Source organism: Sander vitreus, chromosome 16 (assembly GCF_031162955.1).
Source record: "Sander vitreus isolate 19-12246 chromosome 16, sanVit1, whole genome shotgun sequence".
Classification (NCBI taxonomy): Eukaryota; Metazoa; Chordata; class Actinopteri; order Perciformes; family Percidae; genus Sander; species Sander vitreus.
Window position 1 is genome coordinate 20,953,964 of NC_135870.1, and position 144,179 is coordinate 21,098,142.

At 40.4% G+C, this 144,179-nt stretch overlaps 5 protein-coding genes across 10 annotated transcripts; 4 read left to right on the forward strand and 1 right to left on the reverse strand.

The window, feature by feature from the left end:
* Positions 1 to 368: 368 nt before the first annotated feature.
* Positions 369 to 20,961, forward strand: phf24 (PHD finger protein 24). 3 transcript variants are annotated; one of them, XM_078271975.1, is made up of 9 exons: positions 369 to 791; positions 3,348 to 3,533; positions 10,501 to 10,579; positions 11,088 to 11,290; positions 13,039 to 13,205; positions 16,725 to 16,753; positions 17,117 to 17,123; positions 18,358 to 18,435; positions 20,858 to 20,961. In XM_078271975.1, the coding sequence occupies exons 1-9, from the start codon at positions 369 to 371 to the stop codon at positions 20,952 to 20,954; spliced, it is 1,269 nt and encodes a 422-aa protein (XP_078128101.1). In that variant the 3' UTR covers positions 20,955 to 20,961. The 3 variants fall into 3 exon arrangements, with proteins under 3 accessions (XP_078128101.1, XP_078128099.1, XP_078128100.1); XM_078271973.1 differs by lacking the exon at positions 17,117 to 17,123 and having other exon boundaries at positions 16,725 to 16,757; XM_078271974.1 differs by lacking the exons at positions 16,725 to 16,753; positions 17,117 to 17,123.
* A 13,761-nt stretch (positions 20,962 to 34,722) lies between these two features.
* On the forward strand, positions 34,723 to 45,924 carry prkab1a (protein kinase, AMP-activated, beta 1 non-catalytic subunit, a). Of its 4 annotated transcripts, none has more exons than XM_078271511.1 (8): positions 34,723 to 34,821; positions 36,656 to 36,867; positions 36,972 to 37,141; positions 37,947 to 38,040; positions 38,453 to 38,567; positions 39,436 to 39,569; positions 41,597 to 41,665; positions 43,836 to 45,924. In XM_078271511.1, exons 2-8 carry the CDS (start codon positions 36,718 to 36,720, stop codon positions 43,911 to 43,913), a joined length of 810 nt encoding a protein of 269 aa, XP_078127637.1. In that variant the 5' UTR covers positions 34,723 to 34,821; positions 36,656 to 36,717; the 3' UTR covers positions 43,914 to 45,924. The 4 variants fall into 4 exon arrangements, with proteins under 4 accessions (XP_078127637.1, XP_078127636.1, XP_078127640.1 ...); XM_078271510.1 differs by having other exon boundaries at positions 36,685 to 36,867; XM_078271514.1 differs by having other exon boundaries at positions 36,699 to 36,867.
* Positions 45,925 to 46,014: 90 nt separating this feature from the next.
* Positions 46,015 to 49,318, forward strand: LOC144531408 (phospholipase A2-like). The gene is made up of 4 exons (XM_078271515.1): positions 46,015 to 46,387; positions 46,507 to 46,654; positions 46,753 to 46,886; positions 48,971 to 49,318. The coding sequence occupies exons 1-4, from the start codon at positions 46,339 to 46,341 to the stop codon at positions 49,087 to 49,089; spliced, it is 450 nt and encodes a 149-aa protein (XP_078127641.1). The 5' UTR covers positions 46,015 to 46,338; the 3' UTR covers positions 49,090 to 49,318.
* A 982-nt stretch (positions 49,319 to 50,300) lies between these two features.
* On the forward strand, positions 50,301 to 51,721 carry LOC144531385 (phospholipase A2-like). The gene is made up of 3 exons (XM_078271483.1): positions 50,301 to 50,758; positions 50,861 to 50,994; positions 51,131 to 51,721. Exons 1-3 carry the CDS (start codon positions 50,652 to 50,654, stop codon positions 51,247 to 51,249), a joined length of 360 nt encoding a protein of 119 aa, XP_078127609.1. The 5' UTR covers positions 50,301 to 50,651; the 3' UTR covers positions 51,250 to 51,721.
* Positions 51,722 to 58,105: 6,384 nt separating this feature from the next.
* On the reverse strand, positions 58,106 to 60,032 carry ppp1r3c2a (protein phosphatase 1 regulatory subunit 3C2, duplicate a). The gene is made up of 3 exons (XM_078271271.1): positions 59,938 to 60,032; positions 59,741 to 59,816; positions 58,106 to 59,558 (listed from the first exon to the last, which is right to left on the reverse strand). The coding sequence occupies exons 2-3, from the start codon at positions 59,752 to 59,754 to the stop codon at positions 58,490 to 58,492; spliced, it is 1,083 nt and encodes a 360-aa protein (XP_078127397.1). The 5' UTR covers positions 59,755 to 59,816; positions 59,938 to 60,032; the 3' UTR covers positions 58,106 to 58,489.
* Between the last annotated feature and the right edge of the window lie 84,147 nt (positions 60,033 to 144,179).

Genomic DNA, 144,179 nt, shown 5'->3' on the forward strand with positions numbered 1-144,179 from the left:
TCACAATTCAACAATATCTGAATCACAATCTGATGACAGCTGTGGGTTTTTTGTCTGCTTATGCTTCTGATTAAACCACACCCGCACAGTCCTGATGATGCAGACTGGCGGACATTGCGAGATTTGATCATATAATGAATGATATTGAGGGAGATTTTATTTACTGTAACCTGTATTGTTCCTTATTTAGTCTTGAATAGTTAACGATTTATATTGTTGAAAATAATGAAAATAAAACAATTTGAAACCAAGTTTTAAGAGGCCTTTAATCCTGCATAAGAACTGTTAACAAATTACATAATAAATTGTCAATGCAGCGCACTGGTGTAATGTTCTCTGTCTCTTTCTCTCTCCATCTGTCTGCAGCCATGGGAGTGCTGATGTCAAAGAAGCAGCAGGTGGAGAAGGTGCAGAAATGCACCGCTGTTGTCTCTGCCTTCCAGGCGGGCATTAAGGACCGCCCTGCCCCAGCAAAACAGGCAGACGGAGAAGTGGAGGACGGCGAGGGGCCTGCCAAACCTTCAGCCACTCCTGACAAGAACACCCAAGAGGCGGAGCGAGAGGAAACGGACAATAGCGCAGGTCCGTCGACCTCCCACCAGGCCTCGGGGTCGGCGAAGGACGAGTGTAAGGCCAACCAGGAGTCTTGGTCGAGGCTACGGGACGGGAAAGGAGTAGAGCCTGAAGATCTTGACAAGAGCCATCAGCTCACGCCGCCTGCTTTCGTGCGGCCCAAAAGGGAAGCCGATGATGACCAGCCTGTAGAGGTGGAACTGGAAAAGAGAGAGCAGGTATTAAATATGGCCTAGAGCGGTGGCTAGTGATCTTAATTCATTTTTAAATCAGGAATATATATAAAAAACAAAAAAAAACAAAAAAACTTTTATGTTGACAAAACACGCACTGCAAATCCCCAAATCCCGGGATTAAAGAGATGTATGCAAAATGTCAAAGAATCACCATGGCAACAGCAGCGCATTATCTCTTTTCCTCCCCTAAGTCAGGAACTATGATAAGGCAGATAATGCAGTAAATGGACTCTTAACTTTATCTCAACACCCTTGTTGAAGGTGAGAAAGTATTAGTACAAAGTTTTTTTTCCCCTTTTATTTCCACACTAGCTGTGAGAGATGTTGTGTGCGGTTTTGCGTGAGGGCTCTTCACAGCGAAAACATCTTGTGGGCGGGCTGCTTTGGATGTGGCCCAGAGAGGTGACCATATCCAGGGCGACGCTGACTAACAGGGGATGGAGTTCACAGGAGCACTGACACCATCAGGTTTTCTATTTTGCAAAGAGTAAACATTGCCTGACAACTTGCTGTACAGCCAATGCTGCACTTCAACAAGAGGCACAGAAATAAAAGCATCTCCCTAGCAATAATAATAGATATGTACTTGGTAATTTCGAAAGGTTGTAATTGAACTCAAATGGTATCTAGACCACAATGGGTAAAGCAACATAGGATGGTTTTGCCAGGCTAATACTCCTGATGGGTGGGTTTATTTGGTTCATTGAAAGTTCTGCATCTTCATTAGCAGCTGTCTCTTTATTTTCTTATGTAAAGTATGGTGTACCTCAGGGGTCAATTTTGGGACTGCGCCTCATTCCCCACTGCGTAAATAGACATGGTGTCACTTTTCAGTGTTATGCTGGCGACACTCAGTTGTACGTCAGTGTGTTGATGTTAAAAATGTCAAAAAGGAAATGAAATCCTTACATTATCCTATGTTGAGTTGTCTAATAATTTTGGAATTGATTTGACTTATTCTTATTTTTCTGCAGCCCGTATTAATATCGTCCTTTTTACCAGTGGATCCAGTGTTTTTTATTTTGTTGTTTGCTTTCACTTACGGTAATGCACTTTTCCTATTGTATGCAAGAAATATCAAAATCTAAGATAGCTATACAATTTCTAAACGCAGTTATACTTCCAAGAGGTGGAATTTCTTTCTCCACTTTTGACGCTCAGTGAGCTAAACTTTAGCTCTATAAAATCAAATCTAAACTTTAGCTCCATTCTTCAGTTGCCGAAATGTCAAGTGTGCACACACCATTCTTCATACTTCAACAGACTACAAGGGAAGTTGCTGAGCACAATCATCCACCCAATGGGGGCATCCCTCTGGATTTTATTGACCCCATTACCTTTTCTTTAGTTCAATCTTTAGGACAATAATTCATTCTCTCTCTTACAACAAAACACATGTACGACTGTGTGGCATAATGAAAAACTAATTGTTAATCTTGTTTTTTTTTAAAGGTTTGCACGATTCAGAAAATGTCATGATTCAATATCGATTTTCAGGCTCAAGATTCGATTCAGAAACGATTCTCGATTAAAAAAAACAGGATGTAAATGTAGTTACTTTTCCCCATGTGATTGCAGTAGACATACAATAATTAAAAATATGAATCGATTTTTGGAATTCTGTGAATCGATTTTGAATCGGTAAAGCTTGAATCGCCATTCGAATGTGAATCGATTTTTTTGCACACCCCTAGTTTTTTTTATATAAAGTATGTCATAGAAGTAATTACATATAGAGGAATTACCTACTTTACCACTTATAGTCCCTGTTGGAAGTCTAGATCTCATTTTGACTGGGACTATCTATGATGCAGGAAGCTTGTTGATGTAAATGGAGTCATCAGATCACACTAGTGTGCCATTATTATAAGATAAGCTGTGACTTGTGAACTTTGACAAGGTCTCATCTGTGATGTGTCTACCGCCCTGAACCTGGGAGCCGTTACCACTGCAAAGAGATAAAAAGGAAGCATGGAAATTGATAATGTTTCTTGGATTGTTCAAATGTAAACACTCTATCCACGTTTATAGAAAATGTTCAAACAATGGTTACAAAAAGGCCAGTGGGGTTTGACAAAATCTAACTTAAATCTGTTTTGAAAGGCATGACTGAGGTTTCCTGCATAGTTAACCGATCAAGCATTTTCCCTGGCTAGACAGCTGAGTGTATCCTGGGTATTAAGATTCTACTGAGAATTTGGAGAAAAACTGACAATGAACCAGATTAGACACGTCAGACGAGGACACGGATATCATTTTTCATTCACGTAGACCCTGAGCAAAAAGAACACAACAAAAACCACTAATACATTATACAATACCCATCCCCCCCCCATCAAACCACACTCCTACCACTGATGGACTGATTCCTAATCTTTCCACCTGACCTGTTATTCAGAGCGTTCATGCACAGCAGAAGAAGCAAGCTTGTTTTTGTGAGTTTGCAATCGCCATGTCTGCCTAATGAAGGCGAATGATCGAAGTTTGCAACAACAATCTTAATGTGCATGACACAATCTGACTCTGTTTTTACCTCAGCCATCGAGCGATGAGATGTGTGAAGTGTGTGAGGTGTGGACGGCCGACGACCTGTACCCATGCAGGATCTGCACTCGGATGTTCCATGACGGCTGCCTGAGGGAGCTGGGCTACCTGCGTGCCGAGGCCCTGCAGGAGATGAGAGACACGGCCCACACTGTTACCGGCTGGAGCTGCTACTATTGTGTAAGTCTGCACAGCTCACTGCCACTGTCACTTGCTGGACAACTAACACATGGTTTTCATAAATGCAAGTGGTGCATATACTCACCAGCTTATCTTAGGTTTCTACAGGCATAAAATCAGATTAGATAAAATGCAACTTTGCATGTTCTTGAAATCCTCCCAGGGTTCGTATCTAAAACCACTGTGTCTTTTAGAGGAAAGTTAAAGGTGCTGTAGGTAGGATTGTGAAGATCTAGGACTTAGCCAAGCTTACCTACTGCACCTTTAACTTCTATGTAAATTAACTGAGATTGATCATGACATTGTAAAGTGGCAATTATATTTGTTGATGAATGCTTGTTGGCCAGTTATGGTGATACGGACAAACTGCTGTTAAATCACGTCTGACAAGGTCTTGACATCTGATTGGCGACGCCTAATGTTGCTCCATAGTGTAGCTGCTAGAGGTAACGTTATTTTCATAGAGTGACTGTGCTGCGCCAGTGCCGATTCAGAGCTTTTAAGGGGTTGTTCAAACTATGATGCAAGTGTAAATGTACAGACACCGACATACAGAGAGCATATTAACAACACAACAGACTTTTTTTTTTTTTTCCACATCAGACATGTTGACGTGTCATAGCAGGAAAAGCACAGGTGGAACTGATATCATTAACGGTGACTCTAAATCCTTTAAGCATCAGTGAGTTGGCAACATTAATTAGCCACAGCTGAGTACATTTACCGGTTGTCATAGCAGCAGGTGAAATCAACTGCTGCCTTAAACATTCACTTGTTACAGCTTGTCAAGACAATTAAAACTGCGGCTGTCGCAATGTTAACATAACAGGGTATTTCATACCCTCTCCCATAAAGAAATCTCCAATGTATTAGAATGTTGGAATATGGATGTTGTGACAGGCAACTGGCTGGCGTACATTACGCACATGTTCCAAAGATTGTGGAAAGTCATGTATCAAGCTAGAAGCATCAACATCATATAGCCTAACTATGTTTTTCAGCCCTGGTGAGATAAAGACAGGCTTTCAAGAAGGCAGGCTATTGTTCCATGTGGGGCAGCAGCTGTTTTTACTGCGAAACTAATTCAACTAGGTCAAAATAAAGTGATGCAACGTTCTGGGAGAGTTTTTTTTTTAAAACACTAAATCAAATGCCCAGCTTCTCATCAGGAATTCAAGGCCAGTGCTAAAGCTGATGATGCTCTGGTGATCACCGAGAGCCATAATGCAATCTGTTTTAATTCAAGCATAAACAGCTGGAGAGTGCTTTTGCTGGAGGACCTTTCAGAGTGGAGAGGGGGCTTCGCTGTCTTTCGGCAGCCCTGAGAAGCGAAATGACTTGCCAAATTTTGCACATAGAGGGGGATGTTTTCACACAATCAGAGAGAGGACACTGAAAAGGTTCTCTTTCTTTGGCTGGATCCTTCAGTGTGTGAGGAATGGGGGCGGAAGAAGACAATTAAGCGAGAGAGAGAGAGAGTTTTATTCAAATTTTGAATGGACTAGTCCTCATAGCTAAAGAAAGCAGCTTTTTGGTTAGCCAGTCAGCTGTTATACATTCCCTTCTTCCGTCATTGCATCTGACATTTAATTTCACACAGGAACTGGAGACTGCTCCTGGCAGATGGACTGACTTTCCTTGAAAGTGGATTTACAGCCAGCCTTTAAAGCAGACTGGTGCATGTATCGCTCAATGGCAGCCTATCAGACGATGAAAGGGTTCATGAACACTAGTGACCCTTCTTTATAGCTTCTTTTTACTGCTTTCTGGTTAATGGTCAAAATCCAGGGCTTCATGCTTCAGTCAAAGTAAAGAGTGCATTTATACAGCAGACATGGAGCAAGATAAGAATTCATTTTGAGTCCTGTTCGTGTCCACCATGATGAATTAGCTGCAAGATGTTTCTGGGAAGCTAGTATGCAGCTTTATCAATATTTTTCATTTACAATGTGCGGCTGGAAATGAGGGTTATGTGATAATTCACTTATGTCATGACCTGGTGGTAATGTCACAACCAATGACATCTTTCACATCACACAGACATCTGATTCATTGTTCACATAAATACTGTTTCTTGCAGCTTTGAATTCAATAAGATTTTTTTTGTACAATGTAAATGAGAGTTATTTAAATCATTTTGAACACACAATCAATGCGGTCATTTGCTTTTGAACAGGACAGTCTCAAAGAGCTATTTATGCAAGCTGCCAGAATAAGATTAGAATGTGGCGTTATTATTATTATATCCCCCCAGGGGCCTTTTGTGTCTATTTTCCAGATGTTGTTAGTGTCAGTGCTGCATTAAAACCCTTAAATCACTTTTAAGGTTTAAAATTTTTGAATCTGACATTCATATAGACCTACGTTTAGATGAAAACGTTATCAGACAGACAACAATTTAATTATAGCACCCATAGCAGATGGCCGGTTTTATTGTTTTTCAGACAGTTGATTTAGTAGAGTTAAGTAGAGATGAACATTAGAGGTGCACAGAACAAACAAAGGAAGCAGTTTGCTAATGAAGGCATGGCCAATTAGTTTGGTTCTTTATTGATTCTCATCTCACTTTTATAATGACAGATACAGATAAATGGATATGTTATTCATTCCTGTGGGAATTTCAGTTCAATCACGAGATCAAGAGGATAATGCACGCAGAGCCCTAAACGTTTTAATAATGACAATGACACAAAACAAAAACAGGGTAGGCTACATAAGAGAGGCCATGCAGAGAGATATGAAACATTATTTTAAATTTTGTTGCACTTTTGAACCCCTCCCACATGGCTAAAGAACATTTTAAATCATTAGTCAGAAGACAAACATGACTTTCAATTTCATGCGGCCACTGGAGGCTGAACTGGAACTGAAGGCACTAGAATCAACAAGTGGCTGAAAGTGATCTCCAGCAGCTTGATATCTAATGTAACATACTGTGCTTGAGAGATGGAAAACACATAGGGCCCTATTGTAACGATCTAAGCGCACGGTGTGAAGTGCATGGCGCAGGTGCGTTTAGGGCGTGTCCAAATCCACTTTTGCTAGTTTGACGGCTGAAAAAAAGGGTCCGTGCGCCGGGCGCATGGTTCAAAAAGGTTGTACTTAGTGTCTTTATTAATTCATGTTCATGTTTTGGGCGTAACATGCAATAAACCAATTAGTATGTCGTCTCCCTTTCCCTTTAAAAGCCAGGCGCGTTCGTACCTTGGCACATTGCTATTATGATGGTGGATTTGCACCGTAATATTTTTATTTGTAATCTTTTGCATGTTTGTGTGCTGCTGCACGTCCCTGTGTGTGTGTGTGTAACAAGCACAGTGTGTGCGCGCTGTGCACGAGCCTAGGCACATTTTACCAATTTGCTGTTAAAATAACAATGAAATGCTGCGCTATTGACTTTAGACCAGGTTTTTGTTGGTCAATGGCGTGATCACTTCCCGCTGCCTCAGGATAGCAAAACGCCCAGAATGCACCTGAACACACCTCCCTGTAAGACCGGCACGCCCATGGGCTCACAGATGGGCGCCCGTGCATTTGCTATTTAAACGACGTGGGCGCTGGATGGGAAATTGACAACTGCGTCGGTCCTAAACTAGCAAAGACACTTGTGTCGGGCTTTGCGCTGCGCCGGATGCAAGATAGGGCCTAGAATGTTTCAATACTATTACTATTAAGATACATTGCCCACAATAATGACAGCGAGATACCTTTAATACTGCGATACACAATAGATTTGAGGACATCATCATATATGGTGCTACAGCTCTGTTTGACATGCTGTCCTCTTCTTAAACTATATCCATGTTGGGCTTTTGAATGGCTTTGGTGATTGTACAAAAAACTGCAAAGCTGGAGAGAGCAGCCACTAAAGAATGAGTGCAAAGCAATGTGAGAGAAAGCATGGAGGGGTTTTCAATTTGAAGATGAAAATTACTTTAAAGTTTTTTAGCTGTCCAGCCAAATGAATAATAGGTAGTACACTGGAAATCTAGATTAGATGTTTTAGTAAGGACATTTATTGACATTAAATTGTTTTGCTCAAACTTGAGTTTTGACCTTTATTTTGAAGTTACTGTACTGCCTTTGCATTGTCTGCAAAAAGTGAGAAGTCACGCCAAGGCAAAAGGCAGTAACTTCCACATTATCAATATTTGGTTGCTGATCCCCATTTACAAAATCATTATAGTAACACCTGTATAAAATCTAGTGTAAAACAGTTAACTGGCTGCTCCGTAATAAGGCAAACTTTAATGGACAGTACAACAAAGGCAGAGTACCATAACAACAGGCTGACACACAGTAATACATATTGACGCACGGCTAAACAAAGGCAGAGTACCTTAACTCAATTAGAGCGTTCCAAAACAAAGCAGTAACTGGTGTTACGGTGTTCGGCCTTGGTTTCTCCTGGGCTTTTGGAAGTTACTGTTAAGACAACCCATTATTTTCTCGAAAAAACAACAGAATTGACTCAAGATACTTATCCATATGATAAAGGATGTCTTGAATGTCGCAAACATATCATCAACTCATTTTCGACCAAAAATAAAGAAGTTCAGGCCTTTTGCCTTTGTAGGGCAGCATAGCTCTCAGTCAGCTTAGGCACTTTATACTAATAGTTCCACTCTGTTGACATTTGAGCAAGGACGCTGCGTCCCAGACTGCATCCCCACACTCTTCCGGATTGTTGCAGACAGTACGTGAATCTATTATTCTGGTTTAAGGTTTCCTTTTTTTAGATTTCCTTGACTTTGACATAGCCATTAGAGGTGGGTATGTGTAGGTTAATGGTGCAGAATAGAGTGAGTTTCTTCATATGAGCGAGATTCCCGTATCCATTAAAATATTAAGTTAAGCAGCACCACCCACTCGCAGCACCCAGATATTAGGAGGGACTGGGTAGTATTCAAGGCAGTGCATATTAATAAATGAATATCTCGCTACACATGTAGTACACGCTTTTGATCTGTAAACACTGCAGACAGTGGGGTAAGGAAGGTGGTGGCACTGCAGGGGCGCAACTACCCAGTGTCAGAGGGGTATGCAGCAACAATTTTGGCGCCCCAAAACAAACAACAAACAAAACAACAACAACAAGAAGTAAATAAATAAGTGTGCCGGACATCATCATGTATGGGGTTTAAATAATAAAGGTTTATTAAAGTATATAAGCCACTGTAGGCCTAGCATAATTATATATATACACACACATATATTTGTATTCATGTATTTCTCCGAATGATTTGTATATGCGACAGGAAGATGTTTGTTAAATAAGTAAATTTGTGGTGTCTTGTAATCCCATGTGGGATGGGCCAAAATGTTTGGCATGCCAAAATGAAGGCCGACGGCTCCTCGGACAGACGACGGCACGGAACACACCGAACAGACTCGAGTCACCGACCTCGCCAGACGGTCCGACGGCCGATAATCAGCTCTATGTGTCAGCGCCCTTAGTCCTCTAAAATGTTATATAACATTAAGGAAATGCAGAAATGATTTAGAAACACACAACAGCAGCTACATATAGAAAATACCCACACAAAAAAAAAAAAGATTATATATATTTATATTTTATCGCTTTGGCGCCCCCATGGTGCTGCGCCCCTATGCGCCGCATATAGCGCATACCCACTTTTTGCGCCACTGAGTTACTGTGATCTTGATGAGGCAGTGTGTGAGGTGAAGGCAAGTTATGTCTGAGTAGTGTTTTAACCAGCTCCTTGAACTCATCTTATTTATTTCAGGGGTATTTCAGTGTTACTTTATTTTTAAAGGTCCCATGGCATGAAAATTTCACTTTATTAGGTTTTTTTTAACATCAATATGAGTTCCCCTAGCCTGCCTATGGTCCCCCAGTGGCTAGAAATGGCGATAGGTGTAAACCGAGCCCTGGCTATCCTGATCCAGAAAATGAAAGCTCAGATGGGCCGATCTGGAATCTTGCTCCTTATGACGTCATAAGGAGGAAGGTTACCTCCCCTTTCTCTGCTTTGCCCCCCCAGAGAATTTGGCCCGCCCATGAGAAAGAGAGAGACATCATGGCTTGAAAACAAGCGAAGCATGGCAGTTGGTCAAAGCCACATTGGCTCTAGTGGCTGTAATTCTGCACCAAGGCTGAATTTCGGGAAAGAGACTTCAGATACAGTATTAGGGGACCACTAAGGCCTATATAAAAGCATCCAAAAAGCAACATGTCATAGGAATATCATGTTATGTCATGTCATTTAAATACTTGTTGGTTGACCTTTTTTGATTTTGATGTTATTTTCTGAGCTTGAGGGTGTTATTTCATTAGTTGTTTAAGGGTGGGCGGTTGCACATTTTTTATTTAGATGTTTTATGAAGCCCTGACAGAACAATGCCTATAAACTAACTGTAATTGACGAACCTCAGCAATCCAAAAGGGATCATTAAAGTTTTATCATGCCACTTATCTAATAATGTACAAATTTATATATATATATATATATATATTATCCACATACATTTTTCTTCCTTTGCCATTAAAGTAGGATGAGTTTACACTACTTCTGGATTGAATTGTAAGAGGGAAAACATACTATATACTAGCATGACATGGCATATTTCTTGTAACCAAACATTTTTTTTTCCATTGTATGAAAGTTTGTGAAATATCTAGCCTCATGCTACATTGCACTTACTGTAACTGTTTTAATCAAAATCAACTGGAAAGCTCTCTTTTCTTTCACACTCTTCATTATTGTATCATTAGTAAGAGATAGATGTGACTCACCTGGGAAACACTAGTAGCTTGAATAGATTCACAATCCAACACTTTGTATGCTTGTGCGACTAATTGCAGGGTGGCCCATCTGGGACTAAGTCCATGTAATTAGAGCACACTCAATTATTAAACATCAAGCAATGTACCACTCGACTATAAAAGAAACTTCACTTTTTTATCAAGTGTAACTCTCTGCCCTCATCTCACCATTCTCTGCAGGATAATCTGAATCTACTCCTAACAGAGGAAGAGATGTACAGCCTTCTGGAGACCTTTAAGCAGTGCAAGATCATCCCAGGTGAGTCACCAGTTCAAGGTTAGAAAATAGGTTTAGGGGTGGCAATGTTTTCCGTAGACTCTCTAGAGTCTTGATTTTATATTTCCAACGGCCTTTTTAGCTTCATTTTCCACATTTGGTTTTTCTTCACAAAAGATTCCAAACTTCTGAAAGGAAATTATAATAAGAAGAAAAGTAGTAGTACTTTGTAAGTTTTGTTTGTTTTTAATCTAGACCATACTGTATGCATTTTGAAAAAGGTTTTGTGAAAAAAAACAGTGTTCTGAATACAAGGTTTTCTTCCTTATATTTTTTTTATGGTATTGATCATTTTCAGAGGTATTACATTATTTTCCCTCACCACTGTCTACTTCCAGATGTGTGGTATTATTCTGCAGCTTGAATGTAGGGCAAACAGTAGGAGGTGGTCCTGCCTTTTGTAGAGACTGAGTCACAATAAGTTAATTACATAGGGAAGCCTGCTCGGTCACTAATTAGGTCTGATGTTATGAATTGTATCTTGCTGCAGAGTCATGCCTGGTTTCAGATGAGCTGCTGCAGTACCGCCACTTTGCATCCAAGCAGCAGTTTGATAAGGACCTGACCGATGAGCAAGAGGAGGAAGTCCTCGCCCAGTTTGCAGCGCTGGATCCTGAGAAGAAGGGTCACATTGAATGGTCGGACTTCCTTTACTTTGAGTCTATGGCAGTCTTGAGGAAGTTTCGCACTGAGGTAAAGTATTAGAATGAAGAAACAAGTTGAATATATTCAAAACATAATTATAAAACAGCTTGTAAACTCCCAGAATTTGCTAGGGTATCCAATGGCGCCCTAACAAATATCCTTAAATATCCTCCTCACTGGTTTGTACAGCAAGAGTAAAGCATCACACATCAAAAACATGGAACAGACTTGGAGAGCATTATCCTGCTTACACCCTTTGCTAACAAAATACCATGTGTAATCAAATTGAAAATCTCGTTTTTTTAAACAACTAATTTTAAATCACTTTTTCGTTTTAAACACCACAAAATACAGTTCTTGAATCGTTAATATCTTGCATTCTGTGTTGCTAGGCAACATCAAGATAAACAGGAAGAAGTTCACAAGACTGAGCCAGGGCTGCGTCCGATCCTATACTATGCACTACATACTCATACGTGTGTACTATCGTTCAACATACTTTGGTGTGAATAAACAGTAGTATGTATATTTTCGGACGCACTGAGCTGTAATTACCAAGTCACTTCCTGAGAGCATCTTTGCTGGTTGGAGATGCTTTACCATGGTAGCCAGTGCCAACCTCAGCTCTCACTGGATAATGTTCAAATTACTGGAAAGGGTAAGCAACTAGTCAGGTGACAAAATCTAAAATGTATTAAAGCATTGTTTATGCTACAGAGCTACCTTGGTCACTGTGCATTTTTCTGTTATGAATGTTGTTGCTACAACATTGCATTATGGGAAATTTATGCCGGTGTAGTGTAGGGTTTGCGTACTGTAATATTTCCCCAGACGTGCTTTGCAATTCTCGTACTAATGATTTCATACTAAGGTTTTGGACCTACTAAGTAATCACATACTACTGTATTTTAACCTATTAAATAGCATGTTAGTATGGAATTTCGGACGCAACCCAGGAGTTCTAGGAGAAAAAGACGCTCCCAAATCGTGACCACGCTCAACTTACAAAAAAAAAAGAGAACGGCGCTGCATCCCGCTACATAATTTTATTAAAATCGTCTGGCAGAGATGACGTTGCGTTTTCACTCTGGTCCTCTCCCCTTCACCCTATTAATCCACACCTTCCAACCAAATCCAGTCCAGAATTTTCCATGGCCATGGTATAACTCAAGCAAACTGTGTTTATATTCTTTAATTCACTTTGTGATATAGAGCAACTAGAGTGATGAGAAAGGTATCCTTGTCTCACTCTCAGTCATAGCCAAAGTAATGGTGTTTACAATCTTTCATTTACTGGGGCAGAGATCAGCAATCGTAATCTTCAAGCATAGTTGGTGTGCGAGCATCTGACAAAGGCATACTATCATCCGGTCAGTCTAAATACTTATCAGCCTTGTAGAGAATGCAGGAACACAGGTCAGAGACTGCTTTACGTTGAAGTTAGTTTTGATAGTAAGGATCGGAGGGAAATACTACAAAAATCTTGGCTTGCATCCACCTGCCTGAATGACTCATTTTTATTGTCACAGCAGTTTAAATATTGTGTTTAGTTTTTTTAGATTGTGAGATTAAATTTGCAATTTGTGGACTCTGTGACTGTGGGGTAACACGTGGTAAAGCAGTGCTAACAGATTATGACAGATAATGCTAATGTGATTGAGAATGCTTAAGGCCAAAGAAATCAGCCCTAAAATACCTTTTCCAGGCCCCTAAATTACAACAATCACAGGCATAAAAGAGGAAGGGAATTAATAGATCCAGGCCAACTAATCTCTTTGGTTTTGAATTTGTTTTAGAACTCAATGGTGCGTCTGCTGACTGCCAAGGAGAGAAACAATGCAAGGTCAGTGTTCCTGGGTCTGGACCTGGATAAAGACGGCGTGATTACAAAAGCAGAATGCCGCCAGGCCCAGCAGTCTTGGTTCCACAAGCTCAGCAAAGACTCGCAGTCTTGCAATGTGAGGTGAGCGCACCAGTAGAGGGTCAGTAAAGCATACTACATACAGTACATAGTAACATTTAAACCTAGAACATTATTTTGAATACTTTTAGAACACAAAAGTATTTCAAGTCTAGACTTTCCTCATTACATATTCTTCCACTGGTGGACATAGTCGGTGTCCATTTTAAATGCTTTGCAGATGACACGCATCTTTACTTGCCCAAAATATCAAACGATAAATCAGTTGAGACAATCTTCTGTTTTCAGCATCAATGATGGACAACGGAAAACTTTAGTGTCAGTTCCACCCAAAACATGGGCTGCAAACCTAATTGAACATAGAACTTATAATTAAATACTAAAAATATTTTTTTTTTTTAACCTCATAACTTGGAATCAAACTAACCAAGATTGCGCCAAAACAAACCAGTCAGTGGTGAAGTGCGGCCTGTGGCGAGCTGTCATGAATTGAATATGGAAAGCTGCGGCAGCTGCTCCGTGCTGTGGCCGTTTGATTCTGCGGCCAAAGTGCGGCCAAACTAAAAGTTGGGGATAGTTTAACTTTTAGTGGTGAGTGCGGCCAGAAAATACCCACAGCCAATCGATAAGAATCCTGTGACTCCTGCGACATGTTGACTTATGTTGACAGAATAGCTTTTCGCTTGAAACACATTAACACCCCTTCTGGTCGCAGAAGAAATGTACGTAACTTGGTGTGTTTTCGGTGTTAGGCTTACATAATAACACCAAATCAAAACATCTTATAATAGAGCTACATTTGCATCACATTTTTGCATGCGTCTGTATCATTTACATTCATTTCTGTGTTTTAAAAACAATACTATTACTACTTCCAAGAAACTAATAGCAATTAAACAAATGAATGTAGTTATTTTATATTTGTTGCCGTTTTGTTTATTTATGTATCTCCCTTCTATATTTTTAGATCGTAAAGCAGCTATAAACAATATTTTATAAGAACACTATATCAAATGACTGTAAAAACAATGTGAAAATGTGAAAGGGGTCACTCGTAGTGATGAAGAGAATTATTACTGCAGCTCCCCTCTGCTTTATAGAGCTTTGTAGTGAGTTTGAGCTCTTTGTGTAGCTGTCTGGCTGCAACTTTACCGTTTTGTTTCAGTCTCACCGCTCTTATAGCATCGTTTTCGGCCACACTGCAAACTGTTAGTTACTAGCTAGTGAACGTAGTGAACTTAGCAGCATAAGAGCCACATATTTTCTTCAAGAGTTAGTACAGACCAAAAAGAACTAAAAGAGTGCATATTAGACTTACATTCATCAGGTGAACAAAACCACAACTCCAATACTACTGTTGCTGTAACTGCTGAAGGTGTAATCAAGCATCTGTTCACCATATCAACCTAAAAGGTGATGATATGTCAATGTTATGTTCACTATTTAGTTACTGCAGTTAGTGTTTCATTAACGTATTGCTAAGGTGGAATGTTAATGCATCAGAATGCACTGCCGCTCTTCACTGACAAATTATCTTTAAGGAGAAAGGCCTTAAATCACAACCTGAATCTAATCAACTAAGTGTTTTTCGTCTCTGATGAAGAGGGTGATGTGCACTGTCTGTCAATAAGGCTCCAGGCATACAGTAGCTTTTGAAATGTCATCACAATCAAGAAAATCTGCGAGGTTGCAGGGCTCATTTGCTCCAGCCGTTGGAGATGCTGTAAGCTTTAAAATAGTTATTACAGGTATTCTTGTACCACGGTGCCATAAGTTGATTACATTATTTCCATATCATCACACTTTTCTTTTGAGATGTTGAAAGAAATTCATGAAACATAAACAAAAAATAAATATTCAAAAAGTGTCCCACATTATACTTTCAGTATAGAATATACATGACATGAACTTAAAGTTCAACAACCCTTTCCTCCTTCAGCTTTCACAGTGGTGGCATTTATTCTAACACGTCCTCTGGTTAATGTGCCAAAGCAAAACCCACAGCTATGAACCGTCAGGTATCTGCTTTGACTACAAATTCCCCCAAGGTAATGCAGCACAAACTGGACTCATTGTGTACCTCTCTCGCTCTGCGCTGTAACAACACATGGGGCGTAACAATATTGTTTCTTTGTCCCTCTGCAGAGGAGCTCTCTGCTGAGACAGATCACTGAAGAATTGAAGGCATTGCTTTTCCATTGGCACAGTTGCAGAATGCAATGAATGCTCACACAAGTGCAACACTGATAGAGAAATTGCAAAGGGATTTGCAATGAGCAAAATCAAATCAAATGTCTATTTGAAAAGTAAAAAATGGAAAAGTCAATGCAGCCAGTTCCTCCTCTCATAATAAAGGCACTAAACTAATGTGTTTCACTTAATGTATTCTGTGCTGCCACTCACGTCTTTAGCAGGCACTTAGTTACCTGCTGCTTTGATGCCGAGTATCCTGCTATTATTAAATTGTCATATATTAGAATTATGAAGCTGGTTGCTTTTGCTTGAAACTTACTTGAACTGTGTTTTTTTTGAAGACTTTTGAAGGAGACTCAATGCATAGCTGTTTGCGCTTTGTTTGGCTCGGATCTGAAATGTCTATAGGGTCTGGACACAATAACTGAAACCTATGTACATTATAGGGCAAATCCAATACAACAACCCTGCAAATACAACCTTTGCAAAGCTTTTTGTTCCTACTAGATCAAAGGAGAGACACAATGTTAGATACTTTTCACAATATAACGCAATCCGGTGCAACTCCATCACAAAGCACAGCCAGGAAAATGACCAGAGTTGAATCTTGTCAAAAATTGAAGATCATTACCTTCAGAAAAGCTGTCTTTACTGGATGATTATTGTACTGGATTGCATTGTACAGCTGCTGTTTGTATGGTGTCCATGCCTTGTAGTCTCTACTTGATGGTTATGATGATGATTGATTAAAAACAATTGATTATTTATGGCAGAAAATGCAATTAAAAAAACAAATCCCACTCAATATTGCACAATACATGGGAAATTAAGACACATATACACACACACAAAATATTATATATATATATATATATATATATATATATATATATATATATATATATATATTATATATATATGCACCTTTAACAGTTTAGTTCTGATTGGCTCTGATGAGGTTTTTATTTGTTTGTACTCTGTGTGTGTGTGTGTGTGTGTGTGTCAGTGGTTTAAAAAGTATTCAGATCATTCACTTGTGTAAAAAGTAGCACTACCACAATGTGGAAGTACTCCATTACAAATCCTGCATTAAGTAATAGTGCATAAGTAGTATCCTAAAAATGTACTCAAACATCACAATTAAAAAGTACTGATTATGCAGAATGACTCCTTTGAGAGGGTTATGTTACTACTAAAGCATTTGTACTGATGCATTTGTAAATTAGATTTGTACTGGAATAAATGTACTTTTCACTGTATGTGTATGTGTGCATGTGCTTGTTACTGCTTATAACCTTGTGCTGTCAAATCTCCTATGCTGTACCATTTCATCCCTCTCACCTATTCAACATGCGCCATTCCCCACAGACTCATGGGACTCTGCTCTCCTTTGTATTGTGGGTGAGTGTGACTCAGCACTGCATGGCTTGCCTCCTTTTCCTCACTTCAAAACCCTTGAGCACTCTGCAAGTATTCTCAGACAACCCCTTGATTTAGATTTAATTCGTCAATTTACCCTCACTCTTAAAAAAGAGGAGAGAGAAGCCTCTTAACTGCAACCTGGAACTCTTTTCAAACATACAGCAATCAAAGACACATGAATCCTTGAATGTGAGCCCTTCATATGATTATTTAGGTCTTGCATGGAGAAGGTTCAGGCTGGCCTCTAATTATAGGGATCAAATAAAAAGCCTTTAGTTATCTTTAGCGGAGCTTCACTTTATAAGCCTCACTCATCAATGTAAGAGGACACTGTGGAGCAAAGGGGTGTGAGTGTGCATTGTGCACATCAGGTCCACACATTACACCAAAATGCAACCTCATTCGCATGCTCAATGAAAAGCAAATAAAACAAAAATGAGTTAGAAAACTTTTCGTCCTTTGATCGCTGGATTATAGACCTTCACAAGCTACAGTGTGAGAGTGAAAACAAGTTTTTCAGTGAGCCATCAGTCAGAAGGTTCATCAAAAGAGATTCTGTCTGACTCTGAAAGATCAAAAACTCATGACTCATCTATCCCGTTCTCACTCTCAACTTGTCAAATAAGGCAGCATGCACAGTGGCCCTCAGCGTCTGATACCGATGCACAAGGCACCCTACAGGTCTCCAAGGTGAACAGTCTCTGGCATGTTAGATCAAGGTAGTTAAAGCGTAACTCTCGCCAAAATGCAACCTAGGGTCTTTTTGTGAATGGACCCGAGTCAAACTTTCGTTTAAAAAGCATATTTAGGACGGAAGCGTCACTTTTAAGATTTACAGTATTCTCGTTTTTCGGTCAAATGGCCTTTTGAATGGGAGTATAATGGCTGGAGTAGCTAATTGCATTTAACCTTACCAGGAATTACTGGGATTCCTTGCATTGTATCCTAAAGAAATGCACCATGTAATAAAAATCAAACACTTACTGTATCAGATCAGCAGGGTGGTGGCTCACGTGTTACGTGTCCCTTTCTACACTGTGTGGTTCCTGGTCCATCCCTTATCGGCATGGCACTCACAATGCGATCAAAACATGAGGATTTGATGGATATTTATGGGAGGTAAATTAATTTTATGGAGCAGAGACTGGCACTTTCCAAATTTTACCAAGTTGAAGTTTACTGTTGGATCCCTTGGACATACACATTTCTTAGCAAAAGCACTTAGAAAGTACAATCCTTGAGACTTGAGACAATGCTAGACACAGGTTCACAAGTGGCAGCTTCTGCCTCTTCCTCTTCCTTCTCTTATGACCTCAGATTTGTCTAAATACAATGACATAGGCCTACTGTACTGACTAACTGTGGGCTAACCAATATTCCAACCAAATGAGTTTTATTTACATGCAGAAAATGTCCTTGTATCCCAGTGATATCGTCATGGGTTCTCAAAAAGTTGAACAATTTAGGGTGCATTTTTCTTGTTCCTCTCTTTTTACAGCACAAGGAAATGTCTTATCCTTTCATTGACCATTGATGTATTTCTACTATCTAACTCATACTTTTCTGTCCTTTGGTACAGTATAAGTCATGTTGGCCCCATATGCGAGAGCAGCCCAGCCAGCTCTGACAGTGAAAGGAGCAAGACTGAAGACAGCAGGTTTGTCCTCTCATATTCTTTGTGAGTGTGTGTGAGGCGGGGGACAAAATTATTAGAAACTCCTTACAATATTACAGCCTTGCATTAAAAACATCAATTTGTTGAAGCTCTCCTCTCACAGGCTCTTGCTTCTAAAAGGCTTTAAAGGCCTGCAAGCTTGAGCAGTGAAATTAACAAACTTGTTAACCCTATTAGAATAAGCCTTTTCCCACTAGACAGTGGTCCCCGCTGTGCAAAGACAGGAATCATTTTGTGGGCAGCAAAAGTAGGATTCATTTTTAGCGGAACAACCGAGAAGACTGCAGCGTGGACGGAAACGGATTTCCTGGTTCAGGCTTCGCTGCCCCTTCAAAATGACCTGAAACTCACTTTCTAACTGTCACCAGATAATGAAGACAAATCCTATTTGGCATAACATGACTTCTGAGACTTTTCTTCATGCCACATTAGAACATTTTGCAATAATTGCAGCTGATGCACCAGCACTGAGACAGCGACTACAGGGAGCCACAATTAAAAAGAGCTACACAAGAGAGTCATATTAAAGTTGAATAATAATTAGCAGAACATGCAGACAAAATGTTTGACAAAATTATTTTTGTTTTATAAATGAATTTCCAAAGCAGCATGAGGCAAATTACAGCAGAGCAGAGGCCACATACATATTCAAATGATATTACCAAATAATTTTTTACTGCATGGTTACTGAATTTTATTACACAGCTTGGTTGAATACTCTATTGTAATTGGTCTATCACGGCATTCCACGGTCTGTTATTTCTGTATAACAGGCCATTGCCATGGACGGAATTCGGATCACGGACTCTGGAGGGCCGTTTTTGAAATCAAATTGTTTTTGAATCAATATTTGTGATCATACGGAGCTCATATTGCTGATCAGAGGATCACAAAGGGAGAGAGAGAGAGAGGAGGAAACGGGGATCGCTAACAGCGCTAATGGCAACAGTGTAAGCAGAGCATTAGTTAGCTCCATTTTTAGCTCACTCACCAGGGCGACCTGGCTTCCGTGGATCATCACTGGTAAAGTTAACCGTCCTGACCGGGATGGGTGACCTCTGTATGAGTAGCCGTGTAATAAGCAGTGTCAAAGCGGGATAATGTAGAGCAAGCCGGTAAGTTTTGTGAATTGAGCCCCTTCAGGCTGATTCAAGACACGTTTGTTGGGGTTTTAATTCGCAATAATGAGCGGCTCGCTCTACATTATTCCCTACGTATTGTACAGTGGTGTATGCTGTGTGGGCTAACACCTTCACATGCTCATATTTAGTGTGGTTATCACGAACGAGACCAAAAATAAAGAGCAGAATTAAAAAAATGTATGGCGGTCAAGAAAAAGCTGGTGTAATTGTATATTTTTCTGATTGTCAAACAAATCCATGAAAAGATCAAAACCAACAATCTGTTGGTCCATCTCTCAGTATTTTCCAACTTTCATACCGTGTCGAATGGACCATTTGTTCCTATGAAGACAGAAATAATAAATGTTTAGAAATGGATCACATTTATTTACTTTCAAAATTCATTTCTCAAGTCAAACAGTGTGGGCGTGGTGGCCATTTAGAGAGTTTAGCGATGAACAAGGAAGTTGTTGTAACTCAAGTGTACATTGTGAAAACATCTGGGCACTATGGGTTTCAGCAAATACTCTAACATGAGTGTGAACAATGCCTTTGTCAGTTACTATTTCTACCTGTGGATAAATACACATTTTACACACTATAGTGAGTATCTTTGGCACCAGATGTATTGTATTGTACAGCACCACTGTTTGTAGGGTTGACTCAAAATAAACTACAGTGTTCATTGTAATGAAGGGACAGGTCACAGAGTGCAGGCAGTGTAGCTCATTGATGTGTCTTTAATAGTTTTTTGGGCAAAAATGGAGCTTTATGACACATAAATAAGATACATCAGGATTTGGCTACAGAGGCGTACTTGTTAGTAGATTCAATTCATTGGTGGTTTTGGTCTTTTTGTTGACACTAACAAAAATATAGAAACTATAGTCAAGCAAACAAAAGCCTTTTCACTGTTGGCATCCATTGCTTGTGTTTAGTGGCTCATGATTCATGACCCTAAAGCCACCTACACATAATCCGCGGTAAAACTGCTCTGCGCTGGCCGTTCCATTGTTTTCCTATTGGGGGAGAGCGCTACCCTTGGCTTTTAAAGTTCAAATTATTTCAACCTTGACCTCGTTGCCACTGAAGTTTCAAGGCGCTTTGCCTCTTTGATCTGCGCCCTACCTTGCGGTTTTGCCACGGATCTTGTGTAGGCAGATAAACCTTATCCAGACCAATCATTTTAGTCATTCATTGAAAACAAATGATTGCAAACAGTGTTTTATTTATTTATTTATTTTTAATACTACTAAATACAAAAACCTCTCTTTGTTCAACAGGCCAGTGACCTGGGCAGAGTTTTTAAAGGAGAGTGCCATCTACATTTTGGCTGCGCGGGCCAATAGTTCTGCCATGCACATCCGTCTGCCTCTATAGTCCAGGATCCTCCACTGCACCCCAGGAGAGAGAGAGAGAGAGAGAGAGAGAGAGAGAGAGAGAGAGAGAGAGAGAGAGAGAGAGAGAGAGAGAGAGAGCGAGCCCTATAGTCTAGAGATGAGCGGAGGAAGAAAGACGTGGTGACACGATGACATGCGGAAGGCAATTTAGCGAACTGGATGAAGCACTGAGAGACAGCAGATCAAGCTATCGACAGAATCTCTCCTCCTCCGCGTCACCTCAATCCCACAACACTTGACAACACACCCACCCACACACACACACACACACACACACACACGCTGATTGACACCGATGACGCAAGTGACAGCAGCTGTCACAGGTCCCGAAAAACTTGACGGCTTCCAACAAATGTGAAAGATCGCACACAGTAAGACAACTACCCACCCACGACTCAGTCAGTGATAATTCTGAAACTTAGTAGTATAGCGATCATGCAAACAATCAGACAAGCTCCTTACACTCTACAAAATGACAAACACCACACACACTTTATGGCCCTCTAGCTGCATAACACACCTCTCCATGCGAGTACATTAGTGTGACATGCTGTTACTCTTTCAAGTATTCATTCCGTTGGGCCTCATCATGTCCTAATAATAATTCCATGCTACTGTAATGGGATTGTGTTATTCGCCATCACATTTTTTTTTAAATCACAGTACACAGAGGCACTTGCAAATTCAAATTCATTACTGGTACTGTTTGACGAGTTTGTCGACTTCTGGGAGGAGATTAACCCTGCAGCTGCCATTATCAGAACGTATACCAAACGGGAATCAAAGCTATCTGCGTACATAATATTATATGAGAAGAAGTGCTATTCATGCCAGTATAAATTATTATTATGCATTAAAACGCTGTATTTATTCCTGTATCCTCTGATGTATCCTCTGTTTTCCCCAGTCTCATCCAAGAGTCTATGTTCTTCTGAAGTACTAACCGTGAAAAAGGATGTGAACGTTGATGAAAGCTAACCCAGTTAAAGACGCGCATATACTGCCATATAATACATGTTGTTCCTGTTGTGCTCAGAGCTGCACTTTGACAATGTGGAAACATCTGCCCTCCTGTTCTACTGTCATTATTTCGACTGTGGGAATGATATGTGGATGGACTACTGTGTGACATAATCACTGTAATGAAATACTGGAAGACAATGGGAGCTCTGGTGCAAACATTTGTCCTTTGTCAATATGCAGAAGCACTGTTTAAAATATTGTGGTGGAAAATGTGGTGGGAATTCTATAATGTTACAGGTTATAAAACAATTTAAATTACTGCACATAATACTGCCCATAGAAGCACTGGAAACATACTGTAACATGTAAAACTTCATGTAGTGTTTATGCCATGTAATGCCAGGTCCTCTTAGCGAATAAAGTATGGTTATGACATGAATCTTGATGTGTCTGAGGGATATGTCAAAGTGCTGAAATAAATGCATGGCATTTACTCTCAAGAATCTTGTCTCTTCACCTTTTTTATAGCGTGAATGCTAACAAAAGAATTTACCATAGGGATATCACAATATTAATTAAGGCCGGCTACACACTGGATGCGTGTCGGGAGCGTAGCGTGAGCGTGGTGTGAGCGTGGCGTTTCTGTTGTGTGGCGGCTGCGTCGATTTTTGTCTTTTCGCACCAGAAACGTGTCTGACGCGGCGCTGCTGCTGCTGCTGCTAGCCTTGTCTGTACACATGTATGTTTCCCATTGATAAACTGCACTCAAGCATTAGTATACATCATGTTAAAACATAAATATATACTGATTTGATTACAGCAAAGACAACATCGGCAGTATTGACGGCAAAATAGGCTACAGAATATTTCTTTCTGTATTGACAGGTGCAATATTTTGATATTATCGATAATTATTTTTTAAATTACATTTATGTCAAAACTTTCAAACATCAAAAAGTAATTTATTAAATGTATTTGTGTCAAAATGACATATAAACATCTTTTCCTATTCTATTTTGAATGGAAACGCTTCCAACACGCTTGCGTATCGCGTGAAAAATAGGCGCCGGTTCTATTTCTAGCATGCGCGCGTTTTCGGCGAGGCTCAAGCTGCACCCGAGACAACCGTGTCACGCAGGCAGTGTGCAAGCTCTAACCTGTTAACATGGGAGCCGAAATAACAACGGACACGCCACGCAGCTGACACGCTCACGCCACGCATAGTGTGTGTAGCTGGCCTAAGAATAATTTCCCGATAAATTATGTAAAAATGTGTGTAAACTTACATATATAATCATCAAATTTATATTCCATTTAATGGCTAATTACAATGTGTATGGAACATTAACTTGGACACATGAAATTAAAGTCCAGTATTTTCCTACATATGATTTGCATACATTTATAAGATACTAAAGAAGAAAATTGCGTATTTAAGACTATTATCTTTCAGTTGTTGTCACCTGTCCCCCATGATAAACACGTCTTCTTCCTTGTTTGCTTTCATGTGAAAGTGGAACTTGCCATGTCCGCTACTGCTACTGCAGCACGGGGCTGCTTAGCACTGTAGTCATATGAAAACCAAAGTATGTTTCTGTTTAGTATAATTAAATGACCATGATGTTTTCTTTAATAATGAAAATGCTATTTGTAGCATCACTGGTAGTAATTCTACATGAATGAGGGAATTTAGTGTGGCTGCCTAGCAGTGGAGGTGAGTATAAAAAAAAAAACAGATGTTGAATTAAAGACCAAAAGTCACAACGGAACAGGGGAGAAGAACAAAAAAAGAAAACACAGAGCAAATAAACTGCAAACACTGCATTAACACAGTCTCACAGAAAGCTGCTCCCATTAACAACTCTCCCACAGTCAATGACTAAGTGGCTTTATATACCCCTCCTGGCTCCACCTTTATTGGACTTAACCACTGCGTGGGGATTAGATAAACCAGAAGACATTTCCACTTAAACCTGATCCTAACATAGCAAAGATTTGAATGCCAACGAACAGCTCGCATCAGTGCATTATCCTAAATAACCGTAAACTGTTGAGCTGGGAAGATGTCATTAAATACAAAAACATCTGTCTGGTGCACAAAATTCTTCAGAACACTGCTCCTCCTCCTTTGAACTCTTTCATAACCCAACGTGACAACAGCAGTCAGATCAGGTGACTTCTAGAGGTGACCTTCTAATTCCATTCAGGAAAAGTACATTTGGCCAATTATCATTTTCTGTTACGGCATTACAAAACTGGAATTCATTGCCCACTACAATCAAAGATATACATATTCCACCTTTACAACACACCTTAATACATGGCAGTCCGATAACTATTACTGCAAACATTAATCTGTCAGATGCGATGTGTGTTCGATGTGACATAGTCATTGTTGCTGTCGCTCCATCTCTGCTGCCTGCCTCCGTTATGTCTTGTATGTGCTTTCAATGTGGCCTCTGAGACTTTTCTCCTTTCTCTTGTCTTCTTCGTATTGTATTAACTGCGTGGTCTGCTTTAATGCCATTGCCATTATCTGTGCTTGTTTGTTTGTGTGCCACTTCTTTGTATGTTTTAACCATTTTTGCTTAGGCCTGCGGTTATTATAGATGTAATGTAACTCATTTTAATATGTTAACCATTGTATTTTACGATGCTCATTGTCAGCTGGCCGGGGACTACAGCTGAAAATTAGCCGTTGAGGCTAAAGCTGCTCCTTTTACTGTATAGTTAAATAAAGGGGACTGTCCACGGCATTATAAACTAATAAACTAAACTAAATGATATTTCAAGGTCAGCAACTAATAATAAACTCCTCCCCCTATGATGAATTTTATGCCCCCCACCCTAAGCCAACAGTGTCTGGTCATAAAGAAAGATGAAGAGACTACTGGGCCCTGCCCTTCTTTTTCAGCCCAGATTGCCAATTGACCACAATGACACTATTAAAAAAAAAGATTTAGAAAACATCACCAAGGTTATTATTTGCACAGGCAAGCATATAAACAAAGGAAAACCTATTTAATTTCATATCTCTTTGATTAAATTAGAAATGAACCAACTGATTGATGGCTCCACCCTGTGCCTAACGAGGCACAGGGTGACCTGTTGACAGTGATTGCTGTAGAAAATCTAAGCAAACAGGGCATGTGAAAAGGTATACAGGGAAGCTTTCACACTAATTATATTTTAATTATGGTGCATTATTAATTAAGTCCAACTGAGGTTTGACACTTCTTTTGCAAAAGTTACAGCCAGATATACAATCAGTCAAACAGGCAAACACATATAGAGGCAAATGGCCAAAAAAAGAAGAACAAAGACACTTGATTGTTCCCTAAAACCATCCCTTGTGCAGCAATTGTCCGTGGTTTTGCACCTGGGTGGGCTGCCCATATGCCACAGCACGCCATGAATGACGTATGTTGTCATCATATGTATATTTAAGACTCTTTAAGAGGGTTCTTGTTTTAAAACAGCATCTGGAAACACTAAAAAGTCAATTAGAGATAGTGTTTTCAACCGACTCAGTGTTAAGAGGGTTAACATGAGGTTAAAGCTGATAAAAACGGCTTACTTTTAGTTGACGGTAACCTCTGTCATCATGAGGAATGAGAAGCCTACTGCTTTGTTTACCTCTGGGTTTTTTTCAGTATATGACAAATCATTTTGAGAACAGTTTAAGAATCTTGCGAATCAGCAAGAGGACCTGTCACGGCCATCACAAATATTCACAAAAAAGGCTCAGCAATGGCTTAACTTCTTAAGCAAACTTAAGAAGGCAAAATCCCCGTGCCAAGTTAGTTAACTTTTCTAGGAGCAATAGAAAGCATTTTGACTGGAAACTTTACAAACTGGCATGGGATGTGCAAGACCGGATGGCTCGGCAGAGCGTGATTAAAACAGACCATCTACCGAGCATCAGCGATATTGTTTAAATGAGCCCAAACCCAGGATACTAAAAGCCAATGTCTACCATCCACAGCCTGTTCAACCTGTTGCTTCAATGCAATTTGCTCCTACCAGTGTATCACCGTGTGTATTTTGTCCATGGCAAATCCCTGCCAATCGGTCCCTAAATGTCCCAGATAAATAGTAAATGGCGTAAACATATTCGTTGTAAATCTCTACAATCATTCCCCAAAAGAACCAAGCAGGCCTGCCTTGTTGCACGATCCAAATTTTCTTCAAAACTTGCCATTTACAGCGTGTAGCTTGCTAGCTCTAAATGTTGTGTTGTTTCCCAAAACGAACGGAGTTTTGCAAGGTGAGGGACATCTGGCGGTTATCCGATTAACCAGTTAATGAACTGTTGATCCAGACTAGAATGCCTCTGGTTCCTGAAGTGATTTTCCTCATTTAATTTCTCCATTGACATTTCAGCAAATGCTTACATAAAGGCAGTTTTAAGCCTGGAACAAAGCCAACCAGCTACAAGATGAATTGTGACCATTAAACATTTTGAAAAAGGCTAAAAAGGGGGCGGCTTCTGGCTCACCCAGTGGGAGCATTCCCCCATGTTGTTTGAGTCCTGCAGCGGCGCAGCCGTTTTAATTGAAGCAATACACCATGTCGGGATGGACAATCTACTCCTCCATGCATGTATACATACAAGAATTTCTCGCTGAATTTCCAATTGATTTTCAAGCGGTTTGCTACAAATGTCAGACATTTATGCTACAGGATACTTGGTTAAAATAAAAAAAAATACCTTGTCTTGTGTAGATGGTAACAGTGTGTGTCTTTAAGCCTTAATATAATTTGAACATAAAAACAAAATTCACCCTGTACAGAAACATGTTAGTTTCTGCTGTAAAGTTGGAATTTTTTAACATGGGGGTCTATGTGGATTGACCGTAGACTGTCCGGGTCTGAAAAGTGAAGCCAATGCGGAATGCCTTAAACCTGCATTCTATCTAATTTCCAGCAGGGGGCAAATCCACTGGTTGCAAAAATAAGTCAGTTTCTATAGTGCAGTGGTTCCCAACCTTTTTTCCTTGTTGCCCCCCCTACTTATGTCTAAGAAAAGCTGAGCCCCCCCTCCGAAACCGAAGTTGAGGTAACTCTCGAGATAGAGCCTTACTTTCTTTTTTGATACAGAGCAGTTATCAGCACTTTTACGTTTCTCCGCCATGTTTCATTCATAAACTAGTGATGCCGTGGCAGCAGGAAAAACGAGGATGATAGCAGCTAGCAGCTGACCTGATGACAGCAAGGGTCCCAGATTAAGAGCTCCCGGAGGTTTGGCCTACTAAGTAGCCTGCCTACAATTTTAAGCGAGAACAAATATATGTAGTTTTTATACAGACTTTTGTATACATTATATATTCTAGTGTATTATCATAATTAGTTTAACATGTGCACTTTTTTTTTTTTTTTACCTCAACCTCAAACCAGATAAAGACTTGCGCACCCCCTGTGATCTTTGTCGCCCCCCTGAAGGGTCCCCGGACCCCAGGTTGGGAACCACTGGTATAGTGTATGGGGAAATGACCCTACTTCTCACTTGATTTATTACCTCAATAAACATTTTCATAATGGTTTTATTGCCTCAAATCGCTACTTTCAAGTCTTCTTAAATACAGCATGATGTCAGTGTTGTAAATTCTTGTCCTATTTATTTTTAAATTGATGATAAAGCAGGGGATGCTTTAGGGGCGTAGCTACACGCCAACCTGTCAATCAGGACAGCGGCTTAGCAATGCTAACCATGGCATTGTGTACATTAATGAATAATGAAAAATAGCTGTGAACTTGGGTTTTGTCTACGTTTTCATCTTAAACATTGACCCTCTCACTGTGCGTTTTGTAATTGAAACATTTGGCCGCCTAAAAATGTCTTGTTCAGCATTCTGCCAATCAAGCTGAGTAGCTACCGCCAGCGTTAGCTGGTAAAGTTTGCCGATTTTTGGTCGTACGTGCAGTTGAATTACGCTAGTCCGAAGGGTCAGAAGGGTTTAAAATCGGCAACTTTCCCCATTCAGCATTTAGTTTAGTTCAGCGCCATTGCAACCATAAACATTAATGGCTTAGCCACGTCATCCTCACCAGCTCCACCCTCTTGTCAAAAATCGTCACATCCGATTGCAAAAAACATCTTACTGATTTATTACGATAATGAACGATAATAGACTTTAGTGGTAGCAGGTCGCTATAGCCGTTCGTGGGTTCACATGTGCGATAAACATTTCCATGGTAACAGCGAGCTCCACCAATCACAGACGTCACTGTTACGCTTAGGATTGTGGGTAGTCTAGTGCTCCATGACATCAGGAATAAAACATGTTTTTCTTAAAACAAAATTGATATCATACGTACTTGTGGCTTCTACAGATGCATAAACCTTTGTTTCACAATCCCATAGCTCGTGATAAGTCTACCTTGGATGGTTTAGACATTATGGCTATTAATCAAAATCCTCATGGGATTTTCACTTCCAGAACCACACTTTTGAGCTCTATAATAATAAACTGCATACACGCCAGACTGGAAAGCTTGCAAGGTGTAGCAAACGTAACTCTGGGGGGCAGGGATTAGCCAACAGTCAATTAAAGTGTAAAGTAGCAATGAATTTAAACTTCTTTAACATTCAGCCAGTTATCAGATCCCTCAGTTTGATTGCCTTCTGCTTACTATTCTAAGTGGCTGGAGAAAAAAACATGGTATGATATAACTGCTGCTTCATCAAGTGCGATTGCACAGATTATACATTCCACAGAGGGGAAAGGGCTTTCTCTGAAATGCTTACCCAGCAGGGTCGTAGCACAGTGACAGTCAGAAGTAGCAATTGTGGAGCAGACAGGAGCTGCCTATTCAAGCTTACATCAAGAGAAGAGCGTGCCTTAAATGGCCACTGGACCTTTCACCTGACTACAATTAAAATGAAAAAGCATCTCATATCACCAAGAGGTGACTTTCTCACTAAGGGGTTTACCAGAGAGAGAGGTGGACAAAAACTGTGGTTTGAACAGTGCTTTGCAGCTTCCGAGGGCTTTTCAAGCCTTAAAGTCAACTTGGTAGTAGTCAGACACCGTAGCTATACATGCCCTGAAGCTTGTTTTACTTTTTTTATCTGTCAATAAAAGAAAAAAATAGAACTTCCAGCAGTAGCATCTCTCCAAATGTTGAACTGAAGGTCAAACAGTAAGAATGGGAGAGAGAAACACACAAAAACAAAACAGAAAATAGAGATAAAAGAACACAAAGAAACAGTGTGTGTGTGTGTGTGTGTGAGTGTGTGAGAGAGAGACATTGCTTAGATGAGGATGTTATGTAATGTAATTGTTTCATAACAGATTTGATGATGGCGTTCTTGACCGGGCTAATTGCTACATTTAATGCTCAGTCAAATGCGAAATTTGAGCTCTGAATTAGTCCAAGGTTGTCCCACCCAAATAGCCTCACAAATTATTATGGGCTAATGAGAAAGATCGTTTCTTCAAACACAGGCCTAGTACACTTACAAAGTTGGAGCAAAATATAAGACTTGCCGGTTTGATTATAGGCCATGAAAACAGCAGTATGTAAAACAGTGAATAGCATAAAAATGTGCCTTTATTTCTCTTGTGCTTTTATAACATCTTAATAAAACACACCGTGGCTGTACAAACAGCAAGAACGCACTGCAAAAATGTCTGTTTCAATTTCTTTCTTTTTTTTGTCACATGAAAACGTACAATTCCAGTGGAATCTTATCCCACCAGCTCCTCAAATGTGTGAATCATTTAATTATAAAGCAGAATGTGGCTGTCAAGTCAGCACACAGAAACAAGTTCACCCAGTTGAATGGCACCAGCATTTCAGGATCAACCCATTCTCTCTCCCAACTCGTAAAATACTGACACTAGGTCAGTGGCTCTCAGCGTCGGATACCGACGCAAAAATCGCCCTCTAGTGTCTGTACGGGACGCACAGGGCAGAGCAGCTGCTCGGCTGCGGCGCTGTAAGGTGACGTAGTATTAAGAACGACAACAGTAGCGAGTAGTATGAAAGACCTATAATTTGCGTTAGGAGGTTGGTTGGGGTGGTGGATGGGTCAAACAACACAGGACTTTCACCCAGGAGACCGGGGATCGTGTCCCGTTCTTGTCCGGTGTGTCACTGAAACGTACATTTTGTAACCCTACCCACACTCTTTTCCTAAACCTAACTGTCCCGTTCTGGTGCCGCATGTTAGTTAAACGTACGTCCCGACCGAAGGGCTAGAGGTGAGTCCCGGGAGTGTCAAATGGTGACGCTGAGAGTCCCGACCAAGCGCGTCTAAATGTGACGCTAAAGGAGACTTTCTGCGTTAATAACAAATGCCAAAGTCTTGGCAAAAGGACACCTCAGCACCCGATATCACGCTTGAAACCGACGGAGGCACGGAGGCCACCTAGCTCACCGTCCGACACTAGTACACTGGCTAGCAGGATCGTTTGAAAACCTTGACCGGCCAGGCTGGCAGAGTCAGCAGGAGACTGGTGAGTTGATTTCCCTATCATGATGAGTGACTCGTAGTCATGAGGTAGCTGCAGAGATGGTCTTGCTAGCTTGAGCTCACCTTTACCACCTTTTCTTTGGTGTTTACCGAGATGTTTACATTTGAAAACTTGGCCGATCCTGATTAGGGACTCTTAGTCACATGTCATCACCGTCCGACGTCAACCACATAAAGCACTAATATTTGTAAAATAGACAAGTCAGCATACATTTTGCGGAGCTGACAGAAAGGCGACTGGAGAGGTCTGCGCCTTTAAAGGCCTTTTTGTCCAGTCTTAAATCTAATTAACAAATATGTCAGTGTGATGAGACAACTTTATGTTACCAATTGAAATCAACATCTTTTAAGATGTTCTCGAATCAGGTATAATTTGTGAGTATGTTGTGTTTTACGCTATAGTGACATTTCTAAAAACATTTTTGACAGCACACATTTAAACCCAGTTGCTCTACTTTTGCACAATCCATTTTTTATGTTTTGCACATATTGTGTCAAGGCTTAATGATGACTCTTTCTTAAAAGGTGCTGTAGGTAGGATTGCGAGGATCCAGGACTTAGCCAAAACATTTGAACATCGACAACTTCTCAGTCCCTCCCCCCTTTCAGGTAAAGCCCAAAACGGTCTCCTAAGCCCCTCCCCCCACAAGGGAGAATGAATGCGTGTGCATGAGCAGTGATTGACACGCAGTTAGACACCCTCCCCTTAAAGTTTCATGTAGTTCTACTCGAACATAGGGTCAGTTTCAGCAGATATGACAGAAAGTTAGTTTTATAAGTCTTACCTACTGCACCTTTAAATAAAAAAAGTGAAATTTAACCTTGGACACTTCACTCTAGCTTCAACTTGTATTGCCTGAGGATATTGACAGTTCTTATATTCTGTTCAACAGAGTTTTATAGCTGCAGTGGTCCGTATGACACAGTTTGATGGAGGTGTCAGTGAAATCATCCATTCAGTTGTTCCACTTCTAGTAGACAACAGCCGATCTTGACAAGATGTAAGGCCATTTGACTAATCAAGTTTTCAAGCAAGCAGTGTGAAACTCAGACAAAATAAACAGACACGTCACTGCTGTACAGTATATGTTTTCAGGATTTAACTCAAGGTCATGCTGTTAAAGGATAAAGCTGGCAATATTCTATTTTTTTCTTGTAGTCAACAAAGTTGTGCAGCCAACGTTTGTAGCTTTTTACTCTGTGCAATCCACAGTATACACATCAATGAGCCACAATGCTACACTGGCTGACATGTTCCATCATTGCCATGAACATGGGCACTGTAGTTTTTAAATCAGTCCCACACACACCATTTTGTTGCTGTAAATAGAGAGCACTGAACGTGTATCAATCCGCCTCTACAAATAGTCCTTAAGAAATGCACAATTTACTCTTGTTTAAGTAACGTCAGGGATGGTAGGGAAGTCAGAATGCATGGAGAGATGGACTACTGTAACATTGTTGTTTTTTTTGGCTTAATAGGTTTTTTGGACGATAACAAAGAGAAGAAAAACACAGAATAACAACTTTTTTCCTTTAAGCCTCGACAGAAAGATGATCCTCTTCCATAATATTCAAAATTTTAGCACTTCAATAAAACACATTTTCATTCAATGCTTCACAAAGGAGAAGTGTGACTTTGTGAGTCATGCCATGCCCAGAGGAGCTCAGTATAAAAGGTTATTTGGCTTGTCCTACAGAGAATGTATCAGGACCAGCTGCTCTGAGGTGCTGTGCTGTGGCTGGCTGCTGCTGTCTGATGGCCTCACTCTGCAGGGATGAGTAAGGGTAAACAACAATGGGCAGTATGGGCATGGCTCTGGGGAAGCAGTGCCAGAATGGAGCCACAGTAAAATGTCAGCACATCAGTCACATCAGAGTTCATCAGCAGGTCTGTTGGCCAATTCAAGATTTCTAATGAGGCTTTGAGAGCTCTCCCAGTTTGGGCTTTAGCTTTAGTCTTTTTGGCTGTAGAGTGAAATTCTATTAAAGAGGACATTCAGGTCCTCTTTAATATTATTATTATTATTATATTATATTATTAAGATGGAAATTCTCCTAATCTATCTATATAAGAAATCATAATATAAGGTTGATATAGGGAGATCTAGATGGACAGAAAGTAGGAGCTCTAATCACATTGGATGACAAAAAGTCATAAGAAGATCCAGTATCAGGGCTTACCCACTCCCACCACAGTCCTTGTTCTACCATTGCCAACCGATTATCAACACATCAAAACTAACAACACGCCATACCATAGCTCTGATCCATTTTTAGATCCACCTCCGTATGCAAGCGAAAACATCACATCCCACATCCACCAGCCAGCCCACCTTCTTCCTTGGATCCCACTCACTCGGTCTCCTCGGCTGTCGTGAGCCAATTACAGCTGTCTGGTTCCAGGACGGCAGTCTAAAATGCCTGGCTCTTGGATTTTTAAAAACTGATTTGATGAAATACTGAAGTGCTTTCGTGAACGTGTTGTGTGGCATGTATCTCTCCTCTATCGCCGCAAAAACATGCACATATAAATTATTTTAATCACACATGAACAGTCTTCTTGTTTTCACTTTTCAATAATGTTTTCTCCCTGTTAACAAGCCATCTGAGAATAAACCAACAATATAAGATGTTTATTACAAGGCATGAAGGCTGTGAAGGGAAAAATGAAATCTCTGTAATTAAACACCCGGTGTGAACTGACATCTGTGCACTGCATTCAACTGTGACCGTGCACATAATTTGGAGCTGTGTCTGCTGTGACATTGTAGATAACAAGGCCTTGTGAAATGTAGATTCTTCCATTTTTAAATGGTCCTGTGAAATCTAACCTCCCTTCCGTTTGCACATCTCTGCTGGACACTTTATTTTTATTTAGCTCCTCATTATGTGACAAAAGCCTCCAGCATTCACAGCCCCCCTGTGTGCCGTTTGGGGGTGAACATCATTAGTTCTATTAAATTTGTGTCGAAGTTTAGGAAAAGATAATTGGTGGAATTATACAGAATGTTGGTGAGTGGACAAAACAAAGATGCTGTTTTGGCTTCTGCTGCAGCTAAACACGACTCTGCATACAGAAAATATTGTAAGAGAAGGTACTGAACTGAATCCCCAAAAAGTGAAGAAAAATGCTACTCTTTACAGAAAATCCAAAAAACAACAACAACGTGAAAATGACACAAAATGAGAACATTGACAAACAGGAGATATTTTAAAGTGGTCCAGCACAGGTGTAACAAATAACGTTGATTGTGGCTACGCTCCATTAGGCATGTCACCCGTGCACGCTGGCTCACTTGGTTGGCTCACTGGCGCCCCTGAATTGGAACATCGTTAATGTTATTAATTACGTCTGTGCATTTTCTGCTACCACAATTCAAAATATCTGCTTCATCTATTGACAGGAATACTGGCACAACAGCTGCTCTGGGACCTCAACAGCTGTGTCAGAATGGGTTCCCTGACATTAAGAGCTCTTCTCTACAGAGAGTGATATTTTTGGCATCACATAACTTACAGGAAACAAAGTGTGGCCTTGGAGTTTTGAAAGTAACCTTATAAGACATTGCTACAGCTGGACCTCCGTATTTCAAAAGGCCACTTAAAGACCGTTTTTTTGGGAATGGCAAGTTGCACTCACCCACTGCACATGGTGTACTGCTGAACAAACTCCCGGTAAAATGTCAAGGATGGTACAAAGCTGTTGTGTTTTCCTTTTCTATCAGTAGCCTAAATTTAGCTGAAGGCACTTTCACCAGCTGAAAGAAATCATTAATCAGTAGCATGACATTAAAAACTACAGATCCTAAAATATATTTTGAATTACTAATGATCCATGGTGCAATACGCTATGCCATTATTCTATCACCCTATATTTAACAGCATTGGTCTTTGTAGTTCATATTTTTTGGGAAGTGTTACAGGGGTCACCTAATTATTTACAATTATTAATTAACAGTTGCATTTCATTCACATCCCTGAAATTACATCAGTTTTACAGCAAACAAAAACATTTTAAGTACATTACAAAAAGAGAGCTGTGTATTTTCATACTGTACTTTGTCACTGTATTTGACCCACGCTTCCATCTAGTGTTGAGTATATCAAATTACATTACATAGCCTTTCAAATATAGTCATGATTACAAAATATTACAAGACTGCCATTGGTATAAACTGTTTAAATACAATAACAAGTACATGTTGGGAAATATTATAGTGTGTAGTTATTCAAAAGTTTTTAATAAAGTGTGCCCATAGCTTAGGTTTTTACGTTTGGACTACTGCGCGTGCGCAAACCAGGGGGCGGGTTTGTTTACCGAGACAAAATGTTTTGTTTTCTAACCCGATGAAATGGGGCAGATGAGCTAACACGGATACCTACGACGGTAAACGCTTCTTAGGTAAAAGACTAAACAACTGTCTGCATATATACTCAGTGCATGCATTGTTTAAATTGGTATCACGTCTATGTCGCAGCCAGTAATTAACAGGAGGTCCAACCGGCTAACGTTACACAACACACAGAGCCTAGCTGCTAACTGACGTTAGCTTAGGAGATAACGGTACCTCTTATTGCCACTCAGGTGGCTGAAACTAAATGACCTGCCGTCAGTCCACTCCTTACAGGCGATTTAAGCTATATTCCTACACGAGTTAGTATTGAATGGAGCTTATTTTGTTGCACATAAGGTTTTAAGATTAGCTAACATAACGTTAGCCGTGGTCGGGGTCACTAGCTACCTTTGGTGGCTAACGTTAATGTAAATATAATTTAGCCTTTAACGTAGCTATAGCCTGTAAAATTAACCTTAACGTTAATAAACTAGACAAGAAGTCGTCCGAAGCACTGCAGTGCCGTTGTGCTAGATGACTAACTGTCTAGTATGTCTTGCATATTATTACATCCGTTTTACATTAACGTTATCATCTCACTAACTAGCTAGCTAATATTTTCAGAACACCATGACTAGAGGTGTAAACAGCAGTGACGTTACTCACAATCTTGATAGCGTTGCTATCGTACAGTGGGAAAATAGGATACTCCCAACTCCACCAGCAATGTATGCAGAAAAGCAAAACCCTGAAATACCAACTTATAATTATGTACAAAATAAGAACTTAAAAAAAAAAAAAATCATTTGTTTGTTTGTATTTCACCAGAAAAGCCTAGCTACAGTATTTGAGCAATTGAACACTAGCACTCACATTAACCCTGACTCAGACACTGAATACTTACACCTTTTTCTGTCACCCTTTTTGTATCACTTTAAACTGAGTTTATTTATTAATGAGACATCCAATAATAATAATAATAATAATTGAATCAACAGCAAATGTGTCAATAACGTGTAGGGAAACAAGTATACTGCTTTTAAAAAGTACATTCTCCAGCTTTAAACAACTTTGGTTGAAGTTGTCTATGTCACCTCTGGTAGTTGGTTTCATTTCATTAAACAAAAGGTATGAAACTGAATTTGCACTGACTTGAAACATCCTGGAAATAGGTAATCCATTGCTGTAAAAGCCATATCTGCCTTTATTTTGTCAAGGTTATGTCACCATTGCTGACTTAAAATTAAAAATGAAAGCCAATCTCAAGAAGGTTTCTAGTCTTTATATAGTTTTATCCTGGAGTGAAATTAATTGTTATACACTTTGAAAATGTAGTAACAGTCCAATCCATACAAACATGCTGGTCTCTTAAAGAGAGAGAGAGATAGTATCATGCTGAAAGAAATGTTATGTGTGGGTAATTTGGAGCGTAATGTAGCAAGACGCTTAAAATCTAACTGCAGGCCCCCAGGTGGTGCATTTAAAAAAAATACTTGTCCACTGCTATTCACTTCCCAGTTCCAGGAATTTGTTTTATGATCATGCAGCTTGTTTTGTGTATAAAGCCATATTGTGCAAACAATGGGTACATTCAGATGTCAGATGATATGGTGGTGTGAAAAGTGTCGTGTCTCTCCCTAAAGTGGAGTAAATTATAAGCCTGTCGAGTCCTTCTACATGGCTCGGACCCACTGCTGCTTGTAAATGGCTATCTGCACATTTGAGTTAACTCATTCATTGTAAATCATTCTAGCTAGGATCGTTAGTGCCCAAGGTATAGCATAGCTTTTCATTTGAGTGATGAGGTCGTAAAAAGCAACTTTTGTTTCCTGTACTTTATCTATTAATGATTAATTAGCCTACCTTATGAATGAAAAAAAGAAGTCGTTAAGTCGTGTACAGTCTTCTCTGTGTTGGCTTTTTACTAATAGTGACCGTGTACCAGCCTACAAGAAGACAGCGCCATGGGGAATACCAACAGTGAGAGGGCTGCCATGGGACAGGGGGAGAAGGCTCAGAGGAGGGACAGCCGAGGAACCAAGGACGGAGGGGGGCCAAAAATCCTGATGGACAGCCCAGAGGACGCAGATATTTTTCACGGTGATGACATGAAAGTAAGTTGTGCTGTTGGCTCAGAGACAGGTTATCTGCTGCCAGCATGGTCATTCCCATTTTACATTAGGTTTATTAATGCTGGTTGTTTGATGGGTATTTTTAGGCGCCTTTAGGGAAAGAAGAGTTCCTTAAATGGCAGCAAGACTTAGAAGCAGATGACAAAGGGCCAACTCTAGACCGCCCCACAGTCTTTCGCTGGACTGGAGATGGCAAAGAGGTCTACCTCTCCGGATCCTTCAACAACTGGGCCAACAAGATTCCGCTTATTAGAAGGTGAGGTAGCGTCCTAAACTCTATGGAATAGTGCGGGGTTTTTTTTCAGTGTATGAAATAGGCCTGCACGATTCGGGGGAAAATGATTTTTTTAGCTTAGAATTGATATCACGATTCTCTGCCACGATTTGTTTTCTCACGAAGTGTAATGTTTATTGCACACATGAACCATGATAAAACAAAACAAATTTGCAGTACCAACCATAGATGTATTTTGGCACCTATAGCACAAGCCTGTAAACATAGAGGCTTCAGTGAAGAGAAGGGAGAGCATTGCAGCGCTTGGGAGCGCTTTAAAACCTATTTTATACAGTCTATGTTTAAAACTCACAGAAGAAAGTAGTAGCGTTTGTCATGCAGTCGGCTCATAAAATGAAATGACAAAGTCATAAAAAAAAAAAATTTATTTAAAAAATTAAATCGTGAACAGGGTGAATCGAGATCGCGGTTTTATAACGATTAATCGTGCAGGCCTAGTATGAAATGTTATAATTCTTCACTCATTACTAGTTAACTCATGGGAAAAGATTTCTCATTTAAGCTAATTAAAAATCAAATGCAGCTGTTGCGAGTGATTTTCACGAAACGACAGGATGTTTTTATGAATGAAACGGGTGAAGTGATACTCCGAATTTCACTACATCTCTAAGTGCCTGGGAGTAAGAATGATTTTCTAGATCCAGTTTAATGACTCGTTCATTGTGTGCCCTCACTAAATAGGGGGCATGCACATTATTAATGAGGTGGAGGTGCTGTGTTAACTCACTGATGTGCCAAATGTTCCCTTTTGTCATCTGTGTCAAAGTCAGAACACCTTTGTGGCCATTGTTGATCTACCTGAAGGGGAGCATCAGTACAAGTTTTATGTGGATGGCCAGTGGACCCACGACCCAGCTGAGGTCAGCATTACATAATGAATCATTATGAAGGGCGGTAGGTTGTAGTAATACCAGTAGTATATAACCGCAAGTGTAGATTGTGTATTCTGGCAGCAAGCAGTAATCTGAGGGAGACTATATCTATTATACCGTGTAAATATAACAAGCATTATCCTGTTTATCTGTAGAAATACAGCAACGCGTGAATTTAATTTGTCCTTTATGCTTGGCAAATTGCGCAGTGAGAGACATTTTTGAGAGAAGGTCTGGCTTGCATGACTATTGTTCGCCTGTAATTTGCCTTTTAAACTGCTTTTCAATTTAAACCGTGATTGGACATTTATTCTAGAAATGGTATGGGGTCTAGCTGGATTATACTTCTGAGTTTCAGTTGTGAATTTGATTGCCTCATGCTTTTTTTCCCCCCTCACAGCCAGTTGTTACCAGTCAGCTCGGAACAGTCAACAATATCATCCAGGTGAAGAAAACGGACTTTGAGGTGTTTGATGCTCTAATGGTGGACTCGCAGAAATGCTCCGACATGTCAGGTGAGTGCTGACAAGCCTTATCGATGACCGTCCTGTTAGATTCTGTGACGGCCCGGTACGGAAAAGTGTGTCTACTCTAGCCACTATTATTCAACATCATGTTGAATTGGGCTATGTTTAGACGGAAACGATCTGAATAGAAAACGCAAAAGTGGCGTTGCGTTCTCACTTTTTATTCTGCGTTTAGACGAGCGTTATGGGGGGGGGGGAATCTGTGTGCATATGGTGACGCAAAAGTGTGTGAAATGCGATGTAGTATGCACACCAGGCGGCTAGGTGGTAGTGTGAAGCACTGCCACACTAACACCACCAAGTCCGCGCACCTTCCTTCTACTTGTTTTCCTCTCCTCCTCCTCCTCCTCCTGTCTCTGTCTCTGTCTCTCTCTCTCTCTCTCTCTCTCTCTCTCTCTCTCTCTCCTCTCCTCTCCCTAGTAGCGCAAAGCGAACAACAAAAGCTGACAATTTTGTCTGGCCAGACGAGGATACACACACACACCCACACACATGGTGCGCACGGCGCACACACACTCGCACAGTGCGTTTTTACCCTTTAGACGTGACGGTGGAGCGTTTTTAAGATTTCCACTCTAGAGGGTGGTTTAACTTTTTTGCGTTTTTAAGCCCCAAAAAAGTCTAAACCAAAGGCACATCTGATCAAATATTTGGTCGTTTTCACCCGCGAGCGTGTTCGTGTAAACAGGGCCTTATTTCCCATGATCTTTAAGTTCATTTAGAAATGAAAAATGAGTCATTTTAAAATGAAAATGTAGCCATGATTTCTAAACAGAACTGTGGGAAATGTTTGAAAGTTATGTTCTGTCTCAGTCATACTGTTCCACCCTTGCGCTGCCCTTTTTCCCTTCATTAGACCTCTCCAGCTCTCCTCCCGGGCCCTATCACCAGGATGCCTATGTTCCTAAACAGGAAGAGAAGTTTAAGTCTCCACCCATACTCCCACCCCACCTGCTACAGGTCATCCTCAACAAAGACACTGGGATTTCTGTAAGTAGCTATGATGCCATTAAATGAAGCTCATTCCACACAGTTATTTCCACTGTGGATTTTCCTGGAAGAATGAGCTTTTTGTCCTAATTGTCTTTGCTGTATCTGTCACATTCTATACAATACGTGAGCTTGAGATACAGTCAGGTCCATAAATATTGGGCCATCGGCACAATTCTAATCTTTTTGGCTCTATACACCACCACAATGGAGTTGAAATGAAACGAACAAGATGTGCTTTAACTGCAGACTTTCAGCTTTAATTTGAGGGTATTTAAATCCAAATCAGGTGAACGGTGTAGGAATTACAACAGTTTGTATATGTGCCTCCCACTTTTTAAGGGACCAAAAGTAATGGGACAGATTAACAAACATAAATCAAACTTTCACTTTTTAATACTTGGTTGCAAATCCTTTGCATTCAATTACAGCCTGAAGTCTGGAACGCATAGACATCACCAGACGCTGGGTTTCATCCCTGGTGATGCTCTGCCAGGCCTCTACTGCAACTGTCTTCAGTTCCTGCTTGTTCTTGGGGCATTTTCCCTTCAGTTTTGTCTTCAGCAAGTGAAATGCATGCTCAATCGGATTCAGGTCAGGTGATTGACTTGGCCATTGCATAACATTCCACTTCTTTCCCTTAAAAAACTCTTTGGTTGCTTTCGCAGTATGCTTCTGGTCATTGTCCATCTGCACTGTGAAGCGCCTTCCAATGAGTTCTGAAGCATTTGGCTGAATATGAGCAGATAATATTGCCCGAAACACTTCAGAATTCATCCTGCTGCTTTTGTCAGCAGTCACATCATCAATAAATACAAGAGAACCAGTTCCACTGGCAGCCATACATGCCCACGCCATGACACTACCACCACCATACTTCACTGATGAGGTGGTATGCTTTGGATCATGAGCGGTTCCTTTCCTTCTCCATACTCTTCTCTTCCCATCACTCTGGTACAAGTTGATCTTTGTCTCATCTGTCCATAGGATGTTGTTCCAGAAATGTGAAGGCTTTTTTAGATGTTGTTTGGCAAACTCTAATCTGGCCTTCCTGTTTTTGAGGCTCACCAATGGTTTACATCTTGTAGTGAACCCTCTGTATTCACTCTGGTGAAGTCTTCTCTTGATTGTTGACTTTGACACACATACACCTACCTCCTGGAGAGTGTTCTTGATCTGGCCAACTGTTGTGAAGGGTGTTTTCTTCACCAGGTAAAGTATTCTTCGGTCATCCACCACAGTTGTTTTCCGTGGTCTTCCAGGTCTTTTGGTGTTGCTGAGCTCACCGGTGAATTCTTTCTTTTTAAGAATGTTCCAAACAGTTGATTTGGCCACACCTAATGTTTTTGCTATCTCTCTGATGGGTTTGTTTAGATTTTTCAGCCTAATGATGGCTTGCTTCACTGATAGTGACAGCTCTTTGGATCTCATATTGAGAGTTGACAGCAAAAGATTCCAAATGTAAATAGCACACTTGAAATGAACTCTGGACCTTTTATCTGCTCCTTGTAAATGGGATAATGAGGGAATAACACACACCTGGCCATGGAACAGCTGAGCAGCCAATTGTCCCATTACTTTTGGTCCCTTAAAAGTGGGAGGCACATATACAAACTGTTGTAATTCCTACACCGTTCACCTGATTTGGATGTAAATACCCTCAAATTAAAGCTGAAAGTCTGCAGTTAAAGCACATATTGTTCGTTTCATTTCAACTCCATTGTGGTGGTGTATAGAGCCAAAAAGATTAGAATTGTGTCGATGTCCCAATATTTATGGACCTGACTGTATAATCAAAACATCACAAGTTTTTTGAAGAAGCAAGGTTCCTGTCATAGGCTCTTGTCAAGTAACCAATCTATAATAAAAATAGTGAAATCACAAACATCTGAGACCGTTACACCATCAGAAGATCTACAGAATGCAATAGAAACGTGGAAACGGAAAACGTGAATATTGCACATGGAAAAATGAAGAGAATGTGATTCAACATGTTTGTTTTTTTTTCTATATCTTTTCATATTCAGTGTGACCCTGCATTACTCCCAGAACCCAACCATGTCATGCTCAACCACCTCTACGCTCTTTCCATTAAGGTAAGGTCTCAAGTTAACTGAATCACATCGACAAGTAATTGAGTGTTTGTGGCAAAACTTTCTGTGGTGACACTTGAGAAATGACCAGCTTTGTTAGCATTTTTAATAGAACCTGTGAGCTGCTCCAGCTGTTAGCGAGCTTCTGCATAGCTTGCACAGCAGATTGTATCTGTGAAATGCCAACAATGATAACACACTGCTAACAAGGGAGCTGAAGGACAGATAATTGCCCTTTTTATCACATTGTGACAGGAAATATAAAGATGGAAATACTAACAGCAGTGTCAGACTAAATGGGGGAAGTATTTATAAATAGAAGACAAGCAGAGCTCACACTTGTACCCTGCTCGTGGATTCCCATCTAGACCACATACAGTATTTTCCATATGAGTTAGCAGCTGGCCAGATAGTCAGTTATTAACATTTGTTTTGCCCAGTTGGCTTAATCTGAATGTATGCGTCTGTAATGGTTAACTTTGTTTTTAGTACGAGTTTTTCTCTCAAAAAGGGACTCGGGTGTTAGCAGCTTTGCAACTGTGATCTCACAATTTTACAAAAGGCAGATAAAATGCTGTAATGTATATATGAAAAATATATTTTTTTATTTTATTTGAAGTTAATAGTGAGACTTTTTTTTCCCCCAGAGGTTTCATAGATGCACTGGCAATTAGGGAACAGCAGATCTGGCCCTGCTGGAGCTCTGTTAGTTGTTCCATGTTGCTCTGAATATTCACAAATCGTCGGTTTGCTCTTTAAGGCTGACAAATGCTGCTGCATGGCATGGTTACTGGATGGTTTCATAGCTACTAAGCTAAAATAAGCCTAATAGAAAGCCACATTTCTGTTGGCTATATAATAGAACAAACAGGGCACTATATACTGTATGCCTTGCATTGAAAGTTCAAACATTGGACATTGGGGAGTGTCAGAAAGTTCAGGATGCATCTGCTTTGCGTAACGAAATAGCTTGAATTTCCATACTATTTGATACCTGAGCCATACTGTGTGCGACTGTAATCAGAGCCCATGTTGAGGGTCCCCCCCCCCCCCATTCAACAGGAACGGCACACTTAAAGGTGTAGTTGACCTTAATGACATGTCAGAAGGTTCACCTCCTCACCTTTTATGTAATCAATCGTTCGCAATTGCAATAGTTTAAAGTGATCTACTTAGAAAAAGCACAGAAAAATGTCCTCATCTGCCTGGATAGTAGATCATTTTCTCTAACAATGACTTGCTAACCTGTATCTTAAAACATGCCCATATGTACAGGGAAACAGTTTTTGTTTTCTTTAAACTTAAAGGTTGTGATCCTATCTAGAGATGCACCGATATACCGGCCTGTGACCGGAATTGGCCGTTTTTCACGTGCTCGGCCATGACCGCCGGTCAATGCTACAATTAACTGACAACATAAGTTATACGAGTTACAGTTCTCAAGGACGCACGCACACACGGACGTGACAGCACAGTCTCTTTTTCCTTTCTCTCAACTTTTCCGCCGCGTGTCGCGCGTCGTGAATTTCGTGAATTAACCTGCAACATGTCAGCGTGTGTGCAGAAGATGACAAGTTTGCAATGTGCAACACCTGCAAGGAAAAAGTAGGGCGTGGAGGGACGACACCAAAAACCAAAATCACATTTTTTTAGTTGGATATTGGACGTGAAAAGAAGGAAATGGTTCTAACATTGCACTTTAGATGTGTGTGAATTTCCCACACCAGGAGTCATTTATATAGTTCTATTTTATAGTGATCCATTATCTGTTCAGAAAATGTTCTATGCAAAATGTTCCATTAAAGAAGAGATAGAAAATCAATATTTGTGTGTGCTGTAAAGTGGTTAGAAAAAATGAAATCGGAATTGGCTAAAATCGATATCGGCTGGCCTAACTCAAAGAAAATCGGAATCGGCCTAGAAAGTTGTAATCGGTGCATCTCTAATCCTGTCCTTTCATGTAATAGTTGCAGTAGACTCTGTTGCAGCTTTGCATCCACAACAGATGAGTCACTTAGTGGGTGGCCCTCCCACAAATCTATGGTTTACAGTATTGTGACACTTATTGTTCCCATTGGCATGTATCTTAGCTGCAAGCATGCATTTCATTGTTTCCAAAGTGTTTGTTTTTTTTAAACTTATTTTTCCTTTATGTTGTCTTTTTCTGTCACAGGATGGAGTGATGGTGCTCAGTGCGACACACCGCTACAAGAAGAAGTATGTCACCACCTTGCTATATAAGCCCATCTGACTGAAGACTGCCTTTTCAATCCCGACCGAGTGTGTTAACTGTACACGGAGTGTACAAAATATTAGCTCCCCCTGTTCTTTCTATAACGCAGAGAGAGCAGGTGAATCCGGGACATACCGCCTGGATGACAATCTCAGGTTAAGCTAAAGCTAATGAGAGGTTAACAGCTCAGAGATTATATCTTGTACACTCACTGTATACCCAGTTGTTGTACACATCCGTTTAGGATGGTACAATGCCGCTCAGTCACTCCAATCCTACATAATCTGCCTTTATTTGTTCACTGATTACCCTCTGAGGTTTTCAACACTACCTTTTGCTTAGTAGACATAGAGAGGCAGTACTAATGAGGTAGGACACTATGACGTGTCTATGATCAAAACAGACAGAAAGAGGAGGATTGGTAATGCTGGGAAAATGGGGCTGAAAGTCCTCAGATACGTGAGGCTGCTGTAGTGTTTCCCACTATTGAGAAGACAACAGCGCTACAATCAAGAATGTGGACGTCAAAGAAGGAACACATGCACTGCAGTAGTTCTCCACTGTTTTCATTTGCCTGTTTATCATGATACATTGCTGAGTTTTATTTAGTGATAGTGAAAAAGCACACAGTAGATATTTTTTTATCATTCAAGTGTTAAGTAATTGTTTTTTTTCTCTTTCTACTTTGGTTGATGATGTGGTTTGTTTAGTTGTCAAAAGTGTTCTATAGTTGGTTGCAGTGTTGTGGTAAAGACTTAAAAAGAGCAGCTTGTTAGTTGGGATCAAGACAACGTAGTTAGACCAAAACTACAATAATGATTTATCATTTTTTGAGAATTAATTTTTGGTCTAAACTTGATTAGCACTACGAGAACAAAGTGTATTTTTAATGTAGAATATGCATACAGTGTATGTACACTTGCAGCACGACAATGTATCAGAAGATGCTTACCCTTTTGAACGCAAAAGAAGGTTAAGTGGTCTTTTACACTGAATAACATAATGTTCCTTCTCTAATTCTATATAAATGCATTCCAAAAATGAAGAGTCGCATGAAGTAGTTGTTGCCCTCCGGCTCAGTCAATATGGCATCATTGGTTTTGTGACATCGAACATAACCAATCTTCAGTAGCAGTGCCAGTTTCAGATGGTTGATGAAAAAACACTAAAGACATGTTACAGGAAACCAAAATATTTAGGTAGACATTACCAAATCACTTATGAAGGGACCAGCATAGGATTATGGGTTTATTAGAGTTTATTATTATTTTTATTTTTTTTATAGTTGACATGTTTGTACTCTTCATGGTTTATGTATTTCATGAAGTATGAAAGACTGGAATGTGTTTTAAGTTAAAGATGTGACTTGTAGCATCCATTTACATCAATGTTTCATTGTCAAACATTGATATCTTGGTATAGTTTCCACAAAGTTAATTATTTTTGTTCTATGCTACAGGCCAGTAGAGGCTGACGATCTCCTCAGAAAAAGGATCTCATTTGTTTGCGTTACTTCTGCCATTGTCTCAGAACTAACATGGTAATATTTTTTTGATGCAGAAATGCTAGACTTTCAAATAAATTGCATTATCACTAACAACGTTGTTGGCCCTTTGAACCTTGCTGGTGTGTACACTTTCTTTTTTTTCTCTCCATTTTCAGAGACATTTATTTTTTATTTTGTATAGGACTGCAGCTTTTGATTATTTGAATTCGGGATTAACGTGATTATTTTCTTGAGTAACGGATGTATGGTTTGGTTTGTAGAAACACATAATAATGAGAAATGCCATCACAATTACCCAGAGCCCAAAGTAACAACTTCACAATGCATGTTTTGTTTAACCATATGTACGAAATTCTAAATTATTAAGATCAATTCAAACGATCAAAATAATTAAAAGAGAGAGAAGCAAATCCTCACATTGGAGACGCTGGGAGTGTGGAATGTTTGGCATTTTTGCATGAAAAATTACTAAACCATTTTTGAAAAACTGTTTTTTAATAAATCTCCAGCTGTCCTTACGTCCCTACGTTTTCATATATTTTGTGTGCAAATATCTTTGTAAAGTAACTGGTAACTAAAGCTGTCGAATACATGTAGTGGAATAAGAAGTATAAAGTGGAACCAGAGGAGAATAGTCAAGGCAAGTACAAGTACCTCAAATTTGTACATAAGTACATTACTTCAAGAAATGCAGTAGTTACATTCCACGACTGATACATAACATAGAGACTAGAACATCACTCAGAGATGATCAGGGAGTGTGGGAATGTGTACCTACTTTTACATATGCTGGTTTGTGTTTGAGTCCATGCATTATGAGGCGTGCAGCCCTGTGTAGTATAAACAGCTGACAACACTTCCCAGGGTCTCTTACTATAAAAGAGTGCCTGATGTTAGAGTGAGAGCTACTCTGTGACTTGCCCTCTGACTTACAGGATGAACAGCCTACAGGCTCTAGTTCTCTTGGCTGCAGGCCTCTCTGTCGGTGAGTGGGTACACCTCAACAAAAGCTGTCCATGGTAGTCGGTGTGGTAGTAGTGAATAGATGCATCCTCCAATAGAGTATGAATGGAATTCTGATTGCGTCTGCTTGTTGTGCTTCAGCCCATTCATTAGACTACAAGGCACTCACCCAGTTTAGAAGGATGATCCTGTGTGTGCTGCCTGATAGCTGGCCTGTTTTGGACTACACCGACTACGGCTGCTATTGTGGAAAGGGAGGCTCCGGCACACCTGTGGATGATCTGGACAGGTCATATTTTACTCACTCTGCTTCATACTCAGACGTCATTTAAAAAAAGAAAAGAATTCTGTTTCAAAATTCATCTTGTTTGACTTTTTGACCCGTAGGTGCTGCCATGTGCATGACCTGTGTTACTCTGATGCAATGCAACACCCTGAGTGCTGGCCCATCCTCGACAACCCGTACACAGAGTATTATGACTACAGCTGTGACAAGGCAAACAAGGAGGTCACCTGTGGCAGTGAGTAAACCGAAACCAAGGGTTTCCCTGCTCACTAGATCTTATGAACTAGCTTTTTGCTCATGAAAGTTGCAGATTTTTTTTTTTCCATTTCTATCAGTATACTTTAAGTTAGGGCAGGGCAGTATATCAATATCATATTGATTTGTGACTATTCTAGCGGTTCCATTATTTGCCTTTAACCACTTAGTCATTATTTCCACATTATTGATGATTATTTATCTAGAATCTAATTGTGAAAATCGTCGCAATATCGACATCGAGGTATTTGGTCAAAAATATTGTGATATCTGATTTTCTCCATATTGCCCAGCCCTGCTTTTAGTTATCATCTCAGGTAATATACAGTTGTGTTCAGAATAATAGCAGTGTGTTTAAAAAAAGTGAATAATGCTCAAAATCCTTGAAAAACACTGCACATTCAATTCTAAATCAAAACATGACCAACATTGATCAAGTTTGTGTTCTACCTTTACAGAAAGGGAAGAAAAAGGAATATTAGGCTGCATTTTTCTTTACAAACTCAAACATTTACTGTACAAACTGAAAAATGTCTCAAGGGTTTGCTTTACTTTGAATCACTGCACTAATATTTAGTTCCATAACCATTATTTCTGAGAACTGCTTCACATCTGTGTTGCATGGAGTCGACCAACTTCTGGTACCTGTGAACAGGTATTCCAGCCCAGGACGATTGAACTACATTCCACAATTCCTCTGCATTACTGGGTTTTGCCTCAGAAACAGCATTTTTGATGTCACCCCACAGGTTTTCTATGGGATTGAGGTCTGGGGATTGGGCTGGCCACTCCATAACATCAATCTTGTTCATCTGGAACCAAGACTTTGCTCGCTTACTGGTGTGTTTTGGGTCATTGTCTTGTTGAAAGACCCATTTCAAAGGCATTTCCTCTTCAGCATAAGGCAACATGACCTCTTCAAGTATTTTGATGTATTGAAACTGATCCATGATCCCTGGTATGCGATAAATAGGCCCAACACCACAGTATGAGAAACATCCCCATAACATGATTTTTGCACCACCATGCATTACTGTCTTCACAGTGTACTCTGGCTTGAATTCAGTGCATGGGGGTCGCCGGACAAACTGTCTGCCGCCCCTAGACACAAAAAGAACAATTTTGCTCTCATCAGTCCCCAGAATGTTGCCCCATTTCTCCTTTGGCCAGTCAATGTGTCCTTTGGCAAATTTCAACCTATTCAGTACATGTCTTTTTTTCAGCAATGGGACTTTGCGGGGGCTTCTAGCTGATAGCTTTGCTTCACATAGCCTTCTTCTGATCCTAACAGTACTCAGAGGTGACTTTAAGTCTTCTTTGATTTTCCTGGAGCTGATCATTGGTTGAGCCTTTGCCATTTTGGCTATTCTTCAATCCAGTCGAATGGTAGTTGACCGTTTTTTCCCACGTCGTTCAGGCTTTGGATGCCATTTCAAGGCATTTGAAATCATTTTGGCTGAGCAGCCTATAATCTTCTGCACTTCTTTATATGTTTTCCCCTCTCTAATCAACTTTTTAATCAAAGTCCGCTGTTCCTCAGAGCAATGTCTGGAACGACCCATTTTGCTGAGTATTTCAGTGTGAAATGCACTATAACCAGCATGTGCAACATTTGCTTCCTTCCTTCCTTAAATATGGGCCATAACTGACACCTGTTTGTTCACAGAATCAATCACCTCACTAATTGAACACAACACTGCTGTTATTTTGAACATGCCCCTTTCAATTACAGATTCAATTACAGAGAATGAGCAGCATGCATGTCATGACTGTTGGGTCTGTTGGTTTTCTATGACTCTACAACACTTACCAGTAAATTATTTGCCATGTAGAAATATCACTTCTATCAACAAAAAAAATTGATTTATGAGGTTAGTGATGTTGGACTGCTATTATTTTGAACACAACTGTACATATCAGTGTTAAAGTATATAAACGTTGATGATGAAAAACTGTTCCTGTTATCATCAAATCGATACTATTCTCAGTTTTTTAAATGTTTTCATTTATGGGAATGTTTGTGGGCCTTTTGGTTATCACAAAGTGCTGCTTTATCTCCCTCAGACAAAAACAACGAATGCGAGATGTTCATCTGTGAGTGTGACAGGAAGGCCGCCGAGTGCTTTGCCGTATCACCTTGGAACCCTGAGCACGAGCACCTGCCGAGCGACCGCTGTCAGTAAAGACCAAACTACTGTAGTAAATATATGTGTTGATTATCCTTGGCATATTAGAAATATTCACATATTGACCGTTTACATTTTGCCTATGCATGTCTTATAGTTACTCTATGGGAGTCCACTGATATTGGTGACCCATCATCATTGGCGAGCCATCATTTTTTTGTTTGTTTTTGTTTGTTGTGTTTGTAATTTTGCAGCTATCCTGATAATAAACACATTTTGTTCTGCTTCTCTCATTTTACCTCACTTGTTGTTTACAAATGGCCACTTATTGGAAGGTTAAAATGCGAAATCCCATTATCAATAAAATGGTGCTGTTATGAATGCACAGATGTGCGTGAAAATCTGACACATTCTCCTCCACAGGTACTGTAGCCAATTTTTCTCTCCCTAGGTTTGCAGAGTCATGAACCACCCTCACCCACTCTCCCTCTGATTGGCTAGTAGTTGTTGCCTTCATGGGTTGGGTAGGTTACGTTTAGGCATGAGGAGTGAGATTGGTTAGGGTTAGGGCAGGAATACCGTGGTAAGCCAATCAGAGGCAGAGTAGGATGGGTCATGCCTGTATGCCATCCTAGGAAAAAAACAAACAAAAAAAACATTGTGTACAGTACAACCTTAGAACACTTTGCTCCCAAGTGCTCATTATATCATCCCCATTTGTATCACCACTGATCGTGTAGTCTGGGAATTTTTTCTATGTCTCTGTACTCATGGCAGAACTTTTCGACTTGCAGGTTTTATTTGTCCCATGTTTATCTCTATATTGAACATGAGGATATTGCACATTGCTGTCTGCTTTATGATAACTTTCCCTTTATCATGAAGTCATGCACACATAGTTGACAAATGTCTGACCAGGGTTTCTCGACCTTTTCGGAACCCTCAACCCCATGTTTAAGGCACAACCACATCAAATTATCAATTACAGCCTTCGAGTGTCATTGTGAATTTAAGCATTACACACACACATATATGATATAGAGACTAGAAAATCACTTAGAGAGCAAATACCTCAACCAAGGCGGATGAGACATTTGAAACCTTTTAAATGAGTCTTGAACATAACTTGTGACCCTATTGGTATATCTAGGAGCCCTAACTCCAGAGCTGAGCAACTCTAGTCCAGACAGAACATCAAACATATGGCTCAGGGTTCAGGGTTTTGAGAGTGTGAGAGTTTTAGCTGCGTTTACATATGCTGGCTTATGTTTAATTCTCAGAGGCTGTGCGTTGTGAGCCGTGAGACCCTGTGTGGTATAAACAGCTGACAGAGCAGTTCCCAAGGTCTCCTACTTGATAGAAAAAGAGTGCCTGATGTTAGAGTGAGAGCTACTCTGTGACTTGCCCTCTGACTTACAGGATGAACACCCTCCAGGCTCTGGTTCTCTTGGCTGCAGGCCTCTCCGTCTGTGAGTACACCTCAACAAAAGCTGTCCATCTGTACGCATGGTGGTCGTCAATAGATGCATCTTCCAGTATAAAATGGAATTCTGATTGCTTCTGCTTGTTGTGCTTCAGCCCACTCATTGGACTACAGGGCACTCACCCAGTTTAGAAGGATGATCCTGTGTGTGCTGCCTGATAGTTGGCCTCTTTTTGACTACGCTGACTACGGCTGCTATTGTGGAAAGGGAGGCTCCGGCACACCTGTGGATGATCTGGACAGGTCATATTTTACTCACTCTGCTTCATACTCAGACGTCATTTAAAAAAAAAAAAAAAAAAACCTTTTCCAGTCTGTTTTAAATTCATCTTGTTTGACTTGTAGGTGCTGCCAAGTGCATGATCAGTGTTTCAATGATGCAATGCAACACCCTGAGTGCTGGCCCATCCTCGACAACCCGTACACAGAGTATTATGACTACAGCTGCGACAAGGCAAACAAGGAGGTCACCTGTGGCAGTGAGTACAGCGAAACGAAGGGATTTTCCTTGTGTTCCTGTCACAGTCAAACTGACATTATTCTCAGTTCCTTTAAGTCATAGGAATATATGGGCCTTTTGGTAATCACAGAGTGCTCTCTGTTTATCTCCCTCAGACAAAAACAAAGAATGCGAGATGTTCATCTGCGAGTGTGACAGGAAGGCCGCCGAGTGCTTTGCCGTATCACCTTGGAACCCTGAGCACGAGCACCTGCCCAGCGACCGCTGTCAGTAAAGACGGCTCACAAAAAGTGACAGATCAATTGGTGTTGGCTCATTAGAAATTTTCACCTTATACATTCACACATGCCCGTATCACAATTTCTGCATCTGCCAAATTACTTTTGTTGGGTTTGTTATGTAATGTGAAGTTATTCTGATGATAAACACAGTTTGATCTCTTATTTTACCTCACGTTGCTGTTTTAACCATAGAGGGCACTGTAGTCTTATCTTTTTTCTTTCCTGGTTTGCAGAATGTAGGAGTAGAGTAGCCTACAGCAGACTCACAGCATTTGGTGTCCATGTCAGCTGTCCTGGTAGGCTTTCTTTTCTTTAAGATAATTTTTTGGGCATTTTTAGGCCTTTATTTTGACAGGACAGCTGAAGACATGAAAGGGGAGAGAGAGGGGGAAATGACACGCAGCAAAGGGCCGCAGGTCGGTGTCGAACCCGGGCCCGCTGTGTCGAGGAGTAAACCTAATATAAGTGGGCGCCCGGATAGCTCAGTTGGTAGAGTGGGCCCACTCTACCAACTGAGCTATCCGGGCGGCCACTGGTAGGCTTTCTGTAAAAGTCCCATATACTGTTTGTAATATTTGTGTATAGTAGAACACATATTTTGATACCTTTTGAAACCTTGTAAACTTAGAATTTCACAATACACATTTGCATGTTGCATGCAGTTTATTCTTAATTCATTTACATTAGATAGAAAAAAAGCTGAATAGGTTGATCACATAAAACTTAAAGCTGTTTCAGAGGCACTGACACTTACTGAGCTCATCGTCTTGCCTGACAAATGTACACATAATAGTGTATGTAGGTTGAAATGGCTACTTTTGTGAGGTTGAGGAGGGTCACTCTAAACCGAGTATTAATTCTGCCATCAGCCACTTTTGGCAAAAACATTACAAACACAGTGTTGGGTAACAAACAGTCAATTTCCAACTGCTTTTGTATCACTGGCACCACTGCTGATTATACAACCGCTGGCTATGTTTATAATGTCTTCCTCTTTAAAGCTGCTAAACACAACTGATAATTGCAAGTGACATTTTGGTTGCTTTTGAAGTTACTTGGCACCAGAATAAAACTATTTCCGGTCATTGCAGCCTAGTGTCTTTAGTTTCAGCAAGCCACTACTGTTTGCTCCCAGCAGCTCACTCTTTGTGATCACAGCTGTGGCTGCAGCCTACTGGAATCAGTCTTCAGGCTATTGTGCCGACAGCACTAAGCATCAGCACTGTAAGCACCAGCAGCTGGTAGCTGGCAGCTGGCCACAAGCCAGCTGTAGCTTCTGCTGGCTTAAAGATAAAATGAGAGAAACGACAAATGCAAAAGAGCAAAAATATATTTTGACCACTGAAAAGCCTTTATCTAACCTAATACCTTTTGTAAATGCGTGCAAATAGTTGTTATTATATGTAACTTTGCTGTTGTTATGGTTGGTAGAAGTGGCTAAGGCACCTGGTTGTGCCTTGCAGGAGACTTGTTGTCTGAAGTCAAATTGATGAACATGATTTACACTTTGATGCCAAAACAGTGTTTCCTACAGTCTTCCAGACAAAATGACCAATAGGTCAGAGCTGTGGTCTTTTGATTCTGCAGTGAAGTGCAGCCAAACTAAAAGTTGGGGATGGTTAAACTTTTTTCGGCCAGAGAGCCATGTGACACCTGTGACATGTTGACTTCTGTTACAAAGAACATTCTTCCTGCCAGAAACACATGAACATGCCCAGGGTGGGAAATTCACAGCAGCCACTAGCCAAATGCTGGCAAAATATGCAAGTGGCTGCTAGATTTGCTTCACTCACCAGCAAAAAATAAAAAATAATATATTGAGTGGTTGGAAAATTTTGGAATCCATGAGCCACAGTGGCAGGTAGACAAAAAAAGTAAATTTCCAACCCTGAACACGCCTCTCGGCTACAAAAGAAGTAATTATTGCGATGAGTGGCACTTCGCCGCTGCTTGGTGTGTTTTCAGCAAAAGGCTGCATTTACACCAAATCATGTGTTGTGGCTTCTCAGGGCCATCCAATCTCTGTACGGGTTCTCGGCAGTAAGTCGGACTCGTTTCAGGTGAGAGTTGGCCTCCGCCAGGGCTGCGCTTTGTCACCAATCCTGTTTGTAGTATTTATGGACAGGATATCGAGGCGTAGTCGGGGTGGAGAGGGGTTGCAGTTCGGTGGGCTGGGGATCTCATCGCTGCTTTTTGCAGATGATGTGGTCCTGATGGCATCATCGGCCTGTGACCTTCAGCACTCACTGGATCGGTTCGCAGCCGAGTGTGAAGCGGCTGGGATGAGGATCAGCACCTCTAAATCGGAGGCCATGGTTCTCAGCAGGAAACCGATGGAGTGCCTTCTCCAGGTACAAGTACCTTGGGGTCTTGTTCGCGTGTGAGGGGACAATGGAGCGGGAGATTGGTCGGAGAATTAGCACAGCGGGTGCGGTATTACATTCAATTTACCGCACCGTTGTGACGAAAAGAGAACTGAGCCAGAAGGCAAAGCTCTCAATCTACCGGTCAGTTTTTGTTCCTACCCTCACCTATGGTCATGAAGGCTGGGTCATGACCGAAAGAGCAAGATCCAGGGTACAAGCAGCCGAAATGGGTTTCCTCAGGAGGGTAGCTGGCGTCTCCCTTAGAGATAGGGTGTGAAGCTCAGTTATCCGTGAGGAGCTCGGAGTAGAGCCGCTGCTCCTTCGCGTCGAAAGGAGCCAGTTGAGGTGGTTCGGGCATCTGGTAAGGATGCCCCCTGGGCGCCTCCCTAGGGAGGTGTTCCAGGCACATCCAGCTGGGAGGAGGCCCCGGGGAAGACCCAGGACTAGGTGGAGGGATTATATCTCCAACCTGGCCTGGGAACGCCTCGGGATCCCCCAGTCGGAGCTGGTTAATGTGGCTCGGGAAAGGGAAGTTTGGGGTCCCCTGCTGGAGCTGCTACCCCCGCAACCCGACCCCGGATAAGCGGACGAAGATGGATGGATGGACTTTTTTTGTGTGACTGAACTGTTGTTGTATGCATGTAATTTGATCACCGGTGTCTCTTGAGATCAAGTGTCCAGAATACATAAAGCTTCATTAAAGGGGTGATAGAATGATTATATAGGGTATTTCACTGTTCTCCTAATAGGGTATGTAACATTGGTTGGGCTGAAAATTGCCCAAGTGCTATTCTGTGGGCCCTTAACTACCCCTGTGAATATGGCGCTATTTGGAACAAGAGCTTTTCTTCCAAATATGGTGTGCTCATGAATATTTAGATGAGCTATGTGCTGATTGGTGAGCGAACCACATACACATACATTGGAGACGAGACAGCAGGTCTCATATTTCAGACACTGCAACGTTATACATTGTTTGTCTGCTATTTTGTAATATACGTATCATATAAAATTCACTTCTGAGAATTTATGTGATAAATCAACTATATAAAGCTCAAATATGGGCCGTTTTACAAAAATTGATGGCTAATTCTAAATTTGGTAAGACGTGTTGGACTGGGCTCCATACCCAGGGCAAAGTCACCGTTTCTGGGTTACTGGACTACCGGTCCGCAGAGCTGGCCGGCTGCCAGCTGCCGGCATAACTAGAGTATATTTACAGTTTGAATTTTGTCACGCCACTTATATTACAGCTACTCCAAGGTCTTACAAAGCTAACACTTGTGTCCGATTTCAATTTAATGCATTTTTGTGAATATGAGGGGTTTCGTTAGCTGCTAGTGTCCCTTCAATCCTATGTGTACAGATCGCGGCTAGTTAGCTACACTTTTGGCATAACTAGAGTATATTTACAGTTTGAATTTCGTCACAGGTACCCTAAGGCCTTACTAAGCTTAGCTAACACTTTTGTCCGATTTCAATTTAATGCATTTTTGTGAATTTGAGAGGTCTAAGAGGAGGCTAGCTAGCTCTCATTGATAGAGCTCCATCCAGCCACGGGCTCTATCAATGAGACTCGCGGACAAGAGCCATTTATTTCCCCTATCGTTTGTTTAAATAACTCAACACACATTTCCATTATAAGATTAACTGGAACCTGTGGTAAGAGATTGACACCTGCCATTTAGCAGGAAGAGGGGAGCTGCAGGCCCTGGAGCTCTGTCAGGGCAGCAGCGTTTGGTAGTCCAGTAACCTAGGAACGGTGACTTTGCGCGGGTATGGAGCGCCGTGGGCTGCCGGCTGTGACAGAGCTCCATCTAGCTCACAGCAGGCCGGGGTCTGTGAAGGAAGGCAGGCTGGGCGTCGAGGCAGCAACCCAGGCAGCACTGGCCGCTGAACTCTGACACACAGTTGGACAAAATTTGCAATTAGCCATCAATTTTCGTAAAACGGCCCATATTTGACCTCTACATAGTTGATTTCTCGCATAAACAAGTCTCAGAAGTGAATTTAGTGGTAAAATAGCAGATGAACAATGTATACAATTTCTGAGATCTGCGCAACCTATTCAGAAGACTACCTGATCTCAGATCAGTGGTGTAGCCTATGTAAATGTTGGGGCGTGACAAAAGGTAGAGACTAGAGCCAAATAAGGAGGAGCCACCGAGTGGTTAGTTTAGATTTGCCCGTTTTCAGAGGCAGTTTCAAATTGTAAGATTTGCAGAGGAAAGAGGTGTCAATGGGATTTTGAGGTTCTATGTATGTCCTAGTTACCCACCAAACTGTCATTATTCAACTATGACAAGGTAAAATCGGTTTTGCATTCTATCATCCCTTTAACATTAGGACCACAAAGTCCTTTAACATGTGAATAGTTTACGATTACACTTGAGATTATGGGCTGCCAAAAGGCTCTGTAATTTACCTTTACTGTAGTTGTGATAATGTGTCTGGTTCCATGGCTCTGTTTAGCTTATTATTCATTGGATGTTAAGAGGGGAAAGATCTAACACCTGACACCATCCCGACACTGTTGAGCCTTATCAATAAATAAGTGCTTATAGGGTACAAGGTGTGTAAACCTGCCACATGTGCGAACTGCCTTCAATGCGACATTGCAGTTGATGTCACAAAGGCGGTGGTCCTGGCAGGACTCCAGCCTGAAAGAAAAGAAAATGAAGGACAAAGAAACAAGTCTAACAGAAAGGTGACTAAGAAGGAGTGGAACAAGAGAAGCCCACAGAGAGACTTTCTCTCTGTGGCTTCAACAATATCTAATGAGGACTCCACCCTTGCGTGTAAACACAGGCACAAAGTACACATTTATCCAAAGTACATGCTGGTGCCGATGATGCCATGGTTACTTTGCTATTTGCCATACCAATCAGGAACAGTATATAAGTAGCAATTACCAGCGTGTTATTCCACCTTTCACAGCAGGAAGCGGAGTGTCTAGAACAGGCTGTCTCATGCAAACCATGTGTGCCCAGAACATTTTTCAGTTTGTTGACTTATTACCAGAGCCATAAGAGAACTGAACACGGTCAAACTCTGACTGTTTACACTGATATCGTCTGCACTGCATTACCTAAGTGACATTACAACTGCACCTTTGTATTTATTTTTGTATTAATGTATGTATATATTAGGGCTGTCAAAATAACGCGTTAATTTCGATTAATTAATCTGAGAAAAAAAACGCAAATTAATCCATTCCATATTGACGTTTGACCCAGAGCCGTTCTAGCCACCATTGGACTGTAAAATGAAGGAGGGAGACGAGAATGTGCTGCCTGGATCATTCATTGGATCATTTACTTTTATATATATATATACACACACACACACACACACACACACACACACACACATGTATACCTATACACACACACACACACATATATATATATATATATATATACACACACACACATATACACACACACACATATATATATATACACACATACACATATACACATACATATATATATATATATATATCTATATCTATATATATACACACACACACACACACACACACACACACATACATACACACACACACACACGCATATATACACACACACACGCATATATACACACACACACACACACATATATACACACACACACATATATACACACACACACACACACACACACACACACATATACATATATACACACACACACACACACACACACACACACACACATATATACACACACACACACACACATATATACACACACACACACACACACACACACACACACACACACACACACACACACACACACACACATATATACATATATACACACACACACACACACACACACACACACACACACACACACACACACACACACACACACACACACACACACACACACACACACCAACTGCACCATAGCATATTTCTTTTACATATGTTCCCAAAAGTATTACCTGTATACAATCCACTACAAGTACAATATCTATCTACTCTTTTAGTCACAGCAATATTTTATCTATAAACATTTAATTATGTTGTTGTTGTTTTTACCCATTTTTAGATTTTCTCTATCTTTAGTTACTGTTTTAATATATGTGTGTATACGCCGTCAGGATTGCTACTTTTTTTTAATTGCAACTAATTTAGTTACACTATTGTGCAATCACAATAAAGGAATTATCTTCTTTCCTATTCTGTCTGGTATGCATGACACATTGGAAATCTGAGCCAAGAGAAATAACGTCTGTGTGAAAGTACATCATGATCATGCCGCCCTGTTTCTTAATCAGGGCTTATGTATTATGCTACAATGCACAAAAGCACACTGTAACCCTTGTGTTGTTTTCCCGTCGCCCATGCAACTTTTTGTTTTTCATTTTTGTTGAGTTGTTGCGCTTTTTTTTAAACTTTTCAACATTTTTGAAGATTTCTTTCAGACATTCAAATGCTAGAAAATTGAATAAACACCCACATCCAATATGAACAGTGAACTGACCATTTATTTTACTTGTAAAGAGTGTTGTGACAATTGTTTTGAAAGAAATCCAAATTTCTGATATATAGAAACATTGAAAATGGGTCACATTTGACCGGAGGACAACAGGTGCATTTACTAAAATGGCATGTGTTAAATGATTAGGATTTCACTTCTGCAGAGGGAAGAAAAGAGCAAGAAAAGCTTCTTTAAAAAAAATTTATTTAATCAGAACACTAAGGCAGCATGTATTATTCATATTTCAGCAGGGTAGTTGAGCTAATATGGGTGAGCTGTTTCTGAACAGTAGGCTTCAGACCATCCAACACTGGAGATTTCAGAAAGTCCATACATCCCTAAAAGCCCTAATTTCTTAATTATCATATTTACATTATTTGCATATTTTCATAGCTGTGTTGAGAGGGCTAGTTTCAACACAGGGCTTTGTTGAACACAGAGTGTTCCACTCTGTTCTGACTCTGCTTGACAAACTCCTCTGAAGTTGTAGATCAGCAGAGTTCTGCATCCTGAGGGACACATGTGAAGGCCACGATTGTGCCCGATGGTGTGAAAGTGTGGGGTAACAACGGTAAGTGTTGCCTTGGTAACCATCCGATCCATCTTTTTCCACACACACCCTGTAATTCTGCCCCATGTTGTCGTCCCAGTGTGGCGTTGAGCCAGGTCCAGGCGTTAAGGACACACAAAACTCGACTCGCTCATTCGGATCTATGTTCTTCGGTAAGCTTAAGTCAAAAGCAAAAACGTCGATATCACAACCCCCATAGCGCTGCTGCTGCAGGAATGTGCAGGGGATGTCATGGTGGCTCTGCCAAGAGTCAAAAGTCACCCTCACATGCACAGCCTTGTCGATACCGACATGGGAGACACGCACTTTGCCACTCAAGGAGTGCTCGGAAACGTTGCATCTCTCCAACTGTACACGCATGTCTCGCAGACGTGCAAGGAAGGCTTTGAAGTCAAGTGTTGGCTGAGGGAAACCCAGGCGCAACTTGTAACGCTGCAGTTTGTTTGAGGTCAGCTGTTGGCCTTGCAGTTGGGCAAGGGAGGGTTTCATCACCAGAGTGGAAACAGGGGAAGAGTCCTCAGGGATAAATAGCCGTACAGCAGTGAGGGCCAATCCCTTAGCGTCTGCGAAGATCACATGCTTCTTGTTCAGGCCATTGCTGTCCCTGCGGAAACAGCTCCGAGGTTCTGAGGACACAGGGGAGGAGGGCAGCGATGAGGATGAAGCGAAGGGGGAAGAGAAGGAGGGCTGCAGAGAGTGAAGGCCGGTCCTCGGCAGGCAGTTGGCTGGCCGATAACGACGCTGTGTGGGTTTCAGAGGAGACGTGGACAGCAGCTGATAAAGAGGTTGACGCTTGCTGAGGCTCAGACACTTGGCGAGGTCAACTGGCATCACAGCTGGCGGTGGGTGACTCCCGAAGGCATGGAGAACTCTGAGAAGGAAGACGTGATGGGGTTAAAATTAGATAAAAAAAGGAGTCGTCACACATATTTCTCTTTTAGCATAATTGTGATTTCACTGCTCTAATACCTTACAGGTAATGTTTTTTTTTTTTTACCAAATGCACTGTGTGATTGCAGTAAAAGGAGTTTAATTAAAAGCACAGTAGCTTACCTTGCACAATTCATTTCTACGGACTGTTACACTGTAAGTATGTCGTCTTCACCGGAGGGTTGCCGCAAAAAATCATCTATATGCAGAAATCAGGTTTAGTGAACAAGTAAAACTTCTTCAAACTAAATTAAACCCCAATCAGATACAATATACACAATACAATTGTCTAGAAGAATTCCAAAGCAAAATATACTTACAGGCTTGAAACCACAATGGCAGAGCAAAAAGAAAGAGGATCGTGGCTGTGGTCTGTCTCTGCTCTCTCTGGAGCTTACTGTGTGTGTGGAGTTTAGAAACGAGGCCGTACTTCTGTGACACCCTGTGGGTAGAGTTCGGCCAATGAAGTGAAGCGCCTTTGTTTTTGTCCTGCCCCCAAAACACTGTTGCATGGGAGGAATCCAAGCTCTCATTTCATGTAATTCTGCTGTCATGATCCAGTTGCTCAAATTTTGAACAAATATAAACTTTTTTTTTCCTTTTTCTAAATGTAGATAAAGACATTACCCCTAGTTTATGGTGCAACCCAACATAAATAATAAAGTGGAACATATAGACACGTATGCATACAGTGTGGGGCATGTATTTTTACACATGTAGGCCGAACATAGGCCAAAGCCTCTTGAGAAAATGAAAAAGATAAATGGATAGCCCTTTCAAATTACATTTTACTCCTTTACCCAGTTTCAGATAAAGGTAGGCTGACAGCGCAATATCCAATTAGACTCTAAATTTACAAAAATAGAATTAACATTTGTTTCCATTAATCATGTGTAGATAAAGGGATGGACCTCAAGAGAAAATTGTAATGCATAAAAAGAAATGGCCCGACATTAAGCTTTGATGTTGCTGAACGAGAGAATGTCATTACTGTTCATGGTTAAAAGAACGGTAACTTCTAAGGGTATCTTCTTATCAAACTCTCAGCAAAAGAGCTAACAGGCTAAGTGTATTTCCTAAAATGCCAATTTGTGATATATTTTAATATATATATATATATATATATATATATATATATATATATATATATATATATATATATCTCCTGTGTTACAGTTTCTACTGGCGCCTTGCTTTTGCTGAAAACAGGCTCAGGCCAGTCTGGGAGTTTTCACCATGCTGCACCCCAGGTGCAACATTCCAATGTTATAACAAAGTTTAGTAACTGAGAGAGACTTCCAATAATTTTTAGGCGCTGTCTAAGTTTGTTTAGAGAAACAGGTTTATTCATGACAGGCTGAAACAAAATCAAATTCTATGAATTGAAAGAGATAAAGTTCTTGTAAAGGTTTGGTGTTCTGTCCAGAAACACACACATACACAATAGCCAATGTGTTAAAATGACAAAAAAATTATTTGTGTGTCTGTATGTGACTGATATGGGATCTTCTTTTATGGTTTGGTTTCCACCTGCTTTCTCTCATGAGATGTGTATTAGGGTGCATTCTGAAAAAAGGGCTGTATGCTCAACATACTACTTACAACCTAGATGTGTTAAGGGATAAATCATGAAAAGAGGTGTATGCTAATACCCGTTATGGATTGTACCACAACCCAAAGTTGGCAAAAATGTAAAAGTAGGACACTCATGTCGGTCTAGTAAAATGTTTAAAAGGATAACAAAAAAAGTGCTACTATGGTTAAAACACGTTGGCTTTGTGCCTGGCGTATAAATATATAGCAATAATGAAACTTGAACCACTTTTGCAGGTATACAGTAAATGTTCAGCAATACCGTTATATAAATATTGTCTATTCCACCACCAGCTGTGCCTTCACAAAATGCTTTATTTCCCCTTTATTTATAAGAGCTCATTTTTCAAATGTGCCTTACTTTTCATATCAGATTATAACATTGCAGTGATCAAAATGCTTTAAATGTCCCGTATTGTAAAAAGTGAGATTAACATGTCTTTGTTGATTAGAAAGCAGGTCAAGGTGCTATATTAATTCTGGGAAAGACAAAATGGTCAACCCACAGAGAAATGCACACAGCCTGTATACAGAAACAGTGTCTTTAAACGAGCCGTCAGGACTTCTGTACGGTGGCTTAAACAAGCCCTAAAAAGCGTTTCAGACAGAGGGTGAATACAGATATATTTGGACAGACAGTTTGAGAAAAATAATGTCTTTGGAACATTAAAGCATGTAAACATGTTCTAGTAGAAACCCAAAATACAAGTATGAACCTGTACATTTGCATAATATGGGACCTTAGGAGTATTCATATTTTTGGAACAATACTTGTTTTAAATGGAAATTTTGGGTTTAAGGCCAGAGCCTTGGGGTCAAATTATTAATTAAGAGTTAGCTTGTTTCTCATATAGAGAGCACAAGTGAAAGTTATTTTTGAAATACAAGTAATACACAGCTGCATTGAGAACAGCTTCAGCAAAATGCTTTTTACAAAGAATCAATTAGTTTCAGAACATCTCTTTACTATATTTAAATAATATATTCCACACTGTAGCCTCGTATCATATTAACCTATAGTACCTCCAGAGTCATCTTACTTATGCAGTATGCAGAAGGGCCGATACTGGAGTGTCAGATGCACTCTCTCTTTTTCCACTTCAGTACATACACATGACAGTCTAGCCACTTGTCAAGTCATAAAACGTAATTCTCTAAAGTGTTGCCAATGAAGGCTTCCACCATCATCATAATTATTAAATAAATGCACGGCCGTCTATAAAACTCACATATCGATGCTGTATTCATCATTCAGACACATTCATCAATATATGATTACAGGTGGCACAGGTGGTTGTCTATTATCTCATTCTTATCTTACTGCCTGTTTACTCATCTCACCTCATACTATATTATGATATGCAAAGGTCATGAATCCAGTATAGCACGTAATTAAATAAATTAATCTGACTTCCCCCAGCCGGTCCTCCCTCCAGTCATAGAAACATGACATAGAAAGTCATGATGCAAACCAGTTGGCTGCTGTCTGCTGCATGCAGATGTTCAATGAGCTCACATTGAGTCATACGGCACGCATCATTAATCTTAGTTCATAGCGTCTGTCTGTCTGTGTGTCTAGATTTCTTCTTGTGTCATTATTATGGGCTCAAATGGATTTAAAGAAGACATTTGTATTTGTGATGTTTTTGACTATTAGTGGGATCAACTGTTCGTTTGTAATTTCACTGCAGCATGCTCTCTCCCTCATAAACACTCCTCCTGTCACTAATTGCCACTAATGTCTATAACACATTAGGAGTACATGCTAAGCTGAGCCGTTTGTTCTCGTACAACAGGGAGTTACGGGGGGTTAGCTTGTGACAAAACAAATTAGGCCCCCATTTGCATGCTTTGAAAGACGTTAAAAAAATGATTGCATGCAAATGTATTTTTTTTATTTGCTTATGAAGGCAATGATCTGAGTTGGGCTGTTCAGGTGTGTCTCTGCATGTTTGCTCATATATTAAAGAAAGAAAAAGAAACAGGCAGCCTTTTTATACATCATACAAGTGAATCAACAGTGTCCAGTCAGTGAGACACGTTTTCACGTTTTCACGTCTTTCACTGGCGAGTTCACCGCAACGTCACCAACCACAAGTATGCATTTATGGCAGTTTCTTTCTTCTTTGTTCCTCATGTGTTTATCCTTGCCAGCGCTGTGTTACACTGTGCACGATGAACTAACGCTGCGCCCTTCAAGCCTTGTCATGAATGTGAAAAGTTGCTTTCGCAACAGCATAATTACACGGCTCATTGTTGTCAAATAATCCACATTATATGGGTGTTCCTTCAAAAACCAAACCAACCTGAAAGCAGTCTCTGTGGTTTGTTACTTGTTGCATTATTTCTTTAAAATTGTGTGTTGGGATCATCCTTTTTGTGGACATCAACTGTCTTATTCTTATATTATAATAATGGCAAACTCTGAATTCTATTCCAAGAAACATTCATAGTTGCAAGCACGTAGGTCTACTTGCTTTATGTGAGCACATATGATAATCACAAGGCCTAAGTCTGTTTTTTTTCTCTCATCACTGAGTTAAAGTTAGTGCCGTTTTTGATATTGCGCCGCCACTAAATGATGAAGGCAGGACTAGCATGCCGGTATCTTAGTGATGAATCACCCTCATACATGAATCTTTCATCAATAATAGCCATATGCATGTTCCGTGGTGATGAAGATACAGACAAATAGAAATGCATGGCGAACGTAGCAGACCATTTCAGAGACCCCTCCCAAACTTTCACAAATCATATTTTCGGGGGGAGCTCATGTCTTATTAAGAGGAGCCAAGCTCCCCCTGGCTCCCCCGTAGTTCACATGGTTTTGTGGATGTCTGTGTGTAGCATGTGTGCAGTAACCAGCAACCAACAATTTAGATTTCCCTTTTTTTTCCCCCCATTGCACTATATCAACACAATACTTTTCACAGCTGGAGTTAAATTGCTGATGTAAAATACGTATTAGTATATTTTTTCCAGTCATTTATTGACAATACAATAAAATCAACCAACCATACAATTATGAAAGTGGCTAAATTATAATAAATCATCATATAAAAAAATAAGACAAAACAAAACAAACGTGTGCTGAAGCCTCAGGTTGTTGTCCCTACCCTTAATTAATGTAATTATAGGAAACAAGGATTTCAAAGAAGGACAGAGAAATATAGAAAAAAAAATGCAATAAAAATAGGAGGAAAAATGTTTTGTTACTCAAAATATTAAATAAATAATTAAATAAATTCTCATACTCTAATTTTGGTGGAATATTTTCTTGTATGTTCCAAACGTAGTAATGAATTATTGATAATACAAAATACATCAATTATTTGATGGCTATTCATTTATGCAGTTTTTACAATTTATTGGGGAATGAATGTACTTATTTATACCATATTTCCATACTTAATATAACTTGTTTCTGAAAATATAATAACACACTGTTGCAAACCACTTTGTCGGATATTACGCTTAAAACACTTTTGAAGTTTTAATTTTAAATCTGAAATGCCTCAGACACTTTTTAAGACTCAAGTCCATTCTGAGAAAATACATAAATAAATATATAGCTATAATAATGGTATCTTCAAAGCCAAAACTTTATTTCTTTTGGCGGAAAGAAAATAACATCTTCAAAGCCAAGACTATATTTCTGCCTGCAGAACGATTATAACCGCTTTTAAGAGGAATGATGAGGGAGGCTGATGTAAGCTTGCAGGGTTAGAGCAGAAAATTGCACACTGTAACCCCATTACCACCCTTGGCTGAGTGAAGATAGCACCCTGCAGGACCTCCATCATCGTTTGTGCTGACTTTCTACGCAGCCAGAAGGGCTATGGGAGGAGCACCCTCCTGTGGGAAGAGAAGGGAGGACTCACTGGAGTGTTTATATAACAGGAGGAGATGTGTCTAAGTTATACTTGAGATACTTGAGGTAGGAGTAAAGCATAATCCCACCTGTTACATTTCCCTGAATACATTCATTTTTTGACTTTTTCATTTTCTTTCTTTATCACGTTCTGAGCTTCACTTGTTGGTTGCCAATTCAATTTTTTGGTAAATTATATGTTATAATATATATTATATTCTGGGATATTGATGGATAAGATAAGCATAAAGTAATCTGAAAATAAACTCATGTCTATATTATGTCAATTTTGAGGGTACCCTTGCCTGCCTCCTAGTCTTAAGTAAAATGTCTCCGACAGCATTAGAAAAAAAAATAGGTATGGCAATACTTTTATAGTCATTTAACAAAAAATAAGAAAATCCGCTCTATTCAATCATAGGCCTTTCCGGCTTATGGGACATGGGGGAGAATTCAATGCCGTCCTTCAAATCACATTGAGTAGCTTCCAGGAATGTTCTGATATTTGAATATCTTTACCTTGAATAAATTCAGCAGTGCAGTGTAAGTGGATTATGTCTGGTTGTACTTTGGCAATTCTCACTTTTACAAATCATATCACAATGATACATCTGTAACTTACAATCCTGTTCCCTTCTGCCTTTATTAAAATAATTACAACAAATAATATAGTGTATAAATCGTATGTCTATGCACTGGCTCTTTTACAGTGTTATTGTTTTTTTTAAAGATCTAAATGGCACCAGAGTGTCTGGCCTCTTACGTCTTGGATTTTTACTGTCCCATAACAGCTCTGGTCCTATTAATCAGCATGTATTTCACAGAGAAGTAGCCCTACTGTGTTTTAGGTTGTGAGAAGTGGGATTGGTTGTTTCGGTTAGGAACATACAGTGATGCAGCAGAACCAGAGATACCATCTTTTTTATTCCACGCATGCTTCTTCCTTGTCAAAATGTGGCGCCTACATTACCCACAATTCAACTCCACTGCTGACAAGTGACCGTGCAATTGGATCACAGAAAGTTTAAATGATGTATTTACTAGCCTGTAGCCGCCAGCTAGCCATCGGCTACAGTCTTGGTGTAGGCGTCAGATCATTCCTGCTCATAACTGCATTACTATGCAATGACACTGTCATGTTTACAGAGACATAATGGGGCTAGGCTACATATCAACTGTGATGTGTTACTTATGTCAACCGTTTGAGTCTTTGGAAGCTGTTTTTCACACCACAATGACATGTAACCAAAGTCTCCCTGGAGGTTAGGGAATCTACAATCTAACATCTTACATTATTCTGTGTTGTAAAAATGTAAAGTGTAATGATAATCATTAAAATGTGACAGTTATAATCTGCATTGCATGTTACAGTGAATGCCAGCACATCATTTGTAGCTGAACATGGTCATGGAAATCAAGATTAACTGGTGAGATTTGCACTATTGCCTCAGTGTACGACAACATCCGAGTGGCTTTTTCTTTAGTGAAATCAAGATCTGCAGCTGGCTTTATGCGGGTGGCAGAGCAAGAGATATGTGCTTGCTATCATGTGAACCATTACAGGCTGCAGTCAGGGCTTAGAAAGGAGTGGAGTAGTTGTAAGCGCAGCCGTGGGTCTTGCTCCTAGCTTTTGCCAGGGGTCCTCAGCATGGGTTGAGGCAGCCGCCGGGACACACAAGTCTAACTCTGCTCTTGAAGAAGTTACAGTAGGATGTAATAGCAGGACCAGGGAGTCAAGCTACTCGTACTCCTTAATCTGGCAAAGTAGTTTCCCCATCTAGCTCTTTTATCATCTTCATGTTGTGTGCAGGGCTTTAGTCAGACCCCATCTGCTACAACGGCCTATCTAGTAATGACAGTGTTATCTGCTTCTGAACATCAAGCACTGCATACAGTACCGCATGGTAAAGGGTAATTCATCAGCAACAGCAAGGTGAACAGACAGGTTTGCATGGAAGTAGACACACTATGGAATTCCCACACTACAACCTGTCTGTGTTGGTGTAGAATCAATTTGTATGATTCAAATAAATCTGAAATGTGAAAAGGTCTGCTGCTGTGCTTGGGCCACCCTTTCACATCATCATCTTATATTGTCTGCTGACCTACCACCAGAAGATCCTTATTTGCACAGAGGAAAGCAAACAGCCCTGTGTTGAAATATTGGCAAAATATCAATTTTGACTGAGACTTCAAGTATTGGTGTCAGTCATGAGGCAGTCCAGCCAAATGAATTCTTTTTGACACAAGTCAGAATGCTGTCACTGTTGGGAGATTCATAACAATTGAAATATGTGCATATAAAAAAAGGAGTCAGTCAGTGGAGCACAAAGGAAAGATGGCAGATGGATCGTCTGACGGCTTCTCCATAAAATGCTATGACCTTTCTATATGAAAATCATTAAAAAAGGATCTGACACGAAACCTCTGAAGACACAGAAGTTAATTATATCATGTATCATTGTATGTATTACGTTAAGTGTGAAACATGTGAAATGAAATGCACGTACATGTAATATCCATAGAGGAACTCATTAAACATTACCCCAGAAACAAGCTTTCATGTGATGGTTAATGAGTGTCTATGGAATGTGACCTCCGATGCACTGGTATATTAATGCATTCTTTTCTACATTTGTACTACTTACATCCCATATATGCTGCTACACAGTGTACAAGTGGAACAGCGAAGATGTGTAAATGTGCCCCATGAAATAAAATTCCCACAACGATGCATGCAGTACATTTTTCTTTTTAATTCTACAGTAACAAGAACAAAAGGGAGAAGAAAGGGAAAGGGTAAGGATAGCCGTTTTCATTCTGTGGTTATTGTTTTTTTATTTTTTTTTATTTGATGCTAGAAACACACAACCTGGACCAGATTTGCCTTGCTCGTTCAAAAGTATCATTCCGTTCCAAAAGACTTCTTTTTTCTCCTCATCACAAAAGTGTCACCTCCAGTCTAAGTTTAAAGATTGGAAAGAAAACTGACACCACTGTCATGCTCTAGATTTTAAGACAATGGTGCATCATTCTACTGGACGTACATTATCATGAAATGGTCTACTTTGGCATTGAAGGGATATACCCTTTTATATCAATTCCTTTGAAATAATGCTTAAGGCCAAACAAATAATTATGTTCCCATAAACTCAATTACATTTCGAGGGAAACATATTTCTCTGGATTACACATCCTCATACTAGTGACACAGTCAGTTTTAAACAAGTGGTTAGCATTGTGAAATTAAACAAAACTACTTGGTTAGGTTTCTAATAAGGTCATGGTTTGGGTTAAAATACGTAGTCCTACACAGTTTCGTACTAAAGTTATAATAAGTCTAGGTTGACTTTTGGTTTCACACAGGACATGGGTAAAAGTCTCCTCCACCCATCCACCTGACCTCTTCCTGTACATGTACTTTGAATGCAGAATTTGATTAGAAATCTGTGATGCGTCAAAAGCAAAAACCTGGAGGTAATCGAGAATGCAGTTTAGGGAACAAAATTTTTAGGAGACAGGTCTGAAATATGTGCCAAAAAAACCCACAGTACACCTGCTTCCACCTTTGACACAAGCCTGGACATGGATTTTTTTTGCTGATAGCCTAGAAATCTAGACGCACCCTAGCGGCAGCAAATGTAATTTGCAGCCAGGGTCAGTCTAGCAACTCTCAGTTGGCTTGCGAGCTGGAAAAACCAAACTCTGGTCAGGCCAATCACATTGTGTATAGAGTCGGTGGGCGGGCTTAACATAATGACGGCAGAGTTGCAACGGTTCCGCGTGAATTCCCTGCTACTTGAAAACAAAGATGATGGCTGCTGCTGCCGGCAAACAGCGGTCTTTGGAATCGGCTTTGGCCGCGACTCTGGAAGTCTTGGAGTTAAGCTTTTCTTTGAGAAAAGAACAAAGAACAGCACTGAAGTCATTTTTAAAAAAAAGGAAGATGTGTTCGGAGTTTTGCCGACCGGATACGGCAAAAGTTTAATCTATCAACTAGCGTTGCTCTGGTTGGCTATGAGTGCAGAGGGAATTTGAAAGACAACCGTTTATCCCACCCCTCGGATTGAGCCCCGCCAATGGTGAATTCCCAGACCCAACACCTTGATGTGGGTCTGGCTTGTCAGGCTAAGATTCGTACCTAACCTTTCTATCAGTGCGTCACAACAGGCGCTGGGATTTGTCAGAACAGGTAGCATATGTCCTAGAAAACAATTGGTGGCAACTTGTGTGCTCACTTACTCTACTGAATCGCCTTATTATATGAGGGAATTGAAATACAGCATGGTCAAAAACTGCCGCTTGTCTGGTTTGATGTGTGTCGAGGTGACCTTTTGCTTAATTGCTGTCCTAACATGCTACTTGGACACCTGTGGATCTCCTGTCACTCTGAACAGGTGTTCCTCTGTCAGAAAAGCAGCTGAATTGATTTCTTTTTCACGACAAATTCAAAACAACGCAGGATGCAAAAACCGCACCCACTTAAAAGTTGATGGAAATATTACGTCTAGGGCCGACCGCTTCACACATGCTATATTCCTGGTCACAAAGACAATGCTTGGCCCATTTTAACAGTGGTTAGTTAAACCGTAAGAGTTGTCCATCTTGAGAATATCAGTGGACTTTCAGAGGTCAGCGATTCTCCACAAACCAGATGTGTCCTAATTTACAGACTGCCGGACCATTTTGCTTAACAGCTGTGAGTAGCGTAACCTTTTCTATCGGGTGTACTTTCGCAGCTGAGGAGGAAATGGACCGTTCAGGTGAATCCACGTGAAAGTTACCAGCCTTTACGGCTTTCATCCATTGAATCCAAATGAATCTTGATGGAAGATATTTTAAGAACGGGAAAGATCAGTTCTCACACAGATACATTTGTACGAAATGGAGCCTATATATGTATACATTTTTCATTTGTTGTTTTCATTCGTTCACCTGAATGCGGCAACACAACAAGGCACTGCAAGAAAAAGACTAGGGGAATCATTAAAAATCCAAACCACGTAGCTGGGTTGGCTCAGTGGTAGAGCAGGCACACATATACTGAGGGGTTTATGCCTCGACGCAGAGGTCCAGGATTTGAATCCAACCTGTGACGATTTCCTGCATGTCTTCCCCCTCTCTCTCTCCCCCCCCCTTTCTCACCTAGCTGTTCTGTCAAAAATTTAAAAGGCGGAAGACCCCCCAAAAAAAAAAAAAATTTATATATATATAAAAATCCAAACTACTTGGTTAACAGCCTTTTCTCTGCATAAATTGAAGGATCTGACAGAGTACATTTCACTAAAAGCATTTTAATGTGATTTCTGCGGTGGCTGACAGGGGCGAACGCCCTGACACACACGCAAATAGACAAAACACGAGCAAATTAAGAAAACAACTTCATTAATTTGACAACACATGTGCAGCATTCAGCAAACGCGCTGCAAATTCACACAACTGCAAATAAACGATGCAAAAAGAAAAGCACACAAACCCAGAAAACAAATGCAACAAAAATACGCAGCATCCAGATTACACAACGGAAGTTCTCCAGATCTCTAGAGGGAACAGCTAAGTGGAACGGGGGGGTGGGGGGGAGAGAAGAGAGAGAGAGAGAGAGAGAGAGAGAGAGAGAGAGAGAGAGAGAGAGAGAGAGATGTTAAGTCTATGTTTGAGATATGTTTTCTCTCGTTTGGTGGGTGTGTCTCGGCTCAGGTCACAGGTGATACTCAATCAGCAGAGACGTCTGTAAACTCGTAGTGATAAAACATTTAAAACGGCATCATCGTTTAACGTTGACGTTTGTTTAAGCCATATTACATGAGACGGTTTAATTTAATTTTGAGGTCTAAAAGTTGCATTACTGAAGTATAGGCCTCCTCAAGTATAACATTGTGATTATACAACAACGGTTACCAACAAAATAAGTGATCAATCTGTATTCATATTGTGGAGCAATTCGCTCTTGAAATACAAAAAACAGACAGGATTTATAGTCCCTCCCTGTTTAGTAAACCAGCCAATTTACCATGGGATTTATCAAACTGAATAAATCCCGCTCGCACATATAAACACAAAACTGCTTTGCTAACTCCAACGTGTTGTAAGTAAGACATCTGCTGAAAAAGTTATTGTATTCATTAGCATGATTGCCGTACTGTTGAGTTCACAAACATCCAACACACCAAAGTACAAAACACACAGCGGACCAGACGCGAGCTTTTATTTTGAAAAGCTGAAGCTCGGGGACGGCACCAGCCGGGAGGGCATGAGACGGGAGCATAGACTTTATATTATTAATATATTATGTTATCAATAATAATAATATTAATATACAGTGTATGGAGTTCTCCAGGCTGCAGCCATACCCGACTAATAAAAAGGCAGAGCGCTCTCTCTCCCCGTGGGGTCGAAAATCAAGCTGTTCCACTTAGCTGCTCCCTCTAGAGGTCTGGAGAACTTCCGTTGTGTAATCTGGATGCTGCGTTTTTTTTTGTTGCATTCGTTTTTGGGGTTTGCGTGCTTTTCTTTTTGCATCGTTTCATATTTGCAGCGCGTTTATGTATTTAGTTGTGTTGTGTGAATTTGCAGCGCGTTTGCTGAATGCTGCTCATGTGTTGTCAAATTAATGAAGTTGTTTTCTTAAATTTGCTTGTGTTTTGTCTATTTGCGTGTGTTTTCTTAAGTTGCAGGGCGTTTGCCCCTGTCGGCCACCGTAGATTTCACATGACAAATAATAAGTTAATTGATTGCAACATCAGAGAAAAGTCTTATCAAAATGCTCAATTCCAACACTTCTGATTTTGTTAGATCTAATAGTCTTCCAAACCCAAATTAGAGTGAACAACATCTTCACTCCCCCAGCTGGAGTGAAGCTGGTCTCCATGTGCTCACTCTGTGTGCAGTCTCTTGCAGCTCCACTTGATGGCAGTGGAGTATTAGTCATAGCAATTACACAAGCCTGCTTTCTATTCTGCATGATTAAGTTCCTATACAATACATAAGCACAATAAAAAAAAAACACACAACATGCACAGTACTGTCTTCATTATGAACAGCACAGCCGCACTGGCTTGAAGCCCACAGGTGTGTTTAAGGCTTTGGCTCAATCAGCCTTATGAAATACTTTCCACAAACGCAAGCACTTCTGTAACCTTGGACAGAATATCAGCAAATGATGTATGTTGTTGAGAACTTTAACAACTGGACGAGGTCCTCTGCCAGGCACTTACTGCTCTTAGGGCGCTAGTCTGATCAGTAGGCTGTTCTCAGAAATGATCTCGATTTAAGAATCTGTGTTTTTCCCCCTTTCTCTTTTTTTTTGTTAATGACATATCGTCTTGTGCTGGCTGTGCCATATTAGTAAATATTAATTAAGTAAACTAAAAACATGAATACATTATGCAAATAGCAAAGCATGCCCCCCCATGCTAATGAGGTAGTACGCGACCTAGCCCCCGGTGCTAGAGTAGAATACAGTCTCAAGTGCATATTTATCGAACTCCGCTGCTGCTACCACAGTGCATAAGTGCAGTGCATGGGTGAGAATGCACATACAGTATTTATTGCATAAAAGAAAGTTCCCATGTGGTACAGACGATTGCAAGTAAATAATGAATTCTCATCCCGCCGAGCACCAGGAGGAACGTTAAGTCTCAAGTGCCATTGCTCATTTCAACCCATTTTGCAATTGCATGATACAGTATGTTGACTTCGAAGAGGGCAAATTGGAATAGCTTATTTCCTATAATGCATGTCATGATCCTATAGGCATTGTGTGGCGGAGTCTTGTAGCAATCCAGTGGGGTCTAACATCACCAGAGCCTCAGTCTGGAGGACAGTGAAGGCTGTTAATTAAACTCTCAGGAGCTTCAATACAAGAGGTTGACATGCACAAAGAGCTGTGGTGTCACTGTTCACGTGAATACATATTTTGAATACTATTCAAAGCACATAAATGTCAATACCATAGGGTAACCCAGTGTTATCTAAACTGTTTTCATCCTATAAAAAAAAAATATTGCAGTCATCTCAAATTGTATTTCTTGTAACATAACCCTGGGTAGGCAGGAAGGAAGGAAGGATGCTGCAGAGATATGTAAGCAGCTGGGCAAAAAGTATGTTCTGAGCAGTAATGCAATCTGTTGAACTAATATATCTGATTTTACTGCTCTCCATGTCAGTGCAAGTAAGTCATTCTCCGCCTTGAAAAGATGCAGTCTGATTCGAGCTGCTTTGAAGAGAGATGGTGAGTGAATTAGCCACGCAGGTAGGCAGGACTTTATTGGAAATTCTTCCTCTGCTTCCTCATTCCCTGTGAAGCGGTTTGATCTCACCCTTTTGTTCTTTGTACCCTTGTTCATCACCCCTATCACTCTTATTTCTCCTTTCATAGCTAAGGAAAAAAAAAAAAGTATTATTGTGCAGTTCCAGGGTTCCCAATAGACCAATCATCCCAAGATCACATATCAGGAGGTGAATTCCAGTCATATCTAGGCTCCTTTTGTTTGGTAATGGACAGGTAATTCATTTTGTGGATGAGTAGAGAGAAAATGTAATTGCACTCTTGCCTGCCCTTTTTTTGCCCAAAAAAAAATAAAATAAATTCAAGAAAGTGGTGATGATGCTGCTTTAGTATTATGATTTGCAGAAAATATATCTAGATAGACTTTATTTCCCAATCTAAACTAAGTCATTAACAATCACTAACTGATCTAAGTTATAAAAAGCAATGCCTAGCGAAAAAAAAAAGAGCCAGTTGCAATCTTTAATTAAGGTCTAGGGGAACACAGGGAGTAATATAACAAGTTTACCCAAAATCCTTTGCAATAAAAAAAAAATGACCAAAAAAGGCAGCTGACACACAATCGTAACAATGAAAGGAATTTATTTGCAGGGAAATTACTTTCCTATACCTTTCAGAAATGGAAACAAATACGGTGGCATGTTCTCCCAAGGCCAAAATAAATAAAAAAATAAATTCTAACTAGAAAATAAAAGCTCAGTTGGTCTACAGAATCAAAGAGAAAGGCAGTAGTAAGCTCCCTAACGGACGACAAAACAGGAGAAACAAATTGCAGAGAACCCCTACAAGGCTTTCTTGATTGAAAAGGAACGTCTACGAACTCATCAGCAAAGACGACAGAGGGGTTAAACAGAGCTGTCGTAAGGTTCTATCAAAAACAGAGTTTCACCTATAATAAACTCACTCAACAGCAGCTGCCGAGCAACAAACAGCTCAGTGGCCAAAAGGCAACACTGGTTCTGGCGGGTTGATATACAGCTCCAGTGATGATTGACTGAAGTTCAGGTGTGGGTGATCCAGGCACTCACACACCTGAAACACAGTGGAAGAGACATACGTCTTCCAAAAATAGTCAAGAGGAAATTCAGTGGACATAACAGAGCCGGTAATCCAAGTAAAATGAGCTTTGACACTAGGTACATTATAAGAAAAGAGTAACATATTGTTTATAAATTAAATACCTTTATTAAAGTTTGAAATCACTTCTCTTGCAAACTTTGCTCTTTGGTTAAAAAATATTTGCTTGCAGACACTGTTCCTGACCTGGAGGTATAGTGTTTTTCTAAGATAGTACTGTTATTTTCTGAAAACCTTTGTTGTGCCCGCCCTCATCTCCGCACTCATGTGCACGTCCTGCCTTCAAAGGATGAGTCATACTGAAACCACCTCCGTGTCTGGCTTAAGACAACACACATATGCATTGATAAGGAAGTGAAATGTGAGATTGGAAAGTACAATATTGATACTTCACTGACTGATGTGAAAGGAAGTAAATGTTCGCGGTGCTTCACTTTTAGGTGCAACCTTTTCATTTGTAACCTCGTTGTCAAACCCTCATTGAAACCAAAGCCTAGGAATATTTTGAATCCAAATATGAAATATTGGGAGAAATAACTGAAACTTACTTTTTAACTAATTTATTTCTCAACCCTGGGAACAGAAGTTTAACAAAATAATCTTAACTTTAGCCTTTAGCTTAGCTTTTTCTATGCTTTCAAACCACATCTGACGGCCTTCATCAGTGGATGGCGATTGCTCAGTCGCCATGGAGCTATTCTTGTTTTGAATCACAGTCACTTGATACATTTGACAATTACACATTTTGGGAAATAAGCATGTTTGCTCGCTTGCCAAGAGTTAGATGAGAAAATTGATACCACCCTCATATTTGTGCGGTAAATATGAAGCTACTGTCGAGACAGTTAGCTTAGCTTAGAATAGGACGACTGGAAATGGGGGAAACAGCTAGCCCGTCTAAAGGTAACAAAATCCACCTACCAGCTTATCCAACAGGCTGCTGGCGGTTCATATTAACTGTACAGATGGGAGAGTGGAAGGTTATGTATTGATCTTGTCATTTAACTCTCGTGAAAAAAGCGAATGAGCGTAATTTAACTATTACTACTAACTATTCTTTTAATGTGTGACATATAGCAACCTTCATGTATCCTAATTAAATGAAAGCATTTTAATAATATGTCTACCCAATCTTAAATCATTCACAAAACATTTTGACATGGTATTTAGAAAATATGGACTGTCACTGTTAAACATTTTATCTTGGAAATAATATAACAGATCAAAGCTTTCATTTATGATGTGATAAGTATGATTTTTTTCGTCCTGAGCCCCCTGAAATCCAACCCGTTCTCACTCCGAACTTGTAAAATACGGACGTTTGGATAGTGGCTGTCAGCGTCTGAAGCGACGAAAAAGGCGTCCTTCAGCGTGTTTGTAGAACGTAGCGGGGAGAGCAGCAGCTAGACGGGGTTTAGCGAGTAGTATGTAAGGCCGAAATTCCGCAAAGGGAGGTTGTTTGGGGTGGTGAATGGGTCAAACACAGGAGACCGGGGTTCGTGTCCTGCTTGTCACGTTTCCTAAAGTCGCTTTCTTCTTTAACCGTCCCGTTCTTCCCGCGTGTCACGGAACCGTAAGCCCACCCACGACCTTTTCCTTAACATAACTGCGTCAAAAGGGATGCCAATAGTCCCGACCAAGCGCGTTTAGTTAAAACGCTAAAGGAGACTTTTAGTGTCAATAACAACGACAAAAGGCACCTTCACCAAGCGTCCTTATTTTACGAGATGGGAGTGAGAACCTGTTGTGAAATCTTTTAGAAGCCATTGTTGACAGGCTACAAGCTAAGGTAGCATTTTGTCATTTCTGATGAATCTCATCTTTGTTTGAATAGCCTTGTGCTAATACCCAACCAATTATCAACCGACTATATTGAATAATGTATCAAGGTCTGAGATGCATGTGGTTAGAAATGTGGTCAGGTTGGGGTTTACCACGTCATAGAAAGGAGTTACTCTCAAGGGATGCAGAAGTGACAACCTGGTGCATATGTTATCTGAATATCAATCACTTAATACTTTACTTTCAACACTGGAATATAATGCACTGGCTAGTTGTACTTTTTCAATATTGTGATTCATTAAAATGTCACTTCTCTGTTTGATTCAAGTGATTGAAGTTTCAAGGACTCATAATAAATACAATTAACTGGAGGTTTGAAGATCGTACATCATTTTGTGTTACTATTTGAAGCAATTTGGCTTGATATAACATAAAAAGGGCAAACCTATATAGGGACTTTTGCTGGATCTAGAATCAAGTCTGAAAATCTTATCTCATTTTCAATTTTCCCGTGGCATATTGGCGTAAGTTAATTCCATGCCTCCTTTTTTTCTCCATCTAAATTTCATTGTATCTGCCTAATCAGCCAGAAGCAAAAATGATCTGCTAACATTTCATTTCTCCATGAATATTTGATTGTCAAAAATTGCCCTAAGGGAATGGACTGGGCCCAAAGTTCGGTTTTGATTTGCGATTAAACTATCAAGAAATCAATTTCATCTGCTTTGAATAATTCAGAGTTTAATGGAATGAGAAATGGCAAAAGACGCATGGGTTATGAGATGGTCTGTGTGTGTGTGTGTGTGTGTGCGTGTGTGTGTGTGTGTGCTGGGGGGTGGTGTGTGATGTGGGGGGTTATGCCAGTCAAAATGAATGCCCTGCAATGTGGTGCAGAGCGACTGGGGAGCTGCTTTCATTTCACCTGTACTGCTGGTATGGCATGTCAATAAGGTATCTGTTTCAGTGATGTGTTGGTAGTAGCAAGTCCAGTGGAAATGTATCTGAGATAAGAGAGTTACCACTTACAGTACACTTGATGTATCAACTTTTCTTGTAGGAATTGGAATATATCATGCGCAAACGCAAAGGGAACATTTGGTGTTGAATTTGTGCTGTAATTGGTCTCAGAAAAGCTTTCAAGTTCTGCAGTCCACCAGTCACTGATCATTTTTTACTCCCCTTGATGAATCTTTACTCCCCTTGATATATGTTAACTGGTGATATTAGCCCCAAGACTATAATAAGGAAAACAAGAACGGGAGAAATAAGGGAGCAAAAGAAGGAAAGAAAGAGGTTGAGTTACTTCAGAGAGTAAAATAGGTTATTCATAGAGAAAAGGCAAATTTAGCTCATCTCCCAAATGAACACCTAATGGCAATGGTTCAGAAAGACCCTTTGATGTTATCTGGTTGTTCCGAATACCCAGAACCATCCCACTGTGTCATGCCCGAATATGTCATTGTCTGCGCTTGTCATTTCAAAAACAATGGGGGCGCTGGTGTTTCTTGACAAGACACAAATAAATGGAGCTGCACTGACTGCATGCAACCCGACCTGACAGTTATTGAATTAAAGAGGTGGCTGTGTTGTCAAAAGGCTCAGATGGCTGGTACCAAACTAGAGCCAACAGCCTTATATCTGGTGGAGCTTGTCAAAATGTTCTGTCTTCTTATTTGAAAAAAGTTAGCAAGCTAACTCTAGCAAAGCTAACTTCAGCTGCTGTTCGTCAGTCATCTTTACATTTGACTGATCTTTTGCTCATCTTTATTTTAGGATTTCACCTCCGGAATCTCGTTTCAGAGGACCGGTGGATTATTGTGATGTTGGGAGAAGGAGGTCGCTTTGAAAGAAAGATTCCCAAAGCATCCTATTTTAGGGCTACTCGCTTGCTAGCTAGATAGCATGTCAACAGAAGTTGACATAATGCAGCCTGCTGAAATATTTTGGAAATGTATCATCATTAGTGGAGTTTGCTTGCAATATGGGAAGCACAAGCGATCCTCCATAACTTTGCAAGCCATAGTGAACGAGACAAGGTTGTTGACAGAGTAGGTCACAGTCAATATGTGTGTTTTGTGATGTGGAGAGGTGGTGGTCACGCTGCAATGAGGAAGGGGTTTATAGAGGACTTGAGGCGAACCAGATGACATCAAACTGTCTTCATGAACCACTGAGGTGTCACCAATGGGGGCTGAGCAGTGGACAAAAGTAGAGCATAGACTGCATTGACAAGAATTTTTTTTTTTTTTTACTGTGGACAAGAGGAAGACAGTGTTAATGTACAGTGGGGAGAACAAGTATTTGATACACTGCCGATTTTGCAGGTTTTCCTACTTACAAAGCATGTAGAGGTCTGTTATTTTTATCATAAGTACACTTCAACTGTGAGAGACAGAATCTAAAACAAAAATCCAGAAAATCACATTGTATGAGTTTTAAATAATTAATTTGCATTTTATTGCATGACATAAGTATTTGATCACCTACCAACCAGTAAGAATTCCGGCTCTCACAGACCTGTTAGTTTTTCTTTAAGAAGCCCTCCTGTTCTCCACTCATTACCTGTATTAACTGCACCTGTTTGAACTTGTTACCTGTATAAAAGACACCTGTCCACACACTCAATCAAACAGACTCCAACTTCTCCAAAATTGCCAAGACCAGAGAGCTGTGTAAGGACATCAGGGATAACATTGTAGACCTGCACAAGGCTGGGATGGGCTACAGGACAATAGGCAAGCAGCTTGGTGAGAAGGCAACAACTGTTGGCATAATTATTAGAAAATGGAAGAAGTTCAAGATGATGGTCAATCTCCCTCAGTCTGGGGCTCCATGCAAGATCTCACCTCGTGGGGCATCAATGATCATGAGGAACTACACGGCAGGACCTGGTCAATGACCTGAAGAGAGCTGGGACCACAGTCTCAAAGAAAACCATTAGTAACACACTACGCCATCATGGATTAAAATCCTGCAGCGCACGCAAGGTCCCCCTGCTCAAGCCAGCGCATGTCCATGCCCGTCTGAAGTTTGCCAATGACCATCTAGATGATCCAGAGGAGTCTCAGTAAGAGCATTGAAGATGGGTCGCGGCTGGGTCTTCCAGCATGACAACGACCTGAAACACACAGCCAGGACAACTAAGGAGTGGCTCCGTAAGAAGCATCTCAAGGTCCTGGAGTGGCCTAGCCAGTCTCCAGACCTGAACCCAATAGAAAATCTTTGGAGGGAGCTGATAGTCCGTATTGCCCAGGAGTGGGCCAAAATCACTGCTGCAGTGTGTGCAAACCTAGTCAAGAACTACAGGAAATGTATGATCTCTGTAATTGCAAACAAAGGTTTCTGTACCAAATATTAAGTTGTGCTTTTCTGATGTATCAAATACTTATGTCATGCAATAAAATGCAAATTAATTACTTAAAAATGTGATTTTCTGGATTTTTGTTTTAGATTCCGTCACTCACAGTTGAAGAGTACCTATGATAAAAATGACAGACTTCTACATGCTTTGTTAGTGGGAAAACCTGCAAAATCGGCAGTGTATCAAATACTTCTCCCCACTGTAAATGGAATGTACTAATATAACGCTTTTCTAGCCTTAACGACTACTCAAAGCGCTTTAACATAGTACAAGAACCATTCACCATTCACACACATTCATACACTGTGGCAGAGGCTGCCGTACAAGGTGCCACCTGCTCATCACACACCGATGCTGCAGCATCAGGAGCAATTCTGGATCTTTCCCAAGGACACTTCGACATAGGACTGCCAGGGCTAGGGATCTAACCACCAACCCTCCGATTGGTAGGCACCTGAGCCACAGCTGCCCAGTGTAGTATACAAGTGTAGTATATATTTTCATGAATATTTTACTATTTCAATTCACAGTGTTGAAACTACTGTAGATGCGTGTAAATGTATTTACAACTGAGTAAAGAGGAAATAAGACTACAACCAAGAGAGTCTCCAGCCACACTAGGGCTCTGTGAAGCTGTATAAACCAGGCCCCCAGAGAGTGCGTCGGGCTTTGAAGCAAATTGAACATAGCAGCCAAACAGTGGAATTGCAACTCCCGCACCTGTCATGTGATACCCTCTGGCTCCAAAATACTTTTTCCTATATAATTACATGCTGAAAGAGACTGTAAATCAGTGGATAACATTTTTTTGAGCGACACAACCCCCTGCGAAATGACTCGTTTCACTATAAAAATCATATCCATTTAGTCTGATGACATTTGGAAAGTCTAGATTAGCAGCATGATTAAATCATTTAATCCCTAATTCCCATTCAAGTTAGCTGAGCCCTAAACTGGAAGTAGCCGGCTCGGCTGGCGGAGGTCTCTGATGCGCCTACTCTATGGGTCGTACAGTGTGGAAGCAGAGTCGACCATCCGGGTCATCTTTTGGCTCAATGATAGTTTCATGCGCCACTGAGCAAGGCAAGCAAGCAGCTGCCAGCAATGACAACATGCTCAACACATTTTTTTCAGTGGAAATATTTGGAAAATCTGTAGAGATGACTGAATGATGGTATACCAAGTTGCTTAAGGAGAAAAAATAAGGGGAAATAAGGATCTAAACTTGGTATACTGTATGTGTGCTTAATATGCACTCTCTCTTCTATTTCACCTTCTCTACCCACTTTCCACATTCTATTTTAAAACTTAATTCGCAGTTTGACGGGTACATTGCCGTCTATCACCTGTAGTCTATTTCCTTCTTCCATGCAGTGTTAATTTCGTTGACGAAGACTATGACGAAAAATATTCGTCAACGAACCTTTTTCACGGACGAAAACTAAATAAAAACTATATAAAAAGTCAGATGTGATGACGAAGACTGTGACAAAATATAACAGACACTTTAGTCAACAAATAAAAATGAGACGAAAATGTTAGGGAGGGACGAATGGAGAAGAGATCCAATCGGAACCACTCTTTTTTGTGGGACAAGTTGGGAAGAAATCCAATCAGAGCGAATCTTTGAGGGTAGGTTGATTTATGCGGAAGCAGCAGAGCCATTTCAAAAAGCCGCGGCACATGCAGGTGCAACAGCTAAACAAACGCAGCAGCAGTTACACAGGAGGACGAGTTTGCAGAACTTTGCACAGTTTCGAGGACGTTTTCACAACAGTAAGGTTGTTTACATTATACTTAGTTGTGTTTAGTTGCACAGTCTTAGTCACACAGCTTTGGCTGATTTCAGTTGACTTCGCTCGTTAGCAACAAGCTAACGTTTTGCAGTGCACCCGGTCCGAGGGCAATGACATGTCTCATGAACAACAGAAATGTCAGAGCTAGGTCTAGGACGGACCGTTAAATCTGTGTCTGTATTGCATATTCAAACCTTAATACCATTGCATAACAGACTGATGGATACTTCCAATGACCAAACATTCTGGAGAAACATTTAGTCAACTAAATCCACTGTAGATTTAGTCGACTAAAATCTGCTAATATTTGGTCTACTAAAACTAGACTAAGACTAAAACTCTTATGATATTTAGTCAACTAAAACTAGACTAAGACTAAAAGATTTCAGGTGACTAAAATAAGACTAAAACTAAATGGTGTGTTATTCAAAAGACTAAGACTAAATCAGAATTTGCTGTCAAAATTAACACTGCTTCCATGGTCTACTCTGCTTTTAAATTCCTCTGCCTCCTAACCCATCGTGATAAGGTGGCAATGCACATTAAAGTAGTCCATTTTGGGCATTTGCTGTGGGAGGATAACTTGCAAAGGCTCATTTAAATTTACCCTTTTGTAATATTTTATAACTCGACTTGTGACCTCTTGTCAACAGTCTCCTCGCTCTTGATTGCTGAGACTACATTGATTAAAATTGAGGAGAGAGTGCAAGCTTTTATGGATGCTGAGTATGAATATAAAATTAGTGATGCAGCTCAAGAACAGGGAAATAGGGCTGACAAGGAGTGTTGACACATCATCAAACTGAGACTGATTGCTTGAATAATTGGTTTGTACCTAATTATATTAGAGTGTCCTCTTGGGTGCGTGTATGATTGTGTATGCAGGGCGTTATGTGTTCCTTCACTGCCTGTGTACTGGGATAGGGGTTGGCCCCCCTTTGCTCCATGGAAACGGGCAGATTTGCTTTCTAGCGGGGGCTTCGATCAAATTCACAGAGCAATTCTCGAGAAGCACAATTACATTTGAAAAGTTTACAATCACGTTAGGGAGCTGTAGAGAAAGAGGTAAGCGCTGGAAGGGCGACCTGGTGTTTTTGTTCTGAGCCTGTAATAAGAAGTCAGCCTCTGAGTGAGTTAAATGAGAAATAGCGTCGGCACAGCTGTTGTTCCATGAAAGGCCCCCCGAGGAAGCTTTAGAGGTGGTCCGAGAGGATCCGATAAGGGCAGTGTGCCAGCAGGTGTCACTCCATCTGTATCTGATTCTTTGTTTGGTGACAGAGTCTCTAATTTGATGTTTAACCATGACCTATTCACTTACAGATTATCTTTAGGTTATTCACATTTGTATGTGGACATCGCTGATTTCTCAATCAGTGCATTCAATCATCAGCTTTGGCGGCCCTAGTTTCTTATTCTTCTAAGCATTTCTATGACAACAACACTCTTAAATGTATTTTCACCTGAATAAGTAAGCAAGCAAAAAAAAAAAAGTGGCATTTGTTGCATCACAGTTCAGGTGGATCTTGTTTCCTAGCTTGTATGAAACTGTTGATCTGATATAAGTGCTAGATCTTGCAGGAAAATGGGGAGCTTTGCATTGCTCAGACGAGAGCTACACAGCAGAATGTGACCGGAATAGGAATGTTTAGTTTTATCTATTTTCCCCACATACTGTAGTACTTCTGATGTTGAATACTTCAAGTTCAATATTATTATAAAAAGTAATTCAGATAGTTATAATTAAATCAGAATCACCCAACTCTGCAGTTTCCGTCAGTTCCAAGGAGCGGTTTAGTGTATTTTGGTTCATTTTTAGGGGTCCAGCAGGGCTGTGGAACCCTATTGTTTTCCTAAGGATTTTCCTCCATTATTATTATTTTCCATTTTTCTTCTCCGCCTAAAACCCACTACTTTTTTGATCTCCTCCTAGACCGTGTGACCGATCTGCACGAAACTTGGCTCGTAGTATCTCCAGACCGACCTGACAAAAATGTATCAAAAGAATTTTTATAGGATAAAATTTGTGCATATTACGCACAAACAAATTTGTGTAGCTAACTATGAAAACAATAACTTTGCCTTATCTTGGCCAAAATAAATGCTATCAACGTGAAACTTTAGATTGTTGTTTGCCATGACTCTCTGGAGGGGCCCCACACGTTTTACAAAAATTGGCCACTAGGGGGCGCTACAAGTACAAAAAGATTATATCTCATGAACGGATCATCCGATTTTTACAAAATGTCGAGGGTACCATCTAGGGCCACTCCTGAGGCTACCCCTATAATGGGGTACTGATTGGTTAAAGTGGGCGTGGCTTATGGGACCCACGTTTAGATTCACCACTTACACTAATGTGAACAACTTTAAATTAACAGGGTAGATGTATAATGGGTAATTGACCTCACTTCCCAAAAATTACACGTGGATCACTAGGTGGCGCTATAATGACGTCAAACGTGTTTTTGCCTATAACTCCCACATTACACATCGCACAGTAGAAAACCTTACATCCACATGTTCCTTGAATCAAGCTGAATCAGGTCAAATACATAGGTTATGAATAGGCCAGGCCCATTTCCGCTATAAAGTTGTTTCGTAATATTGCACAATGCGCAAAACCAACTAGGCTGTACGACCGATCTGCACGAAACCTGGTACATAGCATCTCCAGATGGACCTGACCAAAAGTTATTAAAATTATTTTGCTATGTTAAATTATGCGCATTTGACGACCAAACACTTTTTCCTAGCTAGCTACAACACACATATCATATCTCAACCAAATTAAATGTTGTCAGCAAACAACTTTCATTGTTCACCATCCAACTACGATGCTCTGTACCAAATTTGGCAAAGATTGGCCATAAGTGGGCGCTATAATTAATGTTTATTTGTTTTGGCCAATAACAATGCATTTAAATGGGACATTTGCAATTGCAATATCTTTGCCACAGTAAATGCTATCAACACGAAACTTGCGATGCTTGTTCGACATGCCACTCTGAGGCTCTTTACCAAATTTGGTAAAAGTCGGCCATTAGGGGACGACTATGGACAACGTAGACCTGTTTGGCCCTTTTTACCCCATCTGAGGTCGAGCACCTCGTATACAACACCAAACGGCACTTTTGATTCATAACTTAATAACTTTATAATTATAACTAGTAGAAACATACGGTCTTTTGGAGCTAAAAGCTCAGTTCTGCTGATGTCTTTGATGTCTTTCTAGCCCTTACAGAAGGTTTTGTATCCAGCCTAGAAGTCTAGAGTTTTTCGGGGTCTTTGTGCAATTAATCCATACTGTTACATCCAAGATTGATACACTGTATGTAAGAAATGTAAATAGTTTGTCCTTTATATATGAGCTATAATGTTCAATATGTTAATTTTTGAACTGGATGACTCCAAATATATAGAACTGTTTTAGACAACACAAATGCTTGTGTGGCATTGCTGTGTGTGTGATATCAATATATATCTGAGATTCAAGTTCCGTTTTATTTATTTATTTGTCTTTATGGTCCTACAACCTTTTTAACATTCAAGTGACCTCACTGCAGCACCAGTATTCTAATAGCCCAGTTTTTCCTGAAAAGAAATGATCATAGATTGACTATGAACAACAGGGTTGATGTTTTACAAGCTTTTATAGAAAATAAAACCCGGGTCGTCAGGGGCGACTGGCGCCGTGAGGCTTGGACCCCGTCATAACTGGTTCTAGTTTTGTCTTGGTTTTACTGCACAAATCTTTCCTGTTTTGGTACACTCTCAATGGTCCCCTTGTGTTTTTGGCTGCAACACGCAGCTGTTTTCAGCAAAAAGACTCTGTTTAGCAGCTAAAGAGACATACATTTTTCTTCAGAAGTTAGTAGAAAGCAAAAACAGAGCTAAATGGAGATTGAATATTGGACTTACATTTGTGAACTGCTTCAAATGCTAATGTTGCTTCTCATCTGCTGGATGAGTTAATAGCAAAGTATTACTAAGTGTTGCTAACAAGTTGCCCATATCAATGTCAAAGGCGGAAGTTAGCGTTGTGTTTGCAGCTTGTTTGCGCTGCCCCCAAGTGGCCCAGGTTTATGACTATTGTTTTAAGGCAAAAAATAGACAGATGTTTTTTTCAAAAAAGCAAACTCGTTGAAATATTATTGTTGTGTTTAAATCAACATTTTTTTATTCTGTTCCAATTCAACCTAATGTGTCTCATATTTACTACTACAAGAGAATACAAGACAGGGGATCATTGCACTCCCTCTGAGTAAGAAACCTTAAATGCTTAAATTAGTGTTTAAAATGACAAAAAAAATGTAAAATGTATATAAACCCCCAGATTTCATTGTCTTTTAAAAATAAAAAATACTAACAATGAGCCCTGAATACTACAGTATCTCTGTGCTTAATGGAAAGTGAATGTAAAAGTTCTTCTTTAGTTCTGTGTTCGTGTACAGAGTTCTCCCCTTAAGCCTTAAATGCAGCCCAGACTGCTAAAGATATCTAGCCTGACCAGACCCTTCTCAGTTGTAACTGAGAGTGGGTCTGGGCAAGCTTCATTTACAGCCCATTTCCAAAGGGGCGTCACCAACGGACGCTGCTCAGATGCCTCTGGGCACATTGGATAGTCCTTCAACCAGTCAGACCAACGATCCGGGTGACGTAGCAGCTACAGCGGCATCAACGGGTTGCTGCGCTTCGCTAGCGGTCACGTTGAATGTAAACAAAAAGCTGCTCGCCGTCGCTGCGCTATCGTCATCGTGTAAAACCCCCCCCGCCTCAATGGTTGTGATTGGTGCCTCGATTTGGAAAAATTGGAAATGGGCTTGAATGGGCTCTTGGCCAGAATGACTTGCAGAGCAAATCTCAAATTTGCCGTAAGTTCGTCAGGGTTTTCATAGGGATATCTAGGTCAGTGAGACACTTTTATTTTTTACACATACACATTCATATTTTGAGCCCCTGTGACGGTAAATGTTCCGGCATGTAACAACGATCTATTGTTATGAGTAATTTCTTTGTGGGCTACTTATGTTGATTTACTCTCATGTCAGAATAAAACATTGAGCCTAGTATAAGTAGAACATATCCTAATTGTTGAAATTATATCTGACTTTGCTGCATGAACCCGACTCCCTCTCCTATCCTTAAGCCTTTTTTTGAAAGTGATTACATTTTCTTTCTGCGTTTTCACCCTATTTTCTGCTTCACTTTCAGTATTTCAATTTTGCTATATTAAATCCAAAGCCTTGCCCTTTTTGCCATGTAAAAGAGCAGACAGCCCAAAACTAAGTGCAGTTATTTTGCATGTTGTGTCTGCATTACTTCTGACAACACCGTGGCATTTTGGGGCAAATCCGCAGAATTGTTTTTACGTGTTTACCGCTACTATCTTGTCATGCAAACTGTATTTCTCTTTTCCCATAAGAGTTTTCTACACCAAGGCAAAATCCATTTAGATATATCTGGCAGAAATGAGCCGGCTCAGCCCCAAGGGCACTTTCTACCATCATTCACTCTTTCTTCCCTTTTCTCTTCCTCTCTGTTTGTAGAAAACAATAACTTTCACCACCTCAAGAATATGTTCTCATTATAGTGTTTCACTGTTTTTTTGCTTCCATAATTACTTGCTTATAGCATGTGGCGCCACATGTAGCATCCTGCTGTTCCATAAAGCCTAGCAAACAAGCAAAATTTGCTTGTCTGTGACAAGACCTGGAATTCATGGCCATTTGCAAGATTAAGGTTGAAAAAGAAAGACATATTTGAAATATTTGCACAGAAATATTTGCATGGGTTCAGTGTAAATTAAATTACTCAGTCTAAACATAATGCCTCCCTGAGCGAGGAGTGTAGAGTGTGCACGGCAGAGGATTAGCGTCTGTAATGGGGTTTTGAGGATAGTCAGGATTTCAGATCTGGAGCGATATGGTGCCAGGGGTAAACACCAGGCAGGGGACTAGAGGATTTAGCAAGCGAAGGCTTCCCCCTCCACATGGTACGAGTATCACTGTGTTCTCAAGTACACCCATTTCCCACGGTCACTTACTCAAGCATTTCCAGTGGGGATTTGGTTATCCTTTCTGAAAAGGCACTGTAGTCTTATAATACGTCGAGGTGGTGAGAGGGAGGGAGATGGATAATGATTCATTGGGAGTGAAAGATGAACAGAGAGTCACTGCGAGAGCCAGATAGAAAAAAAAGAAAAAGGATTGAGTCCTCACATGGCTGTCGTGGGGAGGTTGTTCAAGAGGTGGAAACCACAGTATGTTTAATTCATAATTTATTAATACTAATTTCAAAAAGTGACAGTTAATTTTCGTTTTCACATGGGATACAAGCCCATGGTCTCCTGAGTCTTGTGTTTGTTTGACCCATCCATCACCCCAACCTAACTACTTATGATGTGTTCACACTGGCTGCGAATATTCACTTTGCATTGCAAGATCAAGAGTTTGATCCCGGGATCATATTGGGATCAGTTTTGTCTAATTGCATTACTCACGTTACTTGACTATTCAGGTTACTTGCGTTCCTCACGCTGGTGTAGAGCTGTAGGCAGCAACAATGTTTCTTTTCCTCATCAATATGGCTGAAATAAACACTATTGCTGCTTTGTACCTGTTGTGGAAGTCCGAAATCAACACATTCTCATGAATGGGTCTGTTTGATATCATACGAAAATGTATGCACACCAAAACGTATGATATCCTACGAAATTAGGAGATCGCTGGCTGGCTACGAGCTCCATGATGCCGAGCGGCAGTTGCTTATTGTTTATGCCGCTACAGAGCTTCGTGATGCTGGCTACAGACCTCCATTGTATCAGTGGTAAAGCTTAGATCGGGCCCAAAAAATCAAGCCCGACCCTACCCGAGCCCGTGCACGTTGCGTCCGAGCCCAGCCCGGCCCGACACATTAACTGTAATTATGAGCCCGATTTTAACCCGACAATGTTTTAATACGTGGGCCGTTATAACTGACATTCTCAACTACAATTCCGAGTTGTTTGAACTACAGAAATCTGTTTAGAAGTATCTTAATGAATAATGCAACAAGGACAAAGTATGTAAACTGCACTGTTTGTTTATTCAGAATGGAATGGATTGCAAATAGATCCGAATGAAGAAACGTAAAAAAAAACCTCGACCCTAGCTCCTTCAGCCGAATAGTGTGGGTAACAAATCAAGGCAGCAACATAGGCCTAATCAAAGCCCTGGAACCATATAGGAGACTTTCTTGTCTCGATCACCTAATTAATACTGTCCTTCGCCACGGTCTGCATGCTGACGCACTGGCCGACAACAGTGCTGCAGATGGGGGAGACACGATGTAGCACAGTTTACCTCACACTCAAGTCAGTGCAGGACATACACCCAGAGCTACGGGAGAAGCTGGAGAGGCATAGCTTTCTCCCCACCGAATTAGGCTAATGAAGTAATGACTAAAAAAAACACAAAATGCTTGATCAAGGGCCTGACCGGGCCCGGCACGAGGATAGCGGTGGAAATCATCGGCCGTTCAAGTTCGGGCACGGGCAGAGAATCTAAACTCTAATCAGCAGTAGTTGGTGGTTAGTTGAAAATAGGTGACTTTGAGCAGGGTACAAAGCACCGCAAGCTGCTGGTCGTTTCGGCGGACATTACGGTTACATTTTGTCGACAAAATATGAGCGTTTTGCCGCTACGAAAGTTAAGATCAGGCACCAAAACGACTAGTTAAGATTAGGAAAAAGATTGTGGTTTGGATTAAAACACTCCTAAGGAAGGCTTTAGTTTTCATCGGGAAGCAATCTCCACTCCCTGGCTTGAAAGTCTTGTGTGTTAACGCCCACCCATCCACCCTGACCTCCTCCCTTCACAGACAGCGGCGTTCTTATACAGCGGCCATCAATGTAGTGAATTCGGCAAAAAAAAACATAGAATGCTTACGAATTACAGTGCTTAACTTTTTGTATAACGAATGGTTGATTAGAACAGGCTGCCGAAATACATCAGAAAATCTGGAGGAGCACAGTGATTTTCACTGCCTTCTCCAAGACTTAAATGTTACGTCTGGATGGCTGCCGCTTTCAGCTCTATTTGAGATACAGATTTAGCTTCTTTTTTTTAATGCAATAAACAAATAAAAGTATGTTGCTCCATCAACACAACAACCTACACATAACTTCAGAATATACCAGGTAGTACAACTTCCCAGTTCTTTTTTATTTAAACTTGTTTTTTAGCTAAACTGATTTGTCCCTCCATTTCGGATTCCACATTTCTTGCTCGTGAAGGATGCAAATTTTGTGCGTTTGCGTCATTCCCATCTCGTCATTCGCACTTTAGTCCATGAATGTGCGTCTATTTGCGTCCTGGCATTGACTACACAGTAAAATCGTCAGAGTACATTTTACTCAAATTGAATAAAATCTTACTCTAAAAAATATAACATTTGGTCCCAGTCTAAATAGAGTGAAATTTACTTTTCTTGCAGAGTTACATTTTCAGAGTTATTTCTACTCTACTGCCATTTTACACAATATGATTGTATTTTACTCAACATAGAATTGTTTTTACTCAGTATAGCGTGGCATTTTACTCAACATAGGATTTCACACATCATTTTATTTAACAAAGTACACTTTATTCTTTTTCTTTAAGATGCAAGAATCAAAAGATTTGATGTTTAACAGTTTAACATCAAGAAATATTTGGCTTCGGTTCACCCTTAATACATGTAAATAAAAATAAAGGCAATATATTCATATACATCTGGCCTTGAAATATCTTACTGTGCAGACTTCTTTATCACAGGAAAAATCCTTAACATGTAAATAAAGACATCGTAAAATCCTATACATCTGGGCTTTAAAGAGGTTACTCCGCAGATTTTTTTTATATCACAGGAAACAGTATTGGACAATAAACAAACTTGAATCACCACAACTGTATGACGTCTGTACATCAAATGCTTTGTGACAGAAAAGCTCTTTGACATTGACTACATGAGGTCCCTCTGTTGTACACACAACTTTAAATGCATTAAAATGCTCATCAAGACATATGGTTTGTAGGGCAAAAGTAACCAACAGTAACCTCTCATCTTTAATAACAACATGGTGGATTTTGTGAAAAACTGGCATCTCACAATTGACTTTAAGACAAACAACTAAACCTGAACGATACACATTTCCATGGTGTTTGGCCCATCTAACATTTAAAACCTTGGTGTCAATTGGTACCTGAAGAGTCTCAGCTATCTCACAGCCCCATTCCATCACATTTAAAGAAATTATTTTATTATTATTCATTATTTCATTACTCTATTGGTATCAAATGTCTGCCAACTGTATGCTATTTGACTTTGGTGTTTCTTTGCCAATGTTTTAGTTACATTTTTAAAGCTTTTCAATTGTTTTTTAAAGAAATTATGCTTTGCTTCATAGCGCATGCACCAGCTATGCAAAATTGGTCCACTTTTAAGAATACATGTAGGGTAATGCACCATAAAATGATGCTTCGGTAGCAGCCTCTTGTTTGGAAACAAATGCTTGAAGATTTTCTCTTGAAATAAAATCAGTCTGCATCATCTCCTTTATATTAAGGTGGTTGTAAATAAACTGTAATGTTTTCAAAATTGGGATATAAACAGATGTATCAGTAACAACAACCTGATCATAGGCTTCAGTAGTCCGATTGCGCAGTGTATCAAATCTTGTACCAAGAACGTATTCAACTGGGTCTACCCTTCCACACTTCTCTGCAAAATACTGCCTTCTCTTAGTTTCAGAATTTAATACACCAAAAGGGTTTTCCATTTTTTCAAAACACTGATCAATTTTACACTCAATGTCACTTTTGATAGGCTCCTGTAAAGACAGACACTCCTTCAGAGATTCTTTTGCTTGATTATGGATATCATCAACAATCTCTTCCATGGAAATTACCAAAGAGTTAAAGGTTGTTTCGCCTACACCTGCCACTTTAAGTTCAGCTACTGTTGTAGCGCAGCTGTCTACAAGACTCTTACTGAGAAGGACTGAGTCAGAAGGGGAACTTCTTAACGGCAAGTCATCAAAATGACGTGCTGCTAAATCTTCAGTTGTAGAGGGGCCTTCACCAGGATCAGAACAAGGTTCATGTGCTTTATTGAGATGCTTTCAATACCCAGAAAAAGTGCCATAAACTTGTCAACAACCAGCCTGACAGCATTTCAGACGAAGTGACTTTCCTGAACAAAGTCCATGGATCAATTTTAAGTGCTTTGTTAGGGAATTAGCATTTGCCTGGTGGCTTTTGCAAATGAAACACAACATTTGTCTTCTTCCGAGCCCTCACCTCTGCAACCCTAGGATTCACCTTAGTGGAATCAACATCTATTTCATAAATGGTGGTTTGCAAAAAGTTGTACACATTTGCTAGATCTGGGTTGTACGAGGTACCAAAGACAAAATGAGCTTTGAAAAGCTCATCAAAACAGGCAAGAGAGTCTGGTGACTTACATGGTATTGCATGTTTGTCAATCACAATGAAGTAAGTGTGAATTACACTCCTCTTGGTCCCCACAGCAAGCAGATAGGGTTGAAGACGTTCCATGATGCTGTCCAGATGCCCTTGGACACTGGTCCCAGTCTGTGACAAAAGAACCTTACTACTCTTACTTACTGAAGTTAGTCACGGTTCTCAAACAGTTTAAAAAAAATGTTTTCCTATTCCAGATAAACATTTGACCATAATCTTAAAATGGTTAATTTAACCTCACCTTGATGAACTTCACAAGATGGTCACTGGCTTGTTTGGCTGAGAGCTTTCCTGGTCGCTTGTGGCCATGAGGTGACGGTGGCAAAAGGTGGACAAGAACCAAAACGGATGACATGTCACTGTCCCATCCTGACAATACAAGTAAAAAAAAAATTGCATTTCAGTTATTACATTTTCATTCAAAAACAATCTCCCTTCCATTAGTGTAATCCTTTTATTCTATGCTTACCATTTTCCACTTCTGTCGTGGACTCGGCATTTTGAACCAGATCTTGGAGTTCCCCTGTTTGTGTGAGGTCATGGCTTTGTTCAAGGACTTTCTGCTTGTAGACAGTGGGCCACATCTCCAGGCACTTTGCAGTGGTAGCATCACCAAACATAAGATTAAAATCCTGCTCAATCTGCAGACAAGATGAAATAAGTCAAGACACAACAGTAAACTTTATGGTGTGGTACTATTATCATGACAGTTACAGGGCAAGGCAGTTGAAGATCCACCTACCATTCTTGCTATGTCTAGGAATCTTGGAAAATCTGTGAATATTTCAGAGGCCTTAATTGGGTCATGAACCATCTTTTGACGATAGCTGAAGGTCTGCTTCATCTTCTCCTTGACAATTGCTTCATCAGCTGTATGCTTCATCAGTGCAATAGCCTCACAGCACAGGCTTTCTGTGGTTAGCCAGTTTTCCTCTCTGTAGGGTTCTCTATCAGCTATTGGACCACCTGCAACAGTAGTGGAAAGGTTATACAAGCTAACGTAACGTTACATTTCCCCCAGCATTTTAAAGCTGAAGAAAAGGGGAGCTTTCTGCCGAGGTCTGAAATAATACTGCTGAGTATCACTGATGCCACCGCCAAAAACACAAACGCGTATCGTTACAAGGATGTGTAAAAAATAGCTCTGATGAAGTAAACTACTATTGCCATGTAGGGGTGCACCAATCTGATATTAAGATCGGATATTGGTCCCGATATTGACAAAATAGCTGGATCGGGGATCGGAAAAATTAACAGATCCACAGGCCGATCCAGTTTTTTACGTTTTTTTCCCCTCTGTCACACATGTGTCGCATGCTGGAAGAGTTAAATGTACAAATAAATAAGAATTCAATACATTACATCTATGTTATTTTGTCTTAGTTAGGAAAGTAATGTCTAGTTAGGAAGGTCTGGTGCCTTTAGTCTCTTCCACATGGTGGAAGGAAGGTATAAGGTGGAAGGTATACAGTTTATTATTAATTCAACAACAGTATCGGTATCAGGTATCGACAGATACACAAAGCCCAGGCATCGGTACTGAAAAAGTCGGATAGGTGCATCCCTATTGCCATGTCCACTAACCATATGACTTTAAGCACTTGTAATAACCCATGTCTATTTATATCCATTTTCAAAAACATTCAAGGCCGTAATTTTCCGCCCTAAAATTCAAAATTATAAAAGGATTTCAAGGACCCATGGGAACCCTGTAAAAGTCTAACTAGAATCAAAAATCATATACCTGTCAGTGACTGACGTGGGGTCTTCTTTTGTCCCTCTGATGATTCCTTTTGAACAAATTTCAGTCTCCATGCCAGATACCCACTCCCATCTTCTGCATTGTAAATAATGCTCCTAAAGTAAAGAGACTTATTCCATTTTTTCCACAAAAAATACACATGACGTGAAGATGAAGAATTGCTCTATCAAGGCCAACAGGTCTGACTCTTGCGGCGCTGTACTCAACTGGGCTTTGATACCACCATAGTTAAACTTAGGAGAGATGATGGGCATACAGAAAAGTTAACAGATCTTGCGTTTAAAACATCACCCAATAAAAAAACAATTTAAATATTTACATTCTGGGCAAAAAAGTAACGTTTAAGAATTCCAGAGAAGTGGGGAGTAAATAGGATAGACTTAGTTTCAAAGTACTTACATAGCCAAACTTGCTCCTAGGATCAGCCAGGTATGGAAACAAGGTAGTGATGCCCTTTGCGTAGTCCTTTTTAACATGACTCGAAGGACTGGTCCTACACACACACACACACACACACACACACACACACACACACACACACACATTTTATGAGATCGAAACTTAATTGTGTAAATGACACCTGCAAAAAGACGGGTGTTACTTGTAATGCCCTTTAAATCTATATTTTATTTGGTGTGTAGGTATATGAGAACATGACCCATGTTCACTTGTCATATGAGCAACCAATATCTTGACCATATCGCGTCTTCTGCTATCTGTTAGGCTTTTTGTCCGGTCATACTCATTCAAGATCCTCTCTCCTCCAGGTTTGTTCTTGAGAATGTCTTCGATCATCTTAGTGGGAATAAACTGGTGTGATTAACACTATAACAATGTAACACCATAACATAATTTAACTGGACACATTACATTACTAGGACTTAGTTACTGACTAAACAATGTTACAGAAAGAATGAAACAGGTGAGCAAAGAAAACAAAAGAACTTCAAAATAGGAAACAATTTAGCAGATTTATCTGCTTGTCCCCCATATTCAGAACATATTAGGCTAGGAGGGACTGTGTGGATGAATATGAGGCTCTAAGCCAATAAGCAACTCACCATCAAGATTTGGGCCTTGAGGTAAACAAATCTCCAGCACACCAAGGTCTTGTTTCATTAGAAGAAACTCAAACACCTCCTCGTCAACTTCAGTCTGCGATTCATCAAAGACCTTTAAGTCCAAGGTGGGAATGTCAAATTTCTTGGCAACTGTGAAGACAAAATAGCGTTGCACAAGCTTGTTATTAAATCTGTTGTGTATTTGTAGAGAAGAAAAAAAATAAGACAGAAATCATAGGTCCTCTTTATTTGAATATCTTAACCCCAATACTGACTAGGAAAGGCATGCAGGGAAAAGCACCTTTCAGTTGTGCAAAGAATAAACTGACCCAGGTTGTTCCAAAGGTTACTGTGCGAAATTAGTAACATTTTCACTCACCGCAATCCAAAAAGGATTTGAAGGTCAGTTGCCCCTCAAAACAAATGTACTTCTGGTGATCTCTGTACTTCACTCGTAGAGCCTGCATCCTTGATGAAAAGAAAAACGTTTTCAAATGAACAATTAATAATACCATAGTATGCAAACATCAAACATATATGCATGGAGTAATGTTATACCTCCACTGTAATGAACTAGTATAACAAAGGAACATTTCAAACAACAAAAATAGGACTGCAATAGGAGGACTGTTACAATTAGTTGAACCTTAGCTACGTTTGTCAAGGTAAACGACAATTGCTTCCGTTATGCTACTTGCTTCCGTTATCCCGTTTTCAAAGCATAATGTGCTAATGTAAAGCCTGGCTAAAGTTAGTTTTAGCAGTCAACCCAGTGCAGTGCTCTGTTCAGAGTAAAACACGTGTTGCATGACGAAACTTCACCTTCACACACCCTCACAATGTAGACTCTGTTACATGTGTTGAATCAACCTAACTTGTAAAAGAAACTGTCCGATTCTGTTCCGAGTAAAACATGCATATTGCATTACCAAACGTCACCTAAAAACTGTGCCTAATGGTTAACGTAGACTATGTTACTAAACTTCACCTAAAATCTGTCCTGCCTAACAGAAAAACCGAGACTGTTACATCAATCAAACTTCTAAAAACTGTCCGACTCTGTTCAGAGTAAAACACACGTGTTGCATGACCAAACTTTACTAAAAAAAAACCTGTCTGATTAACGGTAAACTAAGATTCTATTTCGAGTAAAACTTGTGTTGCATCAACCACATTTCACTAGCCTGGCTCCGCTCTCCTACTTACTTCCGCTCAATTTTCATTTCCCTTCAGTACTCCGTCTGGGTTTGCGGTATATTCTTGGGTTTTCTCCGGTCAAATATTTGGCAGTCCAATCAGCGAACAGAGGGAGTGGCTGAGAACGATGACGTTGAGGACGTGCACTAGAAGCCATTCGGTCCGTTGTGGCAGCAATGCTGCCGAATATCCAGAAGTTAAAGCCCGAGCAAGAACAAGTTTGATTTTCCAGCTCGCTCCGTTAGTGGTGAAGGAGTTGGCTAAGGCCAACGCTAGCGATGCTAATGCTAAATATAAGCTGATAGTTGTTGTCGGTCTCCCCTCTTGTTGCACATGCGCATGACATACGTCACGACCAAACGTTAGCGTTTGGTTATGGCAGATCCAGAGTGGCTCTGGGCAAATCCAATAGTTTTAAACTTCAACAGAGTACCCGTCTTCAAGGAAGTTAACACTTGTCAATGGAGAGAGGCCAGACTCTCTGTACAAATGAAATGTACGAGAGTCTGGTAGGACCAGGCTAACATTTCACCTCCCTTAACTGTAAACTAAGGCTCTCTTTAAAGAGTAAAACGCGTTTTAACATTACCTGCTGTCGGCAATGTCTGCTAGCTACTGCTGCTAATAGCTAATAACTACTAATGTTACTGCTCTGTAGAGAACGTAATACCAACGTTGCACCGATTCACTTCGTATTAATACTGTCCATAAACCGCCGAAAGTAGCTATCGCTAGCTAGAGTAGCTAATGTTATTAAAACGCTAACATTAGCATCTGACTAATGTCGAACAGTTCAGTAAGCTAGCTAGCCTAACATTACACTGCAATGCCAATGTTGCTCAACAATATTACCTTACACACATTAAGTTAACCAATAATAATAATAAACGTAGAGTTACCTGGCATTTTATACCGAAATGAAGTTAGGAAAAGGTCTTCTGTGAATCTCTTCTGTTCAGCAAGTTCCTCAGCTCAGTCCGCTCTTTCCAAGTACGCGAAAGACTGTAATGGCGGCAGAATCAAAATTTACGAACGTTAGTGGGTGTGGTCATGCTATATTACTTATTTATTACCTTAGTGGAAAATAATAGTTACTCTGGAAAAAATACTCTCCAGTTTCTCCTGTGTATGTATGTAATCGAGCAGCCGAAAATGCCTCACAGAATATAATGGCCAACAGTTCAAGCCATTGCTAATTTCACTTTAAGGACCTGAGTACTTCTTCCAGCGCTGTGTTAAATTGTAGTGCAACTCTTACAACACTGATCACTTTGGTTTCCTGTGCAGGGGGCAGACTCCTACTCTTCACCCTTGAGGTGCTAATGCTGTTTTTTATCTCCTGATTGGCTCAAAATCCCTTAAACCACAGCTCCCTCTCACAGCAGTGATGCAGCGGCTCACCAAGCAGACATGTTTGAACACAGATGGAGTCAGAGAGCGTGTCGGGACTGTCTGAGATGAGCTTCACATCTGCCGCTCACACTGAAAAGGGCCACAGACGGTCGGGGATTACATGGTGGAAAAGAGGGAGTCAGTAAGAATCTTGAGGTCAACTTTAACCTCTATGACCCAGAGGTAAAAGAGCGCCGAGCGGCAGGGCAGAAAAGCCAGAGAGACAGGTTAGGTTGTAAAAATGAATGAATGCAACCATGCAAGAAAGGTGAGGTGAAATGTGTGCAGTATGACCAAGATGCAGATCGACTCTGCAGTTGTTTCTCACAAGCGTATTTAGTTAATCAAATTAATAAATCACACACCATTGTTAATGCCACATTTTTCAACCTCAATCTACCATAATTACATTTAATTAACACACTGCACTTGATTAATTGAAACGTGTGTGCTGTTGTAAAGCTGCCAAGTGAACATATTTGTGCACATTGTCTAGAATGTGCTCATTGCTCATCAACATAACAGTGATGTTCGACAAAGAGGAAAACAACACACTTTAATATATTGGACTTTGATGTAGAAGGAAAACTTCACCGACACGTGTATGACACGTGAGATTAGTTCATTAAGCAGAAGCAGCAGCTATTTTAAACAGGCATATTGATGGGATGTTGGTTAACAGCCAATAAGAAATCACTTTAAGTGAGAGATCACCATAGATAAAACACCTACGGAATAAAGACTTGAAAATTCACACTGATGTGATTCTTGAAGTTTTTAGGCACTAAAGTATGTTTAAACTGCAAACAGGAGCACTTGTCTCCTGCCCAGGGGAGAGGTTTGATGCTTGTAGAAGTGTCTTCAACAGAGCATAGACAAAAGAAAAGTGTGATACATCCTTTAGGTGATATTTTTTATGATCATTGCTGCCTGAATTGTTTTTCCCCCAGCTGCAGTGACAAATATTCACTTCCAAATGTTGCTTCTTGTTGTGCACAGTACGTTGCACAGTGATTTTGCTACTTCTGACAACCAGGAAATAATCCACCTTTTAAGGGATCAGCTGTCTGAAATTCATTTTCATCCAAACTTTTAATATACAAACCTTAGTTTTTTTATATAGAATTTTTCAATTTCTTTTAGAGGACAATTAAATAATAAAAATTCACAAGAACCAAAATACGTATATGATAGACAGTAAATGTGATATAGATATAGATTTAGACCAATATGGTAAATAGCAAAATATGTATATGAGCCTAAACAAAAAGAAAAAAGAAAATGAAAATAATAGAAACATGAGAGAGGGTGTGATTGTGTGACTGGTGATACTCTTTCCCTGTGCAACATAGAACTGTTTGATAGAAGAATGTAAAGCACGTCTGACTTATGGAGTTAATATTTGGGGCACGTGTGATAAAAAATTAAAGAGAAAAGCACAATTTTCTGGTGTTCAGCAGAACTCGACTCATTTCACTTTGAATTTAAAATTGTCCCATATGCAGAGCTTTTCCTCAAATCTATTTATGGTAAGCAACGGAACAACAGTGTGGCATGACTAGTTGTTTGAAGAATGATGAAAAATACCACAGCCGATTTTCACACTTAAACACATTTGGCCAATCACTAATGAACGAAGGCAGAGGTAAAATTACAAAAACAACTCACATGCAGCAGCCTTTAGGCCTAGCCCCTGTACACAAGTATTTTTGAAAATAGTTTTTTCCTTCTACGTACAAAGAAATCCCATCCATACACAACACATTCTCACTCCCAGCGCGTCAAAAAGCGACAGGTGCCTTTGGCGTCTGTTACTGACGCAATAAGTCTTCTTTAGCGACTAGCCCTTTGGCGTGATTTTTAGATGCGCATGGTCGGGACTCTTGGCATCACTTACATACTTTATGTACGTTTCACTGAAATGGGGCACAGGAACGGGACAGTTAGGTTTAGGAAAAGATGGTTGGTGGGGTTACAAAATGTACGTTTTAGTGACACGTGGGACAAGAACGGGACACGGACCCCGGGCTCCTGGGTGAAAATCCTGTGCTGTTGTCACTCTTAATACTGCTGTGCCCCGTGCAGTCCATATGGACGCTAAAGGGTGATTTTTGTATCGGTATCTGATGCGTAGAGCCACTGACTGTATTTGACGTGTTGAGAACGAGTTGCCATACAAGCACTGTTTTAAAGGAAATCTCCGTCCAAATGAAAACGCAAAAATTGAAGCACTGTCAAGAGCATACCCAACCAACAGGTAGCAATATAACGAACCAACTGTTGGCCAATCAGAAGCCTGAAAAAAAGCTATTGCAGGATGGCTACTTTACTGCATTGGTGCATCAATCTCTTCGTAACACATTCTGATGCCTCTGTTACACAATATAGTGGAAGAGTAACTGGACATTTATGTGTACAAAGTCCTGCTAGCAACGTTAGAACAAGCCATTTAAACCATTTCAACAAAATGTCGCCTCAGTTGTGACACCTCACAAGGGATATAAGGGCGCACACGCTGACGTTTTCCCTGTCTACACATCAACACTTAAAACAGGGTTTTAGAAAATCTTCACCCTGAAAGGAATTTTCCAAAATATCAGTTCTCAGTGACCTAGAATGCAGTTTGCATGTGGACTTAAGGCTAAAATGCATAGAAAAAGCTATGTTTAAAAATAAATTAAATTAATTTAAAATACCCATGCACTTGTGGACATGGCCTTAGACACCTCAAAGATGGACATCAGTCTAATCTGACGAGCTAGAGCACAAGTGGTCAGACTTGTAGTGTGATCTGCTCACAGTGTGCATTGAAGCAATATAGTGACAGTGTTGCATAGCAGGATAAAGTGATGGCGACACAAGAGATACGACAGAGCAGTTTCAGGCCAAGTGTGGGCACCCAGAAAAGAGGTAAGTTATTTCATAGTGAAGTATAATGATAAAATAAAACATTTATATTATACAGTGTGTACTTGAATTTTCCATTAATTTCAATTAGTCCAGATTTTAACTTTAGCAACACTTTGTCTTCATTTATTTCTTGTGCTGTTAAGTTAAGCTAATAACACATATTGATTAAGTTTTTCTCTCTGTCTTTCCTATTCATTTTGTCTTTTGTATTCAACAACTAGGCTATTATGCACTGAGCTCTTGACCTTTTGAAGACAAATCTATTTTCCTTGCAATATTATTCATCTTAATTAAAAAAAAAGAAGAAAAAAAGCCCTTTCCATTAGGGTGCATACAATTTTTAGGTTTGTGCATGATGAATAGCGTGCTTGACTACCAAAATAAATTCATAAAAACCTGATAAACACATGAGGATTTATTTTGTATTTAATTAGCATATTTTCTTTTTCTTAACACATTCAAATAAAGTCAAAGACATCACATTTGTTCCAGTTTTCCCTAGGTATCACCATATTCTTCTTTAGCCACATGGCATTATCAAAGGTGATCCAGACAGTGTATCTCTTAAGACTCAGCTCCATTAAGTTTTTAAACAGATCTTGGTCTCAGTTCTCTCTCAGGACTAAAACACAGCAAGCAGAGTAAAGGCCATTTCTGTATATCACACCAGTGGCAGAAATTAGAATAATAAGAATCAAGCTGAATTAGCAGTCAGTGTAGCCAACCACACACTCCTCTGAGCTCCCTATCCATATATATGTTAGCCCTTATACAAACACTCTCATTACTGGATTTGAAAGAGCCTGATGGTTCAATAACAACAGCATTAATAAGTAGTTTGTAGGTCAAGCTTTTGATGCACTTCATCTTCTCAGAATGGACCTTTGATTTGCAAAATCACGGCCACAAAGTCCCCGGCTTTCACGCTCGGTGCGGCTCATACGGATTGGTACGCTGCCAGAAGAGCAAGCTCAGGACAATGCGCTACACCGTGACCCCTCACCCCAGAGCTCCCTGACCAGAGCTCACTAATTGGCTGCTTTTCCCCCTCAGACTGTGTTATCCATTCCAATTACAGCCCAGTGTTTGCATGCTGCTGAGCACAGTGGAGAGCTGCAGACAGATCAGGCAGAAACGAGGGGATCAGACACTGGAGCAAAGACAAAGATAAGATTGAGAGAGAGGAAGTGAAGGACACATGGTGCGTTTACTCAAGTAGTCTGCTTAAGTATCAGCAGTTAACACTGCATTTTAACCATTAAATGCATGCCTACATACATATTTAGGGATCTTTAGCTACCTGACATTTATATAACTTATTGCATCGTCATTCTCCTGCTCCAGCTTGTGCTTTTAAATGATCTGATTTCTAAATGGGACAAAAACAAATTCCTCATCATCATTGGCGTTATGTATATTTTCATTTCCAGAGCTACTTTTGTCAAAAAAATCCTCCATTGTCAAAGGCAACGCTTCTCTGCACTAAACCTAACACCCAGGTGCTGCTTACGATCTTAGATATGCATTCATACTATTTCCCTTACTGCATAATCTATTTGGTTGCTCTTGTTACTTTGTAGAATATTTCAAGTTGCTATTGTGCATACAAATTGCTATGTTTTTGAAAATGATGGTGGATATTTTGAAGGTTAAACGACCCAAAATATATACATTTAGCTTTACTTCACATGGAGCATAGCTCAGGCAGAGCACTGAAATCAGACTTGATTGGCATCAGCTGCTTGATTGGTGCTTCACCAGCTGCTTGCATACCAGCTGACTAGTAATGTCCACTCATATTCATGCAGGTGCACAGCACAGCCATTACAACCTGACACTTTTAACACTATTAATCTGCTGATTCAATCATACTGCTGCAGCTCCCTTCACCAACCTGGCCTCCTCCTTGTGTGCCAAGTGTGTTTCATTTTACTTAGATCTTATGTTCATTTAAGTGTTAATTAAGCGATAATTAGTTCTTCCAGCAGAATCATTGTTGCTGTTCGCATTCTCCCTCAAAGAGCATAGCCTTTTTTTAGCCAAATCGAAGGCTTCATTTACACTAGTCATTTCAAGTGACTCATCTCTGGATAAAATCCAAATGCAATTTTGTACACTTGTTTGTTTGTGTTTATACTTACAAATCTTTGTTGGCCAGATACCAAATCTGATCGTAATCCGTCTGTAATTTCCCAGGCTAGGGTTAGGGTTAGGGGTTAGGGGTTAAGGATATCTCTTTTGGCCAGATACCAAATCTAATCTTAATCCATTTGTAATTTCACAGGATTTGGTTAGGGATTAGGGTTAGGGTTATCTCTTTTGGCTAGATACCAAATCGAATCCATCTGTAATTTCTAAGGTTAGGGTTAGGGGTACCTTGTTGGCCAGATACCAAATCGAAGTGCAATCCATTTGTAATTTCCAAGGCTAGGGTTAGGGGTTAGGGGTATCTCTGTTGGCCAAATACCAAATCTAATTGCAATCCATCTGTAATTTCCAAGGCTAGGGTTAGGGGTTAGGGGTATCTCTGTTGGCCAAATACCAAATCTAATTGCAATCCATCTGTAATTTCCCAGGCTACATGTAAACCAGCATAAGCCCCACTCGAGTCCACCTGAAACTGTTTGCTAACTGCGAAGATTGCAAGACGAATAATTAGCATTTAAGTTGCAGCAATTATTAGTTAGCGATTACAGCTAGCTAATAACTATCTTTAAACTAACACAAACCAAAGATGTCAGTAGGCTACTTTTTGTTGCCTTGCTAGCCTTGATGCTAGCTTAGCTACTGCCATCATTACTGGCCTTGGGAGTCCCTTGAGAGTCTCCCGTTTTGATAGCCAAACATGTCTTGCATTTGCAGCATTGTTTTTAAAAAAAAACATTTAGCAAGAATGTGCCTCGGATTGCAATCCAGTCGCAAATTCTTCTTAGTTGCATTTACGCTTATTTGATATCAGATAGCTATCCGATCTACCATACATGAAGTGGCTAAGTGCATATTAACTTTGATACCTAAGTAGATTTTACTGATATATTTTGTTAATTTTACTTTGAAAGCAGGACTTTTAATTGAAATACAGTACATTGTTGTATTTCTATTTTCACTAGGGGAAAACACTCCACTGGGAGAGAAAGATAGGCGATGCATGGGGAATGGAATGAAACATAGAAGGAACAGCAGGGTTCAAAATCCATTCAGAGCTGGGCAACATCTGTCTCCCCGAAAAAAAAAATTGGGTTAAGAGACAAATGAAGGACAAAGGTGGATGGGAGGGAAATGGAGGGGGAGAGAGAGAGAGAGAGCGCGCAAATAAGAAATCTTAACAGAGAAAGGGGAAGATGGAAGTGAAAATGAATAAGTGCGGACAGTCAGAGAGTTGTCTGATCAGGAGGACGGGCTCCTATCACACACACATGCTGTCAGTGCAGGAAGGAGACAGGCCTGATGGATTTGTATGATAGATGTGTGGACGCATGAAGCCACGGCCCCAGCTGCTGGGCTTAATGAAATGTGTCCCACTACAAGATAGAGCGCTCTGATTTAAACACATCCTGCCACGCTATTCCTCTTCTCCCTAATACAGCCAGAAAGAGTCGGCGCCACCATCAAGCCTCTCTCTTTCTCTCTGTTTGTCTTCCTATTTGAAAGTCAGCTTTTTTCATTTGGAACCAATCCGCTGTCTCTTGCCTCATCCTGAAATGAATCATGCTGCTATTCTGTGCACCTGTAGATCATTGACAAGTCAAACTTGATCTAAAATGCGCTTTGTTGTTTTTTTGTTTTAAGGCCGAGTATAATCTTCTGCTCCAGCGCCCCCTCAGCATTTGTCAGGTTTAAAGGTGTTCATTCTAAATCATCATTTTAATGAAGTGAGAACATAGAATAAAATACCAGACTGTATGTATTTTTGTTTGTTAGAAGTAGAGAAAGAGAGGATTGAAAGGGTTTTCTTCTACTTTTATCATTGGCTCTCATTTCTTCTCCCCTGTGGCATCCATGTTTTCCCTGTAGCCTCCTCTCCTTCCCTACTCATGTCCCTCTCTGTCACTTTGCCCTCTTTCCTCCTGCCTCTCTTTCTCTGTGTATCTTGTCCCTCGGGCTTAGTAGTCCTGTTTTTCTGCAGGAGTTCAGGGCATAAGGCCAAGGAGAGTCCTCGTCTGCCAAGTATTTATAAAGCTTTCTGCCATGTCAACAAGGACAAACTGTTTCCAAAATTCCAACATCACTGTCCACCTTTTACTTGAAGGCTTATACGATCAGTGTCCTTCGCCCGCCTCATCTGTGTGTACATGTCTGTGTGTGCGAGCATGTGTATACGTGCATTTGTGTGGACGGGCTTGAAGAAAGCCTCGCTTCCTCCCCGGAATAATTGATTTAACAAATTGCCGGCCATGTTTCATTCTGAGGAAGTGACAGGAGCAAAGCGGGGAGACGGAGCCAGGAGATTAATTAGGAAACAAAGTCATCTTTATGGAAATGAAATGCATCCTCTGATGATAGCCTTCCTTTCCCATCAGTCTGCCGGGTTTCGTCCCTTGTGCATGATAAAGGACTGGGAGGCCTCCATAACATCACAGATAACTGCCGGCGCCAGAGCCCAGCGCCTACACAGCACCCTTTAGCAACGCCAACTCCAGCTCCCACTTTCATGGGTGATGTGTTATGGGCTACAGCATTGGAAAGCAGTGAACCCAGAAAAAACAGCTGCTCCTGAAAACAATGCAGTATCCTCTTCCGGGGAGAAAAATGCAGTAAAAAAGATTTGCCTGCATTAAAAATCAACCTCATATCTCGCACAGCCAGTCCCTGCATATGTGCATATGTATCCCTATAGAGCATTTGGTAGCAACAAGCTCCCAAGAGACAGTGCATGCACTGCATGAGTGCACATGGTAAAACTGGTATCCATTATGTGTAGTGCATATTTTCATATGACACTGTGCCCTTATGATTGTAAGTGTGGGATTAACTCTGCTCAGCACGCAGCTCTTCAACAACTGGTCCTCTTACTTGCTTGCAGCTGCACACCTTGAGTTTTTATTTGCTTGGTTGAAAGACTTCTGAATATGCATAGCATAACATACTGCCCTGGCTGAACACAATGTCAGTCTGAGAACAGATTCAATTCAATTAGTCAGAAAGAGAGACTCAAATAGAATCACCAACAGAAAACCCAGAGGATCAATATGTATTTGTCTGTCTGAACTGATCTGCAGAATGTTTTCTTCTCTTTCCGTTTTCATGACGTGGTTTGATAACAGCCCAGCATCTAGCTCCTCTCAGATTTCACAATAGATGACTCGAGGTAGGCCATCACCAGAAATGAAATCAATGGACAAAAGGGTAGTTTCAGGCTTGCCGCGTGTGTCATAAAGCTTCGTTTGATGGGAATACATTCAAGATCACTCAGTAGAGTGCAACACACAAAACATCATCCTGATACTTTTAGTAACTAGAAGGGCACTCCCCAAAGGACAAATGCCCTATCTCGCAAAATTAGTTTTTGAGCAATCTTGCGCCACAAACAGACAAGCAAACAAACAAACCAAACCTAAAACCCAACCTCCTTGGTGGAGGTAATAATCATCTACTAATTATCATTATTAAAGGTTGAACATTTTAACTATTTATTGGCTGGACACTGTTAAAACCTGCATGTACTGTAGTGAAGCATTATTTCCTTGCAAAAGTTCTTTGAATAAATCAAACAAAATTAAATTGCCAATCATCCAAAAAAGAGAGAAGAGACTTAAATCACCAACGGCTTAAATGCTTCAGACAAATTTTACCAGTCAAGTGGTAATTTTTGGATAAAGTCCACCACAGGTGGTGGAGAGAAATCTCCAACATGATTGCTCTGACCTGGTAGAGGTGTTCATTGGCACAAAAATAATTAGAATTCTTACAATTACCAGAACTTCTCTAAAGCCATTTGTCGCCTATAAAAAGTTTTTAAAAATGTTATATAACCCTGGCCTCGGCTGAGTGGCTCTCACAGTAGATCCCAAAGGCTGCGGCTGACATTTTTACAGTTTCCAAAATGAAAATCAGAGATTGCAATTTAGCTTCGTAAGAGTTTTCTCTAGAGAAACATTCCCTAACAGTGCACTCACTATACATAACATCTCCTTCTCGAGGGTGTGAGAGCCTGTAGGATTATCAGTGCAAAGTGTCCTTTAATGTGTGTGTGTTAATGTTCCGACGAGCTCATGTGATCATGCAAAACTGGAGAAACAAAGGGCCAATTAGAATAACCATCATTACACCCTAATCATCTGGGGTTGCACACCGAGAAATGGAAATTAGGATGGTGCCGAGTTTGCCCATCCCCAGGGGTCCTGGAGCATCTCCGCTGCACTGCCTCCCAAGCTGTTTTTGTGTCTCACTGTGCCATTTCTACTCCTGCTTCCTACTCCCTCTGCTCCCCCTCTCTGTATCTATTTCATTTTTTCCTCCTCCTTTTATTGTCCCTGGCCACCCATGAGATTGTCTGCTGTTTCGCTGTGGAAGATCTTTCAAGTGCAATTTCTCCCCTGGTAAATAAGTGTTGTGACAGGAGACAGGCTGGAGAAATGCTGAAGTCTGATGAGTGGAGAGAAACACCCCGAAACACCTATTTGCAGCAGTGTCCCAAGGCTTACTTTCCTCTGTGACTGTGTGTGTGTGTGTGTGTGTGTGTGTGTGTGTGTGTGTGTGTGTGTGTGTGTGTGTCTCACTGGATGTGCAACAGTCAACTAGCGGAGTGCAGAAAATGTATTTAACGGATTTAGAAATAATTAAATGAGTCTAATTGACAACTATTTCTCACATATTCAGAAAGTACAGACAGATAACATAAGCCCTGAGACAATAGACACATGGACATATCCGTAGATACAGGAAGTCAGTTCAACCCATAATTAGCTGTTGTTACCAGTAGTTTAGTGTTCTGAGACTTGAGTAGTGGTTCAACTAAGATAAGTAGACAAGTTTCCATGGCCATGGTGTAATGTAGGATACAATATTGACTCAACTTAAACTCCACTGTGAGTTGTCTGTCATAAGGTTTTATAGCCCTTAAAAAGGTATACTAAATTGCACTTAATCAAAGTATATGTAGTAAACTTCCATGTGCATTCATGATTAATTCATTTTCAGTTTTGACACGTGTACAGTACTTAATTCATTAATGATATATAATTACAGTAGTGCAATTTAAAATATACTGAAATACACATTAGTGCACTTGACTGTGCTATATATATATATATATATATATATATATATATATATATATATATATATATACTGAAATGCTGAGTCAACTAGAAGGTAGCGTAGAGCCCATCACCTCATATCTATGGTAACCAGTGATAACATTCGAAACGGGTGGAGAATGTAATATGTTTAGGTAGATTCAAGTTGTATTACCTGTATCTGTAAAGTACAACAACATTTAAAAACAAACATTAAATACCTTAATGGTGTCTGAAGTTAGCACAGCCTACTTTCAATCACATAGCAGATTTATTGTGGTATGATTTGAATATGTCAGTAAAACATCTGACAATGTAATTTGTGGCAATTCAAAGTATACTTTAAGAATATTTAAAGTCCAACACACATGTTATGTACATTCACGTAACCTTGTTGTACTATCAAATAATAGCACCAAATAAAATACTTCCATCAACAAGAAATAACATTATTTTAGTATCTGAATAGACATGAGCTTATAGTGTGTGAACACATTTGATGTAGTGTAAGTGTGTGTCTAATATGCATACACTGATAATTTAGATAGACCAATTGCATTGCCTTGAATATTTAGGTCCTTTGAAATGCAAGCTGGTGGGTCCATCAGTTATGTCATGATTAACACTGTGCTTCTACACTTGCAGAGACACATCAGCGATGTCCCATAGGACAGAACCTCTTGCTCTCTTTAAATTACAATGTGTAAGGCAACAACCACTCCATTTACAGCCTCCGTTACAGCCAACAATTCTCTTTCTTTTCTAGTTCGCAAGCCCCAGTTACTGACCTAGATTCTCATCTTTCTGCTGTTGCAGGTACAAAGTGTTTGTCTGTAGCTGATGAATGATCTAATACAATCACATCATTCCCTGTGTTGATTAAGTATTACCTTTATTGGTTGTGTTAAGAAAAAAAGCCCTCCTTCAGTGTTTCAGCTGTTCTGCCCTCTTTGTTGTTGCTAGGTTAAAAGTTACCTAGATGTAAGAACTGGGCTTGATCAGGTGAAAGATTGAAGTTCAATCCTCTTTCCCAGTCAGGATGTGAAGTCTTTTTTTTTTTTGTCAAAAGGAAACGTCTCACAAGCGTCTGAACAACAATGAATTTCCAGAACAAGAAGAACACTGAAAGAAAAACAACTTTTTGTGAATTACAGCCGCTCCAATGCACACACTCAAACTTGCAAGCAAACCCAGAGAGTGAGCGAGAGAGAGAGAGAGAGAGAGAGAGAGAGAGAGAGAGACACACACACACACACACACACACACACACACACACACACACACACACACACACATGGGGAGATGGACAGATGCTGAACCAGAAACAAGCTAAATAAGTGATGAAATGGTCTGCGCCTCAGAGAAGAGATGAAATGTAAAATGTGTACAGAGGCAGACTCCAGACCACATATTCTGTGCAAAAACAATGTCCTGGTCAATACTGTCCCTGTTCCTTTGCAGCCAAAAGTCATTGACAGCTATTTAAGTACTTTGCTGGTTAGCTTATGTAAACAGTCTGCACACATTCTGCTAACCATTAATTAACAAACATGACGCTTACACACACAGGCATTCATTTTCACTTGAGGTGTGTGTTATCTTCTCTGATTAAAGGACTTTCTTTAGCTGGTGGATAGTTTGACACTCGCTCTTGAGTATCTGTCAGGATCCAACCTCTCAGGACACAACTGAATAAATTGAGATGGTTGATTTCATGGTAACAAAGAGGAAACAACTTCTAAATGTCAAACTGAAAGTAACAGTAATTACTGTCGACAAGGGATGTCTTCTGCCTACTTTGGCAATATTACACTAATCCCACTTGAATTGTTTTAATCACATTGGCAGCAATGATTACTAATTGAAATGAGCCCACAATATCAGCTTTATTATACACATACACAGCAATTTTACAATTAGTTTTTTGGTCGCGATGTACATACACAGAAATAGAAATACAGCTCAGAAATTAAGGATAACAAAAGTTGACATAATATTTAGCTAGTTTGTACATACAGTAGGGTAGATGAAATGATTCATATATAGGTCTAATCATAATGATAATAATACTACTACTACTACTACTACTACTACTAATAATAATAATAATAATAATAATAATACTCATAATAATACTAGTAACACAGCACAATGTGCTTAACAATAAAGGGGAAAATAGACATAATGAACATACAAATGAGATATAATGCTATAATTAAAACACACTTGATAATAAGTTAAAATAATTAAAAATAATAATAATAAAATAGGATATATACAATGCAATATAATAAACACCACTGAATGATAAGTTAAACATATTCAAATCTGTGCCCATATTTGCACCATGCACATCGGCAAACACTGCAGCAGCATATAAACGTCTCCATTCTCTTTTACTCTGTTCTTTTCTTTTCACATCAGTGGTGGATATTTGAATTATTTTTTTATGTAACAGGTTACTTTATATACTTGACGTAGGTGGATATGTACAGTTCATGCGTGTATACATGTCACTTTCCAGTATATTCAGTATACACTGCAGTTGGCACCGCAGTGATTCTTGCTGCAGTCCTGATTGTCCGTTGCTAAAAATAGCAACCTGACACTTCGAATAAACACCAATGATGCAACCTGTAGTTAAACATTTTCTTCACATAGAAAGTTATGAAGCACTAGCAGTAGAACTCATTAATACACACTGTTTGAAATGTCAGTACACCTGCTCAAATTGAAGAGGAAAAAAACTAACATTGGCTAAAGGTCATGATAATTACTGTACAGTACTTTTGAGCTACCGTTGAGATACCCTGTCGCCTTACCTTCATATACCACTATTGCGTTTTGTCAATTATGTGTTGTTGGTAAACGTCATTGTTTCCCCTGGCAACATTTCTATAGTGTAGGAAGTGCAACATTCTCTTATTGGCAGCAGATGCACCTTAGTCCTCTGGAATTCAATATCTAATACACGGCACCTTATGGTGACAGGTTTACTATGACATACATTACCTAAGCATGTAAATACAATGCAACAGTATACTATATATAATAATATTTAAGATCATTTAAATTGTGAACTAGGAGCAAAGACAGTCCCATTACAGTTTTTCTTATCCTCTCCTTTTGCTAATGAAAATTCTGGCGGACATATCTTGGAGAAATAATCTCCTCTATTAATTTCATCCCGCTCCCTCTTTATTGGTCCACCCATAGAACCCAAATGAAATAACCCTGTCAGGTCTAATTTGAGTAAGACATTGCTCTTCTAGCACAAAGGACACACACCCCTATGTTACAGAGGTGTACTTTACGCATAATAATCAATCAGGGCTTTTGCTTAGCGTTTCTGCAAAGATTTACAGTGCAAACTATAATCCTTAGAAAAATCATGGAACCGGAACAGAGATTACAGGTATTGGAGTATTGGTTAAAGCATGTCAATCGAAAGGACCAGCCGACACCTGAATACAGATTTTTTGCATGGATGGATGATTTACATGTCAGCGTTCAAGACCTGCAATCCAAACATATATGAGCTATATATGTATACCAAAAGGTCAGAGTTTAATCCACACTGGTAGATGGAATGTGCACAATTTGTTTCTGAGTGCACCAGCTGTACTAGCATTTGTATTGGTGAACTTGAGGTTCTTACTGACCGGTTTAAAGCAAGTCTATAAATACAACGTAGTACATTATTTATTTTCAAGATCCGGATTATTGATGCTTGTTTGCAGAGGATTTTAGGGATCCACTGGGGACTGTGTGGGAGCTGCGCCTTCACGTCCTTGGGAAAATAATCTATACCGGTAAGAGCTAATGATGATTATGAAATGACTTTTCATTCTACTGCACATCTCTCTCTTTCCTTGTGTTGCAGCAGATGCCATGCTCGCATGTGGCTCTCCCTGTGCACAGAAGTGTGCAGGTGAGGGGTCGGGTTTACTAAAATATCATGGCACGATTAACGTTACAATTACCAGATGACTTTAGCCGGTAATAACCCCCTACTCCTCCTGAGTCTTCAGACTGGAATGAGGGCAATACTTATTATTGTTAGGAAAGTGCAACCTCTTTTTGTAAAGCCCAGCGGTGGGTGCAAATCTCCTTTAGGCAGCTCTCGTGTGCCGTTGTAGCAGGACAGACAAGAAGGTAAGTAGAGAGAAAAACTGGGTCATGTTGGTGACTGGAAAAATGTTCGTTAAATCATCAACAAGATGATATCAGTGTTAGGCCATTTTCACCTTCCTGAGCGATCTTTGTTTAGATACAATATATCTTATTACTGTATGTATTTGCAGCTCGACATAACAGTTGTCTACTTATTTTCCCTCATGTCACCACTTTTTCTTTAAGGTTATTTTCAGATATTTGTACATTTGTTGCAACAAACTGGTTTGTAGTACTAAATTTAGTATCTGCCTACCTATTCTTCAGAATTTCTGTAAATAAAGAAACAATTTCCATCATATTTTTTTACTTCTGTTTTTACTTCTTTCTGCTCTTTGTTTTGCTTCAGCGGTCTGTGTTTACTATATAGTTGACTCCCAAAGGCTCCCATTAACCTCGTCATATGAAACTGTAGACAGCTGTTTCTTGCAAACAAGCTCAGACAAATCGACAGTACCTGCCCTGTTGCACTACCTGCCCAGCATGAAATGGCAGAGAACATCCATACCTAAGTCAACCATCTGTAGCAAGACAAAGAGGTATGCAAGCAAACTAGAGCTAACAATTGAGTGGTTGTTAGATGCGCCTTTGTCCAATGGGCAGAAAGAGAGCTCCACTTGGATGCCCATGGTAGTTCTGCTAGATGTGTAAGAAACTGAAATGTTATGATTATTTCTGTATTTTTTAGACTATCTCTTTCTTTCTCATGTTCCGCATTATGGAGCCAGGCCTTTAATTGTCCAGTGTGTATGGAGGACTTTGGGGCAATGCAGTATTCTTTCTCGTGGTATGGATGCAAGGTTTCTGGGCTTTCACATGCAGCACTCCCTAATTTGTGTTCTGGTGAGGGCTTTATTCCCCCCTCTTTCATTCTCTGCAGGTCTTCTGTATATTATGTTCAGACCTCATTGTGTGAGCTGGGAGCTCCCTGGAGGAATTGGCTGTGTTTTTGCAGCAGTAGGGAGCTGGCTGCCCTTGGAGTGTTTTCCCCAGAGTCTTGAGTTTCTGGGGGTTTCAACTTCTGTTTTACGTTGCATTGCTTATGAACTCTGCAGCCTGCTGCTGTGAGATGGGAGCTTGGAGTTATGAGCACAGAGCACTCAAGCGGTTACTTTGTAGCCAGCCAAAGTAACATGTAGCCTGGCAAAAGCTGTTCCTAGCTCTCACACACTTTTGAATGAGTCTAAAAGGACAGTAGCATAAAATATAACGTCTGACTACTTCAAATGTTTACTGTAGACAATGTGCAATGGCAAAACCTGAGTACACGCTAAAATACATGTCCCACTTCAGGGAATGGATCCTGTGCAGGATGTGGCCCTCAGAGGTCCAGAAGGCCTGGCTGACCTCTGGCTAAAGTGGACAGTCTAATCGTATGTTGCTGTAGGGCACGCCATGTCAACTCCTACAAGATTTTCAAGTGTATGACCTCACATGGCCTTAAATGGATTTCAGGGGAGAACTACACCAGACAACTGGCATTCAGTGTAATATTATGGAACCTTACATGAATAAATAAGACATTATGAGACAAACAATAGTTGTGTTAAATAGATAAATTAACCAAAAATGTGAAAAATAATTGAAGAAAATATTAAACTAATTATTTTATAATATTGTATCATTCATTTTCATAATGACAATGTTATTGGATATCAACATTTTTTCATTTCAAACATTTTTGAAAAGTCTGTATTTCAATGTGGATTTTTTTTTCCGACAATACATGTCATGCCAAGTTTTAATTTACAATAAGTAACTTTCAATAATGACTGCCTTCGCCATCTGTCAGCCAATCACATGCCATCAGCCTCTAGCAAACTCAACATCTGCTAGCAAACCTAGCTAGGTAGCTTCTCTTAACTACAGCAACAATGTCAAAGTTATTCTGAATCAACCAACTAGATGCTACCTCTTTAGCTTATAAGCTTTTTTTAGCAAAACTGCTCATGCTATCTAGCTAGCCAGCTAACTAGCTAGACCAGCTTTTGAACGTATTATTTCCTAAAGAGAAAGCCTTAGCATTGTTGGCTTTAGCAACGGTGAGTTATAAACCAAGCATAAGATTGATGTTGCTTTAGCTAACAGGCGCTAACTGGGTAAATCTGCTGGCAGCTGTTGAGCTCGCTAGCTTGGCAGGCAGGGGGCATGTGACTGGCTGAAAGGTGAAAGGGCGGTAACAGCACCACTGTAAATGAAAGAGAAAAGTGACGAGAAAAGTGACTAAATAAAAGTGGCATGACAAACATGCTATTGAGTGAAAAAAAGGGCATTTTGAAATAAAAAAATGTATATTATGAAATCCCTTAAAGTCCTATAAAACTGTTACTATGGAAATAAGATTACAGATCAGTGACACATGACCACCTAAATGTTAAATGATTTATTGGCTCATGATGGATTATGGAAAACCATTGGCTGCACAAAATACATCACCAGAAAATTTGAACAAAAGAAAGGCTGGATTCATCAGATGTGTTTGAAGCAGCTTTTTTAATCAGACAGACTGGACTTTTTAGGACATGTTTGGTCTAGAAATGCAGATATTGGAGAATCCAGCAACTGAATTGGGACACATTGTCTCTCTATGGTCCTGAAACATTCAAACACAGTCTGTCCGTCTCTCTCCATGTTGCTAAATCAGTAAATCAGTCAAGCTGAGGCGATGTCCCAATTTCATTTTTCATATTAATTTTGTAACATTTTGTAATATACTGTTTTTTGAAGTTATAATTCCACATACGTTTTGGACTAACATATTTCAGTTCAGTCAAACTAAAACTTTATTTATTTTAAAGTTTTAAAGAGACAGCAGCATGGTTTGTACAAAACTTTACTAACTTTTCCAAATTAGTTGGAAATAGGGTTAATCTACAGCACAACTGAAAATTATTTTTCTTTTTTGTAGTATGCATACTGACTTTTTGAAGTTTACTCTATTTAGAATTCCCCAGTGCAAAACAGTGTTTGGTGTTTTAAGCCCCCAACGTCGCCTTCCAGGCAGCACAGCAATGGTTATGTTTAGGGTTAGCTGCCTCGAAGGCGACCATTTCACGAACTGCCATGACACTGGGCTGCTCTGGGGGACACAACAACGGGGAAATGAAAGGCCACAATGGAGAAATGAAACGCCACACACCGGCGACAACAACGGGACAGACCGCCACACGCAGGGACATAATCTGCGGTCTCTATGTCATGCAACAACGGAGACATGAAACGCCACACGCCGGCCACAACGACAGGACGGTTGTGGTTAGGAAAACAAAAACGGGTAAAGGAACCGTCACACGCAACAACAGGACGGTTGTGGTTAGGAAGAGAATAATGCGGAAAGGAACTGCAACACGCGGGACGCGATCCCCGGTCCCCGGGGTGAAAGTCCTGTGTTGTTTGACCCTTCCACCACCCTGACCAACCTCCCTGCGTGGATTTTGGCCTTATCAATACTACTCGCTACCGTAATCGTTCTGTGATCCCATTGAAATACATTACTTTAAAATTTGTGCTCACCACACAAAAATAACGACATTAACGTGTTCAGTACACAAATCAATAGATTCAATAACGTAAGCATTTCACGAACTGCCATGAGACTGGGCTGAGTATGGGACACAGCACCTCTCTTCGTTAATGTATTATGTTATTAACCCCATGGTGCCTCTATCCATGGTATTGAAACATTTAAATCCAGTCCTAACCCCATGGTGTCGCTATCCATGGTGCTGAAACATTAAAACCCATTCCTAACACAATGGTGTCTCTAGCCATGGGGCTGAAACATTTAAATCCAGTCCTAACCCCATGGTGTCTCTATCCATGGTGCTGAAATGGTCAACTCCTGCTTGTCATTCTGTCTCTCTGCTGTTTATATTTTAGCTGAAGACATACACACACATATATATATATATATATATATATATATATATATATATATATATATATATATATATATATATATATATCACACAACACACATGCAGTGCATATCAAATGCTACTTTTCAGCATTCTTTTTCTCTGATTTATTCACTTTTAGTACTCAGTTTCTTTTGTTTCATTCACCCCATAGCAGCCTGAAACAACCGTAATAATCACATACCAAACATCCACAGTATTCTGTTTAATTTGCTAAATATATAATTCGTTTAAAAAGTCATATTCCCCAATGAGCCTACCCCTAACCCCATGGTGTCTCCACCCATGGTGCTGAAATGGTCAAATCCTGCTTCCATCTCATTCTGTCTCTCTGCTGTTTATATGTCAGCTGAAGACATATATCACAACACACATGCAGTGCATATCAAATTTACTTTTCAGCATTCCTTTCAGCATTCTTTCTCTGATTTAATCACTCCTTTAGTACTCAGTTTCTTGTGTTTCATTCACCCCATAGCAACCTGAAACAACCCTAATAATCACATACAAAACATCCAGTTTTCTGTTAAATTTGCTAAATATATATTTAAACTATACTCTTTACTATTCTGGCTTTCATTCCTTGTCTCCTATTTTTTTTCTGATGTTTTTTTGCTGAATCCAATGGAACCAGAATGTACATTTAATAGTGTGACCACCATTTAATACACTTTTGAATAAATTCAGTGAGCACACTACATTTGAGTGGTGCACTTAAATTGTCCCTGTGTTTCCAAGTGACAGGTTTTGGAATTCTTTGACAAAGAAAAAAGAACAATAAAGAAAACTACATGCTTTTAATGCCAACATAGATGCATTTTAACTGAATATAAATGTGGATAACTGTCTAATGACAGTTTAAGTTTCAATTTAAGTTGCTTCATGTTGCTTTTTTAACAGCTATTACGTAAACAAGATCAAGTGTATTTTTGGAGGAGGAGAGCCACATGATAAGACCTCGGGCTTGAAAACACGCACTGGATATAAAACACTTTGGACATCACCATGGTGAGTTAAAACATTAGCAAAAGAAGTGAAGTCTGTTGATAATTGTAGATGTGTTGCCTCATTATGCATCAACTTCAACTTTAATGGCATTTGTTGGAGATTGTTGCTAATTTAATTTACAACTGTAGTTGCTATTAAAGTGGTGGCTTACGGAAGAGGGTGAGATCAGTACAGTTATTCTTGAGTCTGTTGTTGAATGAAGAACATTTGAAGTTTGAGTACAATACAATCTTGCAGACAGTATATTGCCTAAAGTGCAGCTTCATGTGAAGGTACTTCCAAAGTAAAACCTCAAGATTATGTTTTCCAAATCTGAAAATGTTGTTGGCCCATACTAGAGAGATTACATCTGCCAAGGTAAAAATAACAAATCTGTCTGCCTGTGAGCTGTAGGCATCCTTGTCACTGGCAACCCTGTAACCATGCTTCTAATGCTGTAGGTAGTTTTCTGCAGCATCCCATGGTCCCCTATCTAACCATCAGGTGCTGCTCCAAACATCCCCTACAACTGCAGCACAGTCTTTTCTGAACCTGGAGGACTCCCTTTTGCATTCTGCTCAGGTGTGATGCCCCACTGAACTGCCACTGGCAACTTGATAAATCATTCAGCAATCATTCAGCACAGACATTGGTGAAACTGCCCTGCCTGCTACTTTGAACACCATTTTTTAAATCTAAACTCTGTTGTTGCTCATCAGATATGTTATCTTTCAGCTTTGGAAAACTGAGACAAATGTGGGCTTGTGGACCTCCAAGCATACCCGGTACTGTAATCTCTACCTGCAACAGGTAGATACTGAAGTCGTGACTGAAGCGGTGTGAATAAATGAAATATCAATGTCCATTTACTCAGCCTAACTGAATAGCAAGTGCTCTACTGAAAAGCGTAGTGACAAGATATTCATTTTTGTATCCCTGATAAATGAAATGTAAATGTAAAAAGTGTAATTTTGACCTTATGGCCAGAACAAGTTTTCCAAACTTGTGTGAGCTTCAAAAAAGGGAGCTAAAGTGTACGTCATGGTTAGCAAAATGAGGACCCAAATGCAGGAGATCAGTACACAAGTTGATTGAACAAAAAGCACGATTTTATAACAAAAGCTGGAACCAAAGACAGACAGGCATTAAACAAATCTAGAAACAAAAACTTGAAGAAAAAAACTTGATGCAGACATTGCAAGACTGAACAAGGAGGGTGGTAATGAGGGACAGGTGGCATGAGGACTGACGAGGAAAAGGTGAAACACATCAGGGACTAATCAGACTCAACAGGAAACAAATCCAAACAAAGACACATGAAACCAACCACTACAAAATAGTACAGGAAGTAAAGCATGCGATCATACACATGGAATGGATCTAGAAAAACAAAAGAGAGAACACGGAACAAAAGAACACATGCAAACTAAACATAAGGACAAGGAATGGGAATACAGAGACAGGGAACGGGAATACAGAGACAGGGAGGAAAGAACAATACAGCAAAACAGTAACGGAGAACAAATAACAGGGGAACAGGAAGCAAGCAAACAGCACACAAGGGAATCAAACAACAACCATGACTAGCTACGAAAGGTAAAGCGCTAATTAGTAAGAATTCCATGTATTGTTTGCTGTATGCACCCCAATGACTGCTGCTGTATAAGAACGTGGCTGGCTGCAGGGAGGAGGTCGGAGTGGATGGGTGGGTCAGAAAACACAGCACTTTTAAGTGGGTTCAGAGCGGAGTTCGTGAAAATAAATTACTTTCACCCAGGAAACACAGGTGTGTTCCTTGGGAGTGTTTTATTCCAAAACACAATCTATTTCCTTAACTTTAAAGTCATTTTGGTGCCTAATCTTAACTGCCATCATGGCATTATGCTCAATCTTTCCTGGCACACAGTCACATATTGTCGGCTAAACACAACTACCAATTGCCACTGAAAGAGCTCTGTAGCGACTAGCTCTCTGCTAGCACTGTAGCCGGTCACAGAGCTCTGTAGCTGGCGTCACGTGACCAGCCGGAAGTCGCCTAGTTTCGTAAGATAGCATACCAATTGGTGTACATACATTTTTGTGCTATGTCGTACGAACCTGTTAATGCGAATGTGTTGACCATGACACTGTACATTGCCAAAACAATTCAATTTAAGTCAATTAAATTGTATTTATAGCATCAAATCATAAGAGTTATCTCAAGACGCTTTACAGATAGAGTAGGTCTAGACCACACTCTATACTATACTTTACAAACACCCAACAATTCCAGTAATTCCCCCAAGAGCAAGCATTTAGTGCGACAGTGACGGGGAAAAGACCTAGGGTCTTGGTAGCCGGTGTCTGATGGTGCCGGTTGGGGGTGTGATGAACAATGGCAATAATAGTCACAACAAAAATAAGCAGTGCAGTGCTGAGTATGTGGGTTGTGCCCATGAACAATTTGCCAAATCTTCTCTGCCAATGCCAAACAGCTTATTCTGCCATTGACTCGTTTGGTGTTTGGTGGATTGGATGATTGAAGTTTGAAGAAACAAGACATATTAGCAATTGATTCATTTCACAAACAGGAGCCTCAATAGCGTGTGGAAGAACCATACACAGCCACAACAGCCTGGTCACCAGCCTGGTCACACACTGCTGTGGGATGGCATCCCATTCTTCAACCAGCATTTGTCGCAAGTCAGCCAACGTGGTTGTGTTGGTCACTCTGGCACGAACAGCACGCCCAAGCTGATCCCACAAGTGTTGAATGGGGTTGAGGTCAGGACTGCTGGCAGGCCATTCCATCCTCTCCACCCCCACATTCTGGAGGTAGTCTCTGATAAACCCCGCCCTGTGGGGGCGAGCGTTGTCATCTTGGAGGATAGAGTTTGGTCCCAGACTGTGTAGATATGGTATAGCCATTGGTTGCAGAATCAGGCACCTGATTGTCAGCACCTGGGGGTACCAGAAGCTCAAAACAAGAGTCAATAGCAACAGCAAAGAAAAGCTGTTTGGGCGTAACCCACATACTCAGCTCTGCTGCTAATCCCATAAATGCATGTTCCTTACAAATGGGGCACCATTACCATATGGTAATACCATACCAAACACAAGTTTTCTTACTTTTGTGCTAAATTTTTTATATATATATATATATATATATAATTATTTTATATGTTGCAACTTTATAATAACCATCCAGACACTGTTTATAGATGGTTTACAAACCAAATAGTAACCCTCAACAAAGTGTTAGGAATATCTGGTCCATCTATCGATGTAATGTTTATAGACGATTAAAAAAGGTTTCTTAAAGGTTTACAAACAATTTTTAATCATTACCCGATACCTAATATAGTAAATGAGGGATATAATGTGTTACAATAAACTGTTAATTTACAGCACTACTAATAATTAGTAAACATTATTAATTATAATTTAATTGTTTGTTAACAGTAAAATGACAATTAACTAAAGATTAATTAACTGTCAATTTACCATCTATTAATGATGGTTATTATAAAGTGTTACCGTTGTATTAGTTCATGGTGTAGCAGGGCACTGCAGGGCGTTACAGGGTGTAATAGGGCATAGCAGGACCTTGCAGGGCACTGCAGGGCATAGCAGGGCATAGCAGGGCACGGAGCAGGACCACGGCGACAGATGCAACCATGATTTAGGTGCCACCCTAATCCAAGGAAAACTGCTGGGCGAAAAAACATAAGGACTCCAGGGAATAAACTCCCCAGAGCTAAGTTAGTAACAAGCATTTCTGGGACATGCAAATGATGGAAAGAGAGAGGAGAGAGGAGCTCAGTGTGTCAAAGGAAGTCCCCCGGCAGTCTAAAACTTTAACAGCATAATTAAGAGCTGGTGCAAGCAAACCTGAGCCAGTTCTATAAGGGTTTATAGATGAATCTGACGACTATGAAGAGAAGCAGAGAAGAAAAGGGGTGCCATGTCTGCAGTGATACACCCTCCCCTGCCAGTCTAGGCAAACGCTGCAACTCTTCACTCCCTATCTATAAGCTTTATCAAAGAGGAGAGTTTTAAGTTTACTCTTAAATGTGGTGATGGTGTCTGCCTTCCAAACCCAGACTGGGAGCTGGTTCTGAAGGCCCTTTAGAGGCTCTAGGAATCACAAGTAACTCTGCATTTTGGGAGCGCAGTGCTCTAGTGGGACAATAAGGTATTATGAGCTCTTCAAGATATGATGGTGCTTGACCATTTAGAGCTTTGTAGGTCAGGAAAAGGATTTTAAATTTAATCCTGGATTTTACAGGAAGCCAATGCAGAGAAGCTAATACAGGAGAAATATGATCTATTTTCTTAGTTCTTGTCAGAACATGCGCTGCAGCATTCAGGATCAGCTGAGGAGTCTTAAGGGACTTATTTGAGCAACCTGATAGTAAGGAATTACAATAGTCCAGCCTGGAAGTAACAAATGCATGGACTAGTTTTTCAGCATCATTTTGAGACAGGATGTGCCTAATTTTGGCAATGTTATGAAGGTGAAAAAAGGCTGTTCTTGAAGTTTGTTTTAAGTGGGCGTTAAAGGATATATCCTGATCAAAAATAACTACTAGATTTCTGACAGTAGTGCTGGAGGCCAGGGCAATGATATCCAGAGTAGCTATATATTTAGCTAATGAAGTTGGGAGGTGTTTAGGGCCCAGCACTATAACCTTGAGTTTAACATCAGAAAATTGTAGGTCATCCATGATTTTATATCTTTAATGTATGTTTGAATTTGAGCTAATTGACTGCTTGATTGATAGGTATAATTGGGTGTCATCCGCATAACAGTGAAAGTTAATTGAGTGTTTCCTAACAATATTGCCTAGAGAAAGCATATATAAGGTGAACAGAATTGAGCCTTGTGGAACGTCATGGCTAACTTTAGCGTGCCTGCAGGATTCATCGTTAACATTAACAAATTGAGATTGATCAGATGAATAGGATTTAAATCACAGTTTAATGTGATTCCTTTAATGCCAATCAAATGTTCCAGTCTCTCTAACAGGATGGTATGGTCAATAGTGTCGAATGCAGCACTAAGATCTAGTAAGACAAGTACGGAGAAAGGGTCCTTTGTCTGAAGTAGTTAGAAGGTCATGTTCACCAGTTCCGTCTCTGTACAATGATGCATTCTAAATCCTGACTGAAAGTCCTCAAATAAACTATTGCTATGTAGAAAGTCACTTAACTGATTAGTGACTACCATCTCAAGGATCTTGGAGAGAAAGGGAATATTAGATATAGGTAAGGTGACAAGGTGACAAAGAGATAAGGTGGCTAAGACCTCAGGATAGAGGGTGGGTTTTTTTCAGAAGAGGTTTTATCACAGCTACTTTAAATGTAGGTACATAATCTGTTAATAAAGACATATTGATCATATCTAGTAATGAAGTGTTAACCAGGGGTAATGCTTCTTTAAGTAGCCTCGTTGGGATGGGGTCTAAGAGACATGTAAATGGCTTAGCTGAAGAGACCTTTAACATTAATTGTTGAAGGTCTATAGGATAAAAGCAGTCTAAGTATATGTCAGGTCTTGTTCTTTCTAGGGGTCCTGTGTTTAAAGGTGAACCGTTAGAAGTTCAGGGCAAGAAGTGATGAATTGTATCTCTTGTTGTTATAATTTTATCATTAAAGAAGCTCATGAAGTTGTCACTACTCAGAGCTATAGCAATAGATGGCTCAATAGAGCTGTGACTCTCTGTCAGCCTGGCTGGCAGTGCCAGAAGTGAGACAATACGCTTACCCTAAACGGCAGCAAGAAGAAGAAGCCTCTAGAGACCGAAAGAAACAGTAGAAACAAAGACCTTTAAAATATCTGTCTCCTCTTACACCCACCCGCCTACACATACAGGGTACATATCAAAGCAGTGTGATTTGTCTCTCTGTCCCTGATATATCAACATTGGATATTCAATTACAGTCTAGACTGATATGTGTTGTTATATTTTGTTGTTTAAAACAAAATGTAACCCTAAAAAAGTTTTAAAAACAAACAACATTTGTGCACTTGCGTAAAACTTCATCTTTTAAAAGAAAACGGTCAATTTCACATGAATGTTTTTACAGCTTCTTTTAACTGCAGCTGTGGTTGCTTGCAGAAATGTAGACTTATTTTGTCGACAGATTTTTAACTAAATACTAGAGGGGAAGACCGAAAAGAGCATTGTTCAGCTTCAAGTGAGCCAATCAAGCTAATAGTTTCACTAGAAGCACAACACATTACTTCTGAAAAGTTCATCTCCCTGAGCAGTCAATAAAGTAAAGTTTAATGACATTTCAAAACCGCCAGAGCTTCAGTTCAGGTCGTTATTAGAACTGGTTGAATATTGAAGCTATACAAGATTAATGGAAGTAAAACACTTTCCGTCATTAAGATCTTCATCAGACACAAAAGAGGCATGGAGTGAATTACACTTACTAATTAAGGCACATGATACACGGTGATAGCAAGGTGTAGAAAAAAAATATTAATGTGCAGTCTTTTCAGTATAAGGCTTCTAAATGCAAAGGTCAGGGTTTTTACTGATGGCTGGGAAGAGGCGATTCACCCTGTGTTACTTTTACAAACTTTTACAAAGGAACAACATTGTTTTTGTTTCCAAATGCTGGATGCCAAGGTAACCCCCCCCCAACACACAGAAGATGGCAAACAAGCTACAAGTTTCACCATCACAGTCATAATAAAGCTCACCCGGAGTCTTTAATAGAAAATAAAGCTATTTGTCCAAAGTCTTACCCCTTGTTGTTTTCATAGTTTTAGTTATATTGTATGTAGTAACTTCTCTGTATCACTTTATTTGACATAAGTGAGGGTGACAGGGGTTCATTCTCACTAAGTGTATTACAAAATCTTTGTCTTCTTGTAATTGGGAGGGTGAGTCTGTGGGCAACCCCATGCACAGCTAAGTGTCAGTCATTATAGGCCAATTTACAAGCTATAAAAAAAACCGAGCCAAAGTGAAACAGCCTGTTTTCACATCAGCATTAATATGCCACTTCATGACTATCAAGATGACAATATGCAAACTGCACCTTCATCACACAGGTGCCTGTACATGAGACACTGTTATGAGATCAACAAAAAGTGGTGCAGGTTTATATTTCCACTAGGTTTTCTTATCCATGTGTTTGGTATTTTTCAGCTTTCAAAATGGCCTTTATCACAGAAAAGGCTGTCCAGGAGTTAGACTTCTTGTCCTACAGCGGTCAACTATGTCTGAAGGAAGGCCATTCTCAGTGTGCAGTCTCTTGAATGTCTGTTTTAGAAAGTATATACTTTGCCAAACTGAGGCCTAAAGGCTTTTACAACTCAAAAATGTTGTTTGTTCATCTTCATGGTTTTGTATTGTGTTGGATGCTTTGTACTCCTGGTTGCAAATTAAATTGCTGTCCTGGTGACAACAAAGGCACAGGCAGGTGCAGGATTTTGATTATCTTTGAAAAGGCTCCTACAGCAGGGGCTTATAGGGCTGCTCCTCTGCAATGGGGCTTTTTCTGATGGCAAAACAAACAGTAACTGTCTGTCTAGGAATAGGTTTAGATATTTCAAGTATATTTTAAAGCTCCTACACACTTGGTTCCAACTCTTAAGCATTTCATTATAACTTAAAAAATGTGTGAAATAAGCAAAAATCAGTGTTAAATATAGTAAATATCATTGGTGTTATTCAATAAGACACTAAAACGCAGCTATTCTGCTTCATCACAGTTGTGTGGCTTCAGATTCAACAGTCCTGGCAACATGAGCCAACAACCCCTGCAATAACATTTGGTTTTTAAGCTGCTAAACTCTGATTGGTGAGAAAAGCAATAAATCAAAGACATGTGGTGTTAATGTAGAACTCCATTACTCAAATGTTTTCAGGATCGTTAATACAATACTCACATGCATAAACATATATATATACACATTAGAAGCATTTTTAGTTACTGGAATACATTTTTTAAGAGAATGAGGACAGACATCTCTAACATTGAATGTCAATGTCTTCACGACCAGTATGGAAATCAGGAATAATTACAGCAACCAATAACATTGTTAATGTACTCATAGAAATGTTAATTAAGACAGACGTACTAACATATCTGAACCTCTTTATGTTCAAAATGTGTCATCTATAATGTTAGAGTTACTCAATTAATGTTTCATCAGTGGTTCTCAATAGCGTGGAATTTATTTTATTTTCATTCAATATTTCATTCATTTATTCATTCATTTTATTAGACAGTCAAGCCATTCAATCCCCAAAACTACCATACCTTAAATCCCATACCCCAGTTACATAATGCATGGGACAAAAAGTAGCAATTGCACAGCAAGTTAAAAAAAAATTGTAATTCACATGAATGAATCAAACGTGTAAATTGGTTATTTGATTAGAAATACTTCCACAATCCCAATTAACCAACAGTGGTACCTGTAATTATCCTTGGCTTTGGTGGACAATTCTAAGTTTTACCTTCCCTGATAATTTAAAGCTATAATGTTGTGTAATTACCTGAAATAACAATTCTATTAAATCAACCACTTAACTGAGTTGTTCCCCATAACAGTACCAGTAATAACTCTGTTGGGATAGATGCTTTTAGTCCCCTGCTATGAAAGAGATGCTACCTGCATATTAAAATGTAGTCCCCTGCTATGAAAGAGATGCTACCTGCATATTACAATAGTCAGCAGGTAATCAGGAATATTATTTTTTCTTTTTAACATGAAGGACTTTGATATACTGTACACCCTCCATGAAGTGAAATACCATACAGCAATAGCTCTTTCCAGCCCTAACTTTATCATAATAAGGAGACAGGTTGTGAATACGGTGCACAGGCTATGAATGCGATAACATAAAACAACAGGTCAGGGAGTTTATCTACTGTAAACACGTTAATGCTATCAGCCTTTTGGGCAACAGAAAGGGAAATAAACATCCTCCACAGACTCCACACTGTTTCAAATATCCTTTACAAATCAGATTTTTTTTTTTTAAATTGCAGGCTTACTGTATATTGTAGTCATATGTTTTGTTTATAGAGTGAATCAACAGAAATCCCATAATCACAATAATGGGTAAATGACAGCTCATAATCCCGGAGGGTATAATAAATTAAATAAAGATAAAACACTTATAAAGTCCAGGAATGCTCCACAGGAACACAAAATGAATTGATTAAAGTAGAGGGATTTTCTACTCTAATTGCTTTAAATGACAGGAGACATTGTTTGTCTTTCATTAACATAATGACACAAACAATTTTAATCACATAACGTTCAAATCTCTGCATGTATTTTGTTCGGGCTTCAAAGTGTGTGTGTGTGTGTGTGTGTGTGTGTGTGTGTGTGTGTGTGTGTGTGTGTGTGTGTGTGTGTCTGATGGGCTGGAACAGTATGATTGTTGTTAGGGGATGGGGGAGTTCAGCATCAGTGAAAGCAGCGAAACATCCACTGTATTTAAAATCCTAATGGTTTAGGGTCTAAACATTCACATGCTAACATATGTTCTAAGTTGTTAAATACTGTTAAAATGCTAGGCCATCTACTTTAATGATCTGATACTGTTTTAATCAACATTTTAATAAAAGAAAGGAAAAAACTTAACTTAAACTTAAGTTTATTAAAAAAACATTTGTGTTGTTGCCAGGAAAAAATACAACACGCTCAAATACACATTAACTATTGAGGGCAGGTTATTTTAAAATGATACATATGTACAATACAACACGCTCAAATACACATTAACTATTGAGGGCAGGTTATTTTAAAATGATACATATGTACAACTCCCTTCTCCAAAGATCTCTGATTAAAAAAAAAAGTCTGACAACACAAATGGCATGTGCCACAGAGATGGGTTATTGGAATATTTCTGTGCCCTAAATCAGAGGTAAACAGCAGCGCATTTTCATCGCAATTTCATGATGTATCTTTCATTGAGGAAAGTACCTGTGTGAGCTAAGTTTGCCAACTCTGAGAAAAAATCCTAAGTGCAAGGATGAAAGAAACACAACAACAGAAGATTTGGGGGAATGATGGTGCAAGAGGAGGAAGAGACAGCCTCCCCCATTCTGAGCTGTATAGTGTCAGACACTAATGCCTCTGGATAGAAGCTCTACTCTAGGGTATTAATTCAAACATGGACGACTAATGCCACGGGATAAAGCGTTCAGCCTCACTTACAGGGGCACAGGCACTCCCAAAGGATCATAGGGCCTGGGCGCAAAGCATTAAATTACCACAGCCTTGCCTGTGTGCCTGTGCCAAGGGACAGACCGGAGGCAGAGGTGCACAGCTCGAGCCAGTATCTACAGCCTGGAGACTTTTGATTTGAAGATATGTAGTATGGGCAAGGTGCCCATACAAATATGGGCTGTGCAGATCCGAGACTAAGCCAGTGAATCACCAACTTAATGTTTACACATATAAGCAAATAATCAGGTGGGCGACAATAAGCAGTGTCCATTGTTTGCCTTTAAAAGCCCATATCACTATATTTAGCAAGTTATGGCTTCTTAATTACAAAACATGTGCACATGCAGTTTTTAATGATGCAGCTAGTTTTTTCTATGTTTCTTGCTGTCAACATGTCACATGAAAAGGCCAAAACCAACAATGTGTTATTCCATCTCTCAACACTTTCAACACATGTACCCAGTCCATGGCACTCAAGTCAGTTGATTCTGACTGAAGATGTAAACCTTTAGAAGTGGGTCACTGATGTATAGTTGCAATAGTGTACAATGGAAAAATGAAGCGCTACATGGCTCTGATGGCTGATCTGACAGGTGCTATTTAGTGGGGCAAGTAAAAGTACAAGATAGATATTAAGTGTTGCAGACAACCGTGGAGAAAAAAGCCCAAGGCACTCACAAACCCTCATGAAGACCTAGAGTCGATACACGTTGGTCGGTTAGATTGCCTAAATGCTTGAAGAAAACATGCATGACATAATTTCACTTGAAAACGGAGTGCCTTGGTTTTTTTTCTTCCTAGGGTTAGGGTTGTCTGCACCAATTACTATCGAGCAAGACTTGGATCCTGTTCTTTATATATAGTTTTGATGTCTGAAAAGGGCTCAGTAATTCTATATAGTAGGTGAGCACTGTAGTGTTCAAAAATATGTCCCAAAAAATTATATGTTATACATAAATATCTGGCACAGCAAATGGTAAATGCATTAATATTTTTAAACCATTTTTAAAATCAAATCAATCACTCTCCATTTGAGTGATCCTTGGGTCATCCTTATTAATGACAGAAGGTTTCTGCTCTGCTGCGTGTCCTGGTAGATAAAACTCAGCTACATCATGAAATCATTCATGATTTGTCTGAGCTACTGGCTTTAATTAGGCCCAAATCTGATCATATTTTAATCGCAGAATCCTTTTACATCAATCCCTGCTGCCTGCTAGTGGTCATGCGTCTGATTTCATAATCTTATTGAGCTTTTCGATTCATCATTATTTATAGTATACAGTATTAATAATCCTGACTTGGAGTGGTAATGTCTGCTTTTGCTTTCCCTTTCTTCTTCTACATTGTCTAGCTGATTTCAAATCTACTTCACTTCCTCATTTTTCCACGGAGTTTGTTAATCATTTTATGCTTGATTGTTTTTGATGGTCCACTTTAGAAGTAAAGCAATTATAATAAATCAAGAAATGTACCCTTCTCATAGCCAAATGATAACACTTGGGTTGTTAAGAAGGACTATTGAAAAGCCTCACATAAATGCGAGGCTGATAAACTCCAAGTGTCATCTAGTATTATGAATTTCTTATTGCAGAAATGTGAGATAGAGATTAAGTATGTGAGAGCGGCTTATTTCTGTGGCTTATTTTGAAAAACCATTGTCTGCTGTCTCTCTTTTTTTAAGCACTCATTGCACTTTAACATCTTGAAGGAGTAAGTGACTGTTTTTTTTGTCAAACTTATCTCAATTTCCTCAAAGCTATGAGTAAAAAATGAGTACATGATGTGAGGCTGGTGATTCAGACATCAACTGACTGAAACGGCAACATTTCTCACCACTTGGGGTGACAGTTTAGCGGTGGGTGTAGCAGAAGTCAGCTTGTAAGCAAGAAAGTAACACTGCTGTTGATGTTTGTTACTGTGTGAATAATATACATTAAACGTGATACAAAGTAAAGAAAAACACTTGAAAGAGCCTGTCCTCATCATTTCCGTAAGTACCCTAAAGTGACATAACATATTTATGTTCAAGTAACAAAACCCTGTAGTGTCTATAGTAATTATAACAGGAGCAAAGGAGGCAGTGAGGTGATGTTTTTTTAGAGTGACAAAGTCGGTGTAGAAAGAAGGTAAGGGTGGGTGGATGGATGGGTCAACAAACTGTCTGACTGTCAGAATGCAGGCTTGGACCCAAATGCAGGAAGGCTAGGAGTAGGCAGCAGTCTGAATAAACAATAATTTTAATGAAACACAAGGAGACTCAAACTTGTAAGCAGGAAAAGTAATCCAGAGAAAAAACAGGAACACGGGAGGAAAAGCGGAAAAACTCCAGGAACACAAAACCACAGCAATACACAGGACGGATAACAAACGATAAATGACAATCCACCAACAACAGACACAGAAATCACAGGGACTAAGTAAACAAGGGATAACAAAGGGGAGGTGACACAAAGGCTGGTGGGCAGGTGAAAGACATCAGACAATCACAAAGGCAGGAAAACCAAAAGACAGGAAGTAAAACAAGACAGCACATAAGGGAACAGAGAGTGACTACAAAATAAAACAGGAAATGGGAAAACAACAGAAAACATGAAACCAACTAAACAAAGAAACTTCACACAGGGACTAGTTGTGACAGTAGCCCTCCCTCAAGGGACGGCTACCAGACAGCCCTTAAAAAACAAAACAAAAATGTCCACAGAATAGGGCAAAACGGCCCAGGGAGGGCGGATGGTGTCCGGAGGAGGGACAAACACAAGTCAATCCAGGAAGGGGGAAGGGAGGACAATAAGTCAAAGCCAAACCCTTTGGGGGGAGAACAAGTGACAACGGGGCCTGGGAACTGAGGACAGTGGGACTCGAGAACTGAGAACACTGGGGCTTGGGGACCGAAGTGCTGCGGCCAGCTAGGCACGGGGTCCGGGGCTGCGGACAGCAGCGAAGGCGGAACCCCTCTGGTGGCTGAGCAGTACAGCGAAGACGCTCAGGGGACTGGCGGCGAAAGCGGGAACCCACTGGCAGCTGAACATGATGGCGAAAACCCTCTGGAGTGCAGTGATGACACCGACGGTGAAGCCCCTCTGGTGGCCGAGCCGGACGTTGAAGACTCTCAGGAAGATGACGACAGCATAGGCGAAACCCCTCTGGATGCCGAGCCGGACAGTGACGAGCAGGACAGCCAAGGCGGAGATCGTCTGGAGGCCGAGGAGGACGGCGAAGGCGGAGATCCTCTGGAGGCCGAGCAGGTCGGCGAAGGTGAAGCCCCTCTGCAGGCCGAGCACAAAGGCGACACCCCTCTGGCGGCCGGCGGCGAAGGCGATACCCCTCTAGTGGCCGAGCATGAAGGCGGGATCCCTCAGGCGGCCAAGCAGGACGTTGAGGACTCTCAGGAGGCCGGCGACGAAGGTGAGACTCCTCTGAAGGCCGTCGGCTAAGGACAAACCACTCTGGAGGCCGTCTGCGAAAGCGAAACCCCTCTGAAGGCCGGCGGCGAAACCCCTCTGGAGGCCGGTGGCGAAGGCGAAACCCCTCTGAAGGCCAGCGGCAAAGGCAAAACCCCTCTGAAGGCCGGCGGCGAAGGCAAAACCCTTCTGAAGGCCGGCGGGGAAGGCAAAACAACTCTGAAGGCCGGCGAAGAAGGCAGAATCCCTTGGGAGACCTGGCAGGCCAGCGAAGGCTGAACTCCTCTGAGGGCCGGGCAGGCAAAGGGTCAACTTGGCTGGAGTTCGCCAACAAGGCAACAGGATCAGGAGTCGGCCTGTCCGCTGACAGGATAACTGGAACCGTGACAGGAAACAAGGCAACAGGAACAGACACAGAAAGCACAGGGAGTAAATACACAAGTAAACAAGGGATAACAAGGGGCAGGTGACACAAGGGCTGGTGAACACGTGAAAGACATCAGACAATCACAAAGGCGGGAAAACCAAAAAGACAGGAAGTAAAACAAGACAACACATAAGGGAACAGAGAGACTACAAAATAAAACAGGAAATGGGAAAACCAACTGAAAACATGAAACCAGCTAAACAAAGAAACTTGACACAGGGACTAGACGTGACACCGACCACTGTTTGTTTCCTGTTTCCTATTGCTAGTCAACTGTTTTTACTTTTAGCATGACCACAATCATTCCCTAACCCAAACCAAGTTTGTTACTGTAACTTTATATTTTTTTTAAATTTAAATTTTTTTTTTTTAATGACAATTCAGTCCCGTAACGTTAAAAAAGTACTATCATTTCATCCAAACCACGTCGTTTTTGTGCCTTTACTAAAACTTAACCATAGTATTGTCACATCATAAAACATTTACTTTTCAGCAGTGATTTGTAACATTTGCGCAAGGCACAGACAATTTACATTGTCCTGCTCATACAGGTGGGCGTTGGATCAGAAAATTTAGATTTTCGGGCTGCAAAGGGTGCTCATTTTTGAATGCAGCTTTCACAGTGAATTGTACGAATACTTGAAACAATTAAAAAAATTACATCTTCAAGCATAAATTAGGTGTTAACTCAGCCACAACAAATTAAATGTAAAAATACATTGTGTTTGTCTGACATCCAGAACGACACATATTAGCCTTTTTTGACTACTGTGACTCCTGGCAAGGTGTTCTAAAACCATTACCAATCACCAATTAAATCATGTTTTCATCTTAAACTGTAATGGTGTATGTTTGGTTTGATTAAGCCACAAGATAACTCGGTTAAGGTCAAGGTTTTTCTTGGAAGAACAATCTGGTCAGGCAACACCTAACACATCTAACAGATAATGATCAAGGATTGGGTACAAAGCATCTTTTTGTGCAAGAGTTTTTAAAGAATGTTGTCTCAACCTAACTATAAGGTGATGGTCATATTGTATTAGTTGTCCCTTGTTTCCATCCATCCATCCATCCATCCATCCATCCATCCAATTTGTTTTGACAGAAAATATCAAATGAATCCAATGAACTATTTCTAGATTAAAGATTGATCCGCCTCTCTTTAAGCCAGATAAAGGTGTTCTTTAGTTTGTTGTGAGACATTGAAATGTTGGCAAACACTGAGACCTTGGAGGAAATGCTAATTATGATGGTGCACGTTGTTTTGTTTCTGTACACCTTATCATCAAAGGATTGCAAAAACAAAGCTTAAACACAGAAAGCCCTGTGCAATGTTGGTATGATTTTAGTTTTTCAGGTCATCTTTTGTCTATAAAGAAGAACTGATGTCAGCAAAACTTCTCTTTCGCGTTTCACTGTATTTCTGTCAAACCTGCCATAATGACATGCCAAAAAGTAACGGACAGTAATGTATGTGTCAAAAGTCAATTTTTGGATGGATCTCATGCATTCCACTTTTATACATGCTCCTGTTTTTAGTTACAGTTACACTAGAAAGCACACACTGCTCAACTCAAAGCAAGGTTTGTTTTGTCTTAAGGACAAATGTCCACTGGTTTCACAGTTCTCTATCCAAAAGAATGTCTTCTGTCATCATTGGTATCTTCAGGGGACATTACAATAGACCTGTAGTCCTGAAAGGTTTAGTCTTAGGCCTCTCTTATTCTCAATGTTCATGCTTCCACTTGGATTTTCACTACCATACTTAAAATGGTTGTTATTATGCTGACTACACAGTTATGTGCACCTATAAAACCTCAAGGCTCCAGCAGACTCACAACTCTAAAAAAACTGCACCTCAGATAAAAATGAAAGGATGTCACAGAGTTTCCTGCAACTATGAAGACCAAATCAAAAATAGTTCTTTTTGAAGCAAACAACTACATTTAATTGATTAGAAATGAATTCATTTCTGCCAAAGTAAAGCCAGTAGCAATTAATGTAAGTGTTTTGAAAGCGATTTAAGCTTTGATGTTGCTAATTGGGGTTGTTCCATGCTTTTTCTTTCAACTGTGGAATATTCCTCGACTGTTTTTCATCTAAATAAATCTGGCAAAAGTCATTGAGGTTTTGATTTCCTCTCCCACAGATGACTATAACTCCTATTTCTGTCTCAGTTCTGCAAAATACTAGCCTGACAAGCCAGACCCACATCAAGATGTTGGGTCTGGGAACTCACCATTGACGGAGCACAATCCGAGGATAACGGTCTTTAAAATTCCCTCTGCACGCAATAGGATAGCGCTACAACCAGGCAGCGCAACAAAGAAGGTAGCAAAGCTATTCCGAAAGGGGGAATTTCATCAGTTTCACACATGAACTAGTCTACTAGTTGTGGGGCGTGCTACTAAGGAGCGTTGTGAAGTCTGAGAAAATAACCCCTGACAAGAGACTTGAAGTCTGAATGACATAGGCATTTACCAGGCATGGAGGGTCTGAAGTAAGATACTATTGAGTTGCATTATGGGAAGTACAGGATCCAGCATTTTTGGAGCATGACTTTTTGACACATCTGGGACTCTGCATCTTTTGCTTCCTTGTTAAATTCTTTTGAATTTCTGGAAGTCCAGCACTACATCATCCCCCTTAGGGTCCATAAGAGTTATATAGGTGCTGCCCATCAGTCCCTTTACTGTAACGAGTGATATGGTGCTTTTCATAATCAGTGAATGTGGTTTTTGTCTGTATTTCCCTACTTGAGTGATGACAGTGTCAATAACTGTTTTATGATGAATAATGAAACCCATTTAATTGCAAAACAGAACTTTATAGCAACAAAAATTAGAGCAGGCAGTCAGCTGTCTCTCTGTTTGTTGCTCTCTCTCTCTGTCTCTTTCTCGCTGTCCTCCACTGTGCTTGCTCATACAGTCTGTGGTGGCATGTTTTTGTGCCAAAGACTGCATGCAAAAGCAAAGTGGCTGACAATTTGCTTCGTTAATGAAATTTAAAACCAGATTCTGCGCAGCAGAGTGAGGGGGAGGTGATTAACTAAATCATAAATAATATGATCCGTGTGAAGAGTGTAATAAATGCGTAAAACCACTTGATGGAAAAATACTCGAGGGGCAGAGCTGTTGCCAGGTTACAAAGCTGCGATTAAGACAGCAATTGAGATTTAAAGATGGCCTCCTCTCAAGTAAAAATCATTTTAAATACATTTCCATGGATTTGAAGCCAACTATGGAACTATCATGGATTGACAGAGCAGAAGGGACGTAATACAAGGTGAAACTGCAAAGTGCACCCCAGGGTTCTTTTCTGTCACTAATTTAAAAAAAAAACTTCAGGAAGCTGACAAACTCATACCACACACATCCAGCAGACTTTTTTTTAAAGGATGCAGCAGCGGTTTGGATTTTGCTACATGCTTCAGTTGAGTTGCAACATTCACAGTTTACATTTATAGACTCATGCTGACTTACAGCTGGAACACACCACATGCGTAAATGTCGCGTAGCGTAGATATGTGCCTGATCGTGCACCTGGCCATTCATACCGGAAGAATATTTCTACACGCCGGTCACATCTCTCTCTCTCTCTAGAAAGAGACAAGGTGAGTGGGGAAAACTGTGGTAATTGTAGCCTATATGTGGCTGTGTGTGTGTGTGTGTGTGTGTGTGTGTGTGTGTCCGTCTCTCTCTCCTTGTGCCTGATCGCGTGTCTCGCTGTGAGAAGTCAAGACAGCCAAAATCACCATAAACCTGGCTGTTTTCTTTTTAAATGTGTTTATTTTGGTAAAATATCTGGCTGCACTGTGGTCTTCCTGTATGTGATTACCTGCCTGGCTCGCTCACGTATCGCGCAAGAAATAGAGGAGATGACAAAAATATAGCTGCAGCGCGCGGACGCTACGCGCCCGGTGTGGCCGTACAGATTGGATAACATGGGCTTTGAAATAAAAATAGCTGCGCTACGCTGCTATATGCAGTGTGTTCCAGCTGTAAATTTTAATTGATCTTTTTTATTACTTCTTGAAATTGAAATTGTTATTATGTATAGTCACAATCATCATTTCATCTTGATTTTATGCAATTCTTCTGTTAACTGCTAAGAATGATCACTGAAGTAAGAGCGTAATAGACCACTGGTTTTGATGGCATTTTGAGTTAATTAAAAACGGTTTAACAGTATATTGTCCATACGAAAACAACAAACACATTACATGATGTACATAATTCATCAGGGCAGCTGTAGTGTTAAACCATCCATGCTCTCTTGAGGCCCCTCAGTGATCAGATGATGATTGGTATTCTGAAAGTGACACTTTAATGCTACTTGAGAAACACATTGTATTGCGCTCTCGTTATTTCCCCATTTCCACATCAGTGCTCTCCGACTGCCTTATATCTGCAACAGCACTCATCATATTTATGTTTGCACAAAAATATGAACAGCCAAAACAGTTTTGTTTATGCAGGGTATGTCTTAGAAAGTTGATTATGACTTTCTTAAACAAAACATTAGTGTGAAATCAGTTTAACCTCTTGGATATATAATAATGACTTTTTTCTTTGTTTTAACTTGAAGCTTTTTTTCTTGCCCAGGATGGTTCACTTGAACAACATAACCTAACTTTTAACCTAATTTTTCCAACTGCTTTTGTAGTGTCGAGCCTAACATAGTTACGCAGTCACTTTCCTGACATCACGTCTATCGAGACCTCCTCTGTGATGTGGTTCTATTTCGTATAGGCTTCACCCTCTAAGCCACGCCCTTCGCGCTTCTGCCCCTCCTGTGAGACCGGCTACATCTTTTCGCCGGACATCCACCCCCGCTGCGAGACCTGCCTCGGCGCCTCTCACGCTGGCAAGGCTCTCACCTCCGATGCCTCCTGCCCGTTCTGCGCCCGCCTGCCATCTAAAGAGCTCCAACGGCGGGCGGACGCTTTTCTGGCTTTTGAGGTCGATGGAGAGGGGGACGGCAGCCCTGAAACGACGGGCACGAGTCCGATGACTCGTCTCCCCCGAATGACGATTCCCTCACCAGTTTTCCTTCCTCCCCGCTGAGAGGACTGGAACTCGAGACAGGGATCAATGCCTTCCCACTACGGCTCTCCCCGTCTCCAGAACGGCCAGGGGCGCCGCCTCAGCAGTCTTCCCCTCTGCCGTCTGTGGCCCCACCCTCCACCACCAGGGCTCTTTTTCTGGACCTGCCGGACATCATTAAAAAGGCGGCGGACCAGAGAGGCATAGCGCTCCCGAAGAGCTTCCAGCCCCCACTCGCGGCCTCCTGAGCCATGACGTCTACTCTCAGGAACCGCCGTCCAAACGGGCTCCACTCTGGCCGCGCTTTACGGAGTTTTGGCCATTTATGGAGGAGGCTCTCTCTCAGCCCGGGAAACTGAGGGCTCCAGTCTCTCGCTATGCCCCGTTCACACAGGTTCATGGCGACACAGAGGCAGGCTTCCCTTCGGTCTCCCCCCGGAGCAGAGCCTGGCGTCGATCCTGCTTCCGAAGGCTTTATTTTTTTGGCCACCGGAAGCCGACCCCCCCCGTCCCCTCCAGGATCAGGTTTGTGCCCAGGTTACTGACCAGTCTCACCAATGTGCGGCCCAGGGCTTGGCGGCGCAAAACAACATAGCTTTGCTAGCCTCCACCGTCTCCTCCATGGCCACCAACCCAGAGGCTCTTCCTCCGGAGCTGGTCACGGAGATCGGCAAAGCCATGACCGCCATCCTCACCCTCACCACGGCGACGACGGTGGCGTTGTCGAGGATCCAGGCGTGGCAGACTGTGGCCCAGTGAAATATCTGGCTCCACATGTCTCAGCTACCCACGGAGGTCATACGTGAGCTTCTGTACGGCCCCATAGCTCCCGATGGACTATTTGGGCCTCGTCCCACCTTCACCAGGCGACCGAGGAAGTGGAGCGGCTGCGGCGGCTTGGCTCCTGGAAAGCGGCTCCCCAACACCAGCGCCATCGCTCCACCAACCACCATAAGAGGAAACGCCCCACAGCCTCCGCTGCGGCTGCACCCTCTCAGGCTTCGACCTCCGCTGCTCCGCCTGCCCCGCCACAGCGGCAGCCGGCCACTGACCGGCAGGTTTCACGGGGCCGAAGGACAATGAAGCCGGCTCCCACCTGGTCAAACCCGCCCCCGGAGCCACCGAGCAAGCAACACAACGGCCCTTTTAAGGGCCACTTCGGTCTTTCTAAAGAGCAGTTTCCCTTCAACCGAGCAGCCTTTGTTCCCACTGAACATTACGCTGATGTCATGACAGATGTTCCCCACACAAGCACACACCAGGTCACCGCTACTCGCGGAGCTCCACCGCTCTCTCACTATGCAGACAGTGGGAGCAAACGCCCACCCGCTACAATTAGCACCGCTCGGTTATCCTCCTCCCCCTGGCTATGAGCACACGGGACAATCCACCCATCGGCGTGGACTCTTTCGCCCACCATCCCTGGCCCAGAACTGTACGCTTTTCTCCCGGGTCCCTCTGATCCCTCGTCTCCTGGAACGCATCCAGGAGGAGAATCTGTCGGTCATCCTGGTGGCACCGGAGCGCACGAGCGCATCCTGGTTCCTGACGCTGGTCCAGCTGCTGGCGGGCCCCCCCTGGCCCCGTCTGGACGGCGCGATATCCCACCCCCCGGTGATAACCCAGCGACTGTGGGGCTGGCTGCTGAGCGGGAACGCTTGCAGAGGTGAGGCTTGCCTCCTGCCGTGGTGCGCACTATTCAGAGCGCGATAGCCCCCTCTACAACAGCGTGTTATGCGGCGCGTTGGTCCGCTTTCCAGCGCTGGTGCACAGAGAGGAAAACAGACCCTATATCATGTCCCCTGCCTCTCGTGTTGACTTATCTCCAAACAATGGTAGATAACGACTTGGCTCCGTCCACAGTCAAAGCCTACGCAGCAGCCATTTCATCCTGCCACGAAGGCTATGGAGAGAGAACGGCTTTTGCGCATCCCCTAGTAAAGCGTTTTTTGAAAGGGGTCAGACGACAGAAACCCGCCGTGCGCTCTCTCACACCGCAATGGGATCTGGCCCTGGTGCTTCGAGTTCTGGGGAAGCCTCCTTTCGAGCCCCCCCAGGGCATCCGGGCACATTCTACAAGGCCACTATCGGCATCAACAGCTCTGTTCAGAGGCACGTCAGTAGCCGACATCTGCGCAGCGGCCTCTTGGGCATCCCCATGCCCTTTCATCCGTTTCTATTTGCGGGATATGTCTGAGCCCTCTCTGACTCACTCGGTCCTATCCTCACTCAATGACGAATGATGCCCCGTCGTATGTGTTCTGTCTGCTCCCATATATATATATATGTATGTATATATATTATGTACATATGTATATATTTTGTCACTATCATGCATCCTCTCTCACTACCATGCATGCCTACAATCATGATATGTGCCGCTGCATGTGTACTGCCTGGGGTCCTCCCCCCCCCTACTCTGGGTGGCTGGGGGGACCTCGGGCATCCCATAATTATCAATCATGTATCACCTCACCAATCATGCATGCCTGCACTCTCAGCTTGGGCCTTACAGCCAGCTAGGCCACCACTTGTGGGCTCTGGGTCGCAGGTGGCATTGACTACAGCTATCAGCTGCCCTAACCCATAGCGTGGCTTAGAGGGCGAAGCCTATATGAAATAGAACGATAGTTACGTTATTGTAACTCCAGATTCTATGAGTATAGGCGTAGCCCTCTAAGATCCAGGCCACATGCTCCAGTTACACTAGCTGAAGAAAAAGCTTATGTTGGGAGCAGAGCAACGGGTCTGCTTTGTTTATATACAGTATTTGCGGACGTAGTTGAAGCCCGAGCGGTACGCAAGGGCGGGAAAGAAAATCTTCATGACTGCGCATGCGTGAAGGGATAAACCCGCAGCGTGGCTTAGAGGGCTACGCCTATACTCATAGAATCTGGAGTTACAATAACGTAACTATCGAGATTCACATACTGAAAGTGACTCTTTCAGTATGTGTAACTTTCATCATCATCAGCCTGAGCTTGTTTACACTGTTCTCACTGGAGTGAAGGAGAGTTACAAAGAGCCTGTGTGCACACTAATACCACAATGCTGTGACAGGATTCACGTGTGCTCACCACATCCCATCTTAACACTGCCGAGGCACTTCAGGAGGCTGAAGCACTGTGGAAATGTGCTTTAACCAAGCATTGCTCTAGGTGTTTAAAGTTATATCAGTTGTGTCCATTTATGTATGTGAGCTGCTAAGAAAGCATCTTCCTCTGAGCAGGTTTGTTTGGGAATGAGAAATACAATAGATCACAGTAAATCAGTATGTTTTCATATCAGTGATCTGATGTCTTGTATTTGACTGTGATCATAAAGAGAGAAAATAGCTATAATGTGCTTTTTTCTCGTTACGTTACGGTGTTGCTAAGGAAATGAGAAAAAAGAAAATAATATAAACCAGGAGACTGTGGAGATAAATAATAGATAGTTTATTACTGTTGAATTTCTATTTTAATTTGTCTTAATAATTTTTCATTGCTTTAAAATGTCAATTTCACGCTAACATTTTCTCTCTACAGAAAAAAAACAACACACACAAATAACATCACAAAAATTGCATACATGTAGAATATTAAATAATAGAATCACTCATCTGTTAATAATGAGGATTCTGCACTCACTCAATTTCCCTGTGTCAATTTAAAGTGTTAGAGAAAATCTATCTACCTTCTGAAGCAGTAAGGTTTATGTGTGAATGCATATAGTTATATTGTGTATATATATACACATATAGATAGATGTAAAACAAATTCATGCAGTGTACTAGCTTAAATGCTTAAATCACTTTGGCTTTAGCTCAGCTGATAAAGCATAGGTTTTCCACACCCAAAAACCCCAACTCTAATTCCAAGTGAGTCGATTTAACACCACAATTTTTCATGCATGCTGTATTCCCCCCAAAACATGTAGCCTCACGCTCCCTTAAACAGCTGCAGCCTAATTCTTTAATGTGCACGCCAGTGGTGGTGCTGGACAGGAAAGGCATGCCAGTTTGTAAAATAACCACCTACTGATGGATTCTATTATGAAAATGAATACTGTCAAGAATGACTGAGTACACTGAATCTCTGTCTGTCTGTCTGTGTGCTCTTGTTATCACAGCATTACTTGCACACATTTTTAAAGCAACTTTAGCCTCTGGCCAGTTTCTCACCATCACATTGTCCACTATGGAGCGCAGGCGGAGGAGATGGCCCGACTGCATGGAATACAGGATAGCATAAAATACCCTAGCATTAGATAATGGCAGAACACAGTGTAAATAACTAAATATCTGTCTTTAATACTGTGCATATATCATGAAATGTCAAAGTCTGGAAATACAGCCGTTAAGCTCTTGCGCAATCGTTACACTTAATGTCCTCGCTGTCCAAATACAGGTCCTCGCTATTTTGACTGCAACCGGCTGTTTCCAGGGGGAAATGGCAGACAGCTAAGTGTTTTTTATAACTATTATATACAATCTTCAACTTTCTTACTAAGACTTGTTTGGATATAACATATAGTTCTGTTAAATCGTATCATGAAGGTCTAGTATATCGAAGCTGTCCCGGAGTGCCGTAATGCCTGCCGTTTTGGACAGTATTATTAACATAGGTAGTCTATACATCAGGTTTACCTACACTATGCGAGAACAGGCCAAAGTAATAATTCAATTTGCAGCAATTCCCAAGCGTCTGAGAAGTTTTTTGCTTTTTCCAGGCCAGTTGTCATGATTCGGCGTAATGAAAGAACTGCCAGGGTCATTAACATACTGATCAGCATACATGAGGTGCTTTGCATTGACTATTTATGGTTAAAAATGTGCGTGTACAGGGCGGGATAAGAGGCTGATTCACATTATGCACACTTGTGGGTAATCTTGATTTATAAAGGGAACATTGCTTTCAGATGTGCATATTTTTTTGGCCGTACGCCATTTTTTGGCTTTCTTTGTCAGTCTAAATCCTACAATCACTGGTCAGCTCAAAAGGTACGTGCCTATCTTGGGAAAAATAATGTGCTTTAGCCACAGCAGGCTTTAAACCTGGTCACAGTGAAATAACACCTACAACTGCTGTTGTGTTAAAGGTCCCATATTGTAAGGAGTGAGATTCCAATGTCTTTTTTTATTATAAAGCAGGTGCTATACAACTACTGTGAAAGTATCAAAATGCTCAAGCCACACAGAAATGCACACAGCCTGTATTCATAATCTGTGTCTTTAAGCGAGTAGTCTGGACTTCCATTTGGTTGTGATGTCACAGCTACGCTATATACAGGTAGAAAGTGCCGCTACAGTTCCGTTGCTGTCATTCCCTGGCTGCAATGACAATGCAGAGACTCCGAGAGTACGGACGATACATACCCGAAAATAATGACCAATCAGAGCAGACTGGGCTTTTACAGGAGGGGTGGGGGGCTTAAAGAGACAGGTGCTAAAATGGATCGTTTAAGACAGAGGGTGAATACAGGTATATTCAGACAGACAGTATGAGAACAATTTTTTTTTTTAACATTAAAGCATGTAAACATGTTTTAGTAGAAACCCCAAATATAAATATGAACATGAAAATGAGCATGCTATAGGACCTTCAAAAAAAACTTTAAAAAATCTGTCCAATGCTTTTTCACTTAGTCAATTAAATCACTTTGGTCATCTGCTATGATCATTGAGTCAGATCATATCTTTCTGGTATTTGTAATTTGAACTGTTGTTGTCATTCATTGCTTTAAATCTATCTATCTATCTATCTATATCTATCTATATCTATATATATCTATATCTTTTCAACATTTTTGTCCTCTTATTTCATACCATTAATATGAATATCTCACAGGTTGTTGAGAAGGATCATTAAAAAATATGACATTACTCTCACAAAAATATGTATGAATACATATTAGGTGTTTGAAATAATTATTTTTGTATTGTTGTTGTAACGCATGATAGATTGTTGTTTATGTTATAAATGTGATGCATGTCCGCTGAGATATACTGTAGAATCTGATTCTTTTTATAGATTGGTATACTCAAGCGGAACTGTTCTAAAGAACCATGTCAGAGACATCTCAAATGGTTTGGACATTTAAGATTGATCTTTATTCTCTCTCTAGCCAGCAGTGGAAGAGGGTTGGCTCTAACTGCGTGACATAAAGGGGTGTGCACACTGGAAACACCCAGTGGAGCACAATACAATCTGATACAAGGTGGCGCACTACCTTCTCAGGCAGTGTAGCCACAGTGAGTCATGACACAGAGACAAGTTTTCTTTCTGAAGGCCCGGGCCTTTCTTGTCTTCCTAGCACAGCCGTTTGGGTTACTGAATAAATCACCTCTAAGTCGCCTTAAGTCCAAATCCTCATGAGCTTTGAATGGCGTCTAGCAGTAGGACTGTGGGATTTCGGAAAATTGAATTTTAGCTCAGCGGATTTACTTATTGTTGGGGGTAATCATTCACGGATTTGAATTGGTCTCAGTTGCTTTTTTATTTGCAGTAGAGATAAAAGAATTGTATTATGTGCATGCCATTAGAGGGTAATAATGGGCCACTGAAGGCAGGTTTCACAAATTTAATGTGACTTGTATTATGCTTTAGAAGTATTTCAATTCATGCAATAAACAGTGTGGATGATCATCAGTGATAGCCATTTGATTTGAATAATTCCAAGGGTAATTTTTTTATTCCATGAATTATAGAATGAACCTTAAACAATCAAGGACAGTCGCAGTAATGTTTTTTGAAATGCGGTGAAATATAATATTGTGGACAAAGTGCTTGGAAGTCATCTGATGATCCATTTATAACATAAAATGATGATTTATCATGTGATTCAAACACCTACACAACAAGGCATGCAATGATGGCATGCCTTTCTCTGCACTACAGCACACTGTCAGGAAAACAAATTGCTGTTAGCATAATAATTCAGTGAACTGTCATACTGGAGACATGGGGGATGTGTTGGCAGGTATTTGTCCATTGGCTGGTGCATGCCCATTGGCGAGGTCTTTAAACTGACTGGGGCAGGGCAGCCATCAATAATTCAATGGGTGTGCCAGCACAAAGGTAAACAATGGCTGTAATTAGGGGAGGTCTGCACTGTGGACAGGGAGATTAATGAAAGGGCAGTCATTTTTACTGGTGCCCAGAGACAAGGGATGTTTCACAGTGAAGGAAGCACTGTCAAACTAAGCACAACTGACTATATGTGTTTTTGTGTGTGTGTGTGTGTGTGTGTGCGTGTGTGTGTGTGTGTGTGTGTGTGTGCATTGTACCTGTGTGTGTGCATGCACGCACATGTGCTTTGCTTGTTGGGGCAATATAATAATAATATAAGACAAAAAGAGAGACAGAGAAAGAGATAATGACATTACTTATGTGTGTCTATAAAGCAACAGTTTACATTCTATATCAGGGTTTTTGTAGAGTATACACACAAAGATTAGGTATTGATTTTCACAAGTACAAAAATACCTTCAATACCAAGTCCACTTAATGTTTCTATAATAGTTTGAATATTTCAAACACTTCAACCTTGGCGACTTAAGTCACACATATCCTTGTTTCTATTATGTTTTAGCATGAAGTGTAAGTACTCAAAATTCCTCTCATATAATACAGAGGTGCTTTTTGTTTGGGGCATTGTTTTTCGTCTGCTGTTCACTTCATCTGTTTGTGAAAGTCAGCTTGCATTTCAGTGAATTCAGCAACATCTGAAAGTCCTCCTCAGTCTATACCCTGATTATCATCAGGACTGAACTGTACAATACAAATTAAAGTATTTCTAAGCTATTATATCATTAAGATAAAAAAAGAAATCATTTATTTTCCATTCATTCTTATTTCACATCACATTCCTATCCAGATGCAATGCTCCATAGTCCAGAAAATGTTACACCACAATGCTTTTGCCTTTCCATTGTACATCCTGTGTTCTTATAGTATTATTTTTTTTTTTTGAAGCTAACCAATTTTAAAGTACATATATAAACATGGAGGAGTTTAATATACATGTAAGGTGGCCATGTGGTAAACTTGTAACTTAAGCGACACAAAACAAACATACATAACAAGCCATTTGTTGGTCTTCAACAAGTGTTCCAGTGTTTGGAGTTGTAACGTAAAAAGAGCATAGTGTCTTTTATTTAAACAGCAGAGGTAATAGTCAATTAATTGGATTTGCTTTTGAGGTTAATAGAGTCTGCCAGCAGGGTATTTGTACCACTCAAGTATACTTTGTAAAAATAAAGTTTATTTCACGAATTCATGTAGTAAAGTCGTGTTTATCTAAAACCACTTGGGATGCTCTAAGGATACTAAGATAAGGTAACTACCTTGTAATAATAGCTAATAATAGGTAATAGCTAACTACATAGAAATGTAATTGCATATGTTGGATTTTCCATCATCACTTGACCTTTACAATGTTTTGTGCATTGTGTAGAATGCTATTTTTTCGCCCCTTTACAGTTAAACGCGTATTGCTTTTTGTTCACCTGTTTTGTTGTTGTTGTTCTTCTTCTTTGTTAGACTCCCTGTCACTCTCCAGGGATTCAATCTCATGTTTCCATGTCCCTGTGTGATTTCCAAAGGCAGTCTGCT

Bases quoted from the DNA above. Each gene is read 5' to 3' on its own strand.
- phf24 (XM_078271975.1), top strand. From the start codon at position 369: ATGGGAGTGCTGATGTCAAAGAAGCAGCAGGTGGAGAAGGTGCAGAAA. The intron at 792-3,347 runs GTATTAAATATG...TTTTTACCTCAG, and splicing joins AACTGGAAAAGAGAGAGCAG to CCATCGAGCGATGAGATGTG. The intron at 11,291-13,038 runs GTAAAGTATTAG...AATTTGTTTTAG, and splicing joins TGAGGAAGTTTCGCACTGAG to AACTCAATGGTGCGTCTGCT.
- prkab1a (XM_078271511.1), top strand. From the start codon at position 36,718: ATGGGGAATACCAACAGTGAGAGGGCTGCCATGGGACAGGGGGAGAAG. The intron at 36,868-36,971 runs GTAAGTTGTGCT...GGGTATTTTTAG, and splicing joins TTCACGGTGATGACATGAAA to GCGCCTTTAGGGAAAGAAGA. The intron at 38,041-38,452 runs GTCAGCATTACA...CCCCCCTCACAG, and splicing joins GGACCCACGACCCAGCTGAG to CCAGTTGTTACCAGTCAGCT.
- LOC144531408 (XM_078271515.1), top strand. From the start codon at position 46,339: ATGAACAGCCTACAGGCTCTAGTTCTCTTGGCTGCAGGCCTCTCTGTC. The intron at 46,388-46,506 runs GTGAGTGGGTAC...GTTGTGCTTCAG, and splicing joins GGCTGCAGGCCTCTCTGTCG to CCCATTCATTAGACTACAAG. The intron at 46,887-48,970 runs GTGAGTAAACCG...TATCTCCCTCAG, and splicing joins CAAGGAGGTCACCTGTGGCA to ACAAAAACAACGAATGCGAG.
- LOC144531385 (XM_078271483.1), top strand. From the start codon at position 50,652: ATGATCCTGTGTGTGCTGCCTGATAGTTGGCCTCTTTTTGACTACGCT. The intron at 50,759-50,860 runs GTCATATTTTAC...TTTGACTTGTAG, and splicing joins CCTGTGGATGATCTGGACAG to GTGCTGCCAAGTGCATGATC. The intron at 50,995-51,130 runs GTGAGTACAGCG...TATCTCCCTCAG, and splicing joins CAAGGAGGTCACCTGTGGCA to ACAAAAACAAAGAATGCGAG.